The 144179-nt window shown below is 38.0% G+C and overlaps 11 protein-coding genes and 2 pseudogenes across 14 annotated transcripts; 7 read left to right on the top strand and 6 right to left on the bottom strand.

Moving 5' to 3' along the window:
• The first annotated feature begins 39025 nt into the window (after positions 1-39025).
• Positions 39026-40612, top strand: LOC143546678 (putative F-box/FBD/LRR-repeat protein At4g03220). The gene has a single exon (XM_077038297.1). The coding sequence runs from the start codon at positions 39026-39028 to the stop codon at positions 40610-40612; it is 1587 nt and encodes a 528-aa protein (XP_076894412.1).
• Positions 40613-41392: 780 nt separating this feature from the next.
• LOC143546672 (zinc finger protein ENHYDROUS-like) lies at positions 41393-45008 on the bottom strand. Its single transcript, XM_077038292.1, has 4 exons — positions 44722-45008; positions 43141-43537; positions 42800-43059; positions 41393-42245 (listed from the first exon to the last, which is right to left on the bottom strand). The coding sequence occupies exons 1-4, from the start codon at positions 44861-44863 to the stop codon at positions 41515-41517; spliced, it is 1530 nt and encodes a 509-aa protein (XP_076894407.1). The 5' UTR covers positions 44864-45008; the 3' UTR covers positions 41393-41514.
• Positions 45009-47227: 2219 nt separating this feature from the next.
• Positions 47228-50983, bottom strand: LOC143546677 (vicilin-like seed storage protein At4g36700). The gene is made up of 5 exons (XM_077038296.1): positions 50373-50983; positions 49576-49766; positions 49304-49390; positions 48426-48701; positions 47228-47935 (listed from the first exon to the last, which is right to left on the bottom strand). The coding sequence occupies exons 1-5, from the start codon at positions 50845-50847 to the stop codon at positions 47228-47230; spliced, it is 1737 nt and encodes a 578-aa protein (XP_076894411.1). The 5' UTR covers positions 50848-50983.
• Positions 50984-56630: 5647 nt separating this feature from the next.
• On the top strand, positions 56631-58730 carry LOC143546675 (scarecrow-like protein 15 pseudogene; annotated as a pseudogene).
• A 1528-nt stretch (positions 58731-60258) lies between these two features.
• LOC143546671 (G-box-binding factor 1-like) lies at positions 60259-68171 on the bottom strand. The gene is made up of 10 exons (XM_077038291.1): positions 67973-68171; positions 62622-62715; positions 62485-62529; positions 62324-62410; positions 62091-62236; positions 61954-61985; positions 61733-61872; positions 61532-61612; positions 60621-60746; positions 60259-60514 (listed from the first exon to the last, which is right to left on the bottom strand). Exons 2-10 carry the CDS (start codon positions 62679-62681, stop codon positions 60428-60430), a joined length of 804 nt encoding a protein of 267 aa, XP_076894406.1. The 5' UTR covers positions 62682-62715; positions 67973-68171; the 3' UTR covers positions 60259-60427.
• A 14662-nt stretch (positions 68172-82833) lies between these two features.
• LOC143546670 (membrane protein PM19L-like) lies at positions 82834-88013 on the top strand (annotated as a pseudogene). Its single transcript, XR_013137631.1, has 4 exons — positions 82834-83182; positions 87309-87486; positions 87558-87606; positions 87693-88013. The product of XR_013137631.1 is annotated as a membrane protein PM19L-like (transcript).
• A 2618-nt stretch (positions 88014-90631) lies between these two features.
• LOC143546669 (putative carboxylesterase 17) lies at positions 90632-91850 on the top strand. Its single transcript, XM_077038290.1, has one exon. The coding sequence runs from the start codon at positions 90636-90638 to the stop codon at positions 91635-91637; it is 1002 nt and encodes a 333-aa protein (XP_076894405.1). The 5' UTR covers positions 90632-90635; the 3' UTR covers positions 91638-91850.
• A 6526-nt stretch (positions 91851-98376) lies between these two features.
• LOC143546668 (caffeoylshikimate esterase-like) lies at positions 98377-101560 on the top strand. Its single transcript, XM_077038289.1, has 8 exons — positions 98377-98771; positions 99946-99975; positions 100060-100186; positions 100291-100437; positions 100523-100653; positions 100729-100866; positions 100950-101048; positions 101138-101560. The coding sequence occupies exons 1-8, from the start codon at positions 98481-98483 to the stop codon at positions 101354-101356; spliced, it is 1182 nt and encodes a 393-aa protein (XP_076894404.1). The 5' UTR covers positions 98377-98480; the 3' UTR covers positions 101357-101560.
• A 761-nt stretch (positions 101561-102321) lies between these two features.
• On the bottom strand, positions 102322-106189 carry LOC143546667 (uncharacterized). Of its 2 annotated transcripts, XM_077038288.1 has the most exons (11): positions 105992-106189; positions 104832-105024; positions 104634-104719; positions 104458-104542; positions 104198-104276; positions 103971-104101; positions 103791-103877; positions 103106-103209; positions 102887-103017; positions 102686-102816; positions 102322-102593 (listed from the first exon to the last, which is right to left on the bottom strand). In XM_077038288.1, exons 1-10 carry the CDS (start codon positions 106048-106050, stop codon positions 102704-102706), a joined length of 1068 nt encoding a protein of 355 aa, XP_076894403.1. In that variant the 5' UTR covers positions 106051-106189; the 3' UTR covers positions 102322-102593; positions 102686-102703. The 2 variants fall into 2 exon arrangements, with proteins under 2 accessions (XP_076894403.1, XP_076894402.1); XM_077038287.1 differs by lacking the exon at positions 102322-102593 and having other exon boundaries at positions 102647-102816.
• A 6241-nt stretch (positions 106190-112430) lies between these two features.
• Positions 112431-119438, top strand: LOC143546674 (plastidic glucose transporter 4-like). The gene is made up of 14 exons (XM_077038294.1): positions 112431-112551; positions 112631-112855; positions 113751-113856; positions 113950-114017; positions 114097-114229; positions 114822-114921; positions 115015-115127; positions 115554-115647; positions 115730-115883; positions 117877-118023; positions 118108-118181; positions 118263-118351; positions 118856-118970; positions 119072-119438. Exons 2-14 carry the CDS (start codon positions 112654-112656, stop codon positions 119252-119254), a joined length of 1578 nt encoding a protein of 525 aa, XP_076894409.1. The 5' UTR covers positions 112431-112551; positions 112631-112653; the 3' UTR covers positions 119255-119438.
• Positions 119439-121239: 1801 nt separating this feature from the next.
• On the top strand, positions 121240-125292 carry LOC143546665 (delta(7)-sterol-C5(6)-desaturase-like). 2 transcript variants are annotated; one of them, XM_077038285.1, is made up of 3 exons: positions 121240-121504; positions 123464-123769; positions 124922-125292. In XM_077038285.1, the coding sequence occupies exons 1-3, from the start codon at positions 121288-121290 to the stop codon at positions 125212-125214; spliced, it is 816 nt and encodes a 271-aa protein (XP_076894400.1). In that variant the 5' UTR covers positions 121240-121287; the 3' UTR covers positions 125215-125292. The 2 variants fall into 2 exon arrangements, with proteins under 2 accessions (XP_076894400.1, XP_076894401.1); XM_077038286.1 differs by lacking the exon at positions 121240-121504 and adding an exon at positions 122522-122590.
• Positions 125293-125559: 267 nt separating this feature from the next.
• LOC143546664 (LEAF RUST 10 DISEASE-RESISTANCE LOCUS RECEPTOR-LIKE PROTEIN KINASE-like 1.3) lies at positions 125560-128270 on the bottom strand. Its single transcript, XM_077038284.1, has 2 exons — positions 127309-128270; positions 125560-126841 (listed from the first exon to the last, which is right to left on the bottom strand). The coding sequence occupies exons 1-2, from the start codon at positions 128084-128086 to the stop codon at positions 125664-125666; spliced, it is 1956 nt and encodes a 651-aa protein (XP_076894399.1). The 5' UTR covers positions 128087-128270; the 3' UTR covers positions 125560-125663.
• Positions 128271-128991: 721 nt separating this feature from the next.
• On the bottom strand, positions 128992-132676 carry LOC143546676 (putative glutamine amidotransferase GAT1_2.1). The gene is made up of 4 exons (XM_077038295.1): positions 132538-132676; positions 130569-131311; positions 129798-130013; positions 128992-129249 (listed from the first exon to the last, which is right to left on the bottom strand). The coding sequence occupies exons 1-4, from the start codon at positions 132626-132628 to the stop codon at positions 128992-128994; spliced, it is 1308 nt and encodes a 435-aa protein (XP_076894410.1). The 5' UTR covers positions 132629-132676.
• Between the last annotated feature and the right edge of the window lie 11503 nt (positions 132677-144179).

Here is a 144179-nt window from a genome sequence, read left to right as displayed (position 1 = left end):
GTTGACAAATAGAAATCATAACTTTTACTTTATTTTATTTATGTGGTTTCAAAACAATTTAGAATATTTTGATCGAGGTAAAAGTTAGTAATTGTTCATTAGACTCTCAAAGTTACTTTTAAGTGGGATGTGTTATGATACAATAACACTGAGAGGAGAAGAAGTAATCACAATTCATCAATACCCACTTTTTTGCCAACCGGCTAGCGCCCAAGGAGGCTTCAAAAGGTGGGGTCCAACCCTATTTTAATCAATCATTTTTCTTAATACCGTATTTAACTATAAACCTCATCCACAACGCTTGTTTTATAAGTTGGCTAGTTAATACCAACTGTCTACGTGGCAACGACGACTAGGGGTGAGCATAAAACGGTTGTCAGAACCGAGGAACCTGAACCGAACCGAACCGAACCGGTGCCTCAGAACCGCTAATGTATGTACCGGTTCGGTTCTTGGTTCTCAGAATTTGCATTAAACGGTTCCCGGTAAAACCGGCGGTTCTAGATTTGGAACCGAATAACCGGAATATTCAAAACGTTTTAAATAAATATACCAATCCCCATTTTGTTATAGAGTAACTTATTAACCGGCATTCATTCAATCATTTTTTAATTCAAATGTTCTTTCTTTACGTTTAAGAAATAACAACCATGATCAATTTGGATTTAAGCTATCAAGGTAATTTAATATAAAATGATATGATCTTCAATTAATCTATCGTTGCTAATGATTTATTTAACTTCAACACTTAGGTTTTAATAAAAAATATAATAGATGTTCATGTTGTAATCTAAATTAGTTTTATTGTGAAAGAAGGCATACAATTGTATAAACTTGTTTTGCAATTTGCAAAGTTTGCATAACTCATTTGATAAATAAATGATCGAACCGGTTCTAGCCAGAATCGATTAGCAAGAACCGGATTTAGCGGTTCTGGAACCGAACCGATTTACTATAATAGGTTCCGGTTCTATTTTTCACTCATTTTCGGTTCCGGTTCCGGTTCGGTTCTGAACCGTTGCACAGCCCTAACGACGACGCCTACATGACGCTTTAATTAAGTAAACCATTACACATAGTCTAAGCGAAACACTTATTAAATGTATATAATATATAGGTCAAAATATGACGACTTGTCAATTGTCCTTGAAGAAATACTAAGTGACCCCGACAGATTACGGATAATCTTAGGGTTAAGTAGATGTTTCCCACGAGGGTTAGGTCCGGCAAAGATGGTTATTCTTCTTGACCTGCAAAACAGACACCGTGAGCTCGTCACTGAGAGGGGGGGGGGTTCCTCCTTGTGACCACCCTCCGGCGTGAGAATCAGACTAGATTGCTCTGAATATAAGTGTATATAGAGAGAAATAGCTAGAGAAGATAAGATAATGATACCGTTCCAAGGTGTTGGAGTATTTATAGCCGAATGTAGGTTTCCAAGCAGGTACGGCCAGCTGTATAATATTCCTTTTCCACCAACTACGGGCTATGTAAGTGCCATGATGGGAGTTGGTGGGTAGGCAACGGCTGATAGTGACATGGCCGGCTGTATACTATTCCTTTTCCACCAACTACGGGCTATGTACGTGCCACGATGGGAGTTGGTGGGTAGGCAGCGGCTGATAGTGACGTTTTGTACTAGAGCGTGCTCCTCCTCGTACTATTGTCGGTGAGCTGTCACCCTGTGATTGGTTCATGGGCTGCTTTGGTCAGATCTTGTCTATTTTGTCCATACCTTGGCAGGTATAGTACAAAAGATCTTCCAGAAGTGTACGGACTGGCTCTTTTGGGCGGGAATATTCCCGCCTTGCTCATTCCTTCAGGTGACGTTGCTGAAGTATAAGAGTTAGTGCCTTATGCGTGTAGCCTTACCGTTAGTGCGGGTAGCCTTCCTTCTTGGCTTGTACCCATAGCTGCGGGAACAGGCAGGGTACTATACCAAGTGAGGCTTTCCTGCGGGAACGGCTGGCTTACTGCGTGTAAGGTCTTCTCTCTGAGCATGGTGGGTCCTGCGGGGCCAGTTAGTCTTTGCGCAGACGTACCTCTTCAAGGTGTGTCTTGCGGGTCCAACTGGGCTTTGCGGGGACCTACCTCTTCAAGTCCCCCCAGTCCATTATTCTTCTCATGAATTATTAATAAGTGAGGTGAACTTTTGGACTTTAAACAAGGGGTTTTAAAGAGGTTTTTGTTTTTTAAGGTTTTCCGTGGGGATTCTTCCCGCGGTTTTCCTAATGTCACTTGCAGAAATTCCCGACTTTTCTGCCTGATCTTTGGTTATGATGCGGGTAGGTGTTTAACCTCTTCGCAAGTCGGGAGTGTTGAATTTCACTTGTATAGACTCTTCACGAGGTTTTGGTAGTTTTGGACATTGTGATTAGTTATGTTAAACTACCAATTCCACCTTGAAGTTTCAAACAATCTAGTTCTCAACATTCCCGCCATGCGGAGGTGTTATTTCCCTTTCCGCAAGCATGGCCCATAAGGTCCTTCTTGGCTTCAATTCCCTGCAAGTGCTAAGTGTGTGAAGGGTTTCGCCTTGACAATGTACCCGCATTTGTCTTATGGTTTTTTGCTTCCCAAGGTAAGGGAGTATATTCCCTCTTATTTTTGAATCTTTTTGCAATTCGAAGAGTTGGTGAAAGGATAAGAACAGTCCAAACTGTTGAAGTGACGTTGGCGTCTCCTGACGATTTCTTCTGACGGTTTCAGAACGTGCAGGAAGTTATGGCGACGTGACAGTATATGGTCATTCCAGACGCTTTTTCAGGCGCGTGGGCGCGAGTTTTCGGGCGCGTGGGCGCGAATTTTACGGCACGCGTCCTTTCGACAGCTATTGCCAGTTTGCGCTTTCCACGTGTCGCCATTTCATTGCACCTGCGCTCCCTCTCTCCTCCCATTAAATTCATCGCATTCATTGCAATGAGTATATAAAGGGGGGAGAGGGTGCATTTCAATTCACACCTTCACTTCACTCTTCTTCTTCTAAGCGATTTCCGGCGAATACTCTTAACTTCTCTGTCGAGCATTCTCCTAAAATCGTTCTCTTTCCTACCTTAAAACATGTCATCCGTTCATGATCCTGAGGTTACTGCCGAAGAGTCCGACGTATACCCTGAAAACCCGATGTCCACGTCTGACAAGGACGACAAGAGTACTGCTGGCGAGTGCCAGTGTGCTCTTTCTGTCGATTTGTATCACTACATCGTCAAGAAGTTCATGCTCTAGCCCTACGAGCCTGAGTTTCCAGAGCCTCACCAGACAGTGTATGATGCCCCCAAGGGCAAGATAGGGGTTTATGCCTCATTCTTCATGTATTGGAATCTCAGATTCCCATTGACGAAGTTTGTATACCGTGTTTTGGAGAAACACGGTGTACACTTGACGGAGGTACACCCAATGGCGATCGCTAAGGTCCGCCATTTTGAATGGGTGTGCCACATTCTGGGCATTGAGCCCCGTGTCGACCGCCTGATGACCTTCTACTCCTGGAGGTGCATCCAGGGCTGGTATACCTTGGTCACCCGGATCAAGGGTTTGAAGATCTGCGCTACCGAGCGCAGTCTTCGGTCTTGGAAACGGGAGTTCTTCTACATCTCTGCCCGCGTCGTCCCCATTGCGATGGCGTTCAAGAACGGGAGAGCACTCCCCAACCTTCACACCTCCAACTATCAGGAGACGGAATGGTTTACCAAGATCTCCCAGATCCAGACTCCGGTTTACCGCTTTGCGGAGTCTGGGATGGTGATGCTCGGGATGAGCCGGGTATGGAAGGATGCCGGTTCTGGGACGCCGCAAGTACCTATCATCCTCGAATACGGTTTGAATTCTACTCCCTACGGTATGCTCCGTCTTTTGTGCTGATTTAGGGTTTTTCTTCTAACTGTTGTTCTTTTTATTTTCAGAGGGAAACAACTTACAATCGCTTCTGCAACCGCGGGAGACTGGTGGTCCCGCTCGACTGGGTACTCGTGATCTCGACGAGAACGAGTTGCCCATTTTGGAGCAGACGGCGGATAGGTTCGTGGAGGTCTACCCGCCGGGCCACGAGATTTTGAGCGCCACGCGGCCAAGTAAGGGATTCTTTAATGCTCGCCCTCTGCATGCTCAGACTTCTGCTGGAGTTCCTCTATTTGTCATCTTCTGATGAGGAATCCGCAGATGGGCCTGTCTTCGTGAGGAAGAAGAAAGCTGCCGCCGTGAAGGGCAAGGCGAAGGTTACCTCCGCCGTCGACCTAGGAGATCAGTCTGACTCCGAGACTGAAAGCGAGGGGGCGGCGGGGAACCCTGGTGGTGGTGAGACAATTGTCTCGGAGGTTGGGACAGCTGTCACCTCCGAGCAGCCAAGCGTTACGACGGTTACTGGCATGAAGATGCCAGTTCCATCGGGTTCGTCCCCGCCCGTCAGAACCTTCAAGATTAAGAAAACCCGTAAGTGTACTTTTTATTTATCTTTCCCGCATTCCTCTCCGCCATTGGTTTTAATATTTTGTTAATCTTCATGCAGGCGTGGATGCAACCGCATTCCAAAGTGGTGCGGGAAGGAGCGGTTCTGGACCCACGACGGTAGGTTTGGTCCACCTACCCGAGGCGATGACCTGCGCCTGTTTGCAGTGTTGGTTCAGTTGCTCATCCCGTTGAGGCAACTGTTCCAATTGTGACGTCATCTCCGCCGGCTGTCAGTGCCATCTTCACCGCATCCTTCACTGAGCCGACGGTGATTTTTTCTGCGGGCTCTTCCGCAGCAGCGGCCACGGTTGTGAGTTCACCTCCGGTGAGTTCACCTCCGATGGTCTCTACCGCGGCGGCTTCAACCGTGCCTCCGGCACCGGCGACTACCTCGTCCCCGGCCGGTTCATCAGGTATGTTCAGGGTTGGGGCTTCTAGCCAATCTCTGCCTCCTTCCCATCTCCCTGACCTCTTGGATGGATATCCCTTAGGTTCGGGTGATGGGTTTGGCGGCTACCGGCCTGTTGTCGACCCTACAGGTGCGTAGGGTTATTTTGGCGTATTATTTTTTTATTATTTTTTTTTACTGTTTTTTGTTTTTGCAGTTTCAGATTCCAATGAGGTGTATGTTCCACGGTGGAACATCCGCCGGGGAACAACCCTTCGAACGGCTGTGGACTGCGTCGAATGGGCGCGCCACGCCGCCCCGAGCGGTGCGCTGGGGGAGGCAATGGCTAGCTACCAGGAGGGTAGGCTAACCAATGAGCTTCGAATTCTCCTTGCTCGAATGCAGCTGCGCGTCGAGTTGCTTTGTCGTGAAAATGACAAGTTAAAGACGGCGCGTAGCCTGGAAGTGGCTCAAGCGCGTGCATTGCGGGAGGAGAACAAAAGGCTTGCCATGATTGCTGCGGAGAAGGAGAAGGCCTTCAAGGACCTTGAGGTCGAGGTCCAGGCCAGGCATGTGGCCCGTTCCAAGGCTACCCAAGCTGTTAACGAACAGCTTAGGTTGGTTAAGGAAACTGCGCGGAACGCGACCGAGAGGGCCACCAAAGCTGAAGCCATTGCTGAACCTCTGCGCGCCGAGAATGAAGAGCTTAAAGCCAAACTAGAGAGGCTTCAGCAGGCTCATGATGCTTTGGCCTTAGAAGATGCCAAGAAACTCCAAGAGCTCCTGGACCAGAAGGGTATGCTTGACCGCACTGAGCGTAAACTGAAGGGCGTTGAAGAGGCTGCTGCTAAGGATGTGTTGCTTGCCAACCTTAAAAAAAATGAAGCCGAACGCGCCCGTGATCAAGCTCAAGCTGCCCTCCAGGAAGCTCTGATCACCAAGGGATGGCTTCTACGAGAAGCGTTGTCGCAGGTATGCGTAATTCCGTAATTTCTTTAAGCTTTTCTTCATATTTAGAAAAGGTTTTGATATATTTTTATTTTGTAGGTTGTGCATCGGATTTTCACGAACACATCATATGACGATGCTATGAGCACAACCCTCAACGCTTCTCATGAGGATGGGGAAAAGGCTGGTTTCCTGCTTGGTCTGGGGTTTGTTGAGAAGGACATCCCGCCTTCCAACTTCCCTCTTTATGACGTGGACACTGAAGCTGCTTACGACCAAGCAGTGAACCAGTATGCTGCCTTCTCGCATCCGGTGGTGGAGAAGGTGAACGAGATTGCTGCTGCTGATGATGGGCTAACTATTCTCAAGGCTTTCCTTGAACCGCCACAGCCAACTGATGGTGCGGGTTCAAGTGGGTTTGGAGGGAGTGGTCCTGTAGTTTGAACCTTGAGATCCCTTCCCATCATTAGGATAGATTTATATATTTGTAGGCGGGTAGATACCCAGTCATTCTTGTAATGTTTGAATTTTTATGGAATATAAATGTTTTGTTAATGCCTTGCCTTGTAAACCTTATATGTTGTGCTCATGCATATTTTAGTTTAACTTAGCAATTTTCTAAGTGTTTAGGATAAGTTAACCTGTCAACGTGGTCGATAATAAGTTCAAGTTTTGCTTCCTCTATCATGATTGTGCGGGTAAGACCGTCACTTTCACTTAGTAGGATAGCCAAACTTTACCTATATCTGACATGCGTGAAGGTTTTCCTCATCTTTTCCTTAGAAATTTTTACCGTTTTTATGTTTATGCGGGTTTTGCCGCCTTCCACACGCAACGACTTACTTCTTTCCACACTTATTTATGCGGTGAATACCGGCATATCAGTCTGGAAAGTTCATAAGTATAAAGGTAAGGCTATCAACACAATGTGATAGAGGAGAATCATTTCCATTAGAAGTGGCTCTAGGCCTTTTCTTTACAAGTTCTTCTTTCCACACTTATTTATGCGGTGAATACCGGCATATCAGTCTGGAAAGTTCATAAGTATAAAGGTAAGGCTATCAACACAATGTGATAGAGGAGAATCATTTCCATTAGAAGTGGCTCTAGGCCTTTTCTTTACAAGTTTGGAATTGACCTACATGTAACATTTGCGTAATTGAGCTCCATTCCATGTTCTTGGGATGGGGGTGCCATCGAGCCGGTATGCGCCTTTTCCCAAAACTTCTTTGATAATGTATGGCCCATCCCAGACCGGGGCCAGCTTTCCTGGGCGCTCTTGGTTCGAAGCCTCGCTGTTACGCAGTATGTAGTCTCCGATATTGAAGTTGCAGAGTTTTACCCGCGTGTTGTAGTATTTTTGCATTTGTCGCTTGTAATTCTCTTCACGCGCTACGGCTAAGTCTCTGCGTTCTTCGGTTAGCATAAGGTCTAACCGTCTTTCCGCATCATTGTCTTCTGGTTGAGTCAAGACCCTTGGTGAGGGTAGACCAATTTCGAACGGGACCATGACTTCAGTGCCGTAGGTGAGGCTGAACGGGGTTTCTCCAGTACTTGCCTTTTTCAGCGTTCTGTTTGCCCAAAGGACGTGTGGAACTTCGTCCACCCAGGCGGATCTATGTTCCAAGAGTCTTTTCTTTATGCCGTCGACGATGCTCTTATTTGCTCTTTCCACCTCACCATTACCCTGCGGGTGCGCCACTGAGGTAAAGGTGTGGGTGATTTGAAGTTCTTCCAGCCACTTTTGTAGCTTCTTGTCAGCAAAGTTGGTGCCGTTATCGCTCACCAAATTCTGTGGAAGTCCAAAACGACAGATAATAAATTCCCAAATAAATTTTTTGATATGTTTTGCGGTTGTTTGGGCTAAGGGTTTTGCTTCTATCCACTTGGTGAAGTAATCGATAGCTACCACTAGGAACTGAACGTTCCCTGCTGCTGTGGGAAATGGGCCCGTCACATCAATGGCCCATTTCTGAAATGGCCATGAAGAAGTGACTGGAACAAGTTCATTTTTCGGGCGATGCGTGTTGGGTGCGTAGAGTTGGCAGGACCTGCATTTTTTGATGTATGCCAGCGCATCCGTATGCATCCCCGGCCAAAAGTATCCCGCGTTGTTTAGCTTAGCTACAACTGCGCGTGGACCTGCGTGTACTCTGCAGATGCCTTCGTGTACTTCCCTTAGGAGGTAATCAGCATCCTGGTTGTCCACGCATCTTAGGAGTGGGCCAAGAAAATTACGCCTGTAAAGTATGTCATCAACGAGTTGATAGTTCAGTGCTTTACAGCGTATCTTTCTTGCCTGTGTTTTTGACTCTGGTAGTATACCCGCCGCAAGGTAATTTATGATTGGTGTCATCCACGTTTCCGTGCCGGTTTGGATGACACAAATTTCCTTGTGCGGGACTGATGGTGTTCCAAGGAGTTCAATGCGGATGTCCTTTCCCAAGTGGGTGAAGGCTAACGATGCAAGCTTGCTTAACGCATCCGCAGATTTGTTTTCGCTTCGCTTGACGTGTATGACTTTACAATCGTTGAAATCGCGCATAAGGGTTTTTGCTTGTGCCAGGTACAGGGCCATTGTGTCGTTCACAGCCGTGTACGTCCCGTTTATTTGGTTGGCTACTAACATGGAATCCACGTGGGCTTCCAAGTTTTTCACTCCCATCTTACGCGCAATTCTCAATCCGGCCAAGAATGCTTCGTACTCCGCTTCGTTATTCGTACTTGGAAAATCCAGTCGAATAGCGTAAGTGTACTCTTGGCCTGCTGGGTTGGTTAGTTTCAATCCTGCGCCTGAACCCTCGTTGTTGGCTGTTCCATCAGTGTAGAGTCGCCAGACATCATCAATGTCCTGTGCTGGAGAGGGTTGAGCCTCTTCCTGGCACTCTTTCTCCCGCGAAGCGGGGACTTCGGCAATAAAGTCGGCCAAGACCTGGCCTTTTATGGCTGGTCTTGGCTTGTACTTTATCGCATATTCTCCCAATTCTATTGCCCATTTGGCTAGGCGTCCTGACAACTCGGGTTTGCGTAGAACGTTTGCAAGTTTGAAGTTTGTGAGAATGTGATTGGGTGACCTTGGAAATATCGTCTTAGCCTGCGTGAGGCCTGTACGAGCGCTAAGACTAATTTTTCCAAATTAGAGTACCGGGTTTCTACGTCTGTTAAGACGCGGCTAACATAGTAGATGGGCATCTGGATGCCTTTTCGTTCTACTAGCAGGACTGCCCCGGTTGCTCTATCTGTGGCGGAGAGGTATATGATTAACTCCTCCCCCGGATCTGGTGCTGTGAGCGTTGGGAGTTCGATCAAGCGTGACCGGATCTCTTGAAAAGCTGCTTCCGCTTCTGGTGTCCAGCGGAAGTGCGCTTTCTTTAAACAATTTCTCAATTTGATGGTAGTAGGTGATTCCATTTTGATAATGGCTTCGACCTTTTCAGGGTTCGCTCTGAAGCCATTTTTGGTAACGATGACTCCTAAGAACTTCCCTTCTTCCATTCCAAAAGAACACTTGCTCGGGTTGAGCTTCATGTTTATCTTTCTGAGCGTGTTGAAAGTTTCCTCGATGTCTTTCAACATCGCTTCTGGCTCAAGGCTTTTGATGACTAGGTCATCCATGTAAACTTCCAAGTTGGGCATGAAACTCTTTGTCCATCAGGCGGTGGTATGTGGACCCGGCATTCTTAAGTCCGAATGGCATCATTTGATAACAAAACGTGCCATCGGGCGTCCGAAATGCGGTTTTGTCCTGATCGTCAACGGCCATGTGGATTTGATGGTATCCCTTATACGCATCAAGGAAGCATTTAAGGCGAAACGGTGCTAACGAATTTACCTTAAGGTCAATTTCAGGTAACGGGTAACAATCTTTGGGGCATGCTTTGTTTAGGTCTTTGAAATCTATGCACATGCGCCATTGTTTATTAGATTTCGGTACCATGACGGGATTTGCAACCCATGTTTGATATTTACTAACGCGTATGATGCCTGCGTCAAGGAGTTCCTTGACTTGGGTTCTACACGCGTTAGCCTGTTCCGTTCCCATTACTCGACGCTTTTGTATGACCGACGTAAAAGCCGGGTTACACTTGAGCTTATGCTCTACCTTACTTCGAGGTACACCAGTCATGTCAGCTGGTGTCCACGCGAAGATGTCAGCGTTTTTCTGCAGTAAGCGTTTGAGTAAGGTGCGTGTGGGATCGGTGATTGTTGGACCAATGGTAACAGCCTGATCAGGGTATTTGCCATTGAAGGCCCATTCTTTTGGTTCGGTAATGGTTGGTTTAGCCATCTTTGGTTTGGGTTTAGATAAGATAGATGCGATGCATACCTGGGGAATACCGGTGATCATCGCTACACCCTCAGCTGTTGGCCACCCCATCATGCCGTGGACTGAAGACACCACGACATTGAATCTTGCCATCCCATCTCTCCCGAAGAGAATGTCGTATGTGTGGTGTGGCTTCCTCATTACGACGAAGTCCACGTCTTCTGTGCGGGAGCGTTTCCCGTCTGTGAGAGTGACAGGGAAAGATAGGATACCCAGGGGGGTGTTTGTGCTGCCATCGAACCCTTCCATCGAGGCGTAGACCGTTTCCAGGCGTTCTTTGTCTTCGTCGTCTAGCTTGTCGAAGAACTGCCTGTACATGACTGTTGACGAAGCGCCGTTATCAGCAAGAGTGCGGGAAGTGATGTAGTGCCCCAGCTGGCTTTTGATGACTATAGGGCCTTCTTTGTTGGGCCCTCCTGGCACTCGCGGGAAGCGCACTTCAGCTTCTTTCCACGCACATGGTTCTGTCGTTCGTCGTTTTCTTCCTCTGACGTTACCATGAACCATGTGGATGCTGATGTCGACGGGCTTTCGTCCGTTGCCCTTGTACCGATTATCATTTCTCCATTCATTCTTGATTGATGCCACAAGGTGTGTAAGTTTTCCCTCCTTGACGAATGTTTCGACAATATCCTTCAAAGATGTACACTCCTCAGTGGTGTGGCCCTTTGTCCCGTGGAAGTCACAGGATTTGCTCTGATCAGCGTTATGGCGTTGTCGGATCATTGGAGCTTTTGGCCATGGGAGTTTCTCGGTGGCAAATATCTCTGTGACGCTTTTAGTGAGTGGCGTCCATCTAGGGTTCCGGTTTGATGAGTGCGTGTTATCCCTTCCGCCTAATAGAGGGCGAGAGCTGGATGAGGTGTCAAAGTTTACCCTTGACTGCCAAATACCAAGCTTCCTCTTTTTATTTTGCCGGGCGGTACGGACGTTGTTTTCTCTGGTCCTCTGCGTGTAGAGGTTTGTACTCTGGGGAAGATTCCTACCCAGTTGCTTTTCCGTTTCGGCAAAGCGCTTGGCTGCCGTCATGATGGCATCCCATGTGGATGGCATCCCATGTGGATGGCATGCCGTCTTTACCCGTCAGCGTGCGGATAAGCTCTGGGTATTCGGCGCCCTGGATGAAAGCGGCGCGAACAAGATCTTCACTTATGGTGCCCAGACTCAGCTTCTTTGAGTTGAAGTAGCAAAGATTCATCCTCCTCTCTAACGCAGTTGAGGATCGTCCACTGCTCTTCAGTATATTTTCTCTGTTGACTGAAGTGTTGGCTGAACTTGTGCTGGAAGTCCGCCCAATCGTAGATGTGATGGACCGGCAGACGATCGAACCACGCCCTGGCCGCTCCGACCAGCGTCATCTGGAACATATAACACCACGTGGGTTCCGTCCAGTTGCTGACGGTTGCCCCCGCTGTAGGTTCCCTGGACGGATCGCACGAGATATCTCGGTCTACTCAGGTGCGGAATCCCTGCGTAGATCGTTACGAGTATAGAACACGAATCACACGAACACCAAACGAACACACGTTATATATTATAACTCAAACACGTGATGTAATATCACTGTTACAGACTCTCGTCCTCACGTTACAATGAACTTGAACAACTGACACGAACTTAAACAACGATTACAAACCAAGCCGTAACCTAGGACTCTTTATACACGACAACTTCGCCTGGCATGTTCAGGCGAAGTTGTCCATAACTTCGCTTGACTAACAAGTTCGCCTGTTAAGCGAACTTGTCAGTAACTTCGCTTAAACATACAAAACATAATTAAACATTACAGACTCGATTACAGACACTAGACTATGAACTACTGACATTATGCACCAACAGACTCCCCATTGGCAGTAGCTTCATATCTTGATCTTTAAGCACTTGTCTTGTAATCTTCAATCTTGTATCTTCACGCATGCACTCCTTCTCTAACACAAACTGACACAACTCTTTGATACTTCCTCGCTTCGTCCTTCCAAGCAGGAATATAAAAGATTTTCTTCTCATTAAGCACCTTCAGATCAGCTTGCGATAAGTTTACCAAATGCATCGGATCGTAAACTCTTAGGAGCTCTTGTTCATCCTCGTCTTCCAACACCGCCTCTGCTGTCTCACAATCCACATACCACCACTTTAGGTCTTTAAGCACATCCTTGGGCATTAGCTTCATCGGTACTTCTTTAAGGCACCGGATCGGTTTATACTTCATGACCATCCAAGGTTTTCCATCACCTCTCAAACCTCTATCCTTGTCTTCAACAAGTTTTCCCTTCTGCGGTTTCAACAGCTCAAACTTCTTTTCTTTTATACTCTCTCTCCATACAATTTTCTCAATGACTCTAGCCATATTATCGTCATTTCGATTGATTAACCCCAATCTGGCTAAGTCTTTCACTTCACATTCCGGCAGTGTATTCAACGACCTTAACATTCTTTTAAAATACTGAACGCCGTCATACCGTTTAATCACAAAGAGCTTCAACTGCTCATCATAGATCCAGCAAATAATCCCTTTCTTCGCTTCAGCATAGCCTTTAATATTGTAACTCTTCTTAAACATTGTAGGGACCGCTGGTTTCTTCGTTTTGACGAACCACTGAGCATAGCCTTCCTTCCACTTAGGCTGCTCTTCCCATTCAGTCTCATCATTTTCCATCTCATTACCCATATCGGCTTTCTCAATATCTGGGATCTCGTGTTCAACATTTTCTTCTACTATTTCACCTTCTTCAACATCTTCTTCAATCACAATCTGTGCGCCAATCTTCTCAATCTCCTCAATAGGCAGCACATCATCATCAAACATCACATCATCATCTAGCATATCATCATCTAATTCTTTCAAAGCATCAATCACATCATCTTCATCATCAACCATCACCACCTCATCATCACCAACTGCACCTGCAGACTCCCCCTGAGCTGTGGAAGTCCCAAGAGCTTGAGTAGTTCTTGGCAACTCACCACCTGCACCTTTCGATGCATTGGGATCATCGTCTCTATCATTTCTCTTCTTTGTCCTTAACTCGTCGCCTCTACAGCTTGTCTCCCCCTGAGATGCCAAGAACTCCTTCATAGCATCTATAATTCGCCCATGTTCAACCAGGAGGGACGACTGTAGTTGATTCTCTGCTACAAGGCGCTGAATAGCCTGGGTCTGGATAAAGTTTATCCTCGATTGCTCTGCCACGACCCGTTCAAGTGCAGCTATTCTCTCCGAGTCTGAGAGGGTTGCATCGAAATCAAACCTCATGTTAGATGTGTCTTGAGTATACTCAGCAGGGATCTCGAATGTAACCGGGACATCAGAAGCAGTTGTGGACGTAACCGCAGGTGGTATCGTGACCGACAACCCTGCAGTTGCAACGACTGTCGACTCTACAAATTGTGCCACCACCTCTGAAGGAGTAAGCGTTGGAGGTGGTAAAGACACAATCTCCGGAGTCGTCATCTGTAGTGTGATGGATGGGATGCCGACAGCTGATGTAGCCACCACGGGAACTTCCGCGGCGCTTAAACTTGTAACCTGTACAGATGTAGGAACAATCGACATACCTGACAGTGCGGATGGAGCGAAACGTACAACTCTTGAAGTCTCTCCAGCTCCCATACCTGCACCTGTCCTTTCCCGTCTTGAACGTCTAATCAACTTGTGAATATCCTCTTCTTCTTCTTCTGACTCAGTATCATCAACTGTCCTCTTTCTCTTCCCTAACGTCCTTTCTCGTGTCACCAACATCCTTCTCACCTCATCCATAACATCATCAAGATCTGAGTCAGCCACCGTCGTAGCTGCTCTAGTAACATTCACTTCCCGAACCTGTGCAGCAGAGACCTGCACCTCTTCTTGCGGATCAAACCGGTCCATGTCGAAGAATCCTTGGCCGCCAAATGCAGCATCAAGGTCTACATCCTCCTCAGCCGACACAACAGGCACAGCAGGTACATCTCAAGGTGCTCCTACCTGTCGTGGTTGAGGGTCTCTGAACTCATCCCCACGAGCTGGCACATACCCCGGGTTTATTAAGTACCCAAAGAGTGGAGTATGACTTGGACGCAGTTCAGGCTTGCTCCTCGCACTGGATGTGCGGCATTGAGCGAAGATACGTTTGCTCACACTCTCCACGTATCGTATTGGGCGTCGTTGAGGCAACGTGGGAGCAACATGATTCAAGATCATCTGAATGAATCTTGGATACATGATGAACCTTTCACGAGCCATCGCTCTCCTCTGTCTATCGATCTCATAAAAGACCATCTGACTGAAGCTATAACGTTTGTTATAAGTCAGAGCAGTCATTGCGGACTGCATGGTCGCACCCATCCCGTCAGTGCCCGCCTTCCTCCCTGACATGCAGACAATCATTACGTGCATGAGGAAGCGCCACTGATCGAGTAGGAAACCCTTCCTCCTCTGAGTATCACCTAATGGACCATAATAGCCCATTCGGAGAAACGCTCCATCACGGAACGGAGCCACAAACTCTGTAGGGTCATCCCTAGTCTCCTCACCGAACCGTAAAGCCACCCGTATTTGTTCAGATGAGAACTGAACCTCTTGATTGTTGACGGTTGCTCGCATAACCGGGGGCTCAACGCGGCAATCGTATTCCACAGTCTGCCAGAAATCCTCGATATTGGGTAAGGATATCGGCAGAGTCGTAGTGATAGCGTGGAATATCCTTGAGCGAATGAGGAATGTGATTATCTCGCGGTAATCTTCAACACCGCTCGCTTCCGGGTCTAAGGTGATGAACATGTTGTGACCTGGGAAGAATTGCCTCTGATTATCTCCATCGTCACCTCCAGCACCTCCAGCACCTGCTACTGCAGCCATATCTGCAACAAACGAACCCAGTTAGATAAACGTTAAGGCGTACCACAAGTTCGCTTGTTACCATGTGCGAAGTTGTGATAAAATCTGTATAGGCGAAGTTAAAGTTGGGGCGAAGTTGGGGACAACTTCGCTTCATCTTTAAGTTCGTCTAATAATTAACAAATTAAAAGGTCCAGGCGAAGTTAATGATAACTTCGCCTCACCACAACATCGCCTCAGGCGAAGTTGAGCCTCAGGCGAAGTTACGGATAACTTCGCCTAAACCTTAAGTTCGCCTGAATCTGAAACGGCGACAGTAAGGTCGATTCAACATCGAAAATCTGGTGTTTCGGTCAATTTTGACGATTAAGAACTCCCAAACACAAGATATTAAGGAAATCCGGACGATCAGTTTGCTCATGAACACGTAAAAACAAGCTTTGAAATCGGGTATAAGGTTCGAACGTCCGAGGTCGCTAACCGGGTGTCGAAACAACCGAGGGTTAACAACATTGAACATCGATTATAAGATATAGAACCCAAACACACCTTGAATACTGATTGAAATCGAAAAAAAAGATAATCAGATGATAATCGAATTAAGTTCGCTGTGATATTCGAGAATAAGTTCGCTGATATATAAAATAATGAACGAATGACCTTTGAAAATCCTTATATAGGGGCGGAGTTATACAGGCGAAGTTACGGTTAACTTCGCCTAGGCGAAGTTATTCACAAGTTCGCCTGTTTAACAACATCGTCTATATTTACAAAATCAACCCTTATAATTTGAACATTTTGCAATTAACTCTTAAAACTTCCCTTTAAGAATTAAATAACACGATCAAGTCCAAGTAACCAGTTATAAAATCATAAACTACCTAAGTACGAAAAAACTTTTTAAAAAAAATTAAACTACAAGGGATCAAATTTCAGTCTCGATAGGGACTACTACGTTTTAGAAAAGATCCGAACATGAATCATACTAACTACGTGACTGTCACATAGATCCGTGTTTAGCTGTATTATGACAGAAGGAAACAGGTTGTAGGCAGGTAAATAACTTAAGATGGTTTTCATCATTTCTGTGATACGAGTTAAGTTCAATTAAGCTCAAAAATTAAGTGGGCAACAACTCAGAGATTATGATGCCTCCTATCTATTCTCAAAGCGTATTTGGCTTTCCCCAAGTCACCCCGAATTGACTTCGACCCTTAGTGTCTGATTAAGTTTGTAATTACTCTTCATCTGCTTCCCGTTCTCTTTCTTACTCCATGATTAAGAAGTCTTGATATTTTGAACTCTAGAATGTTTCAATAACTCATAATTTTTTTTTTTTTTTTTTTTTTTTTTTTTTTTTTTAAACGTAAACATTTACATAGACTTCAGAGTAGTAAACAACTGCAAGTCCCGAATCTGGATCACTGCAGTTTCTTGAAACGCTATCTTCACGGGAATCAGAACACTTACGGGCTCGTGTATGACTGGGTAATCGCTTTTCTGCCTATCATTCGGAAAGATATATATGAAGACATGCAAAACTCGTAAGGAGTTTCCACGTAAAATCAAGTAGATTTAGTTTGTATCACATCTACTTTTACGCACCATAAAAAGTTACCATGACATACAATGACTGTCCTGAAGCCTTTTAAGCCTAATAACTTCACTAGTTAAGCACACAGAATCAGTATATCTATCATTTTCCAAGGTTGGATCAATTTTCTGTTAAACATAGCAAACGAACTTCTTACGAAGTAGTAGACTTGAAAAATAATTTCATTTCCCTATTTAAAAAATTTTAACATTAATCGCCCCGACCAAAATAAAGTCTTCAGGTAAACGGCTATCCCGAAGATCCAATGGATCAGCTGGACCGACCACATACAAGTATGTGTCCTTCTAACTAAGTATGATCGACTAATTTTAAGCGAAAGAATGAAAACTCATCATAAACCGCCCCGGCCACTTTCAGTCCTTTGGTTAATGGCTATCCTCAAATTCTACAAGTAGAAAATGAGGACCAAAACATATCCGAAGACAAGTCCTTCAAACTGAGGCAACCGACATATTTTTAAGCGATAGTGACGTTTTTGTTTTGTTTTTTTTTATTTTTTTTTTATTTTTTTATTTTTAAATATAACATGAAAAGCATGGTTACTCGGGATTGATCATCCCATTCAGCTCGATAAGGTTTTGAAATCTTGTTTTGTCAAACGCTTTAGTATAAAGATCAGCGAAATTATCAAGCGTATCCACCTTTTCAAGCACAATCAGTTTCTTCTCAGCACAATCCCGTATAAAATGATGACGTATGTCAATATGCTTAGTTTTACTGTGCTTCACGGGATTGTTAGTTACTGAGATTGCAGCTGTGTTATCAATGCAAATAGGAGTAAGTAAGAAATTCAGACCATAGTCGCGCAACTGTTGTTGAATCCAAAGAACCTGGGAGCAGCAGTTGGATGCTGCCATGTATTCTGCTTCACAGGTTGAAATTGCGACTGAAGTCTGCTTCTTGCATTGCCACGACACCAATCTGCCACCAAGAAACTGACATCCTCCAGTTGTTGACTTCCGACTCTGATTGCACCCTCCATAATCAGAATCTGTGTAAGCGACTAGCTCCAAGTCTCCTCCTCTCGGGTACCACAACCCCAGCTTCGGTTTGCCCTTGAGATACCTCAGTATCCTCTTCACACCCTTCAGATGAGATTCTTTTGGGTTTGCCTGAAAGCGTGCACAAAGACAAACAGCAAACATTATATCAGGCCTAGAAGCAGTTAAGTACATTAAAGAACCTATAATAGCTCGATATTGAGTTGGGTCCACATCTGCATCACCGTCTGACTCAGCACCCAATTTGTGATTGACGCAGATTGGAGTGTCGAATGGAGTGCTGTCCTCCATCTTGAAGCGTTTGAGCACATCATGGACATACTTGGTCTGATGAATGAACATCCCATCCTTCTTCTGATCAACCTGCAATCCTAAAAAGAAAGTTAGTTCACCCATAGCACTCATTTCAAACCTCTTTTTCATGACGGCCTCAAAATCTTGACACATGGAGACTTTTGATGCAGCAAAGATAATGTCATCCACGTAGACTTGCACCAGCAGGAAGTCGCTTCCATCTCTCTTGAAGAACAACGTGCTATCTATCTTCCCTCTTTCAAACCCATTTTCAAGCAAGTAATCTGATAAAGTTGAATACCAGGCACGAGGTGCCTGATGTAGTCCATACAATGCCTTGCTTAACTTGTACACGTGATCAGGAAAGTCTGGGTCAGGAAAACCCGGAGGTTGCTCAACATACACTACCTCATCAACTTTCCCATTCAGAAACGCACTCTTCACGTCCAACTGAAATACCTTCATCTTCTTATAAGCAGCGAACGCCAAAAACAATCTAATGGCTTCCAACCTTGCGACAGGAGCGAACACTTCATTATAATCAATCCCCTCTTGTTGATTAAAACCTTTAACGACTAGCCTCGCCTTGTTTCTTATGATAATCCCTTTCTCATCTCTCTTGCACTTAAACACCCATTTTGTGCCTATCGCATGCACATGCTTCGGTTTTTCAACCAAAGTCCAAACTTCCATTTTCTTGAATTGAGCCAACTCTTCTTGCATAGCTTCGACCCACGAGCTGTCCTTGAGAGCCATTTGATAATTCTTCGGTTCAATCTGGCTGATAAAGCAGGTGTACAAGCATTCGTTGATTATCCCTGTCTCCTTGATGCTTGTGTAAACACAGGTGTGCTCATTCAAGCTACGTCTTGTTTGTACACCGGAGGACACATCACCAATCACATTCTCCAAAGGGTGATCTTTATGAATTCTCGTGGTCGGAACATAACCGACATGCAAATTGTCTTCCAAGTTAGAAGAGAGCTCGTCAATGGTTGTTTCATGCTGAGAGTGAAATGGATTGAAAAATTCTTCTTCAGTCGAGGTAGCAGGGGTATCGACAGCATTTGATGAGGAAGGTTGACATTTATCGATCAGCTGTCTTTGCAATAGGTTTTCTTCCTCATCAAGGATCATCTTCGTAGCAACTCTCTCTTCTTCTTCAGCAATATCCAAATACGGTATGTTAAAAGACTTAAAAAGTTTAACATAGTCTAAAAACTCAGCAGGTCCGTTGCTTGGTTTTGGCGGTTGGTAACTTGTGATATCGGTGTTACACACCACCTCAACCTTGCTGGTCGATGTATTAAAGACACGTCTGTTGGGAGTCCCAACAACATAACCGACTAAGATTCCTTCATCGGCTACTTCACCAAATTTAGAATTTGTCTTTAAAATCGAACAAGGGGACCCGAATGGTTCAAGACCACTCAAGTTGGGCTTTCTCCCATGCATAAGCTCATAACACGTTTTACCAAGTCTTTTAACAGTTAAGACTCTATTCAGAACATAACAGGCTGTAGCAACAGCTTCAGCCCAAAACACCACAGGAAGCTTCGAATCAGCCAGCATTGTTCTGGCTCCTTCAATTAATGTTCTGTTCTTCCTTTCAGCCACTCCATTCTGCTGCGGTGTATACGGAGCGCTGTATTGGTGTTCAATCCCTTTCTGAAGGCAGAAGATCTCCATCTCAAAATTCTTGAACTCCGTTCCATTGTCACTCCTGATAAACTTAACCCTTTTATCCATAACGTTCTCAACTTTGGTAATCAAATTCTTCACCATCTGAGCCGTTTCGTCTTTTGATTTCAGGAAATACACCCACGAATATCGTGAGTAGTCATCAGTGATCACCAAGCAATAAGAAGTACCTCCTAGACTTTTTGCATTCACGGGACCGAAGATATCCATGTGAAGCAACTCTAGAGTACTGACAATAGAATTGACCTTCTTGGTGTGATGGGATTTCTTGTGCTGCTTTCCCTTCTTGCACGCTATACATTTATCTTCAAAATTGAAATTCTTCAAGGGAACGCCCAGCACAAGTCCATTCTTGACAATGTTGTTCATCTTCCGAAGATGAATGTGCCCCATTCTCCTATGCCACAGTTCGGACTCCGATTCGCTCGCTTTTGTCATAAGGCATGATTCTTCCGTGGCCATTTCAGTCGACCTCATATCCATAATATATGTATTCCTTTCACGTGGAGCCTTCATCACAATCCACTCCTCTGGTATCTGAAAACCAGGTTGCAACACAATCGCCTCATTCTTTGTAAAATGAACGGTGTACTCCTTATCACAGATCTGCGACACACTCAGCAGATTGTGCTTCAATTCTTCCACAAAGTTAACTTTCTCCAATGTCATCTTTCCGTTCGACACCGTTCCCAATCCTGTAATCTTGCCTCCACTTTCACTGGCAAAGCTCACTCTCCCTCCTTGAACAGGTTTCAAATCGTGTAACAAGTATTTGTTACCCGTCATGTGCCGGGAACAGCCGCTATTTACAACCCAAAGATTGTTGGCAGCCCTGTTCAACTGTTCCTGCACAATAAAGCAAAAGATTAGAATTTAGGGACCCAAGACCAATTGGTCTTGGATCTATACATCCCAAACTTTGGCTTTCCAAAGTTAGTATCTCGATAATTCCTGTAAGTCCTATTAGGAAACCTCCTTGAAGATTGATTGTGAGGCCTTCCAAACCTTTGTGAATTGAAAGAATTATAGCTTGTGGTTTGGTTATTAGCAGTGTAAAACTGAGATTTGTTTCTATGAAAACCTGAATTAGTCACATTTTTGAATTTTAAATGGTTTTCATTTTTAGGAGCATGATAATTACTATTAGGCTTATTCTCAGTTTTAGTAGGCCTTACACCTCTGAATCGCTGCTTCAGAGGGCAATTTGCAACTAGGTACCCTAATTGATTACACCTAAAACAACACCTATGCTCAACCCTTTTATCAACCGGTGTTTTAGATGTCGAGGCTTTATTACCGCCCGTTCGTCTCACATATGGTGGGACGTACGGGTTTAGTGGAGTACTCTTTTTATTCGTCTTATCTTTCTCTCCACCATTGGGTAATACCACCTCCTCTTTTGCCTTACCAGACTCGGATGACTTATCCGAATCCGATGAGACTGGACTTGGATCAGAAATTTTAACCCTTGAAACAGGCGAACTTGTTTCGCCTCCACTAACATTTGGTTCTTTACAAGTTACTTTAACTGGTACTGTCTGAGCAACCTCAAAGTCAACAGATTTCTGAACACTAGGGTTAAAAGTGTAATTGTGATTATAAGGTGGTGGAACCTCATGATAACCGATTCCTCCTCTCTTAGCAGAGGAACCTTGATCACTAACAAGGTGATCAAGAATAGCAGAGGAATTTCTGAACTGCTCTAGTTTTCTATTCAGTTCCACCACTTTTACCTGATGATCAGCAATCTGTTTTTCTCTATCAGCAATTAGTTTGGTTTTTTCCTCCAAAACTTCATAGCTTAAATCAATCACTTCAATTTTTTCAGCAAGTTTTGTTTTTAGACTTTTAACATCTTTTTCACAAGCTTTTATTTTGACTTTATAGCTATTTTCTCTTGCTTTTGTGAAATGATGATCTTCTTTTAGGGTTTTAAATTCAGCATCCAACCTAGCATACTGATCGGTTATAGTTGCTAATTGCTCAGACAAGTTTTCACATTTAGAGCATGTAGGTTTAGAACATACCTCGGAGAGCTGGTCTTTAACATCTGCCATAAAAGCTTTTTCTTCTCCGGTAACCTTCTCACTTTCTTCAGTTTCAACATTCGCCAAATTTGCCTGCTCAAAAGTTTCTTCAGAATGCAAGTTCCAGTTGTATTCTCCATCTCCTCTGGAAATCATTGCACTATAATCTTTAGAACCCCCACTTTGCTGTGTAGACCTGCCCTGACTTCGTTCCACACGCTCATTCCTGCATTCCTTTGCAAAGTGACCGTTTTGCTGACAATTGTAGCATCTCACCTTCGCCTTGTCAAACCCTGGCTTTCCACCGACAAACTTTCTTCCGGTCTTTCTCATAAACCGTTTCACTCTTCTTACAATCATGGCCATCTGCCATTGCAGATCCATTTCCTCCAGATCATCAGCATCAATCTGGTCATAGTCTTCATCCAACATAGCTGGATCAACAACCTTCCCTTGAATGTAGTTCTCATAGGAAGCAATAAAAGAAGCATAGAGACCAAACTGCTCTTCAGCAGACTTGACACTCATAGGCATCTTGGAGTAGTTGTTGCTGGGAATACTTGGAGAGCAACTACTCTTGCTTACCTGGGGTTGAGAACCACTCGATCCACCTGCTACATAGCAAACATCACCATTTGTGTTGACTGACACATGACCCTCATGTGATGAGTTTGCGCCCGACTCTCCCTTCGAGTAGTAGGCAGCAGATTCAGTCTTCGATCCTGAGCTAGTGTTGACTTTAGCTCCATACATACCTGGATCTTGAACCTGATCCATAGGTGTCTCTTTTCTGACCATGTTAAGCTCAAAGGTTCTGAGCTTGTTGACTGCCGTTTCTAGATCATATGTGGGAAAGTCTTTGTCTTCCCTCATCAGCACAGTGTACATCTCCCATTTTGGTGGGAGAGCATCTAGAAGCTTCTCAACTATTTCTTCTTCTCGGTAGGAAATTGAATAGTTGCTCAATTCAGTCATCAGATGGTAATATCGAGTGATAATATCATCTAAAGATTCATTCTTCAAATACTTGAAGACTGAGAACTGGGTTTTGAGCAATTTTATCTTTGAGGCACGGATTCCTACATTCCCTTCAAATCTGTTCTCAAGAGTTTCCCAAAGCTCTCTTGCTGACGTGTACTTTCTAAAAGTATGAAGGATCTCTTGTGGAAGAGCCATAGTAATAGCAGCATGAGCCTTGCTCTCGGCCTCATACATCTTTTTCTCTTCTTCTTCCATTTTGCTATACTTTTTGATTTGATCACGACCTTCATACTCCATAACTGGTGGAATATAACCATCCTGGATGCATACCCACATCTTTGCATCCTGGTATTTGACGTATTGTATGAACCGATCCTTCCATGCAACGAAATCGGTTCCCTTCAGCAATCTTGGGGCCTTAGTAGCTGACCCTGCTTCAACTTCCATCTTCACTAACTCAGAGATGTTAATCGACGACATCTTTCCCGAAAAGTAAGAAACCCGAAAAAATCAAAAAAAAATTTCTGAAAAGTACTGTAGGCGAAGTTACGGATAACTTCGCTTAAGCCTTAACTTCGCCGCTGATTAACTTCGCTGAAGAGCTTCGCAGATGATTAACTTCGCTTAAGGTAAGCGAACTTAGGAGCTAGGCGGAGTTATAGAGAACTTCGCTGAGTTAGGCGAACTTGAGAAGGTAGGCGAAGTTGTGGATAACTTCGCTTAACCTTATATCTTCGCCGAAACCCTACGTATCCTGACGGCAACTTCGCCTGATGAACACGGACGTTTTTGCAGATCTGAAATCTGGATTTTACGAGGTTTTTGACGGTGCAAAGGCTTGAATACGATGGTAGGAGGTAAGATTGACTCAAAAACACAGAAAACACGTCCCGCGAATAGTCGAAACGGGACGATTTCTACACCCGCGTGAATATCCCGAACCACACAATCGAGCAAAAGCTCTGATACCAATTGTAGGTTCCCTGGACGGATCGCACGAGATATCTCGGTCTACTCAGGTGCGGAATCCCTGCGTAGATCGTTACGAGTATAGAACACGAATCACACGAACACACGAAATGAACACACGTTATATATTATAACTCAAACACGTGATGTAATATCACTGTTACAGACTCTTGTCCTCACGTTACAATGAACTTGAACAACTGACACGAACTTAAACAACGATTACAAACCAAGCCGTAACCTAGGACTCTTTATACACGACAACTTCGCCTGGCATGTTCAGGCGAAGTTGTCCATAACTTCGCTTGACTAACAAGTTCGCCTGTTAAGCGAACTTGTCAGTAACTTCGCTTAAACATACAAAACATAATTAAACATTACAGACTCGATTACAGACACTAGACTATGAACTACTGACATTATGCACCAACACCCGCTATGAATCTGTTCAAGTGATCGTCTGGGTCGGATATGCCATCATAAGTGCCGATGTTGGACATCTGTTTGGCACTTTTCGGGGCGATTGCTTCCGCAATGTCCCTTGCAAACTTGGACGTTCCCGCATTTGCAACAGTTGGCCTGAAAGTTTTGGAGAAGTCACGTGGATTTCCCCATGCGTTTCTTGGTTTAAAGGTTTCTCCAAAATTTCCTCTCGGCTGGAAGTCCGTTTCTTTACGCTTCCCTTTCGCCCTATGACGAGGGTTTGCGTCGCTGTCGGACTCCTCCCAATCATCGTCTAAGTACTCGCAATCGTTGCTCATGTTTAGCTGATGTCGGGTGCTTCCGAATTCGTCATTAGCCTGTTGGAGTGAACGTAAACGTTCATCCAACTCAGCTTGGAATTCTTTATGACGTGCTTCTGCCCACGCTTTAACTTGATGAAGTGTTTGGCGGGGGAGCCTCGTCTGTTGTTTCTCCAACTGGGTATCAATTAATCCCAGGGGAGGATTGTTTACTGCACTTGCCCCGGCTTGGGTAACCGGGGTAGTGTTCGTAAAAATTGTGTACTCGCCGGTGTTCCCCCCCAGTAGCTGGGGTTGTGGTTACTGGAGTTTCTTGGTCACTCGTTGGCCTTGGCATCGGAGTAACCTTAACCATCTTTCCAGAGGTTTTGAAAAAACTGAGAAAAAGAATTAGTTCTAGCTTTTATGCACGGATGGCGCCAATGAAGAAACACTAAGTGACCCCGGCAGATTACGGATAATCTTAGGGTTAAGTAGATGTTTCCCACGAGGGTTAGGTCCGGCAAAGATGGTTATTCTTCTTGACCTGCAAAACAGACACCGTGAGCTCGTCACTGAGAAGGGGGGGTTCCTCCTTGTGACCACCCTCCGGCGTGAGAATCAGACTATATTGCTCTGAATATAAGTGTATATAGAGAGAAATAGCTAGAGAAGATAAGATAATGATACCGTTCCAAGGTGTTGGGGTATTTATAGCCAAAGGTAGGTTTCCAAGCAGGTACGGCAAGCGGTATAATATTCCTTTTCCACCAACTACGGGCTATGTACGTGCCACGATGGGAGTTGGTGGGTAGGCAACGGCTGATAGTGACATGGCCGGCTGTATACTATTCCTTTTCCACCAACTACGGGCTATGTACGTGCCACGATGGGAGTTGGTGGGTAGGCAGCGGCTGATAGTGACGTTTTGTACTAGAGCGTGCTCCTCCTCGTACTATTGTCGGTGAGCTGTCACCCTGTGATTGGTTCATAGGCTGCTTTGGTCAGATCTTGTCTATTTTGTCCATACCTTGGCAGGTATAGTACAAAAGATCTTCCAGAAGCGTACGGACTGGCTCTTTTGGGCGGGAATATTCCCGCCTTGCTCATTCCTTCAGGTGACATTGCTGAAGTATAAGAGTTAGTGCCTTATGCGTGTAGCCTTACCGTTAGTGCGGGTAGCCTTCCTTCTTGGCTTGTACCCATAGCTGCGGGAACAGGCAGGGTACTATACCAAGGGAGGCTTTCCTGCGGGAACAGCTGGCTTACTGCGTGTAAGGTCTTCGCTCTGAGCATGGTGGGTCCTGCGGGGCCAGTTAGTCTTTGCACAGACGTACCTCTTCAAGATGTGTCTTGCGGGTCCAACTGGGCTTTGCGGGGACCTACCTCTTCAGTCATGTTAGTTTTTTTCCTATGACATTTTACGTTAAGGTAAAATATTCTTGTTTCACAACAAAATGTGACATTTTCCAAAAGTTAAATCAAAACTTTCAGATAAAAAAAAGACCTGGTCAATTATTGATTCTATCCTCTATATTAATTTTAAAAATTAATGAGTCACATTTTTTCTACTTAAATTGCTGTTAAAAATATGCTACAAATAGCCAACAAGATCAAATCCATAATTTTTCACATACATAAAAATAATTCTTAAAATAAGCATACAATGAAAGTGTCATTCCAGATTTAGCTGGGTGGTAAAGGTAAAGACTTGTCTTTGATAATGAAGACCAGGATTTAAATCTTGGTATGAGAGTAGATTTTCTTAAAGTATGAGTTTGAAAAGATGGGTGTGTATAGCCGTTCAAATTAAAATATGAAAGAAATTTAGTCAAATAAATTTATTACTCATTAACTTTGTTTCGAACCCACAATGGCGAATAGGACTCGATAGGGATGAGATCGGGACCGTACCGGTACCGACCGGTGCCGGTCCTGAAAATACCGGTCCCGAAAATTGCGAATTCTGGTACCGGTACCGGTATCGAAATATTCGGTTCGGTACCGGTACCGGTATGGGACTGGGATTGAAGGTAAAAATTCGGGAAATACCGGTCTCGTACCAGTACCGAAACTTAAAACTTTGGTACCGATTCGGTACCAAAATCGGTACTGATTTCGGTACCGGTACCAGTACCGATTTTGCTCATCCCTAGACCTCGAGCAATAAATGTCCTATTACACGATATAAATGTACTATTGTGTGATCAAAGGGAGAAAAGAAGTTGATAAACACAATTTTAAGGGTGACATGTTTGATGCATTTGGAATTCTCGAAACAACAAGATTTGTAACGTAAAAACTGTTCATGTTCATACTATTATTGAAGATATAAAAGCACCGGACTTTCTTTGGGTGAAGAGTAAAACAAATGATTCGTCCATTAACTGGAACACTAAGTAATTTCTGTTTTTCCTGATTTCATGATATTGTAAGTTTTTTTACAAAAGTTGTCATTGAAAAAAACTTTAAAGATAAAGTTTTTTTCTAATAGACTTAGAATTGAAAGTAGATATGTGAAAAACTAAATGAGTAGTGTTTACTGTTTACATCAAAATTAAGGGCAATCTGAAAACAAGATGTGTCGCTAGCTTTTTTGAGTAACAAAATTAAATTGTTTAAAATTACATTAAGAGATAAATGAAAGTAAACAAAAATTTGATAATGTGTAAAAGTAAAGTAGATCAAATACAGATTTTTCGTTGTAAAGATAAAGTTCATCTGATCTGTATGATCTTCTCACCATAACTCCATAATACATAAAATAAGACAAGTTCTTCTTTTACATACATAAACCAAAACTTTATTATCGAAACAATATCACTCATAAATATGCATCAATCAAGACATATGAGTACATTGTATTTAGAACCTAAAAACATAACATATGAAATGTAAAACACAACTAATTATGGGCACTTGGTTGTCCCCTTTGAGTTCTTCAAGTCATGATAGCAAGGGCACTCGGACTTGTTCGCGTAAGGACTAGAAGGAACACAACCTTGACACTTGTTGCAACAGGTCTCGCAATATTGCAAGCATCGCTCTTTGTAGCCTGCATTCGCACATCGTTTCCCACACTTCGCGTCACATCCAAATGTAACTACACATCAAATTATTTCAAATGGTTTATATTAATATACGTAGTGATACAAACATTAACACAAAAATCGGTCGGATCTGGCAAGAAATTGACCAATAATTTGGGCATGGCCATCTCCGAAATTTTTCAAATGCCAGAGACGAGTACTAAAATAAACCCTTATAAATAAATATTTTTTCAAAGATGGACTATAAATGTGATAACAATAAACAAAAACAAAATTGTTTTTTTAATAGCGGAAATTTTATTAAACTAACCAACTAGCAAGACACAAGACAGACAACTAAAATAAAAAAAATGGGTTTTGAATCCATTCGTTCCACTTAACTTTACATATCCGATTTCTACCACTATACAACTATAAACAAATACAAAAATGCTTAAGTGTTAATTACCACATTTATTATGGGTTTAAACGTTTAACCAGACTGAATTACTTTTTAACCATGCCAATTGTGAGTTTAAATGCTTAAATTGGGCCTATATAATAGTGTTAAATTACCTTTCTTAATGTAGAATAAATATATATAGATATATAAACTTTTTATATATAGAAATACATTTTAAAAAATGTTAGATCCTTCTATATATCGGCCCTCGGGCCTCGGTTATGTCTGAGGCCCAACAAGCCTGAGAAATGACACTAGATTTGGAAATTATCTAGGCTTGGGAAGGGGCCGAAGACGCATTGGTGGCGGAATCGACTGCGGTGATGAGGAGGGTGGCAATAAGTAGAAATGAAACCGGAAGGTGACTCATTGTGTTAAAGAGTTATGGTGAAAATAGAGTGTTACAATGTGTTTATATTTATAGTGGTATATTGAGTAATGGTGGTGGGTGAACGAGGCATGTGATATTGTTGGACCATGGATGCAATTAAACAACGTACAATGCAACAACTCCCATGTCCTTTATACATTCGATTTATTATTTGTAACTTAGTAGTACAAAGTTATGCCTTTGAGAAGAAAACAATTTGTCTATATTTTTTTAACGGTCAGCATACGGAGGAACGTTTATGGATTCTGAATGGGTGACCCAATGTCAAAAGACCACTGTTAGCTGCCCCAATTTAGTCGTACGGAGCCCTTAAGCGCCTTCAATTTGTCTTCAGTTCCTGGGAAAACCTACACGCTTAAAGGCCCACTGACGATAAACCCGGACGCCCTCAAAATCGAACCGGAGATCACCAAGATCCTGGTCTTTCTTCATTGAGCCACTCATGTTAATATGTTATCCCCAAAGTTTTGTATGTTGGGTGTCGAACCTAGGCCTCCATTGAAGAATCCAGACATGATTACACCGCTTTAGAAAGGAAAAAAAGTTGTCTATACTCATGAAAATCAATCTGTCAAACCGTAAAATTAGGAGGACATGGTGGTTATCTCAACCCCAACTAACCCGAAAAGCTCGGTTTGTCTTTAAGCCAAAACTGAAGTTAACAATTCGGCCCAAAATTTTCACTAAAACCGGTTGAACGGTGCCGTAAACTAGGGATGAACATTTTGTCCCAAATACCCTTACACGTACCTGTACCCGTACCGAATTAGCTTATTTGGTACGAGTATTGGTACTTATTTTTGTTGGATTTTGGAACAGGTACAATCGGGTACAGGTACGATACGGCTACATTTGGTATTTTGTATATGTTTGGAGTATATAAATGTTTAATTGGGATTCTTCATATTTAATATATAAATGTTATTGTTGGACAAGTACCAATGCTTCTTTAAAATTAAATAATCTAACATCCAAGACTCGAACCAACAAACAAATTACTTAAAGTCGGCGACCGAATTAGGGTTCTTCAGTACTGTCTTATCATTAAATCGACGGCCAATATGGTACATATACTAATTTGGTACCCGTCGCGTACTTGTGAAAGTACCGATACCCGGACTAATTTAGGTTTTTGTTACTCGTACCGGTACCGGTTTCAAGATCGTCAAAGATTTACAAATAAAAAAGGCAAAGTGGTACAAAAACGGGTTTGTACCGAAATACCCATACCCGTACCATACCAAAAAATTTGATATGAGTATTGGTACGAGAAAAATCGGGTCGGTACGTGTACAAAGTATTATAAAATATTAATTTACATTGAAAACTTACTTGGGTTTTAAATTCCTAAGTATTCGGTTTAAAAAATATCGTTTTATAATATTACAAGGATTTTAATTAGCTTGACAAGTGTTAACTATTTGCATTAAAATGGTATTGGAGAATCATCTTTGCTACTCTCAAGACTACATAACTGAATGACATTCTTACAAGAGCTAGTTAAGTGTTAAAAATATTGTATTGCTAAACAATATGATTGTAGGTCATGTACCAATCAATCTGTTTTGAAATTTATATTAGCTACATATTTATATATAAGTTTTTTAATAATTTCATTTGAACAAAAGTATACATGTTTATATATTAGGGGTGGTTAACGTGACACACTGGGTTGAATGAGTTGTATCACAATGTATATAATAGGTCATAATGGGTCAGACTAAAAAAAGAAAATGATTGAAGCAGGTCAAAATGGGTTGAAATTTCTGAAGTTTTTTTTTTTTTAATATGGAACGAGAAAAACGGAAGAAACTTTTTAGTACTTTTACTTTTTAATTTATTTTTCGAGTTATGATTTTTTACTTATTTTTCTTGAATTATTTGTGAGTGTTTTTTAAAATGGGTCAAAGTGGGTTTTTGAAAGCTCAACCCATTTTGATTTTTGACCCATTTCAAAAACCCTCACTTAAAAATTCAAAAAAAATAAGTAAAAAATCATAACTTGAAAAATAAATCAAAAAAGAAAAAAGTAAAAGTACTAAAAAGTTTCCTCCGTTTTTCTCATTCCATAAAATAAATAGATAAATCTTGAGAAATTTCAACCCGTTTTGACCCGTTTCAATCATTTTCTTTTTTTAGTTTGACCCATTGTGACCCATTATATACATTGTGATACAACTCATTCAACCCAATGGGTCACATTTGCCACTCCTATTATATATATATACACACACAAGTTAATTTAGGGACGTGAATAGTGTGGTTTGGTGCGGTTTTGAACTAAAACCGAATTGAAAACCAAATTTACGGGTTTTTTTTAAATCGTTTGGTTTTCAGTTTTTGGGTTTGATTCGGAATCGGAGTCGGTTTTTTTGATTTTTCTGATTAATAAAAAAATACTAACCCAAAATATTGCTATTGTGTCTGATATTTTTTTAAAGAAGTTAGTGATTAATAGAATACTCAATACTGAACCAATGTTTTCATAACCGGACCGGATGTTGAACCGGACGGCCTACCGGTTCATCCGGTCGGACCGGCTGAACAAATTTGGTCAAAAAATGACGGCTTAAGCTTAAAAAATGTTTTTTCTTTTAAAAAAAATTCCTTAGAAAACCGGTTCAACCAGTTCGGTTTTTCGGTCTGACCGGCCGAACCGGTTCGGACCGGCAGGTTATCTGGCACCCGAGCGAACTATGTGAACCGGACCGGTCGGTGGACCGGATCCCTGTCGGACCAGTCCGACCGGCCGGTCACATTGTGTTGAACAATTTGGTCTAAAGTATTAAGAGCTAACAAAAGATAAAGAGTCATAAATTCAAATAACATTTAGTCATTGGTAAGTTTGATTTTAATGATTCAAGTTCGGTTATTACGGTCTGTTATGGTATTCTCGTTTTTTGCTATTCCTGTTCAGTTCGATTTTTTCAGTTCTTCATAAAACACAAAACCAAACAAAAACCAATACTTCATCTTTTACTAAAGTCAAAAACCGAACTGTCGGTTGCTAATTTGATTTGACCTTGTCAGTTTGGTTTCTTCGGTTTCTGCGATTTCATTTTGGTATTTTCAATTTCATGCACACCTTAATACTATATTCGAGATTGGTAAACAGCCATATACAACAATTTTCGATTGTCTGTAGAGCTTTCGCCTAAAAACACTACGTCATCTACATGCATGGAATGAGATATCATCGGGATACCTAAGGGGAAGACACCTTAGAAGATGTCATAATTTCTGATTACACTTAAACCAGTACTCTATGGCAATATGTAAAGGCCCCGTTACCGGTGCCTCACATTTGGTGTTGGATTTACTCATAAACGCAGTTCTAAATATCAAAGTTAATTAAAACTTTCGCGGAATCATAAAACATCAACAGTCATTACAAACATTCATAACTTGTTTTTATAACATAACTTAAAACATGTCTTTTAGTTCAAACATAAAAAATAGATCTTCAGATGCCAGCTTCTTTAATCATCCGACGTGTGTCCCCCCTCAAGCTAGCTGTCTCACTCTACTCATCTGCGTGCATACTAAAAGTCAGCTACGCTGAGTGAGTTCTAGTTAATCATACATCATACAATACGTACACTTACCTCCAATTATGAATCCGAAGATACATAATAATTACTTATTAATTTACTTTTATTATGTAATTTCATACATGCGTTCATACTTCAATACTTTCATACTATGTATTTACTTTCCTTTCTATCTCAGATATTATTAGGGTCTGATCCCTTCCTTTTCTATCTTAGATATTATTAGGGTCTGGTCTCTCTTTCCTTTGTCTATCTCAGATATTATTAGGGTCCGATCCATTTCTTGTCTATCTAAGATATTATTAGGGTCTGATCCCTTTCTTGTCTATCTCAGATATTGGTAGAGTCTGATCCCTCTTTACTTCTCTATCTCAGACATTATTAGGGTCTGATCCCTTACTTCCTCATCTTTGTACATTCTGTCTTTACATACCCGTAACATACATATACATTCTTTACTCATTCATACATATTAATATGTTGTACATATATCTATCGTACTCATTCATCTCTTATATACATACCTCCCGTATCAATACGTGAAATATCCGAAGATCGTTCACGTACCGACAAGCTTCTGTTCACATTCAAGATATACATAACTAACATATAAATCATACATGGCATACACTTACCATTTAAGGTAAGTGTATTAATTGTCACATCGAGTATGCACACAGCCCCGAAAACATAGCAAGGAAATGGGGCTAGAAACTCACCTGAATACGGTTACGTTTCACCGTTAACAGTTATTTCCATCTTGAGCTGTGCATGGCTAACTGTATAATATTTACATGTATCAATTAACTGTTACTACTCATATCGTATTTCTATCTTTATATAACCCACAACGAACGGGGTCCGGGGGCAGCGCCCACGGCAGCGGGGTTCTAGGGGCGGCAGCCCCTAGCAGGGTCCAAGGGGCAGAGCCCCTGGCTGAGGTTAAGCTGCCAGGTCAGCTTGGAAAAATTTTATTTTCGTTAATTGTCTTAACACATTTTCCATTAAGATTTTAAGTTATTCTCTAATTCGTTAACTCATTCTCTATAACGAATTGAGCGTAGTTCTTTAGCTAATTCGTTATCTAATTCGTCCCTAATCATCATCTGATTCGTCATCTAAACAAGGATAGATTTGTTACCAAATGGCGAGTAACGAATCACTTAATTCGTTATCGCAATCTGATTCGTTATCATGACTTGGTTCGTTATTATGGCCTGGTTCGTTATCTTATCATGGCGAACGGGCATATAACGAATGAGAATGGTTAATTCGTTATGAAGACACGCGAATATATCACATTCGTTATGTCTATAACGAATTACCAACGATTCTTTCAATACTAACGAATCCACATCAGTCTTATCTGAATCTTTGACCTAAAGAGTCAAAGTCAAAATCAATATGAACAACAAACAGTCAACTCGAACCAGATCTGCAATAAACCTTCGTTTCTTAACCAAATAACACGATTTAGGTATCAATGGATTCGGAATCCAAGCGCCTACAAACCCTAACCGTTTATTCATCGAAATAATCGCGTTTATAGGGTGCGATTTAGGCATATGTATACGGGTTATTTTAGGTTAACAATTAACCCATCAAATGTTAATCAATTTCCATAAGATTTGTTGCTTTTGACTCGTTTATAACATACTACAACAGATCTATGATTCCCCAAACCAAATCGAACTTATATGAACGATTCCTAAATATAAACGTACCTTAAACGATTATTTTATTAATATCTATTTTAATGTTGATTTGTTTAATGCTATAAACATGCAACCTTTATTATTTTTGTATAGTTATTGCTTTAGGATATGAACTCTTTTGACCTTTTTTATTATCAAAGATTAACTTTAGTAGTTGCTTAATTCGAGGTTGGATTATAAATTGACTTTACAGTATTGAGGCAACCTGAATTATGTATTCGTCACATTCCCGCTTTATTGTTTCTGTCCACCGGACGGGTAAAGTACTAGTTTGTTAAGGCTGGAAACGGTGGCAATGCACGTATAACTTGTAATAAAAAAATTAACATATTAAAATGGTCGTAATGGTAACGACATTGATTCTCTCATCTTGCACGACGAATTCAGTTGGTAAAACTCGGGCGTTGCAGCGGCGAGTAAATGCGAATTCAGTTGGTATTGGCTACGTTCGTTACGTGACAAAAACTATACCTAAAAAACAATTTCGATAATTTAACGTATTAAAATAATAAACCCAAAAATTAGCGACGCTCGTATAAAATATTATTAAAAATTAGCATTTTTAAAAGAATTTTTTTTTGTCGGAAAAACTTTGGCATTGGTAAACCCGAGAGTTCTCAGTCCGGGACGTTGTTGCGGCGAGTCGACACAAAATCTGTCGGTTTTGGTACATTCATTATGGTACAAACTAAAACAAAAAAGTTGTTGACCCCGAGCGTTGTCGGTCCTGGGGTTGAGCATTGAGTCGGTAAAACCCAAACGTTTTCTGTCACGGATGTTGTATCAGTGAGTTGACACGAATTCAATTAGCTTCGATTACATCTATTACCGTAGCTGAACTAAAAAAAATGACATGGCCAAATTCAATTTTAATTTGTAGTATTATATTTTATAATACTAATATTTTCTGTCCGGACGGAAAAAAAAACAAATATAGTCGGTCCGGACGAATAAGAAAAAAATCTTGTCGTTGTGGACAAAATACAAAAAATGTTGTCGGTGTGGATGAATAAATATTGTCGGTCAGGATGAATAAGAAAAAAAATCTTGTCGTTGTGGACGGAATACAAAATATCTTGTCGGTGTGGATGAGATTCCAACATCTAAAACTTATTTGAGGAGAAATAAAGATCTCATCTCATTGGACCAAATTCTTCCCAAAGGCGTCTTAACAGACGGAATTTAAAAAAAACATTTTTCAAAATGTTTAGAATTTGAACGGACCAAGTATGTAACACAAAGAAACCGTCTGGGTGGACTGTATTATGATGGTTAGGTGAAAGTATTGCATTTTTAATAGTTAAATAGCCTAATTTGTATTAAAGATTGTGTGAACTGTTGGTACTTCAAGCATATTTGTGTGTTTCAGGGTTCAGGATGATGAAGATGATTTTTGAGGCATTTTACAGGCTTAGAATGAGTCACGGGAAGTCGGAACGGATCGGCACGATTCACGAGAAGAAAACAAGAAAAGAAAATAAATAAATTCTGCCAGTTCGTCCTTCGCGCTATGCGAAGGTCTGGTTCGCGCAGCGCGAACCAACGCATATGCTGACCCCGACTATATTGTCCTTAGCGCTACGTGAAGGATCGTTTCGCGTAGCGCGAACCAACGCAATTACGGGATTTTTGGGTTTTTACCATATTTAAGCAATTTTAACCCCATAATCGACGGATCCCGATTTCCAGAGGCCAGAGAGGAACCCTAGGACGATTTTTCATCTGCCCGAAGACTCCGATTCATCCTTTGATCGTATGCATCACTATTTCACACAGATAAGCGAGTTAATCGATATGTTGTTTCTTGGCTAAGCTATTGTGTTCACTTTAGGCTAGGGTTTTGTATTTAGCACTGAGATCAGATTCTTTGAGTTTAGTTAATGATGAACTTGTTTGAGTTTTGCTTAATCTTGTTCTATATGAGTGTTTGGTTGTTTAAACAGTTTATGTTTTGATTGTTCGTTATTGCATCAACTATCTGGTTGTGTTCATCAACATTTAGGGTTAGCTCTTGTGTCATTGAACCAAAAATCATTGGTCATTGCAATTTACTTGATTTTCATAATATAAAACTGGTGATTATCTGGACTAGGTTCGGTTGTGTCAACAATTCGGTTAAGGTATCGTTTGTCATCATAACTCAAGCTTTTAAGTCTAATAATTACTGCGCAACCAATTAATTGAATCTGTGATTAGTGCTATTACATTACCTGAATCTAAAGTGACCACCGTTTCTCATAATCGTTTAAGTTAAAAGTAATCGTTAGTTTATTTTAATCATTCTTCAAACCCGCTTGACATCGTTTGTCCAATTAGTATAATTAAATAATAGTTTATAATAGACTCGCACTTTCCATCGATTCCCTGTGGAGACGACCTTACTTACCCGTACTAGTTATAGGTATTTAAGTCTTAAAATACTTGTTTTTGATTAGAGCACGACATCTACATCATATTATTACGAAAAATTTAGTGAAATAATTTGGTCGGATCCCCCAAGATTTCCAAAAATATGGTCAGGATTGTCAGAATCTTTCCACGTGTCAACTTTTAATTGAACAAAGCGTCGGCCCGGTACATATGATGTATATATGTGTGAACCCTCGGGTGGGCAAAAATGAAATTGCACTAATTTTGACGTTATTTTACTAATCTCGTGAAAATAACGTTAAAAGTGACGGACGGTTAATCAGGCATCATATAGTGGCGTTGATAGCTGAAAGATAAGGGTACATGCACCAATCAGCCGGTGTCCCGATGATTGAGTGCTATGTGCCTTATGTCCAAGGCTTGATGCAAAACTACTATCGAGCCGGGGGTCTCACCGGAAGCAGCCTCTCTATCCCTATGGGGTAGAGGTAAGGCTGCCTACATCTTACCCTCCTCAGACCCTACCATAGCTTTGCTATTGGTGGGATATACTGAGTACGATGATGATGATGATGATGTCGGCCCGGTACAAATTATTTGGGACATTTTTATAAATTTCATTATTTAAGGGCTATTTTAGTTTTTCTTTTCTTTTTTAATTTTTTTGTTTTCATTTAAATCGACTCAAACCTTTTTTTCGTTTATATAGTCAGCCACCCATCGACCACTAACAAAAATTATTGCTGAAATTTGGAGCTCTGAATGTGATTGAGGTTAGAAATCACAGTTAAGTCTTTCAAACTGCTAAGTTCTTCATAATCGTCGATTATTATTATTATTATTATTATTCACTTGTCACAGAAATTGCTAATTCTTTCTTCATAATCGGCGATTATTTATTTGAAAGATTCTATCTTTATATATAGACTAGTTTTTATCCCCCGTATTACGGGGTTATTTTATATTATGTTTTTCTAATATTTATTTATTTTTTGAATATTTATTTTTTTATTGTATAAAAGTACATAATATACTTATGGTTTGATGATAAATTGTTTAAAAATAAATGAGATGTTATAACCCGATTTAAAAGCTATATGGGTTTGATGAGACCCAAAACCTGTTTATTTTTTTACTATAAAATTGGTTTTTAATTATAAATAATATATATATATTTTTTAAATAAATCATAAATTAATTTTTAGTATATTCCTACTTTATAGGATTTTTATATCAAATATTTGGTGAGATTAGTTTTTAATTTAATGAGATGTTATAACTCGTTTAAGAAATATATGGGTTTGATAAGACCCATACCCGTGAATTCGGGTCAACTGCATGAGAAGCCTACATTTAGAAATCAAGCAAATCTAGTGACTCCAAAAAAAAGGGGAGCGACCACATCGCGACACATAGGATTTTTATGTTTTCGTTTATATATATTATAGATCTTTAGAGTTTGATGTCTTAGCTCCGAAATTTGGGTATTTTTGCCCATGAAAAATCCCAACAAATATTTTCCTACATAGGTGTTTTAATATTATTAATTTTTAATAATAAAGAAAAAAAGGAAAATATATATAAGGTTTTTTGCAAACTCATCCGTATGAGTTTTTACACCAAAATTGGTGTTATGGTTTTAGCCCATGCGGGCTTTGACTTCTTGGACAAGAAAGAAACAAAATCGGAAGTTTGTTTTCTGGATATATATTCAACCGACATCACACAACATATATAGAGAACTGTAGGGGTATGGTATTAAAACCCGGTTCTACGACCCTAAATCTATTATGTTTGGCTTATTTTATTACATGGACTAATACAATGTTATTGGGCTGAGGGGGTTTTGTGGAGGTAACCCTAATTGGGCTAGGCCCATTAGGGTACCATGATGGTGGCCATGAGACTCTCTATATAAGGAGGTCTCCACCTCTTTATTAGGGGTCATGCTCAATAAGAGCCACCACCACTTTTTTGTGTCTGTGAACAAGAAATCCTCAGGATATCTTAGCAGTCACCTCCACACCCCCGAAACCATTGCAGGTCTCAACATTGCAGGTCACAGGCGCAGCCGCAGTAGAAGAAGATCAAGACGTGGTTCGTTCATCTCGAAAATCCGTGGAAACATCGTCATGGATCAGGTAAGATTCATTTCGTGCTTCGACATTCGTTCATCTCGAAAATCCGTGGAAACATCGTCATGGATCAGGTAAGATTCATTTCGTGCTTCGACAAGAACTGTTTTCTTCATTTATATATATCACGCAAGGAAGGCAAGAGAATATTTTGTGGTGTATCCCTATTCAGCCGACACAAGCAAAGAAACCAGAAAACCTTTGGTTGTTATTCCTCTTCTGCCGTAACAAAACATTACGAAGAGAAGTTTTTTTGTGCTCCAAGGTTTTGGTGTTTTGTGAAGATAAGAGACGTTTTAGAGACCTGGTTTGTTTCTTCGTTGGTGTTACCTTTTACTCTTTGTTTTATTTCATATACTTGATGTTAGTTTGTTCAAGTATATGATGATTTGTGTATGCCTTAGTTTTACCTAGAGAAGAATTTGTATTGCTCTTTATTAGTGATAATAGATTTGAAACGGCTCTAGTAGTCCCGTAGTTTTTACTCTCATCTTGAGAGGTTTTCCACGCTAAAATTTTTGTGTCACTTTTACTTTTAGATATTTGTTTGATTCCTCATTGGTTCATTCGGGTCGGGAAAAAGTTTAGTCAAACGAAGATTAATTCCGCACTTTTGTTTACAGTTCGTGGCTAGGTGGTCGTTTTTCCCAACACTAACACTTGTTTATTCTGTTGTCTTTGATACCTTTGTTGGTGTCTTAGCCCCGTGGATTTTTTAAATAAGGTTTAGCGGTCAAAAACTTTTTTTAGTTTACCAAGAGGTTGTGATGCAACTTGTTGCTCGTCTTATAGTAATCGTACTTCTCTTTTTATTTATTAACGTTGTTTCGAAATTTAGTCAAAAAAAATTTTTTTTCTTAAAAAGGATGCTAAACAATCAATAAGAAGATTTAGGGTATTTAATAATTACATGGTTTGCGGTAGGCGAACATGGAACGGGATCGCAATTCGCTAGGTCTCTAAAATTCGGTATGACGGGGTAGGCTCATTTTGGATCGGCCATATAATGTGGTACTATGCATGTAATTTTTCAAAAATTATATATATAATTTTCCAACTTTAGGACAATAATTTGAAATTAGATCATCGATCTCATTTATATACCTTGGACATTGCATGCATGCAAAATGAGAGACATGCCGGTTAAAAGATTCAAAAGGTTATGTGAAGAAGAAGAAGAAGAAGAAGAGGAAACGATGACGTTGGCGGACAGGCTATCAAACATGCCAGAATCCCTGCGGCTTCGCATTCTTTCTTGTCTTGACTCCAGGCAGGCTGTTCGAACATTGGTGTTATCGAAATCATGGCTCTCTACATGGACTTGTATTCCGGTTCTCAATTTCACTTCCTATGGTTTCGATTACTTTGTCATCAATGCTTTATCCGGTCGTCAATCCGTGAAGCTGGATAAGTTAACCTTCAAACACGTTGGAGACTGCGGTGACGAGATTTCCCAGCTGGTTTTCGATTACGCGTTTTCACAAGGTGTCGAAGAACTGGAAGCAAGCATCCAAAACATCAAGAGTTGGCCAACCGGGTCATCGGATACACTAACAAGCTTGAAATTTACCAAGATTGGAAGTATTAGTGCGGGTTACACGTTTTTGGAACTAAGATCAGCAGGATCATTCAAGAATCTCACCAGTTTATATCTCAGATATGTAACTATTGGGGATCTTGATCCTTTCTCAGGGTTTCCAGCGCTAAATAAGTTAAGATTGGACTTTTGTCCTCTTGCAACGGAGGGCAATGCTTTGAACGTACACGCACCGCAACTTTCAAAATTTACCATCTTTTACGGCAGAGAGCAGTCCGTACGTCGCTGTGAATTCACTACTCCAAAACTTAAACATTTCGATTGGCAGGGGAGTGAAATTCCGCACTTGATGGGTAGTTTTCCTATTCTTCAGGCAGTGTTCGTTAAATACATTGGCCGTCGCCACCAAGAAAAAGCAAGCATCCAAGACATCAAGAGTTGGTCATCGGATTCAATAACAAGCTTGAAATTTATGAAGAGTGGAAGTATTATTGCGGGTCGCACGTTTTTGGAACCAAGATCAGTAGGATCATTCAAGAATCTCACCAATTTATATCTCCAAAATGTAACTATTGGGGATCCTGATCCTTTCTCGGGGTTTCCCGCGCTAGAAAAGTTACAATTGGACGTTTGTCCGCTTACAACCGAGGACAATGCTTTGAACGTACACGCACCGCAACTTTCAGAATTTACCATCTTTTACAACAGAGGGCAGTCTGTACGCCGCTGTGAATTCACAACTCCAAAACTTAAATATTTCTATTGGAACGGGAGGGATATTCCGCACTTGACGGGTGGTTTTCCTGTTCTTGAGACGGTGTCCATCGACTACAACGGTTATTGCCGCCAAGAGAAAGAGAGGATGATGTTTGATGATCTGCTGATGTTGTTTAATTCTTTACGCAATGCCAGATCGCTTGACCTGTCCTCGCCTGTTGTTCATTTACTCACACTGTTTCCTCTAAATGGATCCTCACCGCCTTTCCCGAAGTTGAAGTGTTTGAAGCTGCATCTTGAATCTTTTCGCAATCCACACTTGTTTTTCCAGCGCCCGTGCAGGTTGTTGACGGAATTGTTGGAGCTTGTTCCAGGTCTGAAAGCTTACTTGTTGCCCAGGTCACCAGACTCTTTCTTTGGCGTATGGGTACGAAACAAACCCGGTGAGGTCGTGAGGATGCTACCTTAAATGCAGTTGCTAGAAGAGGAATTTAAAACATTTGAGTAAAGTTTTGCTTAGTAATTTTTATTTTTGGGTAAGAAATATAATTTTGCTTATTCGTAACAATGCCTAATTACACTAAGGTGATGATGATAATAAGAATAAGTAAACAATGGATGAATTCCTTTGAGAAAAATCTTCAAGCAAATGGTGAAGGCGTAGTTGATCATTGAGTTTTAGTTCATTTTATTTTAGTTTTTATAAGAATTTTTTTTCTCTGTTAGCAAAATATATATTTAGTGTAACGCCTAACGATGGGTCGATGGCCGCCCTACAAAATATCCTCGGTCTACCGCCATTGCTGCCTTCGACCACCAAGGTGACATCAAGTCATCAACCATTCCGGCTGCATACATAATCAATGTCCCTGAATTCACTTTCAAATATTTTACAAAATATCCTCGGTCTACCGCCATTGCTGCCTTCGACCACCAAGGTGACATCAAGTCATCAACCATTCCGGCTGCATACATAATCAATGTCCCTGAATTCACTTCCAAATTTTGATAAAGACTCAAAAAAGTCAACCTTCAAAGAGATAAGAAGCATTTCCCTGAATGCTCTATTTGCAAGTTGAAATGCAGCATATTATTAAAAAGCCAGGCATATTTTTCATTTATATAAAAACTAAATAATATAATGAATCTTAGATGCATGACATAGGAATAGATAATATCAAGTAGGCAAAGGTTGATTCCTCCAAAAACTGCCAACTGCTAAGCAAACTGAGCGATCCAGAGAGTCCCATAAACATTTTTCTTCTGGATATAATTATATAAAATAAAATAAAACAATAATTTACATCAAAACAGTAAAATAATCCATATAATATAAACTACTTCCTAAATAAAAAAGTTACCAAGCTTGAGTTACCGCTTAGGTGCCATGTCTTTTCCATTGAACTCGTTGCCACCACCGCCTCTGCCGCCACCATGTCCAGTGAACCCATCAAGACCGCCGCCCATGGAAGTCATTAGAGCCGACAGACCACTGGTTGTTCCGCCACCAACTGCCATACCCAACCCGAGAAAATCAAGAGTGGCAAGCTTAGGCCCGTATACAGACGGAGTCCCCATCATAAGTTCTTGCAAACCGGGCCGCCCATCAAAGCCCATCCCGAGCCCAAGCCCGATAGAAGGACCTGAAACCGAACCACCGTCTGTGTCATCCCGTTCAAGCCCGTATCCTCTAAGTAGCGAGGCACCTGAAGCGGTTGCGCCCATCTGAGCGGCCTTCTGAAGTAATGCTGTTGCTGACATGGTGGGCTGAGGTGGCGGCCCATATTGTCCAGCTGTTCTGAAATTGGTTGACAAGCATAGTGATATGGGTTCTTGAGATGATAATGGGAGTGTAATATCAGGTGGTTGTGTCGGTCTGGACATGGATTGGATAAAATCTTTGAATCCAGTTGTTTGGGGTTGTGGTTGTAAACTTTTCGGTGCGGTTGATGATGCAAATAAGCTAGCGAATACACTACTACTTGTGCTTACTGTATTGGATGAGCTAACGCTACAGCTTCCGGTCAACCCTGCCACCAACGGTGGTGGGTTTTCTACAACAGGTTTTGAATCATGAATCATGTTTGAACTTTCTGGCAAATCTGCAGACAATATGTACTAAATTGAAACTTTAAATGAAATAACTGGGTTGAATCTCATTATTAAAGTATATAAAGAATAAACTACCATTTTCGTCTATGTAGTTTGGTCACTTTTGCTACTTTCGTCCATTTTTACTTTTTATCCACTTGTTTACTCTAGGGTTTCAAACACTTGTCGTTTTCATCCATCTCATTAACGGCATCCAACTTGACCGTTAAAGGTTGTTTAAATGCGGGGTATTTATGTCTGTTTAGATGCTTTAATATAGAGTTTATAGAAAATTGGATGAAAGTAGCGAAACTGATCAAACCCTAAGAACGGAAATGGTAGTTTACTATATAAACTCTAAACTAAAACACCTAAAAAGATATAAAAACCCTTCATGTAACTGACCTTTAACGGTCAAATTGAATGGTGTCAGTGAGATGGATGACAATGGCAAGTTTTTGAAGCCCCAGAGTGAACAAGTGGAGAAAAATAAAATAGACGAATGTGCGAAAGTGACCAAACCACAAGGAGGAAAATGGTGGTTAACTTGTATATAAAGTTATACCTGGAGAATTTGCAATGCACAAAACTGAAGATGTTACAGGTACTGCAGGAGTGACGGGCAGTGGTGGTGGTGGAGGAAGCGCTAGTAATGGTTGTGGTGGTGGCGACGGTGATGCTGATGAGGTTGATTGTAGTGCTGAGTCTGTATCTTTAAGCTTATGGTTTTCATCTATCTTGGGAGTTTCATCTACAGGCTGACATTTAGCACTCTCGACAGCTAACGCATCACAAAAAGCTCTGTGTGTAATAAAGCTATCCCGTCTTCATATAAACAAACAAAATGTGAAAACATGTTTTAGCAAATAACAAAGATTTTAATCTAACAAATATGAAATATCTAACCTTGAAAATAAAGTTCCACAATCACATTTATACTCTCGGGTTCCACATATCTTCAAATGAGCTTTCCAATCAGACTGAACCGCGTATTTCTTTGAGCACTGCTCACATGTCCATTTCTTCTCACCATGCTTCCGACTGTAGTGCTTTTTGATCCCGGTTAAATCACCTAATGCGCGTTTGGAATCATGATGCACACATGATGGCTCGGGACATACGTACACTCTTTTCCTAATCTCATTGGTTGTCCTCTGTTTAAGCTTCCATGGTAAATTGTGTCTTCTTCTATGAAGTTGCAGGTTTTGGTCTCTCTGAAACCCCTTATTGCAAACTTCACACACAAATCGATTTGTCGCCATTAATGTTTTCGGAGATAGAGCTATCACCTCTGCATCTGGATCTATATGTTGAATATTTTAAAACATTAATAAATCAACTTGAATCGGATTTAATTTCAATATAGCAAGCCCTAAGCCTAAGATTCCGATAAGTATATGCTAAAAAAGTGATCAATGCTTGCTTAAACCAGCGTGAAATCAGTTGTGACTGGGCTGTAAACGAACTAAACCGATCAAGCAGAACAAGGCTATGTTCTTGTTCACTCGTTAAGCTTTTATCAGACAAACGAACGGTTCACAAACACCTAACCAAACGGAAATTCTCGTTCGTGTTCGTTCATTAAGGCAATCAACTTGTTCGTGAACGGTTCATGAACACTAACAAACGAACACAAATCAACACAAACAATTTATTTTTTATTTTACTAACCGAGAATGTTCAATGTCAACGGTTCAGTCTGGCTACCAAGTTTGTGTTGGTGTTTTTTTTAACATTCATATTCACATATTCATAAATCATATGCATATGTTAATTAAAATTTACATATAAATTAATCACATAATACTCATATATAATTTTTGTATTACAGTTAAAGTTAATAGATTCGCTTCAACCTTGTTCATTCGTTAAGCTTTTATCAGACAAGCGAACGATTCACGAACAGCTAACCAAACGGAATTTCTCGTACGAGTTCGTTTCATTAAGGAAATCAACTCGTTCGTGAACGGTTGACAAACACTAACGAACGAACACAAATCAACACAAACAATGTTTTTTATTACTATTTGGCAAATTGAGAGTGGTCAGTGTCAACAGTTCGGTTTCAACGGGTTGGTCTATATGTTAGTTTACACATAAATTAATCACATAACACTCATATATAACTTTTGTATTATAGTTAAAGTTAATAAAATTAACTTTAATCTACATGACAAGGTTAAAAAAGTCATTAAAGAATACACAAAACCTTTAATGAACAAACATAAATAAACAAACATTAACGAACATAAACGTACACAAAAACAATTAAACGAACACAATTAAACTTCCTGTTCAAGTTTGTTCACTTATTAAACGAACGAACATAAACGAACAACTTTCCGAATTAGTGATATTTAATCATTAATCACTAATCTAACATCCAACTACCAATAAAGGCAACAAATTTAATAATAATATCCAGATGAATAATAAACCTAATTTAAGATTCAAACTTAACTAAATCACAATAATATACTATACTACCTGGTGTGCCAGCTAAATTCCGTTTACGTTTAGCCGGTTGTGCTGTCGGCGCCGGCGTCTGATTAGCCGGAGAAGATATAGTAGCTTCGCCGGAAACTGTAGACTCGTTAACCGCCGAGGAGTTGTCGAATTCAGTCGTCATGAGATTAATAATATTATTATTATCGTAGGGTTTCAAAAGAGTACAAAGACAAGGGTTTCAGACATTAGCCCCAAATCTTTAGGGCTATTGATTGAATCTTAGAGATATATACAGATAGATCACTAGAATCTGATATTAAAAGGAAATAAATCAATAATAATAATAATAATAATAATAATAACAATAATAATAATTGGGTTTTTTTTACGTGTTGCGACGGTGCATTAACGCACATTCAGTTGCTATAACTTAAGTTTGTTACGATACCGACATCTATCAGCGCAGAAAAAATAACTACACTGGTATTAATAATAATAATAAAATATAGTTTCTGATGAGAGCCACGTGAAGTCAGTTGGTATCGGTTAGTTTCGTTACGATGCATGCAATAAATCAAAATATAATTAGTGGACACCTAGAATACTTGTGTGATTTATAACACAAAGAAATAGTTTATTTAAAACAATGTTTATTTGGTTGGTAAAACTCAGAAATTGTGACGGTGAGCCAATGCGAAGTCGGATGGTATCGGATAGTTTTATTACAATACATGCAATAAACCCAAAATTTAATTAGTAGACGCCTAGAATACTTGTGTTGTTTATAACACAAAGAAATGGCTTATTTAAAACAACGCTTATTTGGTTGGTAAAACTCAGAAGTTGTGATGGTGAGACAATACGAATTGCGGTTTCAGTTACTGTTTTTTACGGTACCATAAATAAAACAACAATAGTTATTTGTTTAAAGCAATTAAAAATAATAAATTTGAAAAACGTGACATGTGTTGGCGCAACATTATAATAAAGGCTCTTGCAACACCAAAATCTTTTATTTATCTATAAGAATAATAATAATAACAATATCAAATAATTGTAATAATAATAATAATAATAATATTGATAACGAAGTAATTTGGTGGAAATATCTTGGAAGAGAAGGCAGCAAAAAGTCGTCGTTTAATGAATTTTCAATGAGATTGGGTTTTGAGAAGGGTAATTTGGGAATTAAGCAAATGTCTTAGTTTGGTTTCATAACCATGGTTAAAATAGAATAATATTTTGTGGTCTAAAAGTCAAAGTGCTTTTGGTTTTGGTTTTGGCCTTTATAGTTTTAGACCAACAAGCACGTGATGTATCATTATCATGGAACATGTTCTATTGGGTTTGTTCCACCATTTAAACATCATAGACCAAGAGGGGAAGAGAGAGAGAGGATGAAGGGTGTGTAGCCAAGTTAGGTGAAAACGAAGAGAGAGGGTGAAGGGTGTCTGGAATTTCGAACGGAAGCACAAACTCCGGATGGGATTTATGAGGGCGATGAGAGAGAGACGAATGGTGGTAACATGGTGTGGATGCACTAACTCGTGTACATTTGAGATTCCACCATCTTTCATTGTGCCCATAATGTGCTTGTAAATTTGTTTTTTTTCGTTAGAATAAACATTTTTCCGGATCAACTATTATAAAATTGTGCATGCCAAAGCATGTTAAAGTGTGAAGCATTGATATTGTAGCCAAGACAGTCGTTATGGCTGTGTTGGCGTAACATAACAAAATGATATGAGATTTCCTTATCGTGTTACACAAAGATAGTCATGTAAAATAATAAGTTTCACGTATCATCGTAAATGTTTTCACATCAGCAATGTTTTTGTCAATTTTTACTTTACATATTGTTTATCTTTCTTTTTTTCACCAATGAACATATGTAGCTTTGATTCGACTTCACATTCGATTTTCGAAACATTACGTACTATAAATTTTGCACAAAACATTTAATAACATGATTTCAATAAAATTTTGACACGTTTTAAAATCTTGTATCTTTGATGTAGACTGATGAGATTAACTAATACCATATTATTAAATGAAATTCAACACTGGTTGTTGACGGAATAATCTAGCAAGTCAGAGCAGATTAGTGACATGACTTGGGAATTAGTGGAGTTTTGGTTGCTTTTAATATTAAAAATTGTGTTGTTTTCACAAACGTCAAAAAAGTGATATCTTGTCTTGCTTTTTAGAAACATAGAAAGGCTATATACTAAAAGTATAATTTTTTTTTTTGCTGTTGGTGACCATTGACAAAGTAAAACTTTTATAAACCATTAAGCGGTTGGGAAATCTTGAGTTAAAGTCATACACGTAACCGAAATTTAACATTAAAAAATATGTATAAATTTAAGGACCGGTAAAACTAATAACATGACTTATGATTATTGTAACTAAGAGTTTTCATGGAGCAAATTAGTCTCTCTCTTTTTTTTTATTAAAACAGAAAAACAAGTTCAAAAGATAAAAACAATTACACCTTCCTATTTATTATTCATCCACATATTACCTATATTCATGTTCATTAGATTTAATGAACACGAACGTAACCACCGCCTTCCTCCATAACTCCACCACCCATACTCCCCCATCCTCCACCACCTTCCTCCCAAGGTGGCATTCTACTACCACCTCCCTCTTCTTGAGGGACCCAAGGCGGCATTCTACTACCACCTCCTTCTTCTTGAGGGGCCCAAGGTGGCATTATACTGCCGCCTCCTTCTTCTTGAGGAGGCACTTCGCTACCTCCTCCCTCTTCTTGAGGTGGGAATTCACTGCCGCCTCCCTCCTCTGGTGGCACTCCTCCTCCGCCTGCCTCCTCTTGTTCCTTTGCGGCTTCTTCTTCAGCACACGAAATACATTCGGAGATAATATTTTCTGTTCTAGCCGACAACAACCAATCTATTGTCATGTTTTTTACATTAAAAGACTTTTGCAACACACTCCTATCCAACCTTTGGAGAATTGAATTCTTTCCCGTTAGATATTGAGCATTTTCTTTCTTCGTTCCCAACTTGAACCCCACGAACACAAACGAGTCATTGTTGAAAGACATTTGAGCCATCGGATGAGACCTTGGCACCACAAACACATCACCTTCTTCAACTTTAAGCCTTGAATTCTTGCACTCTGATTCGCCGGCAATGCCGGGGCAGATCACTTGAATTATCCCTTGCCCTTGCAACACAACTGCTATTTGAGCGGTGTTTGGGTCCCAGTGTGGCCCCATCAACGATCCCTTCATTTCAACAATAAAACATCATAAAACCTTGAACCATTGTACGATAGTAGTTACATAACTTTGAAAAGACTCGGTTAACACAATTTATATCATTTAAAAAATTAAATAAAATTATTCACATTGTTTGTATAAGCCAGTTTTAAAAGGGTTAAACTATAGCTACACCACCCAATCTGATTTTACACCACCGTTGTCCAAAAGAAACTCAAACGGCCGTTTTGACAAAAAAAAGTCAAACTTTGAAGCTATTGGTCAGAACGATTGTTTAAACCATATTTGGACGACCAGTATGTCCGTTAGGTGCCAGACTTTGAAAATTATTGGTCTGATTAACCGTTTGGCTAATTTCTGAATGGTCGTTCTGATCATAGACGTTCAAACTTTGAAATTTTAATCAAAATGAACACTAGACCCATTCCTTTCTCCAACCCACTAGAATTCAAATAAACTCATAAATTAAAGAGTGTGTTCCAAACAACTAACTGACCTTGGTTAGATTCACCATGAAGACACCAAAGTAAGTGTGTTTCAACACATCCTGTGTCACTGTTGCACTCCACCCAAAACAAGTTTCGACATCACGATCCTCTTTAAAGATATTGTATGCCTTCATTTTGTTATCTATGTCAATGTCCTTGCTTCTTCCAAATAACCCTCTGATTCCCCATAAACCAACGTCGGTTGAGTTCGCTTCCGGCTGTCCTTCCACAATCAACGGCTGTCTTTCTGCTCCTCTTAGCTCTTGTATCACTTCCGGCGGCACCTGGAAAAGATTCAAACTCGTTAATTAATTTGTCAACTCCAGTTTCGGCGAGAAGTTTGTTTATGTCTGCTCTTTTAATAAATGAATGAACACGAAAATGAAAAGGAACTTTGTACGATTAACTAAATGAATGAACATGAACAAAGACGATGTTTGTTCACTTTTGTTCATGAACGTTCGACAATGGGTTATTTTATGTTCGTGTAATGCTTGTTTGTTCAAGGTTTTTAATATTTTTTAATGACTGGTCTATTCTTATTTTGTAGATTTAAGCAAAATTATTAACTATACAGATAAATAATAAGAGTAATTATGTGATTAAATGATTAATATATATGTAAAATTAAATTATGAATACGATTGTTTGATAAAACACTAACACAAATTTTGTAGCCGGAGCGATCGTTGACACTGATAGCGAAATCAAATAAAACATTGTTTGTATTCATTTGTGTTCGTGAACGTTCACAAACGAGTTCATTTCCTTAACAAACAAACATGATCAAGACCTTGTTTGATTCGGTTCGATTTATTTACAGCCCTATGTATGTGTGTGTGTGAGAGAGAGAGAGAGAGAGAGAGAGAGAGAGTTAAGAGAGTACACTGAGGGTTGACTGGAGGACTTGATCATCAAAGCCTAATACCAAATCATGAACAGGAGTGTATACTCCAGCAACTTGTGGTTCAATCTGCAGCATGTAACACCATAGTTAATTAATAAACTCTATGCTATTTTAATGGTTCAAAACCATATATATCTTGAAGCATGCCAGTGTACAAGATTACAAAATGTTCAGAAACATATCCTTAATTCCTTAAACATACATGCAAGTGTACACATTAATAAGTTAATGTTGATATATATATATAATACCTGTAGATCAACCTCTGAACCGGGAAAAATGGCGTAAATCTGAAGGTTCTGGAACCGGTAACCACCGGATTGAACATTGTTTTCTATGTAGAAAACAGTTTCGGAAGTCAGTCGAAAAATGTCTCCTTTATGCAACAACACTTGTTGGACCTTATCTTTCTCTGCGTTCATCCAACTCAAGGTTCCATAGCCTGATAATCATTCACAAGTTTTATAAATGTTATTAATAAATTACAAAGATGTTATCTTTTGGAATTAATATACAGAATTAGAGATCAAGTCCGTAATTTTCGCTCCTCCAAACAAAGAACATTGTACAATTTACCTTTTCTTCTTGTTAGTTATGATTATAAGGAGTGTTCACGGGCTGGTTTTTGTCAGTTTTGGGCGTAAACCTATAATTCGGTTTTTGAGTTTTTTAAAATCGTTCGGTTTCGATTTTTCTGTTTTACAATTTGCACTTTACATTTTCGGGATTTAAAAAGTTGACAAAAATAATAAATTTGTGTGAATAGTCTTTTTGTTAATTAATAAATAAATTAATTCTGTTTTACAATTTGCACTTTACAATTTGCACTTTATTATATTCTTATGAATTACTTAAATTAAAAAATGAAAATTAATATATAAATTCGGTTTTTCAGTTTTAATTACATGAAAAAAGCAATACCCAACCGAAAGTTCAACTTTTACACAAACATGATACAAAAGAGTACTCAGTTTTTGTCTGGCCCTAGTTTGGTTTTCTCGGTTTCCTGCACACCCCTAGTAATTATTATCGAACAAAAGCATAATACCTGAGTCAACATAGAAAACCATCTCCGAATGAAGATAAACCGGCAAAAAGAGAGCACGAGGATTCAACGTAATAAACTGAAGGTAATAACTCCCATTGCTACCACCTCTAATCTTAACAGCGGACACTTCACCAAACTCCGTCGACACCAATGGCCACCTCTCATCCTTTTTCACCGTAGGTCCATCGCTCACTGGCACAGGACCTTCAGCAACACCAGCCCCAGCACCAACACCAACACCAACACCGCTTAAAGCGGTTGTCACATGAGGAAAGTAGATAAAGTTACATGTTACAAAGATTAGAAGACAAAGTGAAAACACATTAGCCTTCATTTTCATTTTCATTTTCATTTGTTTGAAATGAATGCATGGGTATAGTGTTACAAATATAGGAAGTTTAGTGTAACGTGTCATTTGGTATTGAACAAGTGGAATATATGTGGGTGCGTGTAATGGGTATATGTTGCTAGACATGCATGTCGGTTGTTATTGTCTTTTAATCACAGGTTATTCATCGGCGATGTATAAACATGTTTTTAGGCATTGGTTTTGGAAGGACATGCAGAGGATAGAGATAGCCAAACTGAACTAGTATAGTGGTTTTTAATTTTTGCATTTAAGGTTGAAGATCATTTACATTGTAATGATTACAATATACGTATAAGAATTAACATGTGAGATGATAATACTAGAATAATTATTATATATTAATCTATAGTTTTTAGTTAGAGTAATTATTATTAGTTTAATCTCTTTTTATGCGTATTTACTGTAGTTCAAAAACCATAAAGTAATAATAGTGATTCTGTACATTAATTTTATTTGTGCCGGACACCACCCCTAGACAATTCAAGTAAACAAACATATATGAAAATACATATGTTAATTATGAGCACCCCCAACGTTGGATCCTTGGGAACACTAGTTGATCTAGTGGCGTCATAGCGTGTTGTTCTCGTATAATTTGATTATTGGTTCTGACATCCGCGTTTATACTACTATTTCCACTTTGATCACAAATGGAACTAAAAATGTAATTGTGACTGGAATTGTTACTACCACCTACAGATTTGAGATTGAAGATAACTGTCAATGCAAACGGGAGGTTAATGACGCGGGCATATATGTTCGTGAGAGGGTGTTTGTGGCATGGACATGTAATGCTATTGACCTCGTATTATTGTATTTCTATGGTTGTATGGATACGTTATGTATAATATTATATTCTTTTTTGGTGGGATGATCAATATTGCAAAATACGTACGAATGCTCGCACACCCATCTCATGTTGTTGTACATGCTAGTTACATGTCTACCTCTTTACCTACTTACTAGTTACTACCCCTTAGGTTGTTTGCATGCTACCATGTGTTTATTGTTTCATTTGTACCATATCATGCTAAAAACATGATTTCTAATTTTCTATATCATGATCTCTAAGTTGCTTCTCTATTCTTGGTTAAACACATTACATTTTATAAAACTTTATGAACAAAGTTTTGCTAATTAAATAACAGCATTCACGTTGGAATGTCATTCCCATCACTATATTTAGCTAAAAAGACATCTTAATAATTAAAACTTGTTCAGTTTATTTTATTTTATTTTTTTTTTAAAAAAACACTCCAAAAAAAAGAAGGTTATAGAAGATAAAAAGTTACATCGCCTACAAAGTTGTTACATTAATTACTGAAATCATATAATGGACAAAGATCCGATCAATTATACATATGGACCTGATTCAACGACATAGATAATTTTGGATCCATTGGGCTATTCATAACTTTGATAAGTGTTATTATTTTTACTTGAATTGGGCTTGGGCTAATTGAGCAGTTGAAACTCAAGAAAATTGAGGGTTATAATGTTATATAGAGGTGCACAAATCGGGTTTTTTAGATGCCCGGGTTCGGGTATGATCGGGTATTAATAATAATCGGGTCGGGTTCGGGTTGGGTATTGTCTCTAAAAACCATACTCTATGCATCGGGTTCGAGTCGGGTATAGAACCCGTGTAAGGTCGAACTAAAAAATATGTTGTGGGTTCTAAACTTGATTTGGGCAAATGGTGTACACATAATAGTACATATAGTGTGTGTAAATGTATCGTTAATAAAAATACTTTATTTTTTGCATTCAATCATTTCTTTGTTTTTTTCACTCTTTTCTCAGGGGGGGAGGGCTGGTTCTATTTTCCTCATACACACCACCCAATGGTGGTGTGCCACATCACCAGCTCCAAATCTATCACATTTGATGGATTTTAGAAGGGGTGGTGTGGTGTGGTGTGATAGGTTTTGGTATAGATACATACATATATATATATATAGGTTTTTGTGTGAGTGAGACGAGTGTATTTGGGGTATATATATAGAGAGAGAGAGAGAGAAGGAGAGTTCCATCACTCAAACCCACTATACGCGTGATGGCCATCACGCAAAGCTCCTCCATCAAGCTTGACAAGGCAGTGACGGCGGTGTTGAATAACCCACCACGCGTGATGGGTGATCCATCACGTGGTGCCCCGTCCCCCCCCCCCCCCCCCCTCATGACTCATGTACTGCCCACTTAGTATTAAGCAAAGGGTTGTTCCACCTTCGCATTTTACCCATATTTACTAATTCCATTTTTAAGTTTTTCAGTTTAACTAGTGACATGATCATATGTGTTGGTCAATTTAAAACAAATAAAATTATATCACCTCACTTCAACCTAATTCTACTTATTGTATATATCAACTTTTGTTTTTCTTAAAACGTGAGTTACTTTGAATATTCTAAAACGCTTCTTGTTATTCGTTAAGATAATTTAATTTAAATAGAGTAGATATACAACTTTTTTAGGTGCGTTGTATGTATAAGGGTATTAGGGTGTAGAGAGTGTGTCACCTTAAACTTAAGAAGTGTACGGAGATTGATGGAGACTATAAATAGAAATTATAAAAAAATAGAAAGGAGGTGACCAATACCCCCCCCCCCCCCCCGGTTCATTCGTTTCAAGAACCTGATTATGAAACCCGATTGCCTAACCTAATTTGTTAGGGATGTTTTACTGAGTGTAGCTGATGGATGCCGAGGGTTACCCGAATGAGATGCCCCTACCACCCTAGCTGTTTAAAAAGATAGTCCTCATTCATAATCTCAATCTCTTTTTATTCTTTTGTTTTACTTAAAAACAACTAAAGAAAAGTATATATGTGTTAGTTAAAGGAGATATAATGATGACTTATTTGTGGGGGAAAAATTGCCAATGACTAAGTGATTATTAGTAGAAAAAGGGTAATCATGGCTCTAAAGCCCATGTTTTCTTTCCTTCATGCAAAAAGAAACTTTAAGGCATCTTTCCAACCAAACACATCAACATTATTGGTCACAAAGAACCTTATTGTCACACTAGTGTATAAGAAAATAAGAATATAAGTTGCATAATAAATGGCAAAGTTGCTATTTCTTTCACTGATTTCCTATTATAATCTTTTTAAGATCATCTTCCCAATACAAGTTGTGGTTTATAGGATCTCGACGTCTCGTTGGTTAGCGGAGTTTTTAAGGGACCTCAATAGATTTTTCGATAACGAATTCTCATGATTATAAAAAAAAGGTTTGGGTGTGTGTTTCTGACTTGTCTTTCTCTACCTCCGTTGAGAATGAAAGATATAAATCATGAAGAATCTCAAAACCATCTTTATATCGCCTTTTGTGATTTACAAGTCTCTTATTTCTTCGTCTTTTTGTCCCTCTCATTTCTTCGTCTTTTCATTCCAGCGAACGCACTTCTAATATTAAATTATGATCTCACATGCTTTCCTTTATTTCGAAACCTTAATTCCTAAGTTTTAGTGTTATGATTTGGAGTATATATTCCTCTATCCTCCACATACCGACTTATTTCTTTTTATTTACTAGATATGACTATATATGACTTGTTAGATTTCTCTCATTAACACTTGATAGTATATCTGCAAATAATAAGTAGAATAAATTACAATGGCCAACCATTTACAATTTGTGATTTATAAGGTTTGTTATTTAATGATGTAAATTCATATGTAGTAGAACTTAATATATTTATACAAGCATAACTTAGAGTTGCTTTAAATTACATTTTCATTCATTTATTAAGTTATTAGTGTCTATTTAAAACACTTTTTTTTTGTTACAAGTTTGTTTTCTGAATGATGTACTCACAAGCTGGATTCTCCAAATAGGTTTGAAGTCTAGAGTAGATAAAGCACCTAACAGAGGTACTCGAAAGCGCTGATAAGACACGAAGCAATAGACGTGAAAGACAAGAGGGCTATAATAGGAGAGGGGGGCTCTATGTGAGTTGTCAAGGTATCAATGGAAGGAAGTTAGATTCCGATATAAGAAATATTCTTACATAAACATGGATGGAACCCGAAGGGCTATGATACGAGTGGAGTGAACGTCGCATGAGATCACAAGAAGTGACATGTTCACCACTGTCTCTAAAACACGAGTCTTAACATAGAGAAAATATCAAAGAGGCCCACATACTGACATAATATTCATATACTAGAACTAGTAAACATTTTCAGTACCGAAATTCGTCTCAAACTTCTCAAGAGAGGGGCTAACGGGGTAACTTTCTTGTTTTAGGCCTCAAGCCGGACGAATATTGTTTCAAGTACATCGATCGTTGGATATTCACCAACTTCAATAGAGTATGATAACTTATATATGCATCATTGTTTCTAATAAGCATGAAATGTCTAGCAAAACTATGTGATTAAATAAACAGATATTTAATATATGAGTTTTAATTTCTGTTTGCAAATTATTTAAATGGTAGGTGAATAGTTTATAACAAAATATAAGCATAAGTGGAAGAAAAGAAAACTAATTTTATAAGGTATGATTAACCGAAAAAAACTCGAATCTTGGGATAAAATCTTAAGAATCACACTTTAGAATTTAGACCTCATAATAAAAATAATAGCTCCTTCCACGTGAAATAAAGGCGTTCACACTATAATAAGTTATTAATTATCACATTTTATGAGTGTATTAAAATTCAATATAATTATTGAGGACACTTAAAGTGATGAAATAGAATAATTTTAGGAAATTAATTGCTCACTTTGTTAACAAATTATGTTCTTTGACATTTTCTTACTGAGAACTTGAACCCAACTGCCAACTATCTCGATATCAATAATTTTTAAAACAATTTAAAAGTTTAAACTGTTTTACAAAACAATACATTATGTGTGAATAAAATGACTTACACATGTTCTTGCCTTAATATAGTGACTAACTTGCGATTGTTATGTTGTGCAATGTTATGTCATTTTATATTCTATTTGCCCGCCAACTATTAGTCAAGGCCAAACCTCGTCAGATTAGATTTACATAAAATGGAAATTTTGTAAGAGTATTCACGTTTGATTCTTCATCCTCATCATATAATTTATCAAAACTCGTATTAATCCTAAAATTTTCTTTTCTTCATCCTCTAACAAATTGCAATGTATTTGTTTAATTAAATAATACTTTCTTTATTAAAGTTTTCTCTTTTTTCCACTCTCAAATCATAACCACTTCTTTATTAGATAAGAGAAATAAGGCGGGTAACGGGTGTAATACTTAATTTTAGCCTAACAACTTCAATAGTCGAATTAAGTGCTACCGTGCTAGAGTATTTTAATCTATCAAATGTTTTGGATAACTGGTCTTGGTCTATGGATGGTGTCGATGAAAGATTGTAACTTTAATATCAATAAATCTAGTTGTATTTGAAGAAAAATAAAGTCCCGTCTAAGATTGTTTAGACTCTTAAATCCATTCTAGCTTTTTTTTTATCGAAGAATATGAACTTGGCTTCGGCTTGTCATATTTAATAAGCTGATGGCATTTAAGTTTTAAACCGCACTAACAAGTCATGAAGTTTCATCACATCATTTCAACGGTTCACAAAATTTGTTACCAACTAACAACGTTAAATCACCCAAAACACAAGAACAACAATAAAAAGGTGCTAAGGCATGACTAGTTTAAAACCAGCAACGACACATACATTACCATCTCTGCATCACTAAGGACCAAGATATTCATGGACGCCATAGCATCAAAGATGGTCCAACAACTAGCAAAATTGTATCAAAATTACATGTAAATAAAAAGAAAAAAAAAGTGAAAAATTTCACGATCAAGTTTAAAAGGCAATCCAAGAGGTTAGAGGTCAACCCACTTAACTCTAAAAAGGTTCCAACCAAGAGAATCAACAAAAGCCAAAGATAAACTTTCTTCCCACACAAAACCTCTCAAACACAAAGCATTCATGTTCCCACATCTTGTACTATGTTAACCACCACTTGTACCTAAACTAGTTTCACAATCCCCAAAAGCAAAAGCTTATTATTTATGAAGATCTTGAGCAAGAAGCTTCTATGATATGGCTCAATCAATCAATCAATCTTATTACTAAAGATGTATTGTCAATTCAATTGCCCCATTAACCATAGCCTTCTATACCCCACCACCACTATCATTGGTTTACAAAAGCTAATATTTAGAACCTTACAAAACACTCTCTTTACATTACACACAACATATTATTGAAAAACTTAGAACCACACTTTAGCCCTTGTGTTACACTTGAGTAATGAAATTGCCCTTTGCCTCATCCCAAAATAATATCAATAATTCTACTAGCATCAAACATCAACTTACCACTAGTGGTGCAATTGAAACTAGCCGGTTCGAGCCCAAATCGGTACTAGACGTCAGACGCAGTCCGCCTAGTCAGATTACTGGTACCACCACTACTAATAATAACAATATTGTGTTTTCATCAGCGGAAGATCAACTCCCGCATAATAATAATAATAATAATAATAATAATAATAATAATAGTAACAGTAATACTGATCATGGAGTCATGCATCAGTTTGAAGAATGGGATTCACTAATGAAGGAACTCGGGTTACATGACGATTCGAGTAAGTCGGCTTACCCGCTCGATCTACCCGAGCTGCCACCGATTCATACTGAGACGAACAATCCCCCCACGGGTTTATTATTTCGCCCCGAGTTTGAAAACTTGAACCCAAATATGAACGCGCTTGATTTCATGAGTCACGAAAACGACAACAACGGTTATGATTACGTGGACGACTTGATCCGGATAGCCGAGTGCTTCGAAACTCGGTCTATCCAGCTGGCGCAAGTGATACTCACGCGGCTCAACCAGCGGCTTCGCGCGCCCAACGGGAAGCCGCTACAACGAGCCGCGTTTTATTTCAAAGAAGCGCTTCAGTCGCTTCTCACCGGACCGACTCGACCGACTCAGTCGCCATCGGGTTCGGGAATCGTGCACGCGATTAAAGCGTACAAGACGTTTTCGAACGTCTCGCCGATCCCGATGTTTGCGGACTTTACCGCGAACCAGGCGGTGCTCGAAGCCGTGGACTGTGCGATGATCGTCCACGTCATCGATTTCGACATCGGTTACGGCGAGCATTTAGCTTCGCTAATGAAAGAAATTGCGGAAAAGCAGATGTGCGAAAGGTTCATTCGCCCGCGGTGAGAATCACCGCGGTGGTTTCGGACGAGTTCGAACCCGAGTCGAAATTGATCAGAGATAATCTCTGGCAATTCGCGCGTGGTCTTAGATTACGATTCGATATCGAATTCGTCTTGTTTCGAAATTTCGAGTACTTATCGTTTAAATCGATTAAGTTTATCGACGGTGAAAAGACCGCGGTTCTCCTAAATTCGAAGATTTTTCATCGGATAGGCGCGGGTTTTATTAACGATCTGCGGCGAATTTTGCCGCATGTGATCGTGTGCGTTGACGGAGAAGGACTGTTCGGGAGCGAACAGTCTTTCTTTCGTCAGACGGTTATTGACGGTTTAGAATTTTATTCTACGCTTCTCGAGTCGTTGGAGGCCGCGAACGTGGGCGGTGGCGGAGGTGATTGGATGAGGAAGATTGAGATGTTTGTGTTGTTGCCGCGGATTACGGCTGCGGTGGAGGCGTCGGGGCGGCAGGTTCCGTTGTGGCGGGAGGTGTTCGGTAGGCGGGGGTGAGGGCAGTGGCGTTGAGTCAATTCGCGGAGTTTCAAGCCGAGTGTTTGTTGAGGCGGGTGCAAGTAAGGGGGTTCCACGTGGTGAAACGACAAGCGGAGATGGTGTTGTGTTGGCATGATCGTCCGCTTGTGTCCACTTCAGCTTGGAGGTTTTAGGGTCTAGGGTTTACGCCAGGTAGTAGTATAATAATAGTAGTCAAATAGACGAACACATGAATACTATCACAGGCTGCTATTTTTGGTTTTGTTTTCTGGCATTGTGAAAAATAAGTTAAAACTTGGGATCTAAGGGATGATATTGTGGCGTTGTAATCACCTAAAGAGATATACAAGCACATATTAATGAAATTATCTTGTGTTAATACTTTGTATCAATATTCATCTGTGTACATCCTTTAGACCTTAAACAAAGTTGGCTTTTAGAATGTATGATTGCGCTTCCCCGACCTTTACTGTCACCGAGAGCGGATGTCTATTGAGTTCTACTTGTTAAACAAGGTTATATGGTTGATCCATGTAAACCAAAGGCATCCATGGGAGATAATCTTGTAGAAAATTGATAAATTAGTTTGTGTAAGAAGACTAAATAATTAAGAAAAAAAATATTACATAATAAAACTATGTATGTTTTTCTTTATTAACAAACAAAAAGACACAACATATCTTTCTTTTTATAACCATTAAAAACATATCTAATCTTTTTATTCCTGTTTGATGTTATACAATCATTTTATACAACTTTGTTTACAACTATAATTGCCTTTTTTTTTTCTTCCCTTTCTCTTCATGCATAACTATGCAAACTTTTGTGCACAACCATAAAATATACTTATAAGTTATAACCACTTATTATTCTTTCTACATACCTACTTTTAAATTGAGAGTACAGAGGATGAGATGAAAACAAGAACAGTTCATGAACAAGAAGAGATATCCCACATCAGCACGTGTACTTATGTTTTGTAAGTTCCGAATCACTCACGTAACGATGAATCTGTCTTTACAAATACATTTGTTAAGTAATATCTTGAGGATAACATGATTGAATCAGCCATGATGGAATAAGAATGATAATCACTGATTGAGTATAATAATTGATCTTTTAGATTGATCAAATTCGGATGATTGCAAAGAATAAGAACAAAAACATTTGAGAGGGATAAAAGGGACAAAAGATTACAAATATTCTTAATTCATCTTGTCCCAAAAGCTTTTTCTCTCAATCTAGACAATAACTAACATACGGCGGTAACACGACATGAGTAGTTATGCATCAAGCGTTGAAACCTCATCGTGTGCCGCTCATATGGTGCCATTAGAATCGTATTATTGGTAGTGGTGAGGTCATGATGTTAAATTTGTGAGAATATTCCTCATTGATTGCCGTTGTGATGGTATCATGCGTGTCCTGTTTTAATAGTAATCAAATAATTTAAGCGGCTTACAAGCAGACTTACTTAGGTTCGAGCTAGGCTTGGAGTTTAAACAAGTCAGCTCAGATTGACTTGAATGAAACCGATATTGAGCAAGGTTTTTTCCAAGCGAGCTTCAAGTCACGAGCTATCTGACAAGTTCTAATATATGTATCACAATTAAGATGGTAGATGAGTTAAATTACTATTGTAGTTTGTATCATAGGTTTCAAGTTTATAATCAAAGCCAAGAAAATTCTTGGAAGAAAATTCGGTACGGTTCGGCCCAACCAGTTCACAACTTCCATTCAACTTGGTCCACGATTTGCTGCTTGTCATTAAACTGGCTGGAGCCGGATAGGTCCGCTGGACTCAATAGAATCATAATTATAGCTAAAGAAAGTGAAATCAAATCAGAAAATACTCATAAGTTTCACAAGTTTCCTATCAGGTGCCACCTCTTTCGTTCGGTTTAGATTCACAACATTTTAGTTTGACCGGTCAATCCTACAGTCAGTTTCTCTTAATACAGACATATATTTATCCTAAATTTGTAGTTTTAGCAACAAAATTGTCTGATCCTGTCACATTCTTAACTCTGACCTTCATCTGCCCGAGATTTACTATGAACATCAACTTCCGACATGGCTTCAGGTTCACGAAACTTACTTAGTTTATCCTGTTCAAGCAACATCAAGATATTCACTATCAACAATTTATGACAAAAATAATAAGAAGAAAGCATTTTATTGGTAAGGGTTGATTTATTTGGAGGTAGCAGAAACCTTTATCGACTCATTTTCGGACTTTAGCTTCTTGCATTCCTCTGAGAGTTTTTGCAGCTCATCTTTTAGCCCCTGATTCTCATTGTTTAGTACATCAACTCTAGCTTGTAACTCTTCACACTCAGCCTGCATATACATTATTAATATACAACTAAATTTAAGAGATCATAACTATGATTAAGTGCATTAGTAGCAAAAAAAGAAACTAAATGTCTGATTCCCTCTAGCATACGTCTCAGGTTCATATCCAGCATCCATATGCTTCTGAAAACCTTTTGGTTGGGGTTAGTTTTGAACTCAAGCCGAACCAACAACCGTACAATTCGGTTTTTTGGTTTTTGAAAACTGTTTGTTTTGGTTTTTTTCAGTTATGGTATTTGAGCTTTAAATTTTTTGGCCAAATGATAGGAACACAATAATGAATTTGGGCTTGAAACTTTGGGTCTAAAATTGTTTGTTAATTAATGATTAATTGATTATTACATTTGGCCCTAAAACTTTTGGGCTACACAAATTATTAATTCTTTATGTGAGTTACTTAACATTCGAAAATAAAAGTTATAATCCATAAATTCAATGACAAAAGTCGATTTTTTCGGTATTTATGGGTTTGGTTATAAAAGTCTGGTTTGGTTTTTACAAGTTGGTTATTTTGGAACATGTAAAACCGAACCGCAAATTCAGTTTTTGAAAGAACATAAAACAAAAAGTCGGTTTTGGGTTGGTTTCGGTTATTTCGCTTTCATGCTTTTAATTCCTTAAAGGCCACCTACCCAGCGAAGTTGCAGTTTACATGGTCCCATTGGTTAACATGATATTGGTGGGGCCGTGAGTTTTATGGTTATGGGTTCTCACAGTTACTAATAAAAATCAAAATCAAGATAAATTTCTTTTATTCGTTTTATAACTACCTGCTTACGCATTCTCGATCTCCTAGCTGATTCACGATTAGATTGTTTTCTCTTCTGCCTCTTTAGTTCCCGTTCATCCTGCTGTATGTTGCATTACTCAATAAACTTAAACATAGCATTCGTATATATAAAATCATCTAATAACATCTAAAAAAGCCTATATACCTCAGAAAAAAAAAAGCTTTTTAATTTTATACATACCCGTGCCCACGGTCCCACTCCCATTATCGGTGGCGGCACCACTGTTTGAGGTGCACCAGTAGGATTACATTGCATATCTGGAGCAGCATTTCTATCAGTTGCAGGCATATTACCAACAGGATACTCATTCTGCAAATTGGCTGCATAAAATAAATTTATGATTTAATTTCATGAATCAAAAGAGGCAAAAGTAAAAAGTCAAAGGTCAAAGTTTGAATTACCATCTGAAGAACCATCATTCTCACTCTCAGCACTGTTAATATTCAAACTTTACAATCAGAATTACACAATTTAAAAATACACATAATGTGTAAATTAAACTTAAAAAACCCTTTAAATCTTCATGATGCATATTCACCTTTGGGCAGTGGGACCCTCGTTCGCTGAACTTGATGCTACCTTCGGGCGGGTTCCTATATTCGTACCAGGATGAGCAAAAGCTTCTGGCGGAGAATATAGAGTAGGATACGGAACCGGAGCCCCGTATGGTGGCATCATAGGATGCTGAAATTAATTATACATATGCATACATCAGTATAATCATAAATCTTAAAATCTAACAGACAACTAACTGTAAACGATGATGATGACCTGGCCTCCCCACATATATGGATGAGGAGTTGGAGATGCAACAATTGAAGGAAAGAATGGTGGAGGAGCTGCACCACCATAATAAGCCTGACACAAAACGCGTAAACCTCAATAATAATTTAACAAATTTTTAAACAAAATGATTATATCATATTATTCACCTGCATTGAGGTTTGCCAATCAGCATAAGAAGGTGGATTTGCTTCCTGAACATCATGTAGGAGTGTGTGATGATTTGTGACACAATTGAAAAATACGAAAAAGTGTGTATCTTATAGAAATGAAATGTTAACAAAACCTGAGTTAAAGTAGGTTTTGAAGGCTTAGCCGTTGACTTCCCTCCTTCACCAGCTCCCATAGATATCAACTGGTTCAATATATGATATGTGAACCTTCTTTCAATTACAAAAACAAAGTAAGCAAAACAAATATCACAATGTGTGTGCACGGTTCAGTCGGGGTCGGCTTTTTGGCTAAAACAGAAACTTAGAATTTTGAATTTTTGAATACCGTTCGGTTTCGGTTCTTTCACTTTTGCCGTTTGAGCTTGAAAATTTGGACCCGGGAAACTTTTCTTTGTCCCAAAATAATGATTTTGGGCCTAAATCATTTTTTTAATTAGTAACTAATTGATTATTACACAACTGGGCTAAAGTATATTCAAGTTACATAGTTATTAAGGGGTTGTTTGGGATTCCTTATTTTGCCTCGTTATAACTTTTCATTAAGTTAATAAGTTACAACATTGTAACTTATGAAACTTTTCCTCTCACAATATAAGCAATCCCAAACACCTTATTACTTTTCAAAAAGTTAATAAGTTGCTTAAAATAAGCAATCCCAAACACCCTCTAAATTCTTATAAATTACTTGAAGTAAAGTATAAATAATGAAAATCAATAAATTTGATTCCGTTTGGTTTTTTCGGTTGTTGTTAAACACAAAACCAAAACCAGGCCGTTGGCTTTTGTTTCAGTTTGGTTTTTCGCTTTCATGCACAGTTCTGCAATGTCTATTTCTACCAAAATCATACATAATAAGGTTCAAGCCCTAATCATACTCACAACCTATAATTAGTAACTAGTGACTATACATAAGAACAAATTTCCTACCAAATTACTTAACTACAAAACAATTCATCTAAAAAAACTGTTGTGAACAGAGTAACTAATAATTATCAGATCCAGATCAGAATATAATCGTTCACTACAACAGATCATATAATAACATATTGGTATTTATATTATACGCGTAGTAATAAATCCGTTAACAGAAACAGATAAAACCTAAATTAAATAGTTAATAACCTGTTCAGCTGCCGTTAACGGTGATATGATGCTATCGGAGATTGATCAGATTTGATATTTATGTGCGTAGTAATAGATCCGTTAACGGAAATAGATAAAACCTAATTATAATTAACCGGAAATAATAATAATAATAATAATAATAAGCTGCCGTTGAAGCGGTTATACGGAGGAATTGAATTGATATGATGTTAATATAGTCAGATTTGGTTGATTAAGATAAGATATTTATAGATCTTGTAGGGGTATGGTACTAAAACCCGGTTCTACGACCCTAAATCTATTATGTTTGGCTTATTTTATTACATGGACTAATACAATGTTATTGGGCTGAGGGGGTTTTGTGGAGGTAACCCTAACTGGGCTAGGCCCATTAGGGTATCATGATGGTGGCCATAAGGCTCTCTATATAAGGAGGTCTCCACCTCCTTGTTAGAGGGTCATGCTCAATAAGAGCCACCACCACTTTTTGTGTCTGTAAACAAGAGATCTTAGGATTTCTTAGCAGTCACCTCCACACTCCGAAAAAGCCATCGCAGGTCACCAGCCACCGAAGAAGAAGATCAAGACGTGGTTCGTTCATCTCAAAATCCGTGGAAACATCGTCATGGATCAGGTCAGATTTCATTTCGTGTTTCGACATTGGCGCCATCCGTGGGACGGCAACGAACTGCCCTTCGATCTTCATCTCGGCTGTCAGATCTCTCCCAAGAAAAACACAGGTCTGGAAGTTTACAGAAAAAGGCTTCAAAGCTTGTTCTCTTAAAGTTCAAAAAGATCTATAGATCTAAAAAGAGGCTTCCAGATCTGGGCAAGAAGAAACGGCCTGATTCGAATGATCAGATCTCCGTGATCTGTGATGGTTTTAAATCTGCTCCGGGCTTCAGATCTGTCCAGATCTGATTTACAGATCTAGGTCTAGATTACAGACCTGGATTTTAGGTCTAAAGTTGCAGATCTGACTCTAAAATTGCAGATCCAGAAATTACCAGACTTCCGCCGCCATGTACGCACGCCCGTGGATTCTCACTCCGCAGCCGTGCATGTGCCGCCGCGGAAACCACCATCTGGGTTTTGCGCAAGAGACCTCCGCCATGCACGCGCACTCACGAGTCACCACTCTATCGCCGTGCATGCGCGCATCAGGCTACGCGCCAAACTTCAAGGTTGGGAACCCTCCTAATATCCCGTATGGCTACGCGCCAAACTTCAAGGTTGGGAATCCTAATATCCCATATGGCTACGCGCCAAGGTTGGGAATCCTCCTAATATCCCATATGGCTACACGCCAAGGTTGGGAATCCTCCTAATATCCCATATGGCTACGCGCCAAACTTCAAGGTTGGGAATCCTCATAATATCCCATATGGCTACGCGCCAAACTTCAAGGTTGGGAATCCTCCTAATATCCCATATGGCTACGCGCCAAGGTTGGGAATCCTCATAATATCCCATATGGCTACGCGCCAAGGTTGGGAACCCTCCTAATATCCCATATGGCTACGCGCCAAACTTCAAGGTTGGGAATCCTCGTAATATCCCATATGGCTACGCGCCAAACTTCAAGGTTGGGAATCCTCCTAATATCCCATATGGCTACGCGCCAAGGTTGGGAATCCTCCTAATATCCCATATGGCTACGCGCCAAGGTTGGGAATCCTCCTAATATCCCATATGGCTACGCGCCAAACTTCAAGGTTTTGGAATCCTCATAATATCCCATATGGCTACGCGCCAAACTTAAGGGTTGGGAATCCTCATACCATATGCTCACGCATCACATATGCTCACGCATATTACACATGCTTACGCATCACATGCTCACACATGTCACATTCTACACGCACGCGCACGCAACATCTGCGCGTGGCGCATAACACAAAACCAAAGTCTACGCGCACGCGCATGCAACATCTGCACGTGGCGCGGGACATAAAGTAGCTCGTAAGTCGCCTCACGCGCAGGCTTTTATATTCACACAGCTCATAAGACGCCTCGCGCGCAAGCTGCTGTTATTCTTACAGCCCGTAAGTCGCCTCACGCGCAGGCTTTTATTATTCACACAGCTCATAAGACGCCTCGCGCGCAAGCTGTTGTTATTCTCAGCTCGTAAGTCGCCCCGCGCGCCAGCTTAATTATTATTCTCAAAGCTCATAAGACGCCTCTCGCGCGCAGGCTTTATTATTCTTAGCTCGTAAGACGCCTCACGCGCAGGCTTTATTATGCTACAGCTCGTAAGACGCCTCTCGCGCTCAGGCTTTATTATTCTTAGCTCGTAAGACGCCTCACGCGCAGGCTTTATTATGCTACAGCTCGTCAGACGCCTCTCGCGCGCAGGCTTTATTATTCTTAGCTCATAAGACGCCTCACGCGCAGGCTTTATTATGCTACAGCTCGTAAGACGCCTCTCGCGCGCAGGCTTTATTATTCTTAGCTCGTAAGACGCCTCACGCGCGGGCTTTATTATGCTACAGCTCGTAAGACGCCTCTCGCGCGCAGGCTTTATTATTCTTAGCTCGGAAGACGCCTCACGCGCAGGCTTTTATTATGCTACAGCTCGTAAGACGCCTCTCGCGCGCAGGCTTTATTATTCTTAGCTCGTAAGACGCCTCACGCGCAGGCTTTATTATGCTACAGCTCGTAAGACGCCTCTCGCGCGCAGGCTTTATTATTCTTAGCTCGTAAGACGCCTCACGCGCAGGCTTTATTATGCTACAGCTCGTAAGATGCCTCTCGCGCGCAGGCTTTATTATTCTTAGCTCGTAAGACGCCTCACGCGCAGGCTTTATTATGCTACAGCTCGTAAGACGCCTCTCGCGCGCAGGCTTTATTATTCTTAGCTCGTAAGACGCCTCACGCGCAGGCTTTATTATGCTACAGCTCGTAAGACGCCTCTCGCGCGCAGGCTTTATTATTCTTAGCTCGTAAGACGCCTCACGCGCAGGCTTTATTATGCTACAGCTCGTAAGACGCCTCTCGCGCGCAGGCTTTATTATTCTTAGCTCGTAAGACGCCTCACGCGCAGGCTTTATTATGCTACAGCTCGTAAGACGCCTCTCGCGCGCAGGCTTTATTATTCTTAGCTCGTAAGACGCCTCACGCGCAGGCTTTATTATGCTACAGCTCGTAAGACGCCTCTCGCGCGCAGGCTTTATTATTCTTAGCTCGTAAGACGCCTCACGCGCAGGCTTTATTATGCTACAGCTCGTAAGACGCCCCTCGCGCGCAGGCTTTATTATTCTCAGCTCGTAAGTCGCCCCGCGCGCCAGCTTAATTATTATTCTCAAAGCTCATAAGACGCCTCTCGCGCGCGGGCTTTACTATTCTCATAGCTCGTAAGGCGCCTCACGCGCAGGCTATATCATTCTCAGCTCGTAAGACGCCTCTCGCGCGCAGGCTTTATTATTCTTAGCTCGTAAGTCGCCTCTCGCGCGCAGGCTTTACTATTCTCATAGCTCGTAAGGCGCCTCACGCGCAGGCTATATCATTCTCAGCTCGTAAGACGCCTCTCGCGCGCAGGCTTTATTATTCTTAGCTCGTAAGTCGCCTCTCGCGCGCAGGCATTATTATTCTTAGCTCGTAAGACGCCTCACGCGCAGGCTTTTATTATGCCACAGCTCATAAGACGCCTCGCGCGCAGGCTGTTATTATTCTTATAGCTCGTAAGTCGCCTCACGCGCAAGCTTCATTATTATTATAGCTCGTAAGTCGCCTCGCGCGCAGGCTTTTATTACAACATGTCACCATCATGAAGAAAACCTCTCAAAACTCAAAAGACAATAAAGACAAGGCCAAAGAAAAGGGGAAAAAACCGCCTCACACCTTATAAAGTCCAGCACTCCACCTAGACGCTTGCGCGCCCAGGAGCAACGCTGGACTTGGGAGGCTTGTAGGGGTATGGTACTAAAACCCGGTTCTACGACCCTAAATCTATTATGTTTGGCTTATTTTATTACATGGACTAATACAATGTTATTGGGCTGAGGGGGTTTTGTGGAGGTAACCTTAACTGGGCTAGGCCCATTAGGGTATCATGATGGTGGCCATGAGGCTCTCTATATAAGGAGGTCTCCACCTCCTTGTTAGAGGGTCATGCTCAATAAGAGCCACCACCACTTTTTGTGTCTGTAAACAAGAGATCTTAGGATTTCTTAGCAGTCACCTCCACACTCCCAAAAAGCCATCGCAGGTCACCAGCCACCGAAGAAGAAGATCAAGACGTGGTTCGTTCATCTCAAAATCCGTGGAAACATCGTCATGGATCAGGTCAGATTTCATTTCGTGTTTCGACAGATCTGTTAACGGAAATAGATAAAACCTAAAATTAATCGGAGATAATAACCTGTTAAGTTGCCGTTGAAGCGGTTATGTTACCGGAGATTGAACGGAATAGATAATTAGGTCAGTTTTCGTTTGGTAGTTCCGGCGTGAGAAGGTGGTGGTGCGGTGGTCCGGTAGGAAGGTGAGATGGAAAGGATTAGTTAAAGAGATGACACGTAAGGTGGAAATAGCTCCAGGTGTCAAACGAAGAGCGGTTGAACGTGACGAGGCATCGAGTGGTTGGTGATGTGGATACACATGATGGATGGTGTTGGCTTGTTTGTAGCTTTTATATTATTTCGAATTTGTTAAATAATAAAAATAAAGAAGGTTGGTTATTTGAAAAAAATGGATAAAATTTAAGTAAAAAATACAATATATATTTAACTTAATAAGTCTATAATCTAAAATTTACAAATTCAAAAAAATTCTTTATATACAACATTAACAATTGCCAAAATTATTTTAACCAATTATCCGTGGATTGCTATGATGAATCTCAATGGATTTTATCACGGGTTTACCTAAGACTCCGACGGGATGCGATACCATCTGGGTGATCGTTGACCGGTTGACTAAGTCTGCACACTTCTTAGCGATTAAGGAATCAGACAAAATGGAAAGACTGACTCGCGTCTACATGAAGGAAGTAGTGTCTAGACACGGAGTGCCTGTCTCAATCATTTCTGATCGAGATTCTCGTTTCACTTCGCACTTTTGGAAGTCACTGCAAAGCGCGCTAGGCACCCGTCTTGATATGAGCACAGCATACCATCCTCAGACGGATGGGCAAAGTGAACGAACTATTCAGACCTTAGAGGACATGTTGCGTGCATGTGTGTTGGATTTCGGAAAAAGTTGGGAACCTCACTTACCTTTGGTAGAGTTTTCGTATAATAACAGCTACCACGCAAGTATTAAAGCAGCGCCGTTTGAAGCACTGTACGGACGGAAGTGTCGATCACCTCTCTGCTGGGCAGAGGTGGGTGACAGCCAAATCACTGGTCCAGAACTGGTACTCGAAACTTCGGAAAAGATTGTTCAAATCCGAAACCGCATGGCAGCAGCACGAGATCGCCAAAAGAGTTACGCCGACAAGCGCCGAAAGCCTCTCGAATTTCAAGTGAACGACCAAGTATTACTCAAAGTCTCACTTTGGAAAGATCTTGAACTAGATTCCGTAGCGGCGGCGGAGGGGTTTGATGGCGGAGATGACAACTGCAAAAGGGTTTTCAAGATTGCAAATCGTGACCAAAATTATGACAAACTGAAAATTTTTCTTACTTTTTCAGACACTCATCACGACTTGACTCAAATTTTCGGGACGAAAATTCTTTAACATGGGAATGATGTGACAATCGTCAATTTCAGGTTAACTCCGTTAACTCAACTCCGTCAATTCAAACCTAAAGATTTCTGAATCTATAACGCACACCTCATTACATTTAAACTAGGGTTTAAATGACGCTTAACACTTACTACATGTGTAGTCTTTCGGGAATTGCACCGAAACGCAAACGAGTTGACGCAAACGATTGGTGAATAAACGAAAAACGTCAAAACAATAATTATGTGAGAATTATGTGTTAGACTTATTTGTTATGTGATAACATGGTATAAACGTTAACTCAATGTGCTAGAACTAGTAATTTAAGCTAGAAAAGTAACATTTGGAAGTTGAGGGACAAAGTGTAACATGTTATTATAAATAATAACATAAACTAAAACCCTAACACTCTTTCTCTCCCTCCCAAACCCGACGGCATGGTGTTCATGTGTCTTGTTTTGATTGAAAGATGTATTGATTGTTGAATTGATAGCTAGTATTGGTGCTATTGCAAGTTAATTGTTGTGTCTTTGAGTTTGAGATCAAATAAAACCCTAACCATGTGTGTATGGTGTAATTGATATGCATGGATAGTGGTTATAGTGTCTAGAATGTTATATGAATGATTTGTGGTCCATAGATAGTTAATATGTTGAGTTTGGATGCAAACAGTTTCTGGACAGATTGTGTTGTTGATGTTCAATTGACTGTAACGGGGTGTAAATGTGAAAATTGGTTGAGATTATTGATACTACAGTAAACTAGGTTGAGTCTAGTTTCTAAAGAATATAAATTTGCAATTTTTGGACGTGTAAAAGTTAACCTTTATAATTTTACAAAAACGTTGTGCAAAGCTGAGTTGTTAGACCTGCTGTTAGGTTGTTTTGTAAGTGTTATATCTCATGAACTACGAGACCAATTGGATTGGTTCCACTTCTGGAAGTTGACTTGTTGAGTTAGGAACCTAACCCAAGTGGTCTTGCATTTATTGGATTTTTCATTTAACGGGAATTTCAAATAACATTCTGTTGCGCATGAATTTGACTGTTATGAGTTTGCTGTAATGATTTGATTATTGTGAGAAACCTATGCGGAATAAAAATATAATAAAATATTTTCTGGAAACCTAAGACATATATGCTTTTGTGATGATTTTTGGTAAATTAATTGTGATGCTATGATCGGTGGGATAGACTAGTTTTTCAAGTAGAATTCTGTCGTTAAGAAACTAGTTGCTGAATTTTGTGAAAGTTGCATGAAACAACGTGATTGCTAATTAATTGTCGTGTTTTGACCAAATTGCTCTTGAGGGGAATGATTGCTAATTGATTGTCATGATTTGACCAAATTGCCCTCGTGGGGAATAATTGCTAGTTAATTGTTATGTGTTGACCAAATTGCCCTTACGGGGAGTAATTGCTAGTGATGTACATTATGAATACATGACACGTAAATAATTGCTCACACATGTAACGTATCACAAATACACTCCGTTAGTGGATTTTGGTGGTGTGACAGATTGGTATCAGAGCCATTGGTTATAGCGAACTAGAAGCTGCATGCATACTAGACTATAACCGCGACGACCCATTAGTTATAATGATACGCACTGCATATGTTTGTGTAGTCTTTGTTATCTTATCTCTTTACCTTTTTCACTCATACGCGCGCGCATACACGGCTTACCTGTAGGAATGTCGACGCCGCCATCATCATCATCATCCGATCCGATGACTCATGCACATGGGAAGGAACCGCAGTTACCTACCTCATCGCCACCCCGTGTAGTCCCGGAACTCGAAGCTCCCGCACCGAAGAGGTATCGCTTATCCGGAGGCATGTACGAAAACGAAGTTAGCTGGGATTGGTACCCTAATATGATCAGGCGTATGGTCTACCGTGAACAAGTTCCCCCGCTACCTCACCCGAACCACCCTGCTTACCCCAACACCCTACCACCCATAACCGAACCTGTAGAGCGAGTTCTCGCAGCTGTCGTTTCTTGTTTGGAGCGTGATGTGGGTTACATGCGCTATACAAGAGCTAACGTTTCCGGACTGTTAAAAGATGGAACCGAGACTAAGGAGAAAATTTCTCGCATGGCAGCGGCAATGAAGGAAATGCAAGAGGCTAGTGATCAACAGATGAAGATTATGAGAAAGATGCAAGCCGAGATGATAGACTTGCAAGAGCAACTCCAAGTAGCAAGGACCCGAACCGAGATAGCTCTAGAGCGTTGCGATGTCTTACAAATGCAAATTGCTCAGAACGCAGCCGAACCTGAGGCAGAGCCTGAGGCCGAGCCTGAGGCAGAGCCTGAAGAGGAACCTGAAGAAGATCCCGAAGAGGAGCCTGAGGAGGATCCCGAGGAAGATCCCGAGGAGGAACCTGAAGAAGAACCGGAGGAAGAACCGGCTGAGGAGGAGGCACACTCAGAGGTGTCCTCAGATGATGACATCTAGTGATGATGACACCTAGATGGAGGGGTTGTCTCCATCCGAACTATTATTTTCTATGATTTTAAGGATTGATTGGAAATACTTTGTAGCGAATACAATGGTTTTAATCATGAATTATTATTTGGATTAATATATGGTTGTGATGTGATGTTGTTTCTTATTTCTTTCTTACCTATCTTTTTATTACATGCATGGTGTGTTGTATATGAAAGAAAAATTCATGTTTAACATTTTATACTGTGATTCTAGGAAATGGCTGGAAGAAACGCTGGACACGGACGTGGTAACATCAACTTGACTGCAGCAGAACTCCAAACTCTGCTGAACGACCATGCGGCGGCCGCTCTAGCCGCACATGTTCAGAACCAAGCTGGAGGTCCAATTGGAACGTGTACCTTCAAGAATTACCTTGACTGCAAGCCCAGTTCGTTTAAGGGCACTGAGGGAGCTATAGGCTTCCTGCGTTGGGCTGAGAAGGCCGAATCGGCGTTTGAGATGTGTAATTGTCCCCCTGCCAGTAGGGTCAAATTCGCTGCTGGAACACTTGAGGATTCTGCCCTCACATGGTGGAATTCGAACGTACAGATTCTTGGATTGGAACTAGCTAACGCGATGAACTGGGAGGAGTTCAAAAACATGATGCGAGAGGAGTACTGTCCGAGAGAGGAGATTGCCAAGTTGGAGTCAGAATTTTGGTCATTGAAGATAGTGGGTTCAGAAATCGAAGCCTACACTACCCGTTCTCACGAGTTAGCTGTGATGTGTCCGCGGATGGTAGACCCGCCGAGTAAGAGGATTGAAATGTATATTGATGGGTTAGCACCGCAGATTCAGGGCATGGTGACGTCTTCCAGACCAGCCACGATTCAACAAGCGATCCGGTTAGCTCACAAACTGACGGATCAAGCAGTGACCCAAGGTGCGCTACCACCTAAGGGTTCAACCACTAAAGCCCGTGACAACCCGAGCACTGACAACAACAGCAACAGCAACCCGAGCAATGGAAAGAGAAAGTTTGACAATACCAGATCCTCATCCTCGAACCCCCCACAGCAGCAACACTACCGAAAGCCCGAATTCATCCGGAGCTTCAACAATCAGGGTCACAACAACAATAACAACGGTGGCGGGCAGGGTTCGAGCGGATATGCTGGGAAATATCCGAAGTGCAACAGGTGCAACTATCATCATGCTGGCCCGTGTGACCGTGTCAAGTGTCAGAGATGCGGAAAGATGGGTCACCAAGCAAAGGAATGTAGAGGAGACCTTGCGGCAAAGGGTGCTCCTAAACCACCCATGACAACCAAGGGATGTTTTGAGTGTGGACAAGAGGGACATTTTAAGAAGGACTGCCCTAAGCTGAAACAGAACGACAACAATGGAGGTAATGGAAGTGGCAGTGGTGGTGGAAACAATGGTAAAGGAAGAGCTTTTGTTATTGGGTCGGGTCAAGCCCGCAATGATCCGTACGTGGTGACTGGTAAGTTCCCTGTGAACGATTGTTTTGCTTCTGTATTGTTTGACACTGGAGCTGGTAGGAGCTTTGTGTCGAAAGCCTTTAGCCAACTCTTAGACCTAACTCCAACTCCGTTAGATGCTAAGTTTCCTGTTGAATTAGCTGACGGAAAGACTATAGTAACGACTCATGTACTTGCGGGATGCAAGTTGAAACTGTCAGGTCATGTTTTTGATATCGACCTTATTCCTTTTACGCTTAGTAGCTTCGATGTCGTTGTCGGCATGGACTGGTTATCCGAGAACCGAGCGGAGATTATATGTCACGACAAGATAGTCCACATTACTACCCCCTCCGGCGAGATCATTTCGATCCGAGGTGAGAGAAGCGGTATGACCACCAGCGTTATTACCCTCATGAAGGCGTAGAAGTATCTACGAAAGGGTCATCCGGCAATTTTGGCGCAGATTGTTGAGAAACCCGCGGAGGAGAAGCGAATTGAAGATATACCGATTGTGCGATATTTTCCGGAAGTTTTCCCGGAGGATTTGCCTGGACTCCCTCCTATTCGTCAAGTCGAATTCCAAATCGAGTTGACACCCGGTGCAGCACACATAGCACGAGCCCCGTATCGGCTCGCACCGGCGGAGCCTCAGGAACTGTCCACTCAGTTGCAAGATTTGTTGGATAAGGGTTTTATCCGACCTAGCTCATCGCCATGGGGAGCCCCTGTCTTATTTGTCAGAAAGAATGACGGGACTTTCCGCATGTGCATCGACTACCGGGAGTTGAACAAGGTGACGGTCAAGAACCGTTATCCTTTACCCCGAATTGATGATCTGTTTGACCAGCTTCAAGGATCGAGTTACTACTCGAAGATCGATCTGCGATCCGGTTACCACCAACTAAGAGTGCGCGAAGAAGATATCTCAAAGACGGCTTTCAGAACACGGTATGGTCACTACGAGTTTTCGGTTATGCCTTTTGGCTTAACTAACGCACCAACCGTATTTATGGATCTTATGAATCGAGTATGCAAGGCGTACCTCGACAAGTTTGTAATTGTGTTTATTGATGATATTCTCGTCTACTCCAAGGACGAAGCTTACCATGAAGAACACTTGAGGATAATTCTGGAATTATTGAAGAAGGAACAACTGTACGCTAAACTCTCTAAATGCGAATTTTGGCTTCGCGAGGTTCACTTTTTAGGACATGTGATCAACGAGAATGGTATCCATGTCGATCCCGGTAAGGTAGAGGCCATCAAAAACTGGGAAGCACCTAAGACTCCGACTGAGGTGCGGCAATTCCTAGGACTGGCCGGCTACTACCGACGTTTCATCGAGGGATTTTCAAAGATTGCTCAACCCCTCACCGCTTTGACTCACAAAGGCACTAAGTACAATTGGAGTGACGCACAAGAATCCGCTTTCCAACTGTTGAAAACCAAACTCTGTAGCGCCCCTATTTTAGCCCTCCCCGAGGGAACAGAGAATTTTGAGGTACATTGTGACGCATCGATACAAGGTCTCGGTTGTGTGCTGATGCAACTCGAGAAGGTTATAGCCTATGCCTCTCGACAACTACGGGTTCACGAGAAGAACTACACGACCTATGATTTGGAACTCAGAGCTGTGGTGTTTGCCCATAAGATATGGAGGCATTACTTGTACGGTACCAAGTTTACCATTTACACCGACCACAAGAGTCTCCAGCATATCTACGATCAGAAGGAGCTGAACATGCGACAGCGTCGTTGGGTCGAGTTGCTTAAAGATTATGATTGTGCCATCAAGTACCACCCTGGCAAGGCCAATGTAGTGGCCGACGCCCTCAGTAGAAAAGAAACCGATAAACCCAGGCGAGTGCGAGCATTGCAACTCACGATTCATGCCAGCTTACCCGATCAGATTCGCGATGCACAACTTGAAGCTTTGAAGGATGATAATCTTCCATCGGAACTCATGCGGGGCATGAACAAGCAACTTGAAACCAGATCGGACGAGGTTCGATATTTTGAGAACCGGATTTGGGTTCCATGGTACGGAGAGTTGAGAACTCTGGTGATGGACGAAGCACACAAGTCCCGATATTCTATCCACCCTGGCTCAGATAAAATGTATCATGACATAAAGGCACTTTACTGGTGGCCAAACATGAAAGCCGACATTGCCACCTACGTGAGCAAATGCTTGACTTGTGCCAGAGTCAAAATAGAATACCAGAAACCATCTGGTCTACTGCAACAACCGGAACTCCCAATGTGGAAATGGGAACACATCTCAATGGATTTTATCACGGGTTTACCTAAGACTCCGACGGGATGCGATACCATCTGGGTGATCGTTGACCGGTTGACTAAGTCTGCACACTTCTTAGCGATTAAGGAATCAGACAAAATGGAAAGACTGACTCGCGTCTACATGAAGGAAGTAGTGTCTAGACACGGAGTGCCTGTCTCAATCATTTCTGATCGAGATTCTCGTTTCACTTCGCACTTTTGGAAGTCACTGCAAAGCGCGCTAGGCACCCGTCTTGATATGAGCACAGCATACCATCCTCAGACGGATGGGCAAAGTGAACGAACTATTCAGACCTTAGAGGACATGTTGCGTGCATGTGTGTTGGATTTCGGAAAAAGTTGGGAACCTCACTTACCTTTGGTAGAGTTTTCGTATAATAACAGCTACCACGCAAGTATTAAAGCAGCGCCGTTTGAAGCACTGTACGGACGGAAGTGTCGATCACCTCTCTGCTGGGCAGAGGTGGGTGACAGCCAAATCACTGGTCCAGAACTGGTACTCGAAACTTCGGAAAAGATTGTTCAAATCCGAAACCGCATGGCAGCAGCACGAGATCGCCAAAAGAGTTACGCCGACAAGCGCCGAAAGCCTCTCGAATTTCAAGTGAACGACCAAGTATTACTCAAAGTCTCACTTTTGAAAGATCTTGAACTAGATTCCGTAGCGGCGGCGGAGGGGTTTGATGGCGGAGATGACAACTGCAAAAGGGTTTTCAAGATTGCAAATCGTGACCAAAATTATGACAAACTGAAAATTTTTCTTACTTTTTCAGACACTCATCACGACTTGACTCAAATTTTCGGGACGAAAATTCTTTAACATGGGAATGATGTGACAATCGTCAATTTCAGGTTAACTCCGTTAACTCAACTCCGTCAATTCAAACCTAAAGATTTCTGAATCTATAACGCACACCTCATTACATTTAAACTAGGGTTTAAATGACGCTTAACACTTACTACATGTGTAGTCTTTCGGGAATTGCACCGAAACGCAAACGAGTTGACGCAAACGATTGGTGAATAAACGAAAAACGTCAAAACAATAATTATGTGAGAATTATGTGTTAGACTTATGTGTTATGTGATAATATGGTATAAACGTTAACTCAATGTGCTAGAACTAGTAATTTAAGCTAGAAAATGTAAGGCCCCGAACCCGGTAGCCCTACTTTAGCGTCGGATTTACTCATAAACACAGTCCTTCAAATCAGAGTTTATTAAAACTTTTCGCGGAATATAAAACATCAATCATTTGTTACAAAACATTAAATCTTTTCTTTGATACCATAACACAAAACTTTATATTTAAAACATCTTTACTTCTTTCTTCAGATGCCAGCCGTTCAATCCATGCCGTGTGTCATCCTCATGCTAACTCTATAATCAGCTCACCTGCGTGCATACTAAAAGTCAGCTACGCTGAGTGAGTTCTAGTTAATCGAACGCCATACAATACATACACATACATACATATCTGTAGATACATATCCATACTTCACTAGTTACCCTTCTGTTCTACATACATACTTGCTACCATACATACATACATATCTACAATCACTAACCTCAGTCTACCGAGAGTACGTTCATAGTTCACCGTCTATACCTGTACTCAAGGTCGTGAACACGTACAAGGTTCGCAGTCCTTACCTATGTTCACCATTTATGGTACGTACAAGGATCGCGGTCCTTCCCTATACCATAGTACATCCACAACACGTACAAGGTTCGCAGTCCTTCCCTATGTTGCAACCTAATTCATAGCACGTACGAGGTTCGCAGTCCTCCCCTATGCTACAAAATCAGCACGTATAAGGTTCACAGTCCTTTCCTATGCTGAAATACATCCACAACACGTACAAGGTTCGCAGTCCTTCCCTATGTTGCAACCTAATTCATAGCACGTACGAGGTTCGCAGTCCTCCCCTATGCTACAAAATCAGCACGTATAAGGTTCACAGTCCTTTCCTATGCTGAAATACATCCACAACACGTACAAGGTTCGCAGTCCTTCCCTATGTTGCAACCTAATTCATAGCACGTACGAGGTTCGCAGTCCTCCCCTATGCTTCAAATACAGCACGTATAAGGTTCACAGTCCTTTCCTATGCTGACGCCTATCTACATTACGTTTAAGGTTCGCAGTCCTTATCTACGTTTACATATATCATCTACTTCACGTATAAGGCTCGCAGTCCTTAACTACGCCATTACCAGCCGAGTCTATGTCCGACAGAAGCTAGAGGGATTTGCCATCCTAACTTACTATGTCGAACGTAGAACTCACATGCCATTCGTGTACCTATATACACATACTTACATTATAACATAAGAACACTCTAGGCATTCTTTACCTCATTCATTTAACAACCATACCCCTTGTCGTTACGTGCAATATCCGAAGATCGTTCAAGCCCCGACAAGTATTCATTTGAAATATTCATACATCTTCGATATATAATATTCGTACCTTTATTTTTAACCTGACAGTACGCGCAATATCCGAAGATCGTTCGCGTACCGACAAACAATCATTCATATCTATCACACATATCACATATGACATACACTTATCACTTAGGATAAATGTATTAACAACACATCGAGTATGCACACAGCCCCGAAAACATAACAAGGAATGGGGCTAGAAACTCACCTGAACACGGTTACGTTCACCGTTAATCGTAATCCCTTTCTTCAGCTGTGCACGGCTGACTGTATAACAAGTACACGTATCAAACAACTATCACTACTCATATCATCTTTCCAGTCTTAACTACTACCCACAACGAACGGGGGTCCGGGGGCAGCGCCCCTGGCAGCGGGGTCTAGGGGCGGCAGCCCCTAGCAGGGTCCAAGGGGCAGAGCCCCTGGCTGGGGTCGAGCTGCCAGGTCAGCTTGGAAAAATTTTATTTACATTAACTGTCTTAACACATTTTTCATTAGATTTTTAATTTATTTTCTAATCGAACTTGACTTTAGGTGAAGTTAACCTTAGGCGAACTTAGCTTTAGGCGAAGTTACCAGCTAGGCGAACTTAGCTTTACAGCGAAGTTGCCATCAGGCGAACTTGGCTTCAGGCGAAGTTGTCATCAGGCGAACTTGGCCTCAGGCGAAGTTATCATCAGGCGAACTTGGCCTCAGGCGAAGTTACCGGTTAGGCGAACTTAACTTTACAGCGAAGTTGCCATCAGGCGAACTTAGCTTGCAGGCGAAGTTCATCAGGCGAACTTAGCTTGCAGGCGAAGTTCGTCACTTTGAAGGCGAAGTTGCCCAGATGAAGGCGAAGTTTCCCAGATGAAGGCGAAGTTGCCCAGACAGCCGCTGTTTTAGCTTCTGATCGGCATTTCGAGCGATTTTAACACCCTTGCTATGGTTCAATCTCACCCACTACGCTTCCCGACCATTTTCGGTCGCTTATACACTAAAAAAGCTTGGATCTTTAAACTTCAAAGATCAAGAATCATACCTATGAGCTTGTTGGATCTCGTTAACCTGCTAGCACACTAATCTTTTTCTCTTGGACCTGCCCGATTCTTCCCTTGGCTCGGCCCGGTTCCGGCGAAGTTAGTGTGTGGTGTGTGTGTTAGGGAGTTTGGTGAAAAATGAAAGATATTTTGGGTTTAGGGGATATTTATATCCCTGAAATCCCATGGACCTAAGGCCCATTCTCATTTAACCCATCTCTATTAATCCAAGTCCATAACCCACATCCATTATCCGACACTAGCCCGACCCATACCAACTCCTATTCTTTTATTTATTTCCTGATAACCCGAGTAAACTTTCCCTCTATTATTAAGTAATATAATTAATATTATCTTGAAATTTCGGGATGTTACAGAAAAGTAACATTTGGAAGTTGAGGGACAAAGTGTAACATGTTATTATAAATAATAACATAAACTAAAACCCTAACACTCTTTCTCTCCCTCCCAAACCCGACGGCATGGTGTTCATGTGTCTTGTTTTGATTGAAAGATGTATTGATTGTTGAATTGATAGCTAGTATTGGTGCTATTGCAAGTTAATTGTTGTGTCTTTGAGTTTGAGATCAAATAAAACCCTAACCATGTGTGTATGGTGTAATTGATATGCATGGATAGTGGTTATAGTGTCTAGAATGTTATATGAATGATTTGTGGTCCATAGATAGTTAATATGTTGAGTTTGGATGCAAACAGTTTCTGGACAGATTGTGTTGTTGATGTTCAATTGACTGTAACGGGGTGTAAATGTGAAAATTGGTTGAGATTATTGATACTACAGTAAACTAGGTTGAGTCTAGTTTCTAAAGAATATAAATTTACAATTTTTGGACGTGTAAAAGTTAACCTTTATAATTTTACAAAAACGTTGTGCAAAGCTGAGTTGTTAGACCTGCTGTTAGGTTGTTTTATAAATGTTATATCTCATGAACTACTAGACCAATTGGATTGGTTCCACTTCTGGAAGTTGACTTGTTGAGTTAGGAACCTAACCCAAGTGGTCTTGCATTTATTGGATTTTTCTTTTAACGGGAATTTCAAATAACATTCTGTTGCGCATGAATTTGACTGTTATGAGTTTGCTGTAATGATTTGATTATTGTGAGAAACCTATGCGGAATAAAAATATAATAAAATATTTTCTGGAAACCTAAGACATATATGCTTTTGTGATGATTTTTGGTAAATTAATTGTGATGCTATGATCGGTGGGATAGACTAGTTTTTCAAGTAGAATTCTGTCGTTAAGAAACTAGTTGCTGAATTTTGTGAAAGTTGCATGAAACAACGTGATTGCTAATTAATTGTCGTGTTTTGACCAAATTGCTCTTGAGGGGAATGATTGCTAATTGATTGTCATTATTTGACCAAATTGCTCTCGTGGGGAATAATTGCTAGTTAATTGTTATGTGTTGACCAAATTGCCCTTACGGGGAGTAATTGCTAGTGATGTACATTATGAATACATGACACGTAAATATTTGCTCACACATGTAACGTATCACAAATACACTTGTTAAAGTCACACACGATTCACAAACGAAACACGAAACATGTTGTGTGCATAGGTATTATGTGCCGGGTCTAGAGACTCGATAATATTCCGACACTTAGAAAAATCTCTTTGTTGTTTTAGAACGCTAGAGAGAGTTTTTCTGTGACGCGCATCACTTGGTGATTTATTTTTGGGAATTCTTCGCAAACAGTGAGTTCACTTACCCTTTTTAAACTGTTTTCAAACTCTTTTCACTTGGGGGAGATAACATACTCCGAAAACGCATTTAAGATTTTGTTAATATAGATTATATATCACTTGTAAAGACTAAGTGGCAAACGCAATAACTAAAGTCCTTCATTCACATCGAACCGTTTAATATTGGATAATAGCGAGTCATTGTTGAGTAGTACTACTGGGTTTGACAAACCCCACCCAACGCTAAACTCGACTGGAGGTCGAGTGGGTGTAATCCTGGCTAAACACATACCATGGTCGGGATAGACCTGGTGGCAAGGCAAATGATAAACAGTCAGCTTCGGTGTCGAACACTTAGTAATACTTGTTTTATAGGCTAGCTACCTATAGATATATAATTGACATAACACTATCTGGTAACGCAAAACGCTTAACACAAAACGCTGAACGCAAAACGCTGAACGCAAACGCTAAACGCTTTATTTTATATAAACTTGTGAACTCACCAACCCCGTGTTGACACTTTTAGTATGATGTTCTCAGGTAGCCGAGGCGGGCGCGCGGTATAGGATCATGCATGGTTTTTGAACATTCTGATATGCAAACATGTTTTTAACCATTATTACTTGGGTTTTAAGTCGTCCTGCGTGACGCAACTTTTGTCTTTTGGTTTTTACGCTTTCGCACTTATTTTCATTTAAACGTTTTTATGGTTTGATTATAACTAATGATTCCGATCCTGTTAGTTCACACCCTCTGACGGTAAAACTCCGTTAGTTTCAGGTGGTGATAGTTTCAAAAATTTGAGGTAATGTAGTTAAGCGAAAGAACATGAACATATGTTTCGTTCGATCATTTATGTTCACGAACTTTCGTTTATGTTTGTTCATTTATGTTCGTTTAGGTTAGTCTACATATTACTAGAAAATAATTACATAATTTCAATTATAAAAGTTATATCACCCTAATATCTATTACAATCGAGCCGGTGGTCTCACTAGAAGCAGCATCTCTATTCCTACGGGGTAGAGATAAGGTTGTCTACATATTACCCTCCTCAGACTCTACCATTGCTTTGCTGTTTGTGAGATTTACTGAGTACGATGATGATGATGATGATATCTAATACAAATTTGTTTGTTTGTGTTCATTTATGTTTGATTGTTTCAGTATGTTCATTTTTGTTTGTATATTTGTGTCCAGTTATGTTTGTGAACTGTTCATTTAAATTTTTGAATGAATGTTTATTTTCTAAAAACATGAACAAAAATATTTGTCTTCTGATTAGATGCTCGTGTTTCTGTAGAGTTAATTAAACAAGCAGAAACATGCCCTTGTTCATGTTTAATTGTTCGGTTCGGTTATAGATCTAGCCAGAGGCCCAGAGGTGCACAAAAAGCCCGAACTCGGAACCGGATACCCGAGTTTTTGCTACCTGATCCCGTACCAGACCATACTCGTAGGATACGGACATGGTATGCATTTTAGTACCAAAACCGTACCCAGAACCGGACCCGATTTGTAGCTAGTATTACCAAAAACCAGAACCTGTTCCATACCCGAAAACAGGTTTTTCCAAAACCCGAAACCGAGTTTTTCAAACATCCGATCTATATTCGAAAAATACTCGAAATTAACCCCAAAAAGCGCATCCCTTAGAGAACCTAATCTATACTTGCAAAATACCGGGAAGAAACCTGAAAATAAGGTTTTTACGATACCCGAAAATAAGGTATTAAAATACCCGGTTTTATACTCGACCAAAACCAGGGGCATAGGATATGGTTTTTAGAGACGATACCCTGACCCGAAATTAACTCGAGTATGACCAATACCCGATTGTTCAATATCCAGTCATATCCAAACCCAATTTTATACTCTGAACCTATTATTAAGAAAACCCAATTTGTACACGTCTGGATGACTGGATCTAGCTTTAAGATGTATGAATTATGATTCAGATTATGTGACCTCGAAATGGGCTCAACCATTGGAACCAGGCCTGCAAAAGTTTTGTTTTTATCCACTTTGGGTTTCCAATCTTTGAACTATCTGCATGCATCCCACGTGTACAAACCCAAGTCCACGTGTACAGACACACACAATGACACAATGTCATGTCCAAATCAAGCCAGGAATCTCCTTTTGTTGTTTTCTACACACCTCCAAATAATTCTCAAACCATCCAAATCCCACTTGTACTCTAAGCAACATAAGTTGTACCTTAACCTAACACATTACTCATACCTTGTTAAACAAGCATAGTGGAGTGGTTATTAATATTTCATAGTTTGGGTGTGGTTAAAGCATATTAATTTCCCTTTGACACCAACGTGTTGTGTGTGTGTGTGTGTTTGTGAGTGTGACAATGGAGGTTGGGAGGATCGGTAGAGGTTTAATGGTGCCGATGTTGGCCACAAACTTTGTCGTGTATATAATCGTGGTCGGGCTCGCGGCGTGGTCTATCGACAAGTATATTGATGGCGAACAAAGCCATCCTCGTAAGTTTTTTACTTAGAAAATAGTTTGTTTTTGTTATTGTGGCAGCGATATTGTACTTGCCACTTTTGACTTTTGATGTATGTAAGTTGTTTTTTAGGATAAGTTTAAAATAGGTTACTTGACAAATTGATGTTATCTGTAAGTTGGTTTTTAGAGTAAGTTTAAAATTGCGGGCTTTCATGGACCTTATGTAACTGAAAAATTAGGCTCATATATAGATATATATTAAAATGTAAATCATATATATATAATTTACTGTAAAACGATTACAATAAAGTGACAGACAAACGAGCAACAAGCTGCGCCGCAACCCCTTTTAGATAGCAAAACCAATCCTGCTAAAAACGAAGCTTTGGGACCTAGATAAAACTTATAGGCAATGTGCGGCTGTCTAGTTTGGACATGGTATAGCCCTAGCCACGGATAATGTTTAACATTATATTATAAGTTCACAAAAAACTTATTTTGCTCACGTTATAAGATCGGGTATGAGATACCTATTATGATATTGTAATTGTTAAAACCAATCTCCCCCAAAGGGCCTTATCTCAAAATTCATTGAGAATCCTTGTAAATTCGTAGCCCGGAACGAGTAGAAAAAATTAGCCTCTAAAATCTTTAGTTTTCTTTTTGAAATATATAAAACAACTTAAAATATTAAAAAGAATTTAAAAATATGTAGTTTTTTTTCCCTGTGTCTCGAGAAAAGTGGGCCCGGGGTGGTCACCCACTTTGTTGAGCCAGCTCCAGGTAGAGGTGGACAACAAAACCGGTTCCTGGAACCGGTTCGGCGGAACCGAACCGGAACCGAACCGGTTCCTACCCGTTTTTCGTAGAAACCGGTTCGGTTCCATTTCAACCCGACGATCCGGGACCGGTTTGACATGTTTGGAGGTGGACCGGGTAGGAACCGGAACCGAACCGGAACCGGTTCTGGAACCGGTTCGACCGGAACCGGTTCGGAACCGGTTATAGCCGTTGGAGTGGTTCTAGCCGTTGGGAAACGGTTTTATGGCCGTTTTTTGACCGTTGGGGTCAAAAATGGCCGTTTTTTGGCTCCCCAAACACCCCACTACTAGTATAAATAGGTATTTGGTGTAATGGATTCATCACAACACTCAAAACGCAAACCCGAACGCAAAAAAATACAAAAAAACGCTATTACAACGTTCTGAGTTCTCTAATCTCTTGTTTTCTCTTCTTCTATATTCATATTTGTTGTTATGGCTGCCTCACAATCATCGGTTGGTCAAGGTTCCACCGCCGGACCAAGTTTTGTTCGTATTGTACCTCATAATCGTAATCAAGAGATTTGGTGCAATTGGGATTTGGTTGAATTGAGTGACCATTCATTGAAGGCTCGGTGCAAGTTTTGTGGGATTTATTTAAACCCACTTTCGAATTCAAATTTGAAGAAACACATCGAAAGACCGTATTGCAGGGCGTTGAAACAGAACGTCGAGTCGCAACAAACGCAAATGGATAGTGAAGGCGGAATATTTACATACCAAATTGATCGAGTTCAAGATCGTATGGCGAAGTTTGTGATTCAAGAAGCTTTACCGTTTAGCCACTTCGACAACCCTCGCTTAACCGCCATGATTCGAGATACGCTTCAACCACAATACACTCACGTAAGTCGTCATACTCTTAAACGTTATTGTTTAAAATTGTGGAAGAAGGGCAAAGAGGTACTAATTGCATATTTTGAAAATATAAATACGGGAATAAACTTAACTAGTGATGTTTGGTCGGCTCCACATGGTCTACCCGAATCTTATCTTTGTGTCACCGCTCATTGGGTAGACCCGTCATCGTGGGAAATGATGAAACGAACCATTGCTTTCGAACTCTTTGAGTATCCACATACGGGAGATAATTTGTTTGAAATTTTAGATTATGTTATAAAAACTTATAAACTATAAAATAAAATATTTTCAATGGCATTTGATAACGCGTCGAATAATACATCGGCGGTTGATAAATTAAAATTAAAATATACGCCGATTTGCAATGGTGTATTTTTTCACTCAAGGTGTGTTGCACATATCATTAATTTAATCGTGCAAGACGGACTTGCTTCGGATGAGGTTACATCGGTTATAAACGATTTTAGAGTAATGCTACATGAAGTTTTTAAGAAAAGTAAAAAAAGACAAATGGATTATAGAAAATTTTGTAAAGATACGGGAAGAAAAGCTTTGGGAGCTAATTGGGATGTACCTCATCGATGGAATTCCACTTGCATAATGTTTCAAAGTGCTTTGAAACAAAGAGACACTTTACAAATGTTTCATTCTAGTCTTGCCGAGAATGATTTGGCAATCCCCTTTTCAAATGAGAAATGGGAAATTATCAATGACTTATCGACTTTTCTTGAAGTTTTTAAAACATCAACTACGAAACTATCGGGAACGTATTATCCGACAAGTCCCTTGGTTCTTTCGGAGTTATTTTTAATCGTTAACAATCTTAAAGAATTTGAAAATAAAAGTCCAATGTTTTCAAACATCATATTACCAATGAAGTTTAAATTAAAAAAATACTTTCTTGAATTGCCACCGATTTTTACTTGCGCCGCCGCTTTAAACCCAATGTTAAATGTTACGGGGGTTGAATGTGTGATAGACGAAATTTTTTCAGCCTTAGATATGCATGAAGTTGACCCAAACTTTTCAACAGAGGCACAAAATGATTTTAACTTGAATTTTAAATTTATGTATGACTTTTATATAAATAAATATGGGTCAAACATACACATGCCTACGCCGGGGGGGTCTTCATCAAGTTCAAGTGCTCATAGAGTACGAGACCCCATGATTAGCCTTATGAACACCGTTCGCAACGTAACGGCTAAAAAACAAAGGGGTAACACCCCTTCAAGCGAACTAGGAAGGTATAGTGCATATGATTTCTCTACCGGTTTATCCGAAGAGGAATATGGCACTTTTGATGTTTTGGCTTGGTGGAAGGTAAAGGAAACCGAGTTTCCGATTCTTGCCACCATGGCCCGTGATTTACTAACCGCCCAAGCTTCTACGGTAGCTTCGGAATCTGCTTTTTCTCTTAGTGGCAGGGTAATATCGGTGAGAAGAACAAGACTGAATTCGGAGTCGGTGGAGATGTGCATTTGCTTGAAGGATCACTTGGACTCAATCGATCGTGTTCAACACGTAACCACTCTGGAAGACGAAACACCACTTGATGTTCGAGTGCACGACGAACAAGAAGGCGTTTCTACAAGTAATTCTGATGAATAAGTCGCCACTCAATAATTACGACGAACAAGAAGGCTTTTATAGAAATAATATCTCACAACTTTATATTTATAAGTTTAATGTTTTGTTAGTTTGTTTTTTAATATTTTAAAACATGTAACCTTTTTTTTTTGAACTTCTTAAAGTAAATAAAATGAATTTTATGTTAATTGTTTTTTTTATTTAACATGTTATACAAATACGAGCAGCGGAAACGAAAAACGAAAAAAAAAATTATTTTTTACACTGTAACCGGTTGGAACCGGTTACAGTGTAAGAACCGGTTTAGGAACCGGTCAGAACCGGTTCCACCGGTTCCGGGTCCGAGGGTTGGGGAACCGGTTCGGTTCCCTAACCGGTTCCAACATGGAACCGGTTTACACAGTGATGTTGACTAATGGAACCGGTTCTGAACCGGTTCCGGTTCGTTTGACCAACCCGATTTGATCACCTATAGCTCCAGGCCTCATAGCATAAGGATATTAAGATGTGCAAAATGAGAGTTAGTAGGTGCGTGAGTAAGTCGTTTTATAATAAAAATCAAAAGTCCATCTCCTTAGGGAGTAAGTCGTTTTATAATAAAAATCTAAAGTCCGTCTCCTTATTAGCCAAAAGTCCATCTCCTTAGTAAGTCGTTTTATAATAAAAATCTAAAGTCCGTCTCCTTATTAGCGCAAACATTATTATTATTATTATTATTATTATTATTATTATTATTATTATTATTATTATTTCAAAATCATTTCTGATAGAATCATCTTTGAACTCTTGTTTTCTTTTCTAATGACCATATAGAAACTTAGCATTAATGTTATATATATCCTAAAAATTTATAAAAAGCAATATGTTGAATTTGGATTACTTGAAGACTTAGGAGGGAACCCGTCCACAACATACATGCTAGAATTTGGATTACTTGGAGGTGCAACCGGACTATGCTCACTCGTGATCGGGTTCATGCACCACCGAGCATGGCGTAGCGCAAGTTTGGCTAGTGCTTCATCTTCGGCATTTATCTCTTGTGCTATAACTGCTATTGCCTTCGGGTACATAATGCAAAATCTCAGTTTCATTTTATTTTCGTCTACATTTTCGGCTGACAAGTTTGTAAAAACAGTTTTGTTTAGAAGGAGATCAAAATGGGAGGACGACGAGGAAAACGCTTGGTACGTAATAATATATCTTCTTCGTTAAAGTAACATGCATTATTGTAACATATTGTTTACTAAGAATGATGGTATATATACTGTAGCAAACACTTGAATTGTTCATAACGATATCGACGTTTAGCCAGATGTTGTATCTAATGCTTCTACATGCCGGGGTTTTCAGCCCCAAGTACGGACCCGATTATCTTAGCCACAGGGATGACATCGTTATACATCGAGTACCCGCTCAGTCTCAGCCGCAGCCCAGCACCTCCTCTTTGGACTAAAACAAGGTTTCATATCATACATGAATTATATGACAAAGCGAGACATAATTTGTATATATAGTTTGATGAAAGAACGTAATATAAATCTAAAGTTATCCAGACAGAGAAAGTATATTGTGAAAATGTATACTAGTATACTACAATACTCTACATAATCATTTACCATACTGATTAGTGACCAGCTTTAAACAATCAATTTTCATTTGTGTTCTAATTAGGATTAACTTCTGACACGTATCATTATGTCTGAAGAACATAACGTGGTGACCGGACTTATCCATCCAGGAGAAAGCCTGCAACTACGAAGACCCTCTAGGCATAACTTGAAACAAATTGCTCTACAACTACGAAGACCCTCTAGGCATAACTTGAAACAAATTTGCTCTAGGAGAGATCAAGACTCGAGTCCATGACCTCCCTAAGAAAAGTCGTTAGGGTACTGGTGTACCGATTGGACTTTGGTAACGATCAAATGATTTTGCTGGTTAAACAAGCTAGGGAATTTTATAAAATAACATGGCCGTCTTGGATGGGGAGTAGGGAGGTCGACTGTCTTATATCTGATCATACCAAACAAGGGAATTTTATAAAATAACATCGCCGTCTTGGATGCGGAGGCAGGAAGGTCAACCGTCTTATATCCAATCATACCCTAGGCTTGAAAATATAAAGAAAAATTATATACTTTTATTTATTTATAAAAGAAACTGTATTAGGCCCGATCAACCCAATAAGTCAGACTTAAAAATTATTGAATTTATATTGTATTTAAGGCTTGAATTTATACTCGTCTCTGGGCCAATTTTTTTTTTTTATCGATTCTCGAAAACGACCATTTAAAATAACAGGCATAAACAAAAGCTGTTATGATCCTAAATCCCCGTTTAAAAAGAAAGAAGAATATCCAATGAGCATGTCGTTACAATATTTAAGATCTCAACGATCGGCATAAAATCTTTTCAGATCTAGAATATTATATAACTATATGGTTTCACACGGTATGAACTATGGAGTCCGAGTATTTATTCTTCATTCCATAAGCTTCATTTATTTTTGTCCTTTTCATAAAGATGTTTATCCCTTTCGCCCTTGACACTTTTGGTTTCTTAGCTCTGGATGCCGTGGACCTTTTGAATAGGGTTCAGAAAGTTGTGTATAGTAACGTATCAGCCCATAAAAATCAAAACTTTGTTTTTAGTCGGATTGGGTTTGCTATCCAAAAGGGGGTTGCGGCGCAACTTGTTGCCCGCTTACCTGTCACTTCGTTGTAAATCGTTTGGATGTTTCTATGAAATAAAAAGAAAATAAAAAAAAATCATAAATAGTTTCGAAAAAAATAAAATAAATAAAGATGTATACTTGATTTCCTTAGATTGGGTAAACTAAGAGAGAAAATATTAAAATATCATACTTGCAACATATCTGCTTAGAGATAATGATAAACTAGCTACGAATATCCTCAAGAAAAAAACAAATAAATATTTCACTATTTATAGGTGAAAAGTGTAGGAAAAACATTATAATATAGGGTTGGTATTGTAGATTTGGTATCTCAATAAGTTTAACTAATTTATGTGGGTACAAGATCAATTATTAGATATGGCATAAAGTTTTATTAAGTTGAGAATGTATTGAAAACAGAGTTTGGATTTTTGTTTTTGTAAGAAAAACTTGTTTGAAGCAGACCAAAGACTTTCCTTTTATAGATAAGGAAACATCATAAATGTTATTTTCACAATTAACAATTGACGACTAAAATCATTGGCGGTTAATCAGTTACATCAGTTAAAAAACAATTTGATTATAACTTTATTACTGTCGATAATCAATTACCACTGATCACCAGTACCAACTGATGGACCGGGATACGGCTGATTAGTTGCTAATGATCACATTTGCCATTAATGGACATAGTTGATGCTGATTTGAGTCACAACCAATGAGCAATAACAAGTTGCTTTTGAAAAGTTATCACTGAGTATATATTCATGCAAATTCGAAGTAACTTTTATTAGAGGCTCTAACCCTCACCACCTAGAGGGTGCAACCCTGTCGGAACTTGGTGCATGCGTGCTGCGCGGTGAAGATGAAACGTGAATACAATTGGTATTGGTGCATGCGTTATAGCATCCTAAAGAAAAAAAAATCCAAAATATCAAGTCGTAATATTCCCAATACTCGCTATAAAAACCAAAAGAGAAAACCCCAAAATTAAAATTGGGATATGTTCAAAAATAAATATCGACACATATTTTAGAATGATCGAAACCATAAAAACGAATGTTGGTATCGCCTGTACCAACGTTCTTCGATCGGAATCAGTTCATTTCATCACAATATTGGCATGATACTATCACTCATATAGCTTACAATACAAATACTCCAACTTAGTTGATATACAACAATATCAAATATCAACGGATACAATTTTATCTACCTCAAAAGTCAAAATGAAATGTTGTGGTAGCCTTTATTTTGAGACATGTGACTTTTATTAAGATCCAACAACATCGTGTGCAAGTGGAAGTTGGACCAGTTGACCAACATGTGGGTGGGGTTCATATCCGATAAGATCACAAAAATCTTGATTCACAATGAACCGTTGACTGAAAGCTGTCAATGAATTTAGAAGATGATGACAAAACATGTCCGAACATTCGTTGGATCTCCAACCGTTATAAATAATATAGAGTTCTAAATCACATTACACACAACCAACTACAACTAGTTTAGTTCTTATAAGTTATAACTAGTCTGGTAATGGCTACAATATCATTAAGTCAACGGTCAACTAACTTTCACCACCCGAAAACCGGTTCGGTGGTTGAGGAGATCAATGGCTTGATTCGGGTTCACAAAGATGGCTACGTCGAGAGACCTCCGGTTGTACCCCATGTTTCTTGCATGGTCAAGTCAGGAGTCGAGGTTGCGGCTACAGACGTTACGATAAACAAGTTTACTAACTTGTGGGCACGGGTGTATACCCCAAGCAACCAACGGTTTTTATTAAAAAGATCGTTGGTGGTTTACTTTCATGGAGGAGGGTTTTGTGTGGGGTCGGCTTCTTGGGCTTGTTATCATGACTTCTTGATAAATCTAGCTCGGGAAGCGTGTTGTGTTATTGTGTCGGTAAATTATCGTTTAGCCCCTGAGAACCGGCTCCCAGCGGCATATGATGACGGGTTTAATGTTGTTATGTGGCTAAAACAAGAGGCTTTGAAGGGAAGTGTTAGAGAGCTAAAAGGGTGTGATTATTCGAACTTGTATCTAGCCGGTGACAGTGCAGGTGCGAACATAGCTCACCATGTCGCGTCACGGCTAGTATCTACGCCGCTCTTGTCACCAAAGGGGATTATTTTGATCCAACCTTTTTTTGGTGGCGAATCAAGAACCACGTCCGAGAAGTATTCTACACAACCAGCTAACTCTGCGCTACCATTATCTGCTTCTGATACATATTGGCGGCTCGCGCTCCCAGTAGGGTTCACACGGGACCACCCATGGTGCAACCCTCTTGCAAGGGGTGCACCAAGATTATGTGACATGAGGCATTTCAAGACGTTGGTTTGTGTGGCCGAGTTAGACATATTGAAAGATAGGAACTCAGAATTCATCGGTGCACTTGCTAGTGTGGGTGCACCGGTGCAATCTATCGTCTATAAAGACGTTGGACATGCGTTTCAAATTTTGCATAATTACCCGCTCGCTCAGACCCGAACCCGTGAGATGATGGCACATGTTAAGGCTTTCATCAACCGATAACTAGTGTTATGATGGCTCTTAGATTGTAAGATTTAGAATAGGGTTTTATTCTTCTTTCTTTAGTAATATAAAAACTGTAATCTATATGCATCTTACTCATGATCTGATATATATTCTGTACTCTATAGATGTTTGATAACTGTTGAACTCGGCCAAACCGTCTAATGCAAGGGCTATTTGCTGGTTCACTTGGGTTAGGAGTAACATGGTTCGATTTATGGTTTCAAAAACCAAGTTTCACGGTTCGATTTACGGTTTGAAACAGCCGAAAGTAAATTGTAAATCATTAGTAAACTAAACCGACTGAGATATTGATAAAAAATAGTTTCTTTTAAGCTGTATAATTTTAATTAAAAAAATAATTGAACAACTATAATGAATTTCACCCAAACCCATCAAACCCGATATTAATTCGGTCCCCACGATGGTGCCTCGATGGTAATGAGGTTAAAATCTATTGTGGAGGTTCATGGATCAAACCTTGACATCACCTGATTTAGGGTGTGTTTGGGATTCCTTATTTCATCAACTTATAATTTATAAACTTTTTGAAAAGTTAATAAGGTGTATAAGGTGTTTGGCAAACCATAAGGCCTTATAGATTTTAACTTATGGTGAAGACAAAATAAAGAGGTTTTGAAAAGTTAGGAATATGTAACTTATTAACTTAATGAGTTTAATTTACCTATTACACCCCTCTAACCCTTAAACCTCATTACACTTCTTTTAAAAAATAGTGTCCATTTTGGTTATTTTGGTTTTCCCCAACACATAAGTTAATCCAAACATTTTTTTAAAAACTTTTTTTCAAAATTTCATAAGTTTATAAGTCATTTTAACCAAAAGTCCTTTTTCATTTAAATAAGCAATCCCAAACACACCCTAAGTATGGTTTAACTGCCTTTGATTAAATAAATTCTTGATTTACCTCTCTCATGTTTGCCATTGAATAGGTCAATTGTTTTTTTTTTAATAACTTCTAGTTTTGGAAATGATAAGAAAAGGTTTTATTTCCATTTTTAAACTTTGAAAAGAATATATGGGAATTGACATAAGGTATTTTGACTAGATACAAAGGAATCCATATCTTTAAATAATGGGGCACTTTACATGGAGGGTGTAGCATAAAGCAAAACAACTTCTGGTTCTTAACTTCTTATGAATTATGATAGAGATTTAAGTCAACTGATTTTAAGCTTATCAAAACCATATTTGGTGGATGCTAAGCTTTGAGTAGTTAGTCAACACTTTGGTTATCATGTAATATTTGTCTGGTGAAGGAAGAATCTATCAAACTGAATACAAGTGTTCATATTCGAATTGGACTCAAATAACCTAAATCCCCCCCCCCCCACCCCACACACACACACACCACTAAAAGCTTAAATTAATTCATCGATCAATTTATTTTAACGTTTCATCTTCTTGCTAAATCACTAATACCCTTGACAAATTATAGTTTTTAAATACTTCTATTTATTTTATTATTAATTCTGCATATTCAAATGGATTTAAAATTGACCTGAATTCAAATAAGCTTATTCGAATCAGTTTATAATTTAATTGAAATTTAGTTTAAAAATATTCTAATCGAATAATCATAATTCAATTTGATCAAACACCAATATATATTCGCAAACATATTTATTGGTATTGGGTGTTTTAATTTGACTATGAAATTTTTAATGATCTTTTTGAAATATAATAATTTGACTAGAAACAAAAAAGCCAAACTTTCTTAGACTGAGTGGCTTCAAAACTCACTTCTCTTCGTATACTTTGTTTCTTTGATGTTTGGTTAGTTTTTTCTAACCATCGTCTTTTTACAAATATCTTTTGCCGTCCAAAAAATTAACGAGGCATCCTCCTTTTATACATAAATTTATTTTAAAGATATCAACACACATTATATCAATAATAATTAAAATGTTTCACTGCAGCAAACGAAAGCAATTTGCATTCTAAACCAAATTAGTTACAAGATAAAAGTACAACACATTTAATATGTGCACTGACCTACTATACCAACCAAACGTAGGATTCAATGTTGACATATGTAGCTCCAACATGATGCAATTTATGTATATAATAAGTTCATTGTGATTTCTTTTTGGTATTCTCTGAAATAGTTGAATTGTTAATCTAAACTAATGGGTGACCGTTAAATGGGTGATGTCAGAGCTAATGAAGAATCTATTTCAAGTTCAATATTTGTATATTATAGCAAAATGCATTTTTTTTTGTTCATTTGTTGTCACATGTGTAAAATGATCCAGTTAGTAAGAACATAGTTTGTTGTTGCATTAATCCGTTAACGGGAAACCATCCATTAACATTATCAGATTAAAACACGTAACATGTAATCTATTAACAGGGGTCCATATAAGTTTTTAACCAGTAACCAGTTAAAGAGGATACCGTAATTAAGTTTTTAGGCTGTAGGCCGTTAACAGGAAACCATCGATTAGTATTCAAATTATTTTATCAGATTATAACCCGTAACCTGTTTAAATTACCAACCTTTGACTCATTAACATTAAACTATCCGTTAGTATTTAAAAAAAGTAATATGACTCGTTATAAAAAAAACAAACAAAAAAGAAAAACACTCATTTCTCTCTGTGTTTTGGTATAATTGATTCTTTGTATTTGTCTTTAAAGGTAAAAGTAACTATGGAATATAATTCCGGTATGAAAATTAGTTTCACTAACTTTTTAAAAATAAACCAATTGAGAATTAAAAAAAAAACATTACGTTTTAGACTTTTAGTATATATAAAGGAATATATCTATCTATGTATACCATTAGTATACACATTAATAATATATCTATGTACAAGGGAAAAAAATTGTGAAAACAGCACCCTTTGATGATGTTAAAGCTTATCGAAAGGTTTCCAAAAAAACAAAATCAATCATTTTTCTTTAAAAAGTTAGTGATTTTTTTCGTTTCCAAAAGTTGTTTCAACTTTCTTTCCAAAACGAATTGAATCACTACATAAATATATTGTTATCCTACAAGTTTATGTAGTTTGAGGGCAAAATTTTTAATTTTTCGGATGTGTAGTATCAATTGTATCAGTCTTGACGGGACTAATATAAAAAGAATTAAATATCTGATTTAATGAAATGTATATTTTAACGCATGCCTAATTGATAAAAGAGAATTTTTTTTTGTTTTTCAAATATTACAAAAACTATATTTTATTAAAATGACATGCTATCTAACAAAATTAGAGGTGAGAAAACCAAGTTTGAGAAATGAAAGTCAAAACAACGTCATTTTGGTAGTTTTTTTTTTCTAGAGAACACCATTTTTGTAAATATTTTTACCCACAACTAGAGTTGCATAAATCGGGTTTTTAAATATCCGGGTTCGGGTATGACCGGGTATTGGAAAATCGGGTATTGGTAATAACCGGGTCGGGTTCGGGTCCGGGTATTGTCTCTAAAAATCATACCCTATGCATCGGGTTCGGGTAGGGTATAGAACCGGGTATTCTTAAACCGGGTATTTGAATATCTTATTTTTGGGTCTTGGAAAACCCCTATTTTCGGGTTTTTTTGGGCTTTTTACCGGGTATTTTCGGGTATAGATTGAATTTTTAAAAGTTTGCACTTTCTAGGGGTATTTTTGGGGTATTTTTTAGGGTATTTTTCGGGTATACATCGGGTATTGAAAAAACCCGGTTCCGGGTATGGAATCGGTTCGGGTTTTCGGGTATTACCGGGTACAAATCGGGTCCGGATCAGGTTCGGGTTTTAGTACCGAAATGCATACCCTATCCGTACCCTACGGGTAGGGTCGGGTACGGGTTCGGGTATTAAAAACCCGCGTATTAAAAAACCGGTTCCGGGTTTTTATTTTGGGTCCGGTTCCGGGTTTGGGTATTTTGTGCACCTCTACCCACAACACTCTTTTAAGAAAAAACTTTTTATTTGAATATCATATTTTATATATTTTTCCTTTTCTTTTGCATTTTATAAGATATTCCCTTTTATAAATGATTTTTTCTTATTTATCCTCACCTGTGTGTTTCCCAAATTACACCCTTGAATTAGCCCCGACTTTTAGCGCCTTTCAAAATTTGTTTTCAATGTTTAATGATTTGGGAGCCAAAGTTTAGGGAAATTAAAAGCTATAAAATGGTGGTGTTTAAGTCAAATGGAATCATCATTGGTGTTTCTGTAAGTGTTTTTGTTCTATAAAACAAACAACATTATACTTTATTCAAACCACCACCAACTGTCTAAGTATTCTTCAAACCACATTCAAGCCAATCGAGTTCATGGGTAAGATTAAGAAAATGCGGACACCATTTGAAAAGGAGACTCTGAAAGCCGGAGTTGAAAGATACGGAGTCGGTAAATGGATAGTGATACTTAGGTCATCGGCAAAATCTGGATCATTAATTATTACTATCCATTTACCGACTCCGTATCTTTCAACTCCGGCTTTCAGAGTTGCTTTCAGGCTCGGGGTATTTTTTAAATATTTAAACGTTTTTTCTCTGGCTTTATGATGCTTATTTTCCATATCACTAATTTACCTTTTGTGTAACATTGATGCATGTAGAACAATTAGAGCTACCCGTAACAAGCTATGCTTAGTGATTATAATAATCACGGTCATTGCATTGTTAATTGCGTCGTTAGTGTTTGTGATACATACATTTCGGACGTTGCCATTAATGCTAAAGTTTTTTATGGCTGCAAGCGTGTGTCTTAATACCAAAAAAAAATATTGAACATGTGCAAAAGCTTTACAAAATTTCTCAGAAAGTTAAGGCGGTTCTATATATGGATCAAGAGCATTCAAGAAAATGTAAGTACTAGTCTCGTTACACATGTTTTACTAGTTTAATATCACTTTACCGATCTTAATATATGTAAGTACTAGTCTCGTTACACATGTTTTACTAGTTTAATATCACTTTACCGATCTTAATATATGTAAGTACTAGTCTCGTTACACATGTTTTACTAGTTTAATATCACTTTACCGATCTTAATATATGTCTATTTAATTTTTCAGGTTCAAGTTCATGGGATGATATAGTTAATAGCATAAGTTAATTTGATTTCTCTTTGAAGCAATGTATTTTTTTTAAAGCATGTATATGTATCAAAGTTTAAAACATTGCATGCCATTTATCGATAAAGCCTTATCACATTTAGTTAAGCCCAATTATATCTCTGTTTTAGAATGATTGGTAGGGTTGTTCACGAGCCGAACTAAGCGAAGGCCTGCTCGTTGATTGGACGATTAGTTTAATTTTTACTAATTGGGTTGTTATCAAAACAAAAGGGGCATGGGCCCTGCAGCTTCTGGAGTTATGGGCTTCTAGCCTTTGGGCTTTGTCTACTACTTTTCTAATATATGTTGTTAAAACTTAGTACGAGAAATTATTTTATGGGATCTATCACTCAACCAACGATAAAATAATAAAATTTGTAGTAAATTTATCCAATTTAGAAAAGAGTGATGTTTGATACATAAAATTAGGGGGCTGAATACTACAAAGTTGCAATGATTTTCTATTAACACTTATTTAATAGGCTTTCATTTTTGAAACAGTATACAATTACCTATAAAAACTCATAAATCCTAATTAGGATTCTGAAATAGTATACAATTACCTGTATAAAATGCTTAAAGTCGAGACATATTTAATCCAAATATAAATGAACTAATAAGATCATTTGTCCAAAACTAATAATTCAATTTGTCACATCACAAAGTTACCTAGAAGATGAGAAATGATCACTTATGAGAACCTTTATTGTCTTTTAGGATTATAAAAAACCATGTAAGTAATTAGCAATTTAGCTAACATTTATGTGGCATTTGCCTCTAGGTGAAGCATCTATCAGATATGGATGTTCACAGTGTGGTTTAACCGTCTTTGATTAGATAATTTTTTTAACCGACTCAATGATTATATTCTTTTGAGAAAACTAAATCGAACCTGCCATATTGGCTATGGTTAAAGTTGTTAAATGTAGGGATGAGTTTGGGGCGTGCCTAGTATCGACCCCGAAAATACCGAACCCGAAATTTAAAAATATTTGGTACCGGTTCGGTACCAGTATTTCATGCAAAATTCGGGAAATACCAATACCGAATCTATTGGTCTCTAGTTAAACGGGACATGTTACCAGAACCCAAAAATTCGTGTAAGACGCTTGCGCCCAAACATGATCCACATATCTGCGGGTTTACCTGAACACTACCCGTTTGACTCGAAAGTTTTTTTATTATTATTATTTTCTTTTTATATATTTCACATACAAATGCTTTAAATTAGTAATATTACAAAAAATAATTTATGAAGTTTTCTTTTTTAGTTATAACCCTGACATAAAAAGCCCATTTAATTTAGATGTGTGTTAAAATGATGTGTGAATATTAAAAAAGTGTACGTGAATAACCATTGCTTTAATTTAATGTATTACCTAAAACATATTTTAAAATAAATTAATAAAAAAATAAATGGTTTAAACAAGCCAATGATAATCCAAACACATACATGAACCATTTATTCCAAACCCAAAACCCGCGAATTCCATGCTAGCTCCTTGTCATGTCAGAAACTCACACCTCTAATTCCGATTAATTCACCCGACACACTTTAACACCGACCTTGTATCTAAATTCATAGTTAAAGGACCAAACATGTCAGTTTGGAACTCTAATGACAAAACAGAGTGTTCCAAATTCCAAAAACTACAACTCATTGATTTTGAATCAATCAATCAAGAATCAGATTTGGTTAGTATTCTTTTCTAGAATAACAAAAGGATAGAATATAATTTAATAATAATAATAATAATAATCCACACATGGTATTGAATATTAATATTATTCTTCCAAACTTTACAACCAAGTTTCAGTTTCACAATATTAATCATCATCATATTCATATCAACAACAACAAACCTCATCATCTTGTTCATCATCATCATAAATCTATTATACAGTCAATTGTTTTAATAAAGATGTTGAAGGTTGAAGAATTAACGGATGAATTGAAACAAATACTAAATGCTAATATGGATGATGTCAAACAGAGGCGTGCTGCACGTGAGGCCTTTAAGGATATTCAGCTTAATATTGATCATATTCTCTTCAAGGTAATTTATTGTTTTATTGATTGGTTGGTTGGTGGGATGTATTTATTGATGGATTTAATCTGTCGGCCGGGTGGTATAGGCTCTTGTCTGATGGGGGTGTGTTATTGGTGTGATCTAGAAGTAGAAGTAGAAGTAGAAGTAGACGGATGCGTGACCGGTTAGAAAGTAGGGTTGACAACGGGTGCTTGTTTTAAAACTCGACAAGACATGTTAATCAAAAGTGTGCAGTATGTGTTTTTCTTATTTTCTTAAATGATTAAAATTAGTAAAATTAAAGCTGTCTTATAGTCTGACATATAAAATAGTTAAAGGAGTTATATTCATGTATGATACTTGTGTTAAGCGTGTCGTTTCTAATATGTTAGGACACTAATTGCTAGCCATATTAGAAAGTAATAATAAATGGAATTTGTGATTTTATTAAATCTCAAATTTAAAGCTACTGTTTGGTTGGGGATATTATGATTGCAATATTGACTTTTTTTATGTGTTAAATTATGATTGGAATTTGACTGTACTTGGGTGGTTTGTGTTTGTCATGTTTAATAGGATGAGTGTTAGTTTGTGCAAAGGACAAGGCAAAAAGAACAAATTTTTATAATTAATTAGTGTCTTGTTTCGGGTTTAGGGTTTGGGTTTTTTCTGTCACTGTTTACTGAATGTTTAAAAAAGTTTGGATTTTTTGGTTAAAGATTCATGCTTTTATTATTGCAGCAACAATAATTGGTACACAAAAAAAAGTCAAATTCAAATTTGTGTCCAAATTGCATCACTGTTTATGTTAGGCATTTTGACTATATTTGTGTAAACTGGCATGTGGTGGTGTGTATAAGTTCCTGCATTTAATGTTGAGAGTTAAAAAGAGTTTGAGCAATAAATAGGATGAATGTTAGTTTCTGCAAAGGACAAATCAAAAGTACCTTAGTACCATATGCGCCGGGTACGCGCCCTAAACCCGTTTTTTATAATTAATCTCATACCTGATTACTTGTCTTATTGCACGTCCTAAATGTTTCAAATTTAAGGTTTTCTCCATTGGACTCGGATTTTTTTTATTCAATGTGTGGAAAAAGTTACATTCTTTATATTAAAGTTTCATGTCTTTGATGTTGTATTGTTGATTGATGCTATTCAAATAACACTTGCTGATTTTTCTTTTTTTGTTGTTTTACAGACAAAATATGATGGATTGAAGACAAAAGAGGTAAAAAAAACATTAAATATTATATTATCTACTTCTTATACCAACATTAAACATAATTCAAATGTTACCACTCCTTTTATTTAGTCATATGAGGTGAACTCGAAAGGGTTAGAAATTTTTGTAAAAAACTGGCTTCCGGAGACGCGTCCTCCAAAAGCCGTGATTTGTTTCTGCCATGGCTATGGGGACACGTGCACCTTTTTCTTTGAAGGTAACATATTTAATTATTTATAACATCTTTACTTTTTTTCACCACGGGAGTGGGACCATATAAAACACAACTTAAATCAGTATTAATTGCTTTGATGTTTACAGGAGTTGCTAGAAAGTTTGCTTCATGCGGATACGGTGTTTTAGCCATGGACTTTCCAGGATTTGGTCTTTCGGAAGGTCTTCATGGTTATATTCCAAGCTTTGATGGTCTAGTAGACGATGTTATTGAACAATATTCTAAAATTAAAGGTTCGTTTACATAATCACTCTCGAAACATGCATCCAAACAACCCGTTACTATAACTAACCATCCCGAGCTCGTTTTATGTTATAGACGATCCAGAGTTGCGTGATCTTCCAAGATTCTTGATGGGGCAGTCGATGGGTGGAGCCGTGGCACTAAAGGTGCACTTAAAGCAACCCGACTTTTGGAATGGTGCGGTCCTTGTCGCGCCTATGTGCAAAGTACCGTTTTGCCCTTGCCTTCATATGTAGTATAATATTACATGTATTCAACATAACTAACTAAAAGTATTGTAGATTGCAGATGATGTGGTCCCACCATGGGCAGTAAAGACATTTCTGATAGGTGTTGCAAAAGTTCTTCCAAAGTCTAAACTTGTTCCACAAAAGGATTTAGGGGATATGGCATTTAGAGACCCGAAAAAAAAGCCTCTGGTTCGTTTGCGTTTGTGGTTTTAACGGTTTTAACTTGCTTAATAAGTTTGTTAAAATTTTGAATAATCAGTTATTGTGTGCAGACGAGCTATAATGTTATCTCGTATAAGGATAAACCGCGTTTGGGAACAGCTGTGGAGCTCTTAAACACGACCCAAGAAATTGAAAATCAACTTGAAAAGGTATGTATGCATGTATGTTAAATAATAATAATCAGTTGCAGTAAAACTAGCTAATATAATATGTTTCATGTGTTTATATGGTGTCATAGGTTTCGTTGCCATTGTTGATTCTGCATGGGAAGGCGGATATAGTGACTGATCCGTCGGTCAGTAAAGCGTTATATGAGAAAGCAAGGAGTAAAGATAAGAAACTTAACTTGTACGACGATGGTTGTCATGCTCTATTAGAAGGTGAACCTGATGACGTTATTCTTCGTGTTTTTAATGATATTGTTACTTGGCTCGATGAGCATAGTGCAGCCAAGTGATTTTTGTGTGGAACGTATACATTTTATTTATTTGATTTATAAAATATTTACCTCTTACACATTTTGTTATGTTATTGTGTCGAGTCATGAAATCAGTTTCGTCCTAGTTGGTTCATGATGTTTGGATCAACTGCTCAGCGTTGCACTTATTGATTGCCGTCGGGTAACTGTACAAGTTGGATGATTTAATGGCAATACTATACTTTCGAGATATGTGGGTGTAAATATTTGTTAGGGAATCGGTAGAATGTGGATGCACGGAGCATATAGGGCGCGTATTCATGATAACAAATATCCTTAGGCATTGTCCAATCCAGCAGGCACTCTTGACTTACAACATGACAGCATTGTTAACATGGTGAATACAATGGCCACCACAACTGTCTAATCCAACCATCATGCCCATGCGAAGTTAATAGTGTTTCTCCACTATGGATATGGCTATGGAGGTTATTAATAAGTTAGTTTTCACTTGTCAAGATATGTCGATAAATTGAACACATGGGAAGAAAGTTAGCTATCCCGTTGACAACTAACACTACAATGAGTATGCTAATTGCTAAAGATCGTCGCAGACCATATTCAACTTCGTATATAAGCCCATTAATCATTATTGTTCCCTCGTTTGTCCGTTCCATGATCGAACCCTAATAAGTTCTTTGTTTAGAACATAACCAATCTTAAATAGAGAACCGAGAATAAGTTCTTTGTTTAGAACATAACCAATCCTAAATAGAGAACCGAGAATAACATAACCACGGTCCAATTCTATTGACTAATGCTGTACACATGGTGTTGACCACATGCATATATAATAGACGAGTGAAAGATATGGGATTATGCGGTTGCATAACCGCCTTATGTATCAATGTTAAAGCGATAGGTGTAAGAGTTTTCTACTAAAAATCGATTATGTATTAAACAACCCTCTGTAGTCAATACACACACACACACACACACACACGAGATTAACTTCATTGTGGAATGACATAACGAAAAATTCATTTCAGTAGCAACTGTTTGTACATAAACTCTTTCTCCAAGAAGATGAATTAGATTTTTGTCGTAACAAGATGACGAATGTTCAAACTGTAAGTAGACATACCTATCTCTATAAGAAAGACTACTTGTTCCCTTTACCCTGCATCCATTGTAACTTGTACTTAAGAATAAATAAATCAGATCTACAACATTTGCTTTCAACATTTTCTTGTAATCCTCGATAGGCATAACGATTCTGCAAAAAAAAAAAAAAAAAAAAAAAACATTCACATAATATCAGTACCAATTAACCTATTTATGTCTTAGAAAACATATCAATCAACAAACCTGCAAGTCTCGGATATTTCATGTTGGAAGAGGAGACCGCTGATTTTGATCCTCAAAAATCCCATCTGTAATATCAGTACTATGTACATTATCTTTTTTCCCACGATCCAAAGATGTTGCTTCATATATTCCTACAAAAACGGTTAAAACAATTTAGCCATTGAACTTTACTTAATATGAATGTGATACCATTATACGTACCAAATCCTAACAGAGTGCAGCAAATCAAAAAGCCCGGTAACGAGAAGTCCATTTTGTAGAAGATTTCCAAGACAATCAAGCATCCACCGGCGACCATTATATGTCTTGGGGATGAGAAAACCATGTGCAGCCTAAAAACAATAATTCACTAATATTATAAAAATATTTAAGAAAACCTAAATGAGCATAAAGTATGTGATGTTGTAGGATTAAGGATACCTTTCCTCAGCAATACTGTCCACATAAGATATTAAGATTATGCCAAAGAGAATGGTGCTTGAAAAGGCCCAAGGAGAAAATGGTAATTCCACTTTGGGTGAGCCCTGAATGTTACATTGAGATGATAAAGAAGGGATTGCATTAAATAGTAAAAGTAGGCCTGTAAACGAACAAACATGAACAAAAGTTTTTGTTCGTTTAAGTAAAGAGCAAACATGATCACACATCCGGGTGTTCATTTATGTTTGTGAACATTCGTTATGTTCATTAGTTTGCGTTTATTTAAATGTTTAAGTATGTTCATTTAAACTATTTAGACTTACTACAATTTAGTCTAGCATCCCCCCCCCCCCCTCTTAGGCCTAACAGAGTGATGTTCACATTTACTTTCAATTGGTGTTTACTCAATCATGTTTGTTATAATCTTTCATCTATGTTTAGTTATGTTTTATGTTTGTTTACGTCCGTGAACCGTTGGTTTATACTATTACCAAACGAACACGAACATGTGCAGTTCGTATAATTGTTCATGTTTGATCGTTTGTTTGGTTAAAGTTAAACGAACAAACATGAGCATGCCCCGTTCATGTCCGTTTGGTTCGCTGACCTGGGTAAAAGCGAGTTACATTTATATCATAATATCTCGTAAAACTGTAAAAGTAACAATATATGTAGCTAAACTTACTACAATCATGTCCCACATTGCAACAGGAAAGAGAAAGCAAGTTGCAGATGCAATTGTTATAGCATGAAGCCTCCGTTTCAGCTGATTCTGAAAACATAAAGAGAAGACAGTACTTCATAAACTCCATTATTTGGCAGTTAGAAATTACCCAAGAAAATATGATTTTAGTTGAGTGAATACCTTAAGTGAAATACGTCTTGTGATAACCCTTCTCAATGCTGATAAAATTCCAGCAAGGATAGGAGCTATCATACTCTTCATATCCAATAATTGCTCTGTCTGACCCTCGCTGACTTGGCTATCACTAAATGGTATATCCTAGTTAAGTCTAACATCAGGCATGAACCTTTACATCATTAAGAATTTATATTTATAAAAAATATTAAACTTCATTAATGAGAGGATATAGAATGGAGAATATGTAGCCATGGCCCATCCTTGAGACAAGAAGTAGAACGAAGCTAACATTGCAAAAAGCCCACCAACCTGCTTAGCAAAAAGATAATATTAGAAGTATTGTACCAAACTTTACCACCAAAAACAATATTAAAAGAGAAGGCTTCTAATTATGTCACAATTATGATTAGAACAAAAGGTCTTGCAACCAATACCAGAGTTCACAAACACTGGCTTATCATAATCAAAATTAACTACATGTAACATTTACCTTTTTTAACATGTGTCCTCGCCTCCCATACAATGCTGCAGAAAGCACTCCAAGAACAGCACCTGAATACTCCGCTAAAATAGCCCTGAAATTACACTTGAAACTCAACAAATGTCGAAAAGATTGGATTCATGATGAAACTATTACCAAGTTTACCATAAAGCAGAAAAACCTACCTAACAGGTCCACAGGATTTGAGGCCTAATCCCCACAAGATATAGTATAAAGCAGTAATCCCACCATTAATTACAGAAGGTACAACCTGAAAGTTAAAGTTTTCTCTTTATGCTAAAAGAAAAGAACCAAACGTCTACACCAGAATTATGCCTTAAGATCCTGAAAAATTATCTTATTAAAAGACAAATTCATGTTACCTGTGTGTTTGATAATGGTCTCCCCTTCCATGGCTTTTGTAAAACTAAAAAGATAATTGATGATGGAACAAGACAACTGAAGATAAAAAGTACAACCGAAGCTCCCGTTTGAGACAAATATCTGTACATGGAGTACACAGACCATATCCTCAAGAAGTTTCCAATCACATGGATTATTTGCAAGGGCGTATGCCTGTTATACACACGTTGACCAGTTAAACTAGCAATAAGAGGCCACAGGTTTAGCATAGGATTTCTATATGCACTTGTTATAAACCATAGTTCTCAATTTCGCAAGGCGCTTAAAAAGCGAGAGCACGAGATAAGCAAGGTGCGTAGCATAAACATAACATTATTTTTATTTATGGTTATAGAGATGTTTTAGCTAGATCCAGGCCAATTTTGCAAGTCTCGGACCAGTTTGCCCAAAACTTACAGAATTTGGCCAGAAATCACCGAAATCGAACCAAAATCTTGCCTGAAGATCGCGGGAGCAAGGTGCTTTCTCTGCGCCACGCCTAATAGCCTTGGGGCACACCAAAAAGGCTTTTGACAACATCGTTTTAAACAATACCAGATTCAAAATATAATGCAAACAGACACAGATTAAAGTACGCTTTGAATATCAGGAAAGCACAATTGGTTTCGTTTTGCATGCAAACCGTAGAAAACTAGATCTCATATGTTCCTGACTTCCTTCAATTATGATTGAAATTTGAAACATTCAAGTAAAAGTACTCAATTCAACCTTAAATATTCTAATAGATGTGTGATCATTTACGCAACTCTAACGATAACGATGAGCCACGAAAACATGACATGTTGTGATAACTATCTATTTAAACCTTACTTTCTCAAGTGAAACATACAACTAATCACCAAGCCCTAACAATACACGAGAAGACTACAAAAACATTAAACCTCAGTGCATACTGATTAATCATGAATGTAAGAGTACTAAATCAACATAACACAAAACCATTTCATACTCATAAACCCTAACTATCAACACCTGTAAGCAATCTCATCCACTTTAGGTCAATTTTTCCCAAAATCTCAATAATCATTAGTGGCAACAACATACTAAGGTTGATTTTAGGTCATTATTCACCAAATTGAACAGCTAAATAACTAATATGAAATGAATAAACGAAATAAACCTAAAATTAGCGGCGTGAGAAGAGGCTCGATCGTCCGGAGTATGATTTGGTGACATCATCGTGTACGGTGAGATTAGAATTAGAATTAGAATGAATACGCAGTGAATTGAATAGAATAGAAGCAGTTGAAAACGATGTGAACAAGTCTAAGAAGAAGCCATTGCGAGATTTCAGAAACGACGTTGAATCTCGCTAGCAAAGCAACAAGACGACGACACTACCCGTTCGGGTTTCTCACGTTTTGGGCTCGGATCTAAGGTTGCAACCGTTGGGCCTGCTTAACAAAAGCTTTGGACCAAACCCATTGCACACGTATAATGGTTTAATTTTAAATTACAAAAATACTATATTCATTTTTAACAAATTTAACGGCCAACAAACAAATAATTTTCTAGTTGTACGGAGTTCTTAAGCGCCTCTAAGTTATCTCCAGCTCCGGGGAAAACTCACTCGCCCGAATATCCACTGGTGGTAAAACCGAGACACCCTCAGGATATTTCTGGATATCACAAAAATCTTAGTCTTCCTTCATTGAGTCACTCATGCCCCCTCCAAAGTGTTGTCGATGGGGTTTGACCCTGGGTCTCTACTGAGAAACCAAGACTTTCTACAACTACATCACACTGGAAATGATATTTGTAACGAAACATAATTGTTGAACAATGGATATTGACTAACGATTAATCAGGTTAAAATGGATTAATTAGATTGAAATTTATATATAATTTATGCATATAATCACCAAATTATATATATATATATATATTATTTAATTTTGATCCATTTTTTACGAAATAGTTACTAATCAACGATTAATCAACGGGGTAAGGACTAGTGAATAATAGGTTGATGCAATTAATGTTTTTTAACATCATCTGGAAGTCTGGAACTACCTTCAATGCCCGAGTAAGTCTTCCTAAGACGAGATGTCAATCGTCCATATTAATTTTGACGCTTCAGGACTGACTCACTCAAGAATACCATCAAGGAGAAAACCCAATGTTTTGAGGAAAAACCCCTTTGAGACAGGTTTCGAACCTGAGAAAGTTACATCATAAAAACGACATTTCATTCTCTTTAATTTGAATATAATATTGCTATAATTTATTTTTATTCTAAAATAATTTACATGTTACGTGATTACCATTGTTTATGTTCCACACCACATCATACAGACACCTCTTTAGTATTTAATAATTAGTATATTAAGATTATATCTCGTATATTACACGAGTTAAATAAGTGTAATGTTATATACCTAACGTAACTTCATTTGAGGTACCTTGACTCGATTGAGATTTTCAAAGCACTAGTTTTGAGTTTTCAGTCAAAAGTGATAATACGTGAGTAGTGTTAAATAAACAACTTTCATTTATTTAATGGCATTTTAGCATTTCAACTATTATCAAAACCCTACCACGAGCAAGAACAGTCATCAATACATTCGTGATGGGGCCATAAGCAAGTAGAACTAACTTTTCACAACTTTTAGTTTTAGAGTAGCATAATAATAATAATATAATAAGATACAAAAATTTAGGTCATCATATGCATTATTATATTCGATCAGTCGCTAAAAGTATGCTTTTTTAACATGAAATGAATCATATTAGTTAGTTTGTTTAACTTTAACCTAACAAACAATTGAACATGGGCAATTTAACGAACAAAACTTTCTTGTTCTTATCCGTTCGTTAAGAAGATGTTCGGTCATTAACAACATAAACGGTCGTTTCACAAACGTAAATGAATTTAAACAAGCAGATATAACTGAACATAGATGATCGAATACAAACGAACATAACTCAGCAAACACCAATTAAAGTATATATGTACATCAATCTGTTAAGACTTAAAAGTTAATAAAACTAGTACACCGGCATTTTAATTTTATAAAACAAAACTACACTATAATGAACCTAATTTATAAACGTATACTACTGTTACACCCGTAGATTAATAAACGTAAACTAACGAACTAAAATAAACAAACCGTCACAAACATAAATGAACGAATAAGCCATTAATCCACGTTCATTTAATTAAACGTTTTTATCAATAAGGATTATCTGTTTCATTTTTGTTGTCATTTTTAATATATATAATTTACTATAAAACGATTACAATAAAATGGCAGGCAAACAAGCAACAATAGGGGTGTACACGGACCGGGCCGAACCGGACGAGAGCATGTCCGCGTCTGTCCATTAAGCTTTTGACGGACAAACGGACGGTTCACGAACACTTAACCGAACGAAAATTCATGTCCGTGTCCGTCCATAAGAAATTGAGTTTGTTCGTGTCCGTCCATGTCCGTCCGTTAATATTTTAAACGGACGTTAACAGACAATAATGGGCAAACGGTCACTAATGGACATTAATGGACAAACAAACATGTGAACATTAATGGACATCGAACACTAAGGGACAAATATAAACGGTTACATACTAACACCAAACATATATCTAAACAACTTCACATACAAATTAGGAATTACACCATATAACATCCAAATATACTTAACACTTAATATATTAACATAAAGTGGATCACTATAATTTAAGAGACATCAAACATGTGTAGTAATATAAAAGCGTTATTAATAAAACTAGAAATTCCGCAGTTAAATTACAATACTGGATAGATATAAACACTAACGATACCTGACGGACATTACTGGACGTAATCGGACGAACGTTACCGAACGTTCACGAACACTATCGAATGGACTTGGCCCTTGTCCGTGTTCGTCCGTTAAGCTTACCGAACGGAATTTTTGTGTCCATGTCCTGTTCATTTATTAAACGGACGAACATAAACGAACTTCTTGCCGAACTGTAAGGCCCCGTTACCGGTAGCCCTACTTTCGTGTTGGATTTACTCATAAACACAGTTCTAAATATCAGAGTTAATTAAAACATTTACGCGGAATATAAAACTTTCATTAAAACATTACATAATTCATAACTTGTCTCAAAACATCCTTTGTCTTTCAACATTAAAGCATTAAAATTAAAACATCATAAGTCTTCAGATGCCAGACTCTTATTCAGTGCCACGTGTCTCCTCAAGCGAGCTGCCTCATCCTACTCACCTGCGTGCATACTAAAAGTCAGCTACGCTGAGTGAGTTCTAGTTAATCATACACTATACAATACACATAAACTTATATTCTTTCATTCATACTTTCTTACTTTCATACTTTCATACTTTCATTCTTTCATACTTTCATTCTTTCTTTTGTATTAACTTACCTTCATATCTTACGTTATAAAGAGCATTACGCCCTACATTCCTCGAGTATTATTAGGGCTCGGTACCCTCCTTCCTCGAGTATTATTAGGGCTCGGTACCCTCCTTCCTCGAGTATTATTAGGGCTCGGTACCTTCCTTCCTCGAGTATTATTAGGGCTCGGTACCCTCCTTCCTCAAGTATTATTAGGGCTCGGTACCCTCTTTCCACAAGTATTATTAGGGCTCGGTTTCCCTCTTTCCTCGAATATTAGTAGGGTTCGGTTCCCTAGTTCTTGAATATTAGTAGGGTTCGATTCCCTCTTCGTTACCATACAACCATACATCATACCTCGAGTATTATTAGGGCTCGGTACCCTTTTCGTAACCATACAACCATGCAACCGTCATTTCCTTCTTTTATTAACTTTATCACGTTCATACACATAAGCATACATATCATACTTATCTTACACATAGCGTTACAACCTGACAGTACGTGCAATATCCGAAGATCGTTCACGTACCATCAAGCAATCATTCATACATATCATATTATCCACATAAGGCATACACTTATCTATTAGGATAAGCGTATTAACGAACATATTGAGTATGCACACAGCCCCAAAAACATAACACATAAATGGGGCTAGAAACTCACCTGAACACGGTTACGTTCACCGTTAATCGTAATTCCTTTCTTCAGTTGTGCACGGCTGACTGTATAACAAGTATACGTATCAATTAACTATCACTTCTCATAATGTATTTCTATCTTTATATGACCCACAACGAACGGGGGTCCAGGGGCAGCGCCCCTGGCAGCGGGGTCTAGGGGCGGCAGCCCCTAGCAGGGTCCAAGGGGCAGAGCCCCTGGCTAGGGTCGAGCTGCCAGGTCAGCTTGGAAAACTTTTATTTCCATTAACTGTCTTAACACATTTTTCATTAGATTTTTAATTTATTTTCTAAACGAACTTGACTTTAAGCGAAGTTAAACCTTAGGCGAACTTAGCTTTAGGTGAAGTTATCAGGCGAACTTGGCTTTAGGCGAAGTTAAACCTCAGGCGAACTTAGCTTTAGGCGAAGTTATCAGGCGAACTTGGCTTTAGGCGAAGTTAAACCTCAGGCGAACTTAGCTCTAGGCGAAGTTATCAGGCGAACTTGGCTTTAGGCGAAGTTACCAGTTAGGCGAACTTGGCCGTAAGCGAAGTTAACAATTAGGCGAACTTGGCTTTAGGCGAAGTTATCGCTTTGAAGGCGAAGTTATCGCTTTGAAGGCGAAGTTGCCCAGATGCAGGCGAAGTTGCCCAGATCAGCCGCTATTTTAGTTTCTGACCAGCATTTCGAGCGATTTTAACACCCTTGCTATGGTTCGACATCACCCCCTACGTTCCCTAACCGTTTCCGGTCGTATATACGCTATAAAGCTCGGATCTTTAAACTTCAAAGATCAAGAATCATACCTTTTTGAGCTTGTTTGGATCTCGTTTACTTGTTATCACAACTAATCGCTCTCTCTCTCTCTCGGATCTGCCCGGTTCTTCCCTCGGCCGGCGGCGAAGTTGTGTGGTGTGTGTGTGTTTTGGAGTGTGTTAGAAAAGTGATAGAATGAAAGATATTTTTGGGTTTAGGGGGTATTTATATCCCTTAAATCCCATGGACCTAAGGCCCATTCTCATTTAACCCATCTCAATTAATCCAAGTCCATGTTCCGCTCCTTACTCAATATCCAATAATTAACACGAAATCACTAAACATAACTTTCTTTATTCAACATTAAAATTTTAGGATGTTACACGAACGGACGCCCGGACGTCCGGTTCGTTTACAGCCCTAGGCAACAAGTTGCGTCGCAACCCCTTTTGAATAGCAAAATCAATCCTGCTAAAAACGAAGCTTTGGGACCTAGAAGCTGAAGAGGTTTCATTTACGACACACTGAACCCTACTCAAAAATTTCACAGCCTCTGTTTCATTAATACAAAACAATAGAATCCGAGTATAACAGAGAGACAGGTAAGCGAACAAAACTTTCCATAAACACGGTCCCATATATAATATTTCAGTCATAAAAAATTACACGTGATTTCGTTTCGTATAAATCCGCAATCTGGTTTGAAACTTTATTTAGAGTTAATGGCCATTTTCGTCCCTGTGGTTTGCTACTTTCGCCACTTCAGTCCAAAATTTTTAATTTTGTCAATTTTGTCCTCATAGTTTTATATATTAGCCAGTTACGTCCCATCCGTCTAACGGCATCCAGCTATGCCGTTAGTTTAAGTGTATTTTTGTCTTTCTCCTTTTAATTTTGAGTTAATGGTCATTTTAGTCCCTGTGGTTTAATATTTTTGTCAATTCAGTCCAAAGTTTGAAAATTTGTCAATTTAATGTTCAGTTTAATTCAGTTTTTTTTTTATTTTTTATGTTTTTTGTTTATAACCCTGAAGAGCATAATTCAAGCCCAAAACCATCGAGCAACCTCAAATACTGGTATGCATTTACTCTGTTGACAACAGTAATCCCCCCCCCTTATATTTAGTTTATAGACATTTCCTAAAATCTTCTCCATGGTGGAATTAAATGGTAAAGTGGTCAAGATAATTCCCTGAAACCGAATTATACAGAAAAAACTATAAATTGTTTTGTTGATTAATGTATAATAGTTGATTACGACCCAGATTTTCGTTATGATATGTTAAGCTCTAAACCCTAAATATTATGCATTCATCAAAGAAACGATTTTTAGTTTTTGCGTGCAATTCGGTTTCACGGAATTGCTTTGACCACTTTACCATTGAATTCCACCATGGGGGAGAGTTTAGGAACTGTCTAGAAACTAAATGTGAGAGGAGGGGGTATGATTACTGTTGTCGACAGAGTAAATGCAGACTTGTTTTGGGCTTGGATAATGCTCTCTAGGGTTAAAGAAAAAAAAACTGACTTAAATTGAAAAAAATTCAAACTTTGGACTGAATTGGCAAAAGTATCAAACCACATGGACGAAAATGACCAATAACTCAAAATAAAAAAGAGAAAGACAAAAATAGCCTTAAACTAACGGCATAGCTGGATGCCGTTAGACGGATAGGACGTAATTGGCTAATATTTAAAACTATGAGGACTAAATTGACAAAAATACAAATTTTGAACTGAAGTGGCGAAAGTAGCAAACCACATGGACGAAAATGGCCATTGACTCCTTTATTTAAGAAAACGACAGAATTCCGCAAGTTAGCAATCGATCGGTGCCACCAAAGCAAACGGAAACAACAAGAACACCTCCGGGTCCACTCACTCATACCACCACCAGATCGACACTTGACGCTGTAAGTTAACAATTCATTCACTCAGCATTACATTTACATATATAACAACTATATAATATAATTGTGTTAATTTATTTAGGCATTAATAATTTGTAACCGAAGATGCAAGCTATAAACCTCGGTTCGCATAGCTTCAATCTCCAAGCTCGTGCCAGGGTTTCGAGTCAGTTTACGAACAAAAACGGCACCGTTTCCGTGATCGCCAACCGGAGAGATGATGCTCGTTACGGATTACGACGGATTTTTGACAGTCTACGTGTCGGTGTGAAGACGAAGTCTAGATCAGTCAAAGCTCAAGCATCAGGTTGAATCTGTTATATTATTACCTCTTGTTTGTTACTCACTTACTTCATTTTTACTGCATAACTGTCTTGTATATTGCTGTGATGTGATGTTTGACCTAATTTTATATTATCAATCAATCAATCAATCATACCCAGTGTAGTCCCACCAACAGCAAAGCTATAAGTAGGGTCTGGGGAGGGTGGGATGTAGGCACACCGTACCTCTATCCAAAGGGATAAAGAGGTGGCAGACCCTCAGCTCTCTGAGCTACCTGTTGTGTAATTGGATTATCTGTTATGTAATTGGATTATCTGAGCTACCTGTTGTACACAACATTTAAAATGTTTAGGTATTAAGCTAATTGATTTAGGGAAATAGTGTGATCATAAGCAGTCATTAGGTTTGTTTTGAATTCTGCATAACTGTTTTGTATATTGCCGGTTGACCTAATCTTGCTTCATTGTTCCATAATTGGATTATTTGAGCTACCTGTTGTTTACAACAGTTGAATTGTGATTAGAGATTTTGAAATGTTTAGGTATTAAGCTATAACTGATTTAGGAAAATAGTGTGATCAAAGGCAGTTATTAGGTTTGTTCTTTTGAATTAATTTATACTCTTAGCTACTTCAGTATTGAATCCAATTTTGTGCATAGTTATTTGGTGTATTCATGTTTGACCTAATTTTACTTAAATTTTCCGTAATTGAATTATTTGAGCTACCCTGTTGTTTACAACAGGTGAATTGTGATCGAAAATTTTGGAATTATTAGGTTTTAAGCTATAATTGAGTTAGGTAAATAGTGTTATCAAAGGCAGTCATTAGGATTTGTTGATTACTGATAGATATTGATGTGATAAAACTCTGGTACAATCTTGTTATCTAACAAGCTATGCGATTAACTAAAATGTAGATGGAGACGTTACTCCTGTCAAGAGCCAATCAAGCTCTTCTGGATCCGTTTTACCTTATGTTGGTGTTGCTAGTCTCGGAGCCATATTATTTGGATATCATCTAGGGTAAATAACTTTATACCTTATGATTTATTTATTTCTACACATCATCAAAGTTTAACGTGACTAATAAGTAACATTCATTCTGACTTGTTTCAGTGTGGTCAATGGTGCACTCGAATATCTTGCTAAAGATCTCGGTATCGCTGAAAATGCAGTTCTACAAGGCAAGATTCACCAACTGTTGTGATTATAACTCATTTACATGTGTTATACAATTGTTTTTTATGAATGGTTTTATTGCAGGATGGATTGTTAGTACACTTCTTGCTGGTGCTACTGTTGGTTCGTTTACAGGGGGGTCTCTCGCTGATCAATTTGGAAGAACAAAAACCTTTTTACTGGATGCAATTCCTCTTACTGTTGGAGCATTTCTCTGGTTTGATATCATTTCAAGTTTTATTATAATAATTGTTTATAGCCTTACAAACGGACTGAACGAACACGAATGGAGCATGTTCGTATTTGTTTGTTTAACTTTAATCGAATAAACAATTGAACGCAAACTATTAAACGAACAGGGTTTCTTGTTCCTGTTCGTGAATGGTTCACAAATGTAAAAGAACAGACATAGTTGAACATGGATGAAAAGCATAACTGAACTAAAACTAGTTTAAAGTAATTGGAATAACAATGTGTTGGGCCTAAAAGGTTATTAAAACTATATTAAGTAGTAATAGGCCAAAAAAATTTTCTAGAATATATTAACAAGTAAGCGAATGAACTTGAGCAAACGTAAACTAGTGAACAAAAAGGAATGTAAAAAAACGAACATAAACGGATTTAAATGAACAAACAAGACATGTGTTCATGTGCCTTTGCTTATCTGAATGAACAATATTTGAGTTCGTGTGCGTCTGTTTTTTAATAAACGAACTTCTTGCCGAATGGTTCACGTCGGTTCCTTTCAGGCTTAATTGTTTAGATGATAATGGATGCGTCTAAATATGTAATGTACTTTTATTTTCCAGTGCAACGGCTACCAATGTACAGACCATGATAATTGGTCGGTTGCTTGCTGGCATTGGAATTGGGATTTCATCTGCTATTGTCCCTCTATACATATCTGAGGTAAACCTGCCACCTGTCACAACTTATTTCTAACTTTCTGACTTTCTGGCAAACAACAGTTTTACATTTCTCACATTATGTCTTTTGTTTTAGATATCACCAACTGAAATTCGTGGCACGCTTGGATCTATCAACCAACTGTTTATTTGCATTGGAATCCTTGCAGCTTTGGTGGCTGGACTACCCTTAGCTTCCAACCCCTTATGGTGATTTACCCATGTTTGTACTAAAAGTAAATTACGCTCTCGTCCCTGAGGTTTGGCCATTTTAACCCTTTCAGTCCAAAAAGGAATCTTTTGCAATATCATGCCCTGAGGTTGCATTTCTGTAAGCATTTCAACTCCTAGTGCTAACGCTGTCCCAAAATGCTTTAAAATCCTCTAACATGCCCCTCACATGAGGGGCATTTTAGTCTTTTTTACGTGATGGAATGGTTACAGAACTGCAACCTCAGGGCATGATATGTCAAAAGATTCCTTTTTAGACCGAAAGGATTAAACAGGCCAAACCTCAGGGAAGAAAAGTGTAATTTACTCTTGTATTAGTTATAGTTATACTATTAAGGTTTATTTGTTTTTAGCCCAATAGGCCCTAGATATTATCTCACTTATTATTACAATTTCATTTTCCAGGTGGCGAACGATGTTTGCAATATCAGCTATCCCGTCTGTTCTATTGGCATTAGGAATGGCAATTTCACCAGAATCTCCCCGTTGGCTTGTTCAGGTAAACTAGTTTGTTGTGGGCCCACTTTTGTATTAGTTAGTGGGGCGTGAAGAATTAGTGAAGTGAGAGTGTTTACTTGCAGCAAAAGAAAATTGACCACGCTGAGAAAGCGATTAAAACATTATACGGTGATGGCAAAGTTGTCGAGGTCATGGCTGACTTAAGTGCATCTGGTCAAAGTTCAGAAGAACAAGATGCTGGTTGGTTTGACCTTTTCAGTGCCCGATATTTCAAAGGTAACATCATTACATAATTGCATAGAGGCGTGCATTGTTCGGTTTGGGTCGGTTTTGGGCTCATACAAAACAAAAAATCGAAAATTTAGCTTTTGGTATTTTGAAAACCATGCGGCTTTGGTTTTTGGTTTTCACAATGGGTTCGTTTTTTTATTTTTCAGTTCTTGGTTTTCACTGTGGGTACGATTTTGTTTTTTTGGGTTTTGGTATTTACATGGTTTTGGATTTTTCTGTTTGGCCATGCTTGAATTTTTTTGGGGGAAAGATTGTCCAAAACATAGTTACCTAATTCGCGGTACGCCACGGTACGGGTTCGCGAATCGGGTACGCAATTCGTAGATGCTTACGTTTTCGGTTCGCGGGGGTAGGTTCATTTCGGTACGAACCGGTACAAACCGGTACGATGTACCATGTATTTCAATTCGATGTATTCGTTTTATACTAAAGTTCAAAATATAATGCCTTTCATATATTTATTAATACTTGCAATTTAAAGTTCAAACTTTGAAACTTCAAATATAAGTTCAAAAATACATAATACTAGAGTCTAGATGCGGGTATAAGTGCTAGTAAACTGCGTCTTTGCAATGATTGCAGGTCCATTTTTTCGAACCTCCCGGATTCTTACTATTTCCTGTTACATTCAACACATAACAATTATTTTAGTGATAACAAACAACTTGAAGTGAAACTAGTAAAAAACCTACTGTTTGTCAAACATACATTCAAAATAATATATTCATACAAGTGAAATAACAGTAGATGGAAGATTACTGTATAAAGACTAATAAACATATTTCATACATTCAAAATAACCTACTGTATTCATACATTGAAAATAATAAAGACTAATAAACATATTTCATAGTGTCAACCATAACAGTAGACATTTTCTATAAATATGATAAATACAAATTCATAAAGTGATAAAGAGATGTGGAGGATGAAAGATTACCTGCACCAAGGAAGACCACTTCATCAATGAGTGGTTTACTAGCATCTTTGATTCCTTGACTTCCGGTAGCAGCAGAATTTTGGCTTCCATTGAACACTACTTCATCAATTTCTTGAACATCATCGACCCCTTCCGTCTCACTTACGTATGTTTCATTCTCTCCCTGAGTATTAGGCCGTTGTTTTCCAAACACCATCCCAAAACCTTACAATTGGAATTCAGATTGCTAAAAGATTGGAATTGTGTTTTAGGAATTTTAGGAAATTGGAATACATGTGAATCGTATATGTATATGTAATGTAATTACTGCACAAGAAATTACCGCCAAAAGTACAGCGCCCAAGAAATTACCGCCAAAGAATTACCGCCGATCCAGTTACGTATGTACCATTTAGATTTGGAACGGCGATTTTAAATGCGTAGGTTTGCCGAATCGGGTTTAATCGGAACGCCGAATCGGGTTTCATCGGAACGCCGAATCGGGCTTAATCAGAACGCCGATCCAAAGCGATTGAATTCGCTTTCGAATTCCGATTCGGTACGAACCGATCCAATACGAAATTCGCGGCAAGGTGAGTGAATTAGGTAACTATGGTCCAAAATAATGAATTTGGGCATAATTTATTTTGTTAGTTAGGACTAATTGATTATTACGCTTTTGGGCCTAGAATTCAGGCGTTTTAACCATGAATTGATTTTTTTTTATAAATTACTAAGCATTCAAAAAATATGTTTTTTAACTCATATATTTAATTACAAAAGTCGGTTTTTACAGGTTCCGTTCGGTTATAAAGTCGGTTCTTTTGGGTTTTGGTACGCGCAAAACTGAAATCGAACCAGAAATTCGGTTTTTAGAGAAACATTAAACCAAGCCGTCGGTTTTGGGTTCAGTTCGTTTATGCCAGTTATTTCGATTACGGGTCGATATTTCGGTTTATGCACATCTTTATAACTGCATAAAAATGACACCATGTTATTTTGTATTATTACACCTTTTGTTATTAGATCATGTGATATTGACATATATGTGTATGGCAGTTGTGAGTGTTGGTGCAGCTCTCTTCTTATTCCAACAGCTGGCTGGAATAAATGCTGTCGTGTACTATTCAACCTCTGTGTTCCGGACAGCAGGAGTTGCATCTGATGTGGCAGCCAGTGCTCTTGTTGGGGCTGCAAATGTGTTTGGTTAGTCGCCCTTTTGTTTACAGTCTTTCCGATTGACAGTTATAACTTGTAACTCACAATATCTTGATTTCATTGCATTTTCAGGCACAATGATCGCGTCTTCTTTGATGGACAAACAAGGAAGGAAAAGTCTTTTGATCACAAGCTTTTCTGGAATGGTATAATATATTGCTATGCGCTTATTATATCTCAAAATCTATTCTACATTTTGTAATAATTGGTTTTATTTTGTTCTCAAGGCTGTTTCAATGTTGCTGCTCTCACTGTCTTTCACTTGGAAAGTTTTGGCACCATATTCTGGACCACTTGCTGTTATCGGAACTGTTTTGTATGTTCAATCAACTCAACCTTATCTCGGGTTTAAATGAGCCAAGCTGGGCTCGGGCTCGGCTTGTTTTGAGCTCTAGTTCTAAAGCTCTAGCTCGGCTCCTTCACTATTTATTTACTATTTTTTATATATTATTTACTTATTTACTTATAATTCTTATATATAACATAATATTTGTTATTTAGTTGTTTTTATTCTAGTTTTATTACTTTATACATAGTAATACTTAAAAGTAAGAAAATATATTCATTATATTAAATAAAAGTTATATAAATAATAGGCTTATTTAGGCTCGTGAGCAAGCATGAGCTCAATAAGTGAAGCTAAATCTTGGGGCTCGTTTATTAAACAAGCTTTTTTCTAGGCTTAGGTTCAATCTTGATCTCGTTTAAGCTCGAATTAGTGAGCCGATGTTGAGTAGCTCACAAGCAGCGTGGCTTGTTTGCATGCCTACTTTTAGCTAATTATATGACAAAACATTATTCATCGACGTTAACTCTACAGGTACGTGCTGTCATTCTCTCTTGGTGCTGGCCCCGTCCCAGCTCTTTTACTACCTGAGATTTTCGCTTCCCGAATTAGAGCAAAGGCAGTTGCTTTGTCACTTGGAATGCATTGGGTAATTAATTTAGATTTTGCTCTTATCAGTCCACATGATTAATATTTACCAAGTATTTTATACATTTTACTTACAAATGGTGTTACATTTTTGTTGAGCAGATATCAAACTTCGTGATCGGCTTGTATTTCTTGAGCATTGTGACTAAATTTGGCATAAGCAAAGTGTACCTGGGATTCGCATCCATCTGTCTTCTTGCTGTTCTGTACATAGGCGGTAATGTTGTTGAAACAAAGGGCCGATCGTTGGAGGATATTGAGCGTGAACTCAGCCCCGCTACTTGAGAGTATTCAGTTTTTAGGTGTTGATTTTGGTGGGAATAATAAGGTATAGCTTTTGGCTTTTACAGCTCGTTAATTCTGATGGAGGCTATAGTTCTACCTGTCAACTTGTTTCATTTTGTTCTTCGTGTTCTAGATACTTACCCGCATTGTAAATTTATGGGTATTTTCTTTTTTGTTGAGACTTGGGTTTTCAGTATCTATTTATCAATCTTCGATCTTTTGTTTATTAAAAAACGCCTCGTGTGTGGTTCTTATCAATTGAAGGATAACAAATTATCATCATATCACTCGGTTCACAAACTATAGATGCGTTTAACCGATCATAGTCACTTTATATAGTCGGTTATTAACTTTTGTTTAGGTAAACCTTTAATATATGTTTGAAAATTTTAATGCGGTAAATCAGATTACATGAGATGGAGATATGGTTTATTATGTGTTGCAAGTGTTAAGAGTGTCAAAATTAGTATGAGCGGTTAACATTTCATCTCAAGAAGGCTCGCTCAGGTATTGAGTAGGTTTAAACGCTTATAAAAAAATTATATAAAATGCGGCTACCATATAAGAAAATGAAAATGTTTTGATGGATTTCTTAAATTCAAACCAATAGAGTGGAGAGTTTGCACAAGAAGTTAAAACTACACCTGGACTTGTCAAATTCAATTTGGTAATATCTGTGTCCTATATTCATAAAAATTTAAGGTCACAAGATTCTTCCAAGTACGACAAGATCCATTTAAAATGGTGAGTGTTCGAACATGCATTCTGTGTAGTCATGTTGTCTTTAAAAAGTAATTCTATTGCAATGGGACCTAAATTGATTACAAGCTTCTTATCACTAACCATTTCTCATTAATCAATCATGTATTTCATCAGTTGACTTTTCTTTCTTGAATCTTGATTTGTTGAATATGAGTCTAATATACAACCTCTCACACCAATCAATGGTATATGTTTTGTCCACGAGTAGCTCTCTCTGCTTGATTTTGGGTAGAATAAAAAATATGGAGATAGAGGTTGGTTAATCATTAATGTTATAGAGGTTTAGGGTTTCAGATGTGATGAAGTATTTCGTCGAAAGACGAAACAGCAAAACATGTAGACATGTGGTGATATTTTAGAGGTCATTATGTTTCGCCAAGGCGTGAGCTGAAAACCGAAATCAAATAACCGAAAAAACCGAACCGAAGCATTAACCGGAGGTTAATTTTCGAAAAATTGATTTTTGGGTTTCGGTTTGGTTATCCATTTTAAAAAAACCAAAAAAAAACCGATTAATCGAACCTATGTTTTCTACGTGTTTTTTTAAGATGTTATGATCAGAAACAAAACACCAAAACAATCTATCGTTGACGGTGATAAAGATTATGAAGATTGAATATAAACTTTGAAGATGAATAAGATAATGAATGAAGATTCAGGCTAAACTTTTAGTGTTTTTTAATTAATAACTTTTTAAAATTTACTTTCTACTACTTAAACAACTTTGTATTTGTTTGGTTCCACGTAACACCTGCATATTTTTTGTATTTTGAATTCAATATTACGAGATACTTTGAATTCTTTTTTTGTAATGTCTACTTACAATATAAAAAAAATTAAAATAACCGAATAATCGAAAACTGATCGGTTGGTATTATAAAATAACCGATAAGCTTCGGTTTGAGTTTCACCCAATAACCATACCGTACCGAACCGTGTTCACTCCTAGTTTCGTCTTCAGGATCTGACGAATTAGAAAGACTATTTTGGGTATTATGTATAAACCATGGCTAAAGTTAAAAAATGACCGGATAAAATGACTAATTTTGGAATTTTATCTTTCAAAATATACATATAAATTCTAATCCCCGATTTGTACAAGATGCTTCCAAAACCAAAGTCACATGCCCTCACACTCTCTCCCTCCTAATTTATATCGCCATCTTTCTTCCCCACCCACTCCACTTCCCTTTGTCTTTTCAAATCCTGTCAATACCCCACCAGCCGCCGGAATCTCACCGTCACTACTCATCGGAATCCATCACTTTCCGATGGATAACAACACCCACCGCTTCTTAACCGAGACCACCTGGTACAACCTGATAGTCCTCGGAACTCTACTGCCGGACAAACTGTGGACCCCACTCCCACACTTTGTTCAAGGCTGGCTCCGTTGTTACATCGCCGGAACTCTTCTTTACCTTGTCTCTGGCTTTATTTGGTGCTTGTATATCTACCATGTTAAGCGGAATGTTTATGTTCCTAAAGGTTAGTGTGTTTGGTTTGAAACAGTTGGATGCACACCAGGTGTTTGATATAATGCTTAGCTTAACTTTTTATTTTATTTTTTCGTAAATTGGAAATAAATAATTACACAAGCGGAATGTTTATGTTCCTAAAGTTTAGTGGTTTGGTTTCAATTAGTGGGGTGCACACCATGTGTTTGATAAAATGTTTAGCTTTAACTTTTTTATTTTATTTCCCGTAAATTGGAAATAAATCTTGAGCTTGGCTCATTAAAAAGCTAAATCGAGCCGAGCTTAATCAAGCGCGAGCCTAAAAGTTAGCTTGTTTAGTAAACGAGCCCGAGCCCGAGCCCGAGCTTCACTTATCAAGCTTGAGCCGGCTCACGAGCCTAAACGAGCTTGTCATTTATTTAATTTTTTTAAATTATATATTTAATTATTATTAATTAATATATATAATGTTATGAAAAAAATAATAAAAATAACTAAATAATATAAATCATTTGATAAATAAAAATTTATAATACAAGAATAATATAAAAATAATTATAATTATATAAAATATAATTGATAAATAGTAAGTGAGCCGAGCCCGATCCGAGCTTTGAAAATTTGCTCACGAGCCGAGCTTGAGCTTTGAAAATAGAGTTTGAAACGAGCCGAGCTCGAGCTCTGTGTAAGTTAAACGTGCCGAGCTCGAGTCTTGTCGTGCTCGGGCTTGGCTCGGCTCGGCTTGTTTGCACCTCTAAATAAATAATCCCATCTTTTGTGTATTGGCCGATAATAAACCTAAGCGGAATGTTTATGTTCCCAAAGGTAAGTTTTTTGCAGGTTGCACACCAAGTGTTTGATATAATTTTAAAATTTTTGCTTTTGTTATCACTAGGGCTTAAATTGTGAATCGCATATCAAGTTTTTATAAATTGCTGTAAACTTGTATTCGCTCAATTGTTACTTTCCTTTTATGTGTTTGTACGGATGAGACCGGTAAGCTACCTAAAAGTATTGATACCGAAAACAAGTATTTTTTTGGTTCTTTACTTTGTCTCTGGCTTTATTTTGTACTTGTATAGTAACCACATTAAGCGGAATGTTTATGTTCCTAAAGGTTAATGTTTTTGGTTTCAATTAGTGGGGTGTACACCAGGTGTTTGATAAAATGTTTAGCTTAATTTTTTTTGGTTATCTGTCAGTTTTTATTTATGGGTTTGATTTGATTGGATCTTTAGGTTTATGACAGTGATTGGTGAGGTGGCAATCTAGATTCTTGGATCTGATTGCATTTATTTTTGCAAAAAAAATGGAATCAAAAGAGAGTGAAAATGATAGTTTGATTCTTGTTAGGGGTGTAAAATGTAAATGAACATGGCGGCGGCTAGTGAGTAGTTTTTCAAGCTTGCACCTGGCTAGTGTATTATTTATTAATTAATTTTATATACTAGGTATTTTTAATATTTTCAATTATAATTTTGTATATAACGAAATATATATTATTTAGTTATTTTTATCATAGTTTTATACGTAAAAATAGTTAAATAAAAACTATATAGATAACAGGCTCGTTGCTTGTGAGCTGACTTGAGCTCGATAGGTGAAGCTCAGGATCGTTTACCAAGCAAGCTTATTTTTAAGCTCGGGTTCGATTTGAGCTTTTTACGAGCCGATCTCAAGTAGCTCACGAGCGTCTTGGCTTGTTTACACCTCTAATTGTTGCTACCTTAATAAGAAAGAAATTGAAATATTGAGAATTTGTGATGAATGATGAAGCACATACTTGAGTTGAGTCAGTCTAGATTCAAATTCGTAAAAATAATTGCTTTAATATCTTTTATTTCAAAGTTCTACTTTGTATTCTTAAATCTTATAATAGTAGTCAACTGTGGTATTATTTGTTTCTTTAACAATGAAGAAGCGTTAGATTTAAGAGTTAAGAAAACAATTTATTTTGACGCTCAAAAGTCATATCTTTATTATCTTGCAGATGCTATTCCTACTAAAAAAGCAATGTATTTGCAAATATATGTTGCAATGAAGGCAATGCCATGGTACTGTGCTCTCCCTGCAATCTCTGAATACATGGTTGAAAGAGGATGGACCAGATGCTTTTCAAGTATAACTGATGTCGGATGGGCTTCATACGTTTGGTACTTGGCTATTTATTTGATATTCGTCGAGTTCGGCATCTATTGGATGCATAGAGAGTTGCATGATATCAAACCTCTTTACAAATGGCTTCATGCAACTCATCATATCTACAATAAACAAAATACCCTTTCACCGTTTGCTGGTTAGTACCCGGTTTTTTTTTCTTATTCTCTTATTCTTAACTCTTAAGCGTAAAATTGTAAAAAAAAATTAGCATACTTTGTTATTTTTCTTGAAAAAGTTATTCAGCATAATTTTGGTGTATAAAAGTTTTGTATAGTAACCAAACATTGAGTTAACTGTTTGGCAAGAAGTTTGGTAATGTTTGTTTATTTCATAAACGGACGAACATGAACAAAATTGTTTGATCTGTTAGATAAACAAACGAAGATGAACAAATGTCTTGTTTGTTCATTTATGTTCGTGAACATTCGTCTAAATGTTTGCTCATTTAAGTTCGTTTACGTTATATTATTTTCATTAGACATTAGCTTGTTATTGCTTAAGTTAATTCATCAATATTTCACATGAATTTCATTAGGCCTATTACAATTTATTTTATATTTTTAATAACGTTTTAGGCTCAACACATTGTTGTTCACATTTGTTTATATTTATTTTAGCTCAGTTATGTCTCATAGTTATGTTCGTTTATGTTTGTGAACCGTTCATTTATACCGTTAGTGAATGGACATAAACGAACACGTTCATTTTCTTAACGAACAAACATGAAACAAGAAAACCCCGTTCGTTTAATTGTTCGTCTTTAGTCGTTTATTCAGTTAAAGTTAAGCGAACGAACACAAATATGCTTTGGTTGGTTCTTTTACAGGCCTAGTTCATGCACATGTAAAAAAGATGAAAAGTCCCTCAATCCAATTTTGCTGTATTAAAGTCTCCATATACTTGTTTAGAATGCACACTATTGTGAAAAAATAATAAAAAACAATAATCTGCCACCTCTTAAATTTGTCAAAGTTTGATGCAATGAAATTCAACTTTGTTTGAAAAAAAAACAAAACATTTATTTTGATGAATTTAAGGGGTAATGGGCCAAATATTCTTAAGTAATTTTACATAAGAACGTGCATTCTAAGCAAGTATAGAAGCTTTAATGTAGCAAAACAGGTTTCACAAACTTTTCTGTGTTTTCTGACATGTGCGTGGACTTTTATACATCAAATTTATGTTATTATGTTAGTTTTTTTTAATAATATTAACTATATTTTTAAATAAGAAAGTTTCAAGATTTAAATATATAATCACGTGCGCATCTTTTAATTTTTATAACCAGGGTTAGCATTTCACCCTCTAGACGGGATATTACAGGCGGTGCCACATGTCGTTGCGCTATTTCTTATCCCGACACATTTCAGGACACACATTGTGTTACTATTCTTGGAAGCTATATGGACAGCAAACATTCATGACTGCATTCATGGGAAGTTATGGCCTGTAATGGGTGCAGGGTACCATACAATACATCACACAACGTACCGTCATAACTATGGCCATTATACGGTTTGGATGGACTGGATGTTCGGTACCCTTCGTGATCCTTTGGAAGAAGAGGCTAAGAACATATAATAACTACCATTAAAATGGGTGGGCTGTGACTGTTTTTGTTTGTAAATGAACGTGATGGTTGACTTCGTTGACTCGCGTTAGGGAATGTGGAGGTTTGCTTTCCCTTATAGTTGAAATTTTAGACCAGACTGATAGAAGTTTTTAAGATTTGTAAGTGTTTGTCCGGACAAGGTCTATGTAGTTTCATAAATTTTTTGTTTTGTTTTGAGTTGTTTGGTCAATGAAATGTATGATGTTTGATCATGATTCTTGTTACTGTTTAGTTTAGTTTTTTTTTTTTTTTTTTTTTATTTTTTTGAGGGTGGGTGGGGGTGGGGTGTTTAATACGAAGTTTTGTAGTAATACATGTTTCTCGTGGATACATACAAACTGCTATGCAGTCATAAACTAAAATAGTTACATACGAATGAATATAAAGTTTGCCCGCCGTCCCATCCTATCCCCAACTACTAACCTGTCATCATTGAATCCGATGAAGGCGGATTACTTGAATCATCCACCACAATATCGACCACCTCCGGTTTCTGAACACTCAACTCCTCATTCCGAATCCCTCTCAAACTCTCCACCACTTCTCTCATTGTCGGCCTCATATCCTTCTCACGTTGCAGACACCTGAACCCCAACTCCGCCACCAAAGTCACCACCCGCCTCACGAAACCATCATTCTCAAACCCAATCCTCTTATCAACCAACTCACCCAACCGCCCATTTTGAACCCGGTCCATAGCCATGCTAGCCAAGTTAATATCATGCCGGTGCCTGTTCGTGTCAACAGCTGGCAACGATGACAAAAGCTCCATCAATACAACCCCAAAGCTATAAACGTCACTCTTGTCGGTCAACCTATAACACTGATAATATTCAGGGTCAACATACCCCGGTGTCCCTTGTGGGGCCGTCGACACATGCGTAACATTCATCGGAAACAACCTTGACAACCCAAAATCCGCCACCTTGACACGAAAACTCGTGTCCAACAAAATATTACACGTTTTCACGTCACGGTGAATAATATCTGACTCGTGAAGGTAAGCCAACGCGTCGGCCGTTTCTATCGCGATATTGAGCCGTAAAGGCCAACTTAGCCAGCTTGAGCCTGCTAGTTTTCCGTGTAAATGATCCGCAACCGTACCGTTGTTAATATACTCGTAAACTAAAAGAAGCTCTCTACTTCTTCTTGAAGTGCAACCGTAAAACTTGACAAGGTTTTCGTGGTTTAACATCGTTAAAATCTCGACCTCGTTCATGAACTGCTCAACTTGTTTAATACTGTTCTGATACAAGCGTTTAACCGCCACTTCCCGACCATCTACGAGTTTTCCATAATAAACGGTTCCGAACCCACCGTCTCCAAGTTCTCGGGAATCATGGAAACCGTCGGTAGCGGCTTCAAGTTCGGCTTTCGTGAAAATGTGGGTGCCAAAATAGGTGCTGTTACCGAGTTCAGTTGTTGTGGAAGTGTAGGAAGTGATGGTGGTGGGAAAGTTAGTTGAAATGGTTGTTATGCTGTCTTTGGTTTTGGGTTCGTTTTCTTCGGTATCACGCCTTCTTTTTCGTTGCCTGCAGAAAACGAGCCCCGACCCAATCCCGATGGTAGCAAGAAGGCCACCAGTGATAGGAAGTGCTGAAATACCAAGAAAATAAGTCAGAATACTAATGAAGATTAAGGACGAAAGGCGTAATATCCTATATACCCAAAGGACGAAAACTGTGATTTTATTAATATAATATTAAGAGTAAATTACAGTTTTCATCCTTATATGTCAACCTTTTCAGGTTGTCTTAAAACTTAGGTTATTACAAAAGAACATAGTTTATTTTAAAAGCTGTAACAATTTACGTCATTTCCACTAACTTGTGTTACAACTTCTAATAACGTTTTCAAAATGACTATTTTGCCCTTAAACCTAAAGGTCAATATGCAAGTCATGTGTGAAAAGTTAAGTTTTAAACAACTGTCAGTGAAAAGGACATAATGTGTTACAACTTTTCAAATACATGATGTCATTTGTAGTTATATATACATAATAATGAATAAAAACTGTAATTTACTCTAATATTAAGTTATTATATGAAGAAGGTAAGTAATACCTATAGTTAAGGACTTTTGTTTCTGTGAGGAACTGGCTTGGCTTGTGTTAGCCATGGTGCAGCTATCTGCACCCAAAGGCGAACCCGGGCACGCACACGCAGTCTGGTTCGTTCCATAATCGTAAAAACACCGACCGTTGGAATCAGTACACCGGCTGCAACCCATGGTATCGAGCTTCCACTTGACCTCAAACCCTTCTCTTAGAACCTGATCCAACCCGCTCGAATTCACCAACCCGGTGGACCCGAGTGCCATAACCGGAACCGGGACGATCACACTCTTGTTACATATTCCCGGGCCTTGATCTCCGGGTAGCACCAACACTTTATCAAACCCGTTATCATTACACGAAAACATGTCCCCGTGAAGGTTCAAACTATTCGGGCACCCGTATAGGAAAGTGATGTTCATGTAATCTGGAAAGTATGCAAACAGGTTATGATTAATAGTCGTGTTGGTGAAGTCGTGTGGACATATCGACTCGGTTACATCTTCTCTAATGATTTTTAATATTCGAGACGAGTGATCAATGCTTAAAACATTGTAAGTCATGTTGTTCATGTTGATAGTAGGCGAGTTCTTGCCGTTGCAATCGAGCTGGAATCCGGGATACCCACAGTTCTCGGGATCTTGATGTCTCGAGAACGGGTATTGGATCCCAGAAATGGTCCCACACGAGAACGACGTGGCGCAGTTTTTATAGGATTCGTATAGGCTGCTTGAAGCCTGTGGAACTGCAGCCACAACTAGCACGGTTACGATGATTAGAAGCTTCATTGGGGAGTTATTCGATCGTCGTGTTAGACTGTTCAAGCCTTGGTTCTTATATTAATGAAGGTATATTGGTGTGTTGTTACTTTGGTCAACATTATATGCACCTAATTATGCAACTAACTGCAACTATAAATCTTATTTAAGTTGAAAGTTGATTAATATAGGTGAATGTTTGGTGGACTTTTAAGGAAATTTGATCAACACTCTAGTAACCTACACTTGATCTGTCACACATGACACATTAGTCTGTTTAACATGTGGTAAAGATTTAAAGATAAAATCTTGTTGAACAAATTGACCCTAGAAAGTCAAAGAAGGTTCAGCTGCTTTGAGGGGTGCAGCCGTGCAGGAAAATCGTAAATGCCGACCCGAAAACCAAAAAGGCCGATAAATTAAACTGAAATAAAAACTGATAGTTTGGTTTTACGTTTTTTGTAAAGACCAAACCTACAATTCGGTCTTGGTTTTGCATGTAATAAAAAGCAAAAAAGCCAATCCAAACCAAATTTCTTGATTTTCGTTTTATTTTAATCAATTTATAATAAATTAACAAACTGATTTAGACCTAAATTCATTATTTTGGGCCGGTTTTTTTTCCAGCCCAGTTTATTTTTTTTTGGACTCAGATGGGAAAACCGGAGACAATAAACCGAAAAAACCAAAACGAATTGGTTTTCAAAAATTGAAAACCAAAGTTTCGATTTTGGCCCAAAGCTGACTCAAACCAATAAAAGCCCAATAAGATTTCAACCACAAATTCATCTTCAAATGTCAATACAAAGTAGGCACAAGACAGTGACAAAAAGGGGTACAAAAATACAAAAAGAGAGATTTTTTTTTTCTAATTTCATCATGATTTCATGTGACACATTAAAAACAAAAAAAAACAAAGATGATGATGATCATAATCATGCAAGATTACCATTAGTGACAGTTTGCAGTTGCTGCTTCTTCTCCAACATATCAGAACATATCTGGCCCATCATGTGATAAAACAGATTAAGATCAGATAACTGCTCAACTGTCATCTTTCCCATTACAACTCTTGCGAGTTTCTCTCTTTCTTCATTCATCTTCAATCTTTCCATGTATGAAGATGCATTCCTCACTGTTGCTCCCATCTGCTTCAACCTGTTCTCTTGTTGCATACTTAATGCTATATTTGACTGTAACCAATTCAAAAAAAAAATTATATTCATTAGTCAACTGAAGCATACATGAACCGAACGTTCATGAACTGTTCGGTGGGAAGTATGTTTATTTAATAAACGAATAAACATTCAAGACATTTTTTGTTCATTTAATTAAACGAATGAACACGAACACATGTTTTGTTCGTTCATTAATGTTCGTTTAAATTTTATAAAATACAAGTAGTTACTTTTATATAAATACAAACATAAAAGGGGCTCGTTTGAATTATATGTATATGTATATGCATGTGTGTGTGTGTATAATATATATACATATATACATACATGGTTATGTTTGGTCAATTGATTTGCATTCATTTATGTTTGTTCTATTATTAACATTTAGGTTTGTGCGTTTGTGTTCGTTTTTTTTAGATTCTAAAGTCTAAACGAACGAACATGTGGACATGCCCGTATTCTTAATGATCGAACATGAGCACAGAAATCTGTTCAATTATATGCATGTGTTTGTTTGGTTCGTTTACAAGCCTATTGTTGAATGACTGGATCATTAATCATACCTCAAGAAACTCTGCTCCTGGTTTGAGATCAGATTCTTTACGTTGACGATTATTATTATTATTATCGCCTTCTTCGTATAAGTTTCTTGCAAGAGAAAAGCTTCTAACAATAACCTTTCTCTTTTGCTCCAATTCTTTATCAAGTTTCAAAGATGACGGTACCCTTTTTATCGCATTTAGCTTCTTTTGATACGCTACAACTGCCTTCACAAATTCCTGCAACCATGTGACAAGTGATTCGATACGCGATAGCTTGAAAAATCTCTTTTTATAACGAAGAATAAAAGGTTAACGTCATAAAAAACCAATATACTTTCTCATTCACTTAAGAAAATAGTCACTTTACATTTATGAACAAAAAATATTTTGACGAATTTAATGGGTTACAACTTACAAGTCATTATATTAATTTTTTTTTTACTATATTCATTTTAGTCAAGTGTAGGGACTTCAATGTAGCAAAATCGTGTTAAAGAGACATTTTTGTGATATTTTGACAAGTGCATGGACTTTTATATGTCAACAGCACATAAAAGTCCTTGTACATGTTAAAAAAGCGTCCAGCAACCCAGTTTTGCTATATTAAAGTCCCTACACTTGTCTAGAATGTACGTGCTTGTGAAAATATATTTTAAACAAACTTATTATTCCACAAGAATACACTTTTTCGTGATTTTCGAAAAATGTGTAACGACTTTTATATGTTAAAATTATGTTAAGTGACATTTACTTAAAACTGAGAAAGTATATTGGTTCTTATGATATTAACACAAACATAAATCTATACCTTATAGCAGCAGTGCATCCAGGATAATCAAACTCATCCGAATTCGCCTTCCTCATACGCTCCGGATGAAACTGCAACCCCATAATAAACTTACCCTCTTCCGGATTATAAACATCCGGGTCATAAAACCCTTCAACCAACCCATCCGGTGCATACGCCATGGGCTTAAACCGTTGCGCTAGCCTCTTGACTCCTTGATGGTGATAACTATTAACCTTAATCTCCATATTATTATACAAAGACTCCTTAAACCAATGATCCAAAGGTGTGTCCTCAACAATATTAACCACATGCCTATGCCCATCATAATTATCATAGTCCATATGCACCACTCGTCGGTCCGGCACGCATGTTTTCGATAGCTCTTTACCGATATCTTGGTAAAGCGTACCGCCACATGCTACATTTAGAACTTGTGACCCTCTGCATATGCCTAAATAAGGTATGTTGCTTTCTAAGCAATGTTTGGCTAGTGCCAGCTCAATTGTGTCCTTTTCTTTGTCGATGGCGGTGTCGCTGACATGTAACCTTCGGATTTCTTCTAACTCCTCGGTCGATAAGTTTGGCTCGTCGTCTTCGTAGAGTGACGAGTCGATGTCTTCGCCTTCGCAGAGAAGGACTCCGTGGATAGGCTCGAAGCTGTGTAAGAGCGTGTGGACCCCGGCTACACGAGGGACGATCACTGGGACCGCTCCGTACCCGACGATCAGGTCGAGATGATATTCACCTGGTAAGTTAAATGAACAGCATTTCTATCAGGCTTATTCATAAACACCTTATGTGCAACTAAAAAAACGATCTTAAACCGAAAAAATTGAACCAGAACAAAAATCGACGGTTTAGTTTCATGTTTTTGTAAATTGTTGGCATGATCCGCCTATGTACTAGTGTTGTGCATCAAACCGTATAAAACCGATCTGAAACCGAAACAACCAAAAAACTAAACCGAATAAAAAATGTTTAGTTTCATGTTTTGTAAATTGTTTCATGTTTTTTGTAAATTGTTGGCATGATCCGCCTATGTTGTACTAGTGTTGTGCATCAAACCGAATAAAACCGATCTAAAACCGAAACAACCAAAAAACTAAAACTTAACCGAAAAACTGAACCAGAACAAAATTACAACGGTTTAGTTTCATGTTTTATGTTCTTTTTGAAAACGGAATTTATGGTTCGGTTTTGGTTTTGCATGCAACAAAACCTGTAAAAAATGAATTGAATTTATAGATTTTCAAGATATTTTTTAAGTATTTAATGGATATGTAACTCTAATTTCAAATGCGGTAAGGCTCGACGAGCCTAAATGAGCTTCTCATACGAGGCTTAAGCTCAGGCTCTATAGCTAAAGAAGCTTTATTTGAGACTCGGCTATGCTCAAGCTGGAAAGAGCTTGGCTGGTTTAGAGCATTTTATCAGCAGAGCTCAAGTAGCAAGTGAGCGACTTGACTCATTTGCATCCCTACTGAAACAAACCCAAACAAAAAAAAACTAAACCGATCGGTTTTAAAAATTTCAAGACCAGAAGCTTCGGGTTCAGTCCAACACCGACACAAACCGAACCGTGCACATCCTATGTTGTACGTAAAATGAGATTGATTTATCACTACTACTATTACTACTATGATGACGCATCAGATTTTAATTAACGGAGTTTGTAATCCGTTAGTCGGTGGTTTCAACTTATGTGAAAGTTGGGACTGTTGCCAGCCAAAAATGAAAATTGGGCCTGGAAAAAAAAATAGTTGAGACTAATAAAAACCAATTTTCATAATAATAATAATAATAATAGTAATAATAATAATAATAATACATCATGCATGAAAGGAATTGAAGAGATTAAGGAAAATCATTAAAACATTCATGAAAAAGTAGAAACCGATGGAAAATGCAATGATATAATTAATTATTATTATTATTATTATTAATCATATATACAAATAAAAACGTACGTACCGACGAAATCAACAAACTTGTTCTTACGAAGGCTACGTCTAGATACGATGATAACACGAGGTAAGATGTCGGCGAGATCCGAGGTTGACATGGCTGGCTGGGTGGGTGGCTGTGTTTGAGAATCGAAAACGATAACAATAACAATAACGGTGCGCCGCGTAAGGGCTATGAAATATGAATAATATATGTTACTAGCTTATAATATATAACTTAACTTGATTAATATTAATATTATTATTGATGATGATATAGATATAGATATATTTGAAGGTGAGTATGTGATGTATTTATATAGGGCAGGAAATAAGGTGAAAGATGTGGAAGCCACGTGGAAAGCCATATATAGCCTATAGGTGTGCGTGTTGATTCTTGAGACGTCACGTGAGTCGTCAGATCAGATGTAGGGGCAAGTGGTCAGTTTTGAAAACTGAGGGCAGGCTGACGTGGATAGGCTTATGTGGATATTATTATAACCAAATAAAGAGTTTAGCCACCGGTGGAGGCTTTATCCATTTTCTAATTTGATTGATGATTCATTTAGGAAACAACTAGCCCGATCATTTTGGAAGGTGTATTTCAAATTAATTACTCTGATTTACACCATCTCTAACGCAAGAAATCCACAAACAAACAAATTAATTGATTGATTTTTGGTTAATTAATTCGCTATATTCAGTTAATGTATTTGATTTTTATTCTGGTTGGTTAATAACCAAATAAATATGAATTGGATGTGACTCAATGGTAGAGTACTCACTTTACTAGTGACAGGTAAGAGGTTCAAACCTCACTATCACCAATTTATATGGGAGATATGAGGGATGACCCTGGCTTGCCAGGGTTCAAGTCCTGATCTCACCCGGTTTTACCGGCTCCTCGTTGTCGTGCCGTTTGGTGGGCGTGAGGTTGGGTTTTATCCAGAGAATCCCTCAATAGGTGGACCGCTAGGGGCTTCCTCCGTCCGGACTCGTGGCCGGCTCGGGCTACCTTTAGCCAATGAGGGCCGCATACGAAGTACCCGACGTTACTTAGCTGGTCGTTCCGAAAAAAATAACCAAATAAATCTTAGGCCAAAATTTTCACATACATATAGCAATTGACATGAGTTGGTAGTCATATAAAGCATGAAATATCTTAAATGGATGTATAAGTGCTTGAAATACATGCAAAAATGAATATTTGGGTTCATTTATTTCGGTTAACCTAGGGTACAACAAATAACTTGATAACCGATTTTCGGTTAATTTTAGTTCGATTTTGTTGGTTTCCAGGTTGGTTCAGTTATTGCTCACTCGACTCATATCAGATTCTAAATTTCATTCAAAAACATACACTTTTCAAAAGCATCAAATTTTCACAAACTTTATATTTATAACATAGGACATGTAAGTGAGATTGGAGACCCACAAACCAAGTCCATTTTAGGTTTGTGGATTACAAACTTGAGGAGGTGCTGGAAACTTTGAATGAGTACCACAATGGGGAGGTTTGTTTGGGATGCTCTTACATTTTTTAGTAACGTTTTAACCGACATTTCTTACATCTTAGTAAGTTAATTCTCTCTCTCCTTTCATTTTATCCATAGTGCATTATCCAACGTGGTTGTCACGTATTGATGATACACTTAAAGGCTTGAAAGAAGGTTGTTTTTGACTTCAATTTCTATTAATGACGTGTTATTATTATTATATGACATTCGCTTTAACTATTTAAGGTTTACATATTTGTTGATTAATAAAGCTAGTCGTCTTCTTTGATCTATTTCTATTCAACAAAGGTTGTCACCTCACCAAGACCCTCTTCTTCGACTTCATGCTGACTCTTTAAACCACAAGCAAGCTTGAGTATTTGGATATTGTTATACTATTTAAATACACCACCGGTGGAGGCTTTATCCATTTGTAGTTCTTGGATCTATTTTGATTTAAGGGAACATGAACAACTAACCTCTCTTCTATATTGTCTCTTTTTTCTTTTTCTATTATTTCGGTTTTTGTTTCAAACTAATAATTTATATATTATAGATAAAAATAGACCATAAAAGAAGGAAAATGAAGTATTAAACAATATAAATAAGGCATATATATAACTACAAATATCATTTCTATTATTTCATTATTTGTAAAGTTGTATATTAGAAAGTTATGAAAAGGCTGCTAAAACTAGCTTGACTTTAATTCATATTATTTAAAAAGTAATGTATGAATGATACAATTTATAGAAAAACGTCTATGATATAACCATATAATAACTAACCTATATAAGATAAAACCAACACCATTTAACCACTAATGTATCTGAGCTCTATTAACCTAATTTCTCTACGTCCTTTTTTTTGTTTCTTCTCACACAATGGACTTGATCACTCCTTTCATTTACTCAAACACAAACCTAGACACTACGATTAATTCCATCATCTCTAGATTCACAACCCTACGCACCTAGCGATTTGAAGCCATGTCTCGTCAAGTCCTTTCATCTCCTTGCTTGACGGCTTGACCTACCAATCTACCACAAGCCACGACCAAGACCAATAGTATAACTGAATCTGCTTCATACCACCAAATCACCAATACCTCAAGAGAGGCTCAAACTCCGGTCATTTTGGTTGAGGGGAAGATTTATAACGTTGGAGCAATTGCGTTTTTGTTCTAGTGTCAAGTAACCCTAATTAAATCTTTGTAACCAACAGACTAAACGGATATTTGAAAGAATATATCTCAAACTTTATTAAAAGCTTAACATCTTATTACACATAAGTTATCCAATTAGAAACAAGTAAAGACAAAGTAGGTGAATAATACACCCCATCAATTGAATCGACACTATTAAAATGATTTTGATAATCTAATTTATTGTGTGATATTATAAATGTCAATCCTAATATCTATAACATAAATAAAATATGAAATTCACATGTCAAATACTAATTTTTTATGTTCTTTGTTGATAATACTATCCAAACTATTTGGAGCCCCACATTACCTTTTTTATATTGTGCATGTGAAATTAATTTACAAACCAATTTATAACGTGTTTATCTAGCTCGAACATTTGGACTAGTGATACAAGATGTTGGATAAATGTGTCTCTCGTCAAAGTGATAACTGGTAAGAGTTTTAGTTCTGTGAGAGACAAAACAAATGTAATTTAAAAGGTCGTTCTAATTAATCCGGTCCCTAAACATAATTTTGTTGTCAACCTGTTACAACTTCGTCGTGTGAATTTATTTGAACCCATAAGTGATAGATCTAAGAAGAAGAAGCTTTGCTTGAATTCCATAGGTTCGTTATATATATATATATATATATATATATGTATATATATATATTATTGTACAAGGATAATATTTATTTATAACAATCATAAGTTTTTAGAAAATACGTAGTTCTTGACTAATTACTCAATATTAAAAATATACTTTATGGTAGTTGTAAACGTGTTAAAATTTATATTTGATTAACTATTACTTATTTTGGTTTAGTTATGGTTGTTAATGCTCTTTGTTGACTTTTAATCCTATTACCTTTTATTTTAATTTTGGCTTCTAGAGTTCTAGTATTCAAAATATAAACATATTTAAAGGGAAAATTCTTAAATTGGCCATTTTCTAGAGAGAACATGTGTAAACGAATATTTTTCAAGTTTTTTAAAATTTAGACGGATAAGTTAGGAGACATAAAAAAACCGTCCGCGAAGACTGCTTTTGAGATAAATATTTAGTAAGAAAATATGGACATGTCCCTCTAGCTTTTCAAAAATTTGGCCGGATTTTCGGGAATTCTAGCACGTGTCAAAATACAATTGGTTTAGAAATCTCGTTGGATTTTATCACAATATATCGTCTCAGTCCATATTATGTGGGCTATGTTTAGAATATTGGAGAATTTTAGGCTAAAACACATTTTTTTTCTCTAAAAAAAGACTAATTTGGGAATTTTCCCTATTTAAAATTGTTTTATGCACTAATTGTTGATTTAACCCCTAAAGCATTTTTACTTTTTTTTGTTTAATATCTAATTCACTATCTTGATTACTAAACATGTGCCAATTCCAACAAACTGTGCAAGCAAGGTATAGTAGAGTGGTAAATAAATATAAGGTTAGCAATACTAGATAGTTGAAAGCATAAATTAAATCAAATTATGTATAAGTTACGAAAACTATAATTTGCTATGCATTTGTGACAAAAAAAAAATAAAAAAAAAATAAAAGCTGGAAACTACCACGTAGCGTGTCTCAAAACATGTAGGAATTTGCCACTGAAATATGCGTATTGAAAATTTTGTAAGATAACACCCACTTTTCTAGTAGTGGAGCTTGAACCTAGGTCAAACCTAAACTGAATCTCGTCTAGTAAACACGTTCTAGGTCGGGCTTCATATGGCGACTCTCTATTGCTAATGAGCTTAGTTATTATGTTTATAAACATATAAATCGTATTTAAATATTAAATATATAGTAAAAAAACAAATGAAAAATATTAAATATTTATTATAGTAAATATAAAGTTAACATATATATAGACTATAGCTGTAATAAAAATTATAAGAGTAAATTACAGTCGTCATTCTCACTGTATGGCTATATGCTCAAATTTTCCGTTCTAAAGTATAAAAATTACGGTTTTAGTCCCAATTGTTTTTTCAAGCTTCACACTTACCATCCTTCACATGAATGGATTTATTTGTAGAATTTCTATTTTACTCTTAGAAATATACCGACATCTTAAAAAAGTATAAAATTTTCTGTTCAAATACCGACATGATTGGGTGCGGGACGTTCTTTGGGACATCTTAAGGCGAGCTGGGATATCAGCTAAAAAGGAAGCCTCCGTAAACTTCCTTACAGTCCCCACGGAAGGGAGATCCACTCTACGACCGGCAGATTTGCTCGTCTTTGGTTGGGCCGGGGGAAAACACGCTTGTGTTGACCTCACAGAAGTATCTCCCTTAGCTGGTTTGAGGGATAATGGGTTTGTAGCTGGGCAAGCAATGAAAATGGCTGAAACGAAGAAGGTGGAGAAACATGCTAAAGCCTGCGAAGAGAACCAACATATTTTTGTCCCTCTGGCTTTTGATACCTTTGGCTCATTGGCACCGGAAGCTATCTGTTTCCTAACCAGGGTCCAACGGGTTGTGCATAGCAATGTGTCGACTCCAAAGGGGCAGGGGTATGTCTTTAACAGGTTAGGGTTTTGCAATTCAGAAAGGGGTGGCGGTGCAGCTTGTTGTCCGCCTGCCTGCTATGTTGATGTAATATCTATGTTTCTATATAATGAAAGAAGTTCTTAAAAAAGTAAATTAGCATTGTGTGCTACGTTAGAGAGTTTTGTTTTTGTTTGTGACGACAAAATGACTATCAGGTGACAGCCGGCGGTATGGTCTCCCGGGACAACGTCCAAGGCAAGTTTTGAAGTCAACGTGGGCCCAATTAAGACAAGATAGTATAGCCAGAGTGATATAACAGGACTTTTTAAATTTGAAAGTATGATGGTTTAAAAAATACAAGAAGGTCGTTGCTCTTAGAAAATATAAAAGAAAATTTTTTTATAAGCCCCCCATCACCACCACCACCACCACCACCACTACACACACGCACTTGCAGACAAACAAAACAAAACAAAAAAAACCGATACAACACATAATTATGGGGGAAGGCCCACGACACGTCATGAAATCTTTCAAAGGCAAAAATGGAAATTTGTTTAGCCCAAAGTTGTGACATAGGGGCACACCGCACAAAAGGCTTAAATTATATGGGAAACGAACTGTTTTATTTTGACTTTTTGTTTGTAATTAGGGCTATAAATGAGGTGAGTCAAGTCGCTTGAGTCTCAAATAAAACCCGTTTAGTTATCGACCCGAGTTTAAGCATTGTTTGAGAAGCTCGTTTAGGTCCATCCAGCCTTATGTAATTTTAAGTTTTACATCTTTTTTTATTTCTGTGTATTAGTTTACCACTACACAATCGAGCTAGAGGCGAGTTTTAGAGCCTGTTTAAGTTACTACACGAGCTCGAGCCTAAGCATGTTTAAGGTTTTTCTCAAAATACATAAAAAAAACTAAAACTTATTTAAAATAAGTATTAAGTAATATATACTAAACGAGCCGAGCTCAAACTTTAGAAACAAAGCTCGAGTTCTCATAAGTCAAAAACGAATCAACATCAAGCTCGCCATGTTTGTAACTGTTTTGTCCTTTTCATTATTTGTTTTTCTTTTTATTAAAGTTTCTTTTTAGTTATTTATTTGTTAGTAGTTTGTTGGTTTATGTTAATATTTTTCCTAATTGTCCACAATTTTCTTTTACCACGGTTTCCTTATGTTAACTTTTTGTTTATTTATGTTAATTTGATCGTATTATTGATGAATTTTTTAATGCATTCATAAGCTGAGTCGTATAATAAAAATTACTTGTAAGGTTAATTTAAAATATCACTTGGCTGTTTTCAGTATAAATATATGAAAAACACGTAGAGAATAATTATAAAATGTATTTTATTATTATAATTAAAGATATATAGTTATATTTCTCACAATTTTTAACATGTCATCTTAAATAATAAATGAGCCAATCTCAAACGTAACAAATCAATTATAAACCGAGTTTCGAGTTTAGAGAAGCTTGTTCTAGACTAGACTTGAAAACCTATCTAGAATTCTCAACAACCTTTGGAAGCATTAGAGTTATTGGAACATAATTGTTGTAATAAAAAGTATGGGTTGGTGGTGGATGTAATCATGCATTCATACCAACTTGGGTCTCACAAAACTCTTTAAAACATGTTCAATTGACCTTATGAGACCATGAAAGGCCAATGCATAATAGTGTTATATGTTCAACGCATCATCATTTACAATGTTATCTAGAATCTTGGGGATAAACGTTTTATTAATTGTTGTCATTTATCATTGTAAATATCTTTTTAATTCACACCTGGTATGAACATATATATATATTGAACATTCTTTATTTATATAAATCACCAGTTTAAGTAAAGAAGGTAAAGTTAAAAATAAAACTACAAACGTCGTCTACTAGAAAATATTTGAAAGCATATGAATTGTATTCATTGTTATTGTTTTTTATTAATTTTAATATGCATTTTCTTTTTTATGATTCTTGCTCATTTGTTCATTTTCGTTATTTTAAACGACCGAGATGTTATAGGTTAATCTTATACAACTACTAATGAATGTACTACCAAACGAAACGTTAATTCGTTTCATAATATTATTTGTAAAATCGTTTGTTTATTCTATGTTAAAATTATTTTCATATTGACTTCCGTCGCCTCCATCTATTTTCATTAAAAAAGACACTACATTTATGTAAAATCTTCTGTTTATAATACGTTTAAATTGACAAATTGTTCAAATATACAAACATATATTCATATTTGCTTTTTTTTTTTTTTGTCACTAACCTAGTTTATGATTTTAAAAATCCTTAATTTTAATTCACAAATGGTATGAACACAAATATATTGAACATTCTTTATTCACTTATGTAAGTTTCACGAGTATATATATTTAATGCATTTTATTTAACTAGTTACAACATATTTCACATGTACATATAATTAATGCATTTTAACTAGTTACAACATATTTCATGTGTACATATATTTAATGTATTTTACCTATAGCTAGAATGGTTTGTTTTTACATTTAGGGATCTTGACATGACATGCTTTTGCAACCTTTTTCGCATTAGGGGACTTCACATACTTAGCAAATTTCGGATTTTTAATGTAACCACACATGCAAGGCTTCTGCTCCTTGAGCTTTTTACAACATAGTGGTGGCGGTGGCGTACCAGACGTGAAAGATCTCAAGCACGGAAAAAGCTGTGTGGGCTCACATGTCACCGCTGTTGTCTCTGCCATCGTCACTATATCTGTTTCCGCCTTGCTCCGCGTCACACCAATCACTAGTACAACCAGCAATGGAAATGCTATCATGGCTAATGATTTCTTCATCTTTGAAATATTGAATGATTTAGGAAAAAGTGATATTTTGTATGATTTATACATGTTTGAAGTATATACGTGTAGGAATGAAAGTAATAAAACATGCATTTATAATGCATGACCAATTTTGCTATATAGACATAAGTTAGAAATAAAACAGGGATTATGTATTTATGTGACACGTGAATACGAAGGCCATTTTTTTTCCTGATTTTACAATTAATTAATGAAGATTTTTGGTGAGGATTTTAAATTTTATTTTTGATTAGCAATTGTTTCAGAATTAAATTATTTTATTTTATTTTTATTTCACATATATTTTATTGTCATATTGTAAATATTATATGAGTTGTATTATATAGAACAAGATATTAACACGTGAATCAAACAAATTGTGGAAAAACTAAATCAGTTTTTTTTGTTTCTTAAATTTCAAAGTCTAATTGATTTCGTTTTTTATTTAAAAAAAATGAGGTGAAGATTGACGACACAATCGATCGAGAGAATGAAGTTAATGAATGCTATAATGTTTTGATATTTATTAACCAAAACTACATAGTACTAGATTGATATTTAAATGTTCATATTTTCTTAATTACAATACTCAAGTTTAGTAAAAAATTACTAAATGTTGATTGGTGCTTAAAAGTTTCTAAGTTCACCACTTTATAATCCATTGATCCTTATTGGTGACCAACATTTATCAATCCTTTGTTCTTTTGTAACTTTGAAGATGTTAAACTGGCCTGGCGCCTGCCTAGGCTGTGTATGCTAATTGAAATTGCTAAGCTGCTAAGGGGTGGAAAGTAGAGGTGCATAAATCGGGTTTTTCTAATACCCTGGTTCGGGTATGGAACGGTTTCGGGTATGATCGGGTATTGGAAAATCGGGTATTGAAAGAAATCGGGTAGGGTATTGAGGAGAAAAACTCAACCCTATGTACCCGGGTAGGGTATGATCGGGTTCGGTTATTAGAACCGGGTACAACCGGGTATTAATACCTGGTTTTGAATTTATAATTTTTTATACATTTTTTAATTGGTTTAAAATTTAAATTTGCTTTGTAATGTATAAAAATAATTAACCTATATTACAAAAACCATAAATCCACTCAATTACAAATTATTTACTTAGTAATATGCATTTTACAAAAGCTTAAACATAAAAGTTGGGAAGTAAACATAAAAATATACTATAAAAACTCATGTATTATTTCGGGTATTAAAAAATTGGTATCGGGTATCGGGTATAACCGGGTATCGGGTATGACCGGGTACGGGTATTTACGGGTATAAATTGGGTACGGTTCCGGGTACGGGTATTGACCTCAAAATGCATACCCTATCCATACCCTACGGGTAGGGTCGGTTCCGGTTTCGGGTATAGAATACCCGGGTATAAAAAAAGCCGGTTCCGGGTATTTATTTCGGGTCCGGTTCCGAGTACGGGTTTTTTTTGCACCTCTAGTGGAAAGGTCCATTAAAAAGCCCACTTGACTATAAAAGAAGTCCAATTTCTTAAAACATATTACATGGGCTTTATTTTAAATTCTTTTAGTCTACTACCTTTTGGGAAAAATGTTTTTCTAGACGATCGACAACTAACGATTTTAGAGTTTTGTTAGTCATGGACCGTTGTAAACATATACATCTATAGTTGGGACCACCACCAGTCAAGTGTGAATTTGAGACTGTTAAATAACCAATTTGAGACAAAATGGCATACTTGAGATTATTTAAAACCAATTATCCTGGAAAAAAAAAGATGGTTGAGACTCAAATCCGGTTTGGAATTGGAGCCGAACCTGATGTTAAAACCGTTTTGGTTGAACCCAGTTTGGACCCGAACCAAACCATAGGGTTGAAATCGATTTGTAACCAGTAACCATATACCTTGAAACCACCAAATCCTCCCCCCTTAAAAGGGGTTTAAACCTGAACCAGTTTGGACAAAAACCTTGCTTAACCATATTTGACACAACCAAACCGATTTAAGCTCGAACAATTGTTATTTACTGGAACATGCATTCATTGTTGATGAAGATTTATCTGTTTATAATTGTAATAGTAACGAGTGACAGTGTGACACCTTCAAAAGATATTGATTGATTTAAAGATCCATCTTATGTTGGTTTGATGACATATCTTACAATGAATGCATCCTGAACTGCCATATAAATAAAAATGCATATAACATATAGCATTTTATTGTTATTTTTGGCCTTTTCACATATTAATTTTAGGTGGTTGGATGAATTTAACGCATTGATGAGACATTTGTCCGGATGATGCATCTAGCATTCACTTGGGTATTATTGAATATGCTGTCAACTCAGATTTAAATATGTCCATAAACTAGGGTAATGTCCCATTATGTTATGGGAAAATCACGAAAATGACCATCGACCAAGAAGGAAAAACCAAAATAAACACGAGAAACGTCTAATATCTGGGGGTTTCATGAAAAACAAGGGCTTCTAGGTTTTGCATATTTACCTTCAAAATATTACAAGTAAAACAAAATCAACTAGAGTTTTAATTGCTGACTATTTCATAATTCATATAAGTATGGAGTGTGTTGTAAAAATTGTTAGTCGGGCGGTTGGGTGTGGATTAACGATTAATCAGGATTTATCGAGATTAATCGGATCGGACTTTAATGTATATTTTTTAGTTTTATATATACACACTTACATTTTTATATGTGATTTTCAGTTTTATCCATACACAAACATATTTTGGCCAGAAATTGGTTGGAATGTCGCTGGAAACCGCTAGTTTTCACTGGAATCTCGCAAGAAACCGTTGATTTTGGTCGGAATCTCACTGAAAACCACGGATTTTGGTCAGAATCTCGCCGGAAACTGCCGATTTTAGCCGGATTTGATCGTTGACAGATTAATTAGCCGACTAGCCCAAAATTAATCAGTGAAGTGAAGACTAGCGATTAATCAGGGATTAATCGGTTCCTAGTCGGGATTTTGCAACACTGATAGTTGCAACAAGGGGAAAAAAACTAAATTGTTACAGTTTTTATTAATTAAACAGAAAAAATAAGTTTTAATCCAAAAGTTTTTTTTCCATAACAATTGCAACATACACTTATACTTATACAACGTGTATCAGATAAATCATAAAACCCACACGGATTGCTTCAGAACACTCTTATCTAACAATCTAGATCAGATAAATCACAACTTGTGTTGAGTCATATCGCCTCACTTCAAGAATCTGACCCGACGGCATGTCATCGGTATACCCTTTCCTGAAGACACGTTGTCGGTAGAGGCTCCTCGCTAGAATCCGGTGGCAATAGCTAAAAACCGTCATCGTTGTACTTCTCGCCGCTAAAAACCAAAAATTTTCTTCTAAAGTATGTGCTAATTTCCAACTTGATTTCATTCTATGATGAATGATTTGAATTTCTACCAAAAACTTACATATTATATAATATAACTCCATATAATAATTTTTAGTTCACGTTATAATGTTATATAATAATAATATGTTTGCATTGTTAGTGTTTTAATAATAAGATTATATGTTTACATCTTATATAATATTAACTACACTCCAAAACAAAACAAAACAAGTAAAAGTGTTATATATATCATCATATTAAGCACACCAACACCCAACTTTGTTACATTAACAACACAAACATTCACT

The sequence above is a fragment of the Bidens hawaiensis genome, unplaced genomic scaffold (genome assembly GCF_021521415.1).
Source record: "Bidens hawaiensis isolate Kalapana, Puna unplaced genomic scaffold, B.hawaiensis_p1.1 tig00014410_1, whole genome shotgun sequence".
Classification (NCBI taxonomy): Eukaryota; Viridiplantae; Streptophyta; class Magnoliopsida; order Asterales; family Asteraceae; genus Bidens; species Bidens hawaiensis.
This window is presented reverse-complemented; position numbering and strand designations above follow the sequence as displayed.

Excerpts from the sequence above, each read along its gene's own strand:
- LOC143546665 (XM_077038285.1), top strand. The coding sequence starts at position 121,288 with ATGGATAACAACACCCACCGCTTCTTAACCGAGACCACCTGGTACAAC. Across the intron at positions 121,505-123,463 it reads GAATGTTTATGTTCCTAAAG|ATGCTATTCCTACTAAAAAA; the intron begins GTTAGTGTGTTT and ends ATTATCTTGCAG. Across the intron at positions 123,770-124,921 it reads TACCCTTTCACCGTTTGCTG|GGTTAGCATTTCACCCTCTA; the intron begins GTTAGTACCCGG and ends TTTTATAACCAG.
- LOC143546671 (XM_077038291.1), bottom strand. The coding sequence starts at position 62,681 with ATGGGAGCTGGTGAAGGAGGGAAGTCAACGGCTAAGCCTTCAAAACCT. Across the intron at positions 62,530-62,621 it reads CAAAACCTACTTTAACTCAG|GAAGCAAATCCACCTTCTTA; the intron begins GTTTTGTTAACA and ends CATGATGTTCAG. Across the intron at positions 61,613-61,732 it reads GAGTGGGACCGTGGGCACGG|CAGGATGAACGGGAACTAAA; the intron begins GTATGTATAAAA and ends TGCAACATACAG.
- LOC143546664 (XM_077038284.1), bottom strand. The coding sequence starts at position 128,086 with ATGAAGCTTCTAATCATCGTAACCGTGCTAGTTGTGGCTGCAGTTCCA. Across the intron at positions 126,842-127,308 it reads ACAAAAGTCCTTAACTATAG|CACTTCCTATCACTGGTGGC; the intron begins GTATTACTTACC and ends TTGGTATTTCAG.
- LOC143546669 (XM_077038290.1), top strand. The coding sequence starts at position 90,636 with ATGGCTACAATATCATTAAGTCAACGGTCAACTAACTTTCACCACCCG.
- LOC143546667 (XM_077038288.1), bottom strand. The coding sequence starts at position 106,050 with ATGATGTCACCAAATCATACTCCGGACGATCGAGCCTCTTCTCACGCC. Across the intron at positions 105,025-105,991 it reads TCTCACGCCGCTAATTTTAG|GCATACGCCCTTGCAAATAA; the intron begins GTTTATTTCGTT and ends TGTGTATAACAG. Across the intron at positions 104,277-104,457 it reads GAGGACACATGTTAAAAAAG|GTTGGTGGGCTTTTTGCAAT; the intron begins GTAAATGTTACA and ends TTTGCTAAGCAG.
- LOC143546677 (XM_077038296.1), bottom strand. The coding sequence starts at position 50,847 with ATGTCTAGCAACATATACCCATTACACGCACCCACATATATTCCACTT. Across the intron at positions 49,767-50,372 it reads GGTTTTCTATGTTGACTCAG|GCTATGGAACCTTGAGTTGG; the intron begins GTATTATGCTTT and ends AATGATTATCAG. Across the intron at positions 49,391-49,575 it reads GTTCAGAGGTTGATCTACAG|ATTGAACCACAAGTTGCTGG; the intron begins GTATTATATATA and ends TACATGCTGCAG.
- LOC143546676 (XM_077038295.1), bottom strand. The coding sequence starts at position 132,628 with ATGTCAACCTCGGATCTCGCCGACATCTTACCTCGTGTTATCATCGTA. Across the intron at positions 130,014-130,568 it reads TAAGGTATAGATTTATGTTT|GAATTTGTGAAGGCAGTTGT; the intron begins GTGTTAATATCA and ends ACATGGTTGCAG. Across the intron at positions 129,250-129,797 it reads CAGGAGCAGAGTTTCTTGAG|TCAAATATAGCATTAAGTAT; the intron begins GTATGATTAATG and ends AATTGGTTACAG.
- LOC143546674 (XM_077038294.1), top strand. The coding sequence starts at position 112,654 with ATGCAAGCTATAAACCTCGGTTCGCATAGCTTCAATCTCCAAGCTCGT. Across the intron at positions 118,024-118,107 it reads TGGGGCTGCAAATGTGTTTG|GCACAATGATCGCGTCTTCT; the intron begins GTTAGTCGCCCT and ends TTGCATTTTCAG. Across the intron at positions 118,182-118,262 it reads TCACAAGCTTTTCTGGAATG|GCTGTTTCAATGTTGCTGCT; the intron begins GTATAATATATT and ends TTTGTTCTCAAG.
- LOC143546672 (XM_077038292.1), bottom strand. The coding sequence starts at position 44,863 with ATGACGACTGAATTCGACAACTCCTCGGCGGTTAACGAGTCTACAGTT. Across the intron at positions 43,538-44,721 it reads GAATTTAGCTGGCACACCAG|ATCCAGATGCAGAGGTGATA; the intron begins GTAGTATAGTAT and ends TTCAACATATAG. Across the intron at positions 43,060-43,140 it reads TGTGGAACTTTATTTTCAAG|ACGGGATAGCTTTATTACAC; the intron begins GTTAGATATTTC and ends GTTTATATGAAG.
- LOC143546668 (XM_077038289.1), top strand. The coding sequence starts at position 98,481 with ATGGTATTGAATATTAATATTATTCTTCCAAACTTTACAACCAAGTTT. Across the intron at positions 98,772-99,945 it reads TTGATCATATTCTCTTCAAG|ACAAAATATGATGGATTGAA; the intron begins GTAATTTATTGT and ends GTTGTTTTACAG. Across the intron at positions 100,867-100,949 it reads ACCCGAAAAAAAAGCCTCTG|ACGAGCTATAATGTTATCTC; the intron begins GTTCGTTTGCGT and ends TATTGTGTGCAG.
- LOC143546678 (XM_077038297.1), top strand. The coding sequence starts at position 39,026 with ATGCCGGTTAAAAGATTCAAAAGGTTATGTGAAGAAGAAGAAGAAGAA.